The sequence below is a fragment of the Elephantulus edwardii genome, unplaced genomic scaffold, assembly GCF_000299155.1.
Source record: "Elephantulus edwardii isolate Elephantulus edwardi_28Jun2011 unplaced genomic scaffold, EleEdw1.0 scaffold00103, whole genome shotgun sequence".
Lineage (NCBI taxonomy): Eukaryota > Metazoa > Chordata > Mammalia > Macroscelidea > Macroscelididae > Elephantulus > Elephantulus edwardii.
The window spans coordinates 1,038,255-1,182,433 of record NW_006399853.1 but is presented as its reverse complement, the minus strand read 5'-3'; the positions used below and the strand labels follow the sequence as shown (position 1 = coordinate 1,182,433).

The following is a 144,179-nucleotide window of genomic DNA, read 5'->3' as shown; positions in this document are numbered from 1 at the left end:
TATTTATATTAACACATTCCATCTTCACAACTCCCAACAGGCTGGTTATTATGATGGTTTTCTCCACTTTACAAGTTGGGAACTGAGACTTAGCGATGTTATTAGAACTGCTTAAGGCCACAGAGCTTGTAGGTGGCAAAGCCCAGAAGACAACTGTGGGTAGGATCCCCAGGTAACATATGGAAGTGGTTCCTGTCACCACTAATAGATTTTCACCATTCATAGACTTTCTTTGGGGAATTCTCCTTTCCCATGCGATGTGCTTTCTTGGGGGGTATTTAAGAGGAGCTGTTGTCCTTGACCTTTAAAACTCATGAAAATTCAACTCAGACTTCTCTTTGCCTAAAATATTGGTCTTTCCCCTCCATGACCACGTAGGGTACTAGTCATCTAACTTATTCATTTGTTTGCCTAATTATATTCAATCGTATCTAATTTTCAGTTCTATGGATGAAGAGATTCCTCATGTAGAAGTAGCTTGTGAATTCATTGAAGGACTGAATCACGACAAGAGAAGGGGCTTGGCTACCGTGAACCTCCCAACCAAGGTGCCAAGAGTGGGTAAGTTACATGGAATTTGAATGTTCCTTAGAGGAGAGGATGATGAGAACTTCTTACTTACCTTGGATAAGTCATTAGGAAAGACCAATCACTAGTAAAGAGAATTCTGTTTAATAAAGCAGAGGGCCAGCAAAAACAGAGGAAACCCCCAACAAATGGAACGGTGCAGTGGCTGCAACAATGGGTTCAAGTTCCACACTGATCAAGAGGAAAGTGCAAGATGTAGCCAATTTCAGTCTATATATAGATCGCCACAAGTTAATCGAGCCAATTGAATGACTAACAACAACAACGCAGGAAGAGTCTTCTGAACTTACTGGAGCACCATCTGCAGCCCGAAAAGGCAGGACCTGAGGATAGGATGGACAGAGAGGCCAGGTGGATTTCAAGATGAGCATGGTGGCAAGTAGTAGTTCTGGGTGGGGTTTCAAACTTGGCAGATGCTTTTGTCTGTTTGCAGTGGTTGTGCCCTCAAGGGGTACGTGAACCAGCTGTTGAGTAACTGCTCCAACAACACATCCACATTCTTCAAGTAGGGTGTCATTATTCTTTTGAATTCTTGATGTACGTTCAAGTGGGCTTGAAAGCCCTACACATCATCACAGAAATTTCCACCACTACATTTGTCAATGGGTGAAGAGGAAGAGCTGTTAAATTCTTTAAATATAATTTCAACGCTTATGAATTTTTGATGATTATAAAAATGGCTTTAAATTTTTCATCATCCACTTGTGCAAACAAAGTTTTGTATCAAGGGTGACCACCAAGAATTTGTGGAGATCATCATTAAGAAAGTCTTGATCAGACACTTCCAAGAATGACCCCTGATAGTTTTATTCATGGAAGGAATCAAGCTCGAGTTTCTCATTAAAATGAAGAAAATGTTTATAATCAATTCAATATATAAAGTATTTCTTAATATCTTGTTGTTGCCTTGAACTCTTGAGTCAGGACCAATCTGTAGCTGACCTTCTAGCAGGTTTTCAGAGACAGTAAATTACACAGGAATTGCCTGCTCATCTTTCTCTTGTGGAGCAGCTGGTGGATTTGAACTGTGTGCCCTTGGATTGGCAGCACAGTTCCTTACCATTAGACCACCACAGCTAATACAGTATATTTTATTTTTTTATTCATATAATGTAAACAAAATATAATTACATTGTCCCCCAACTCCTGTGCAGATACTCTATGTCTCTTCCAGTTCCCTCTAGTATATGGTAAAAATCTTCTCATGTGTGTCTTGGAGACGTCTTACACTAAGGTTTAGTGACTGGTGCACTTGTACCTTGGGTTTAACTCAGAGTCAACTTCTTCTGGCATTGAAAGGAGGCAAAATGTCCAGAAAGCTTTTCCCAGGCCCTAACTGAAGGGTCTTTGGGTGTTCAAAGATGGTATTCTATGATCCGAAAGAGGTTCCATTTGGGCTTGTTCCCTTGGACCTTCCCTCTTTCCCTTGTAAATCTGACCCAGAATTGAGGTCCTATTGGTAATGATACATGGACGTGAAGGAGAGAGAGGTGGATGTGTGGCTGTCTGTCTACGTGGAGGGTCGGTAAGTACTGCTTTTAAATGGCAAAGACTTGCTCACAGACTTACCCAATCCAAATTCCACCTCCTTAGTTCTCTGGGAGCATCTCTTCTCTACCTCCCGATTTTAAATAACTTCCTGAACTGTAAAAGCAAAGAATTCCAAATGAAAACTGATTGATAGCCTCATATAATTATATAATAAAACCCACCAATATGCACATACATTATGTGTGGGTACGTATGTCTATATGCATCTGTATCTATTCCAGAGGGAGGGATAGGCAATAACATCTTCTAAAACAAATTGTCAAGGTATCAATAAGGAATTTCATAATGAATGTGTGGGTGTGATCTGGGGTAATTTCATAGCAATTATGTTGCTCAGGCTGATTTCCCAAGACGGGTCTTAAAGGCACAAGTTCCATTCCCAAGTGAAAACCTGGGTGTTTTGCATCATATGGCATCTTCAGAACATCATATTTCCAGGCCAAAATGCCTTCCCCAGAGCAGGCTAGACGTATCGCAGGAAGTCGGGTCAGTAAACAGAGAATTCAAAGTTCAGGTCACAGCTGCAAGGCTTAAAATCCTAAGAGCATCTTTCTGTGTTTGATCCTCAACAATCTTAGCAACTGTTCATTGCTAAGAAATAAAAAATTGTTACCTCACCAAATAAAGCAGAAGTCCCAACCAATACTATCTGTTGACTACACCAGATATATTCCAGATCATGGGAAGTAGAGCAAGAGTATGGGAAGGAAACAAGACTAGACATGACCCTTGCCGAGCCGGGAACAAATAATGGTAATTCAACGTGAAAGGAAACCTAGCAAAGGTCTAAACCATGGGAACTGGGGAGGAGTGGGCACTTACAAAAGACTTTGTAATACAGGTTACATTTAGCCTGGGCCTTGAAGATAGGAAAAAATCTGCAATTAGTATCTAACGGATTGCTGTTACATATATTGTTGTTAGATGCTGTGGATTTGAGTATAATTCATATAGTGACCCTATGAATGATAGATAGGAAATGTACCCTATCCGGTGCCATCCTCATCATCTCTGATATACTTGAGCCCATAGTTACAGTCACTGTAATCAATCAAAGTCAATGCATCTCATTGAGAGTCTATGTTACATGTATTGTTGTGTACTGTTGGGTCAGAACTGACTTCATAGCTGATCTTTTAGCAAGTTTTCCGAGATCGTAAATTGCACAAGAGAAGATTGTCCCTCTTTCTCCCACAGAGCAGCTGCTGAATTCAAACCACGTGCCTTTCAGTTCACAGCACAACTTGCTACCACCGGCCTGTGAGAGCTCCGAACAGACATGTTGTTATCGCTGTTGTTGTTATATACCATTGAGTCAACTACAGCCCTTGGCAACCCTGAACAAACTGCTCTAAACCTTGTCCTATCCTGTCACCATCTCTGACACATCTGACCCACTGCCATTTACTGTGTCAATCCATCTTATCCAGGGTCTTCCTCGCTTGTGCTGACCTCCCAACCTTCTAAGCATGATACCTTTCTCCAAGGACTGGTCCCTTCTGGCAACACACTCAAAGTGTGTGAGACAAAGTTTCAAAATCCTTGCCTCTAAGGAGCACCTTAGTTTCATCCTCTCTAGGACAGGCCTGTAAGTTCTCTCAGCAGTCTATGGTATAGTCAATATTCTTCCCCAGCACTACAATTCAAAGATATCAATTCTTTTTTTTTTTTTCATTGTCCGGGTCTCAGCTGCATAGCAAGAATTAAGAGCATGGGTTGGGTCAGGCACACCTTAGCCTTTAGACTGACATCTTTGCTCTTTAGCACTCTGGAGAGGTCCTTGACAATCAAGCAGATTTTCCCATTGGAACTCGTCTTTTGATTTCCTGACTGTTGGTGCCAAGGGTGTTGATTATGGAACAAGAGGAAATCATTAACAAATTTAATCTTTTCTCTAACTATCATGATGCTGCCTATTGGCCTGGTGGTGAGAATTTTTCTTTTCCTGATGCTTAGATGTGATCCACATTAAAGGCTACAGTCCTTAATCTTCCTAGCAAGCACTTCAAGTCCTCCTCAGTTTCAGTGAGCAACATTGTGTCATGCAAAGTAAGCCCTTCCTCAACAAAACTTCAATGAATGAAATATAAACTCCATTCAGGAATCCTTCCAACAGTCACCTGTCTCTGAGACCCAGCTGCAGCTTGAGCTGTCAGGAAAACCATTTGTGGTGCAGGAAGTTGTACAGAGGCTGGGCCTCAGCCACAAGGTTGTGTCTGAGCCACCCGCTGCAGCCACTTCCGAAGCTCTCCAGGAGACAGACTGCAAAGGGAGAAAGGAGAGAGGTGAGCCGGTCGGACGTGGAGTGGGTACCCACAGGAAATGGGGAAAGGACAGAAGTCATTTCCTATGCCTTACCAACATCTAAATCTAGACTAGCCAGCTCAGGTCAAAAACTGACAAGTTCTCACCGAGGGCTCCTTATTCCCTACCCCACAACGTCCACTGTTGCCCTCCCCTATTGGTAAGGAACTGCACTGCCAAACCAAAGAAACGCAGTTCCAATCCACCAGCTGCTCCACAGGAGAAAGATGGGCAGTTTCCTTCTGTGCAATCAAACTGCCTCTGAAAACCTGCTAGAGGGTCAGCTATGAATCAGTTCCTCCTTAACAGTACACAACAACAACCACATAAACCCGATAGCTCACTGATTCCTGCAACTTGGCCTTAGTCATATCTGTTGACTTTTATTCTCTTTCTGTGTCTTAGTGCAGCTTCTCTAATGATGTTCCATCCCCTTATAAGTCCATTTTCTGGGTGACCGCACTGTTGCTTACATAGTCTCTTGCCCCTCCCACCAACCCTATCTAATAAATTGATGCTACCAGCTTGATTTCTCAAACACATTAAAACTCCACTCTTCATTACTTTGTAGATGAAGTGGCATATTGGAGTCATGGCCAACGAGACTCTTCATGTTCTCACCCCTGCCTGCCTTTCTAGGCTCTTTCCTCTTCACCAAATGGGCCAACTCCACAATCAAGGCATGTTTTAAGTCTTCATGCTTCCTCGATGTTTCATGCTTCTTCTCGATCACAGGCCTTTAAGCATGATCTTCTCTCTGGAAGGTCCCCGTTCTCCTTTCTCTACCAAGTGAAATTTGTAGGCATCTCTGAAAATTCATTCAGGCTTCCCATCTGAGTTAGATGGCCCTGGGATAGTTCCTGGAATGGCTTTAGATAGTTCCTAGAACTCTGGTGACACTGGGTAGCATGTTTGACTGTCAACCAAAAGGTTTCGGGTCTCTGATAGTTTCTGTCCACCAGTGACTCCACAGAAAAAATGTGGTCCATCTCCTCCCATTCAGCTTTACAGCCTTGGAGACACAAAGGAAGGTGTTATGAGTTAGCATCTCCTCCATGGCAGTGAATTTGAGTTGCTGTGTTCCTATCGTGTTGCGCTTTGTGCTGACCTCCTTCGAGAAAGAACTACCATATGCCTCATTAAAGGAGAAAAGATTGACGGTGTCAACGTTTCAATTGTACTGGGATTCACAGTCAATATCCATTGTAATAGCAATCCAGAAATCAGAAGACATGTTGCATTAGGAAAATGTGCTATCAGAGACCTTTCCAAAGTACTAAAAAGCAATGACATCAGTTTAAAGACCAGGGTGCCCTTGATATAAGCCATTGTCTTTTCATTGCTTCTTTCGCATCTGAAAGTTGAAAAATGAGTAAGGATGACAGAGGAATGGATGCCTTTAAATTGTGGTGTTGGAGAAGCATACTGGATAGTCCATGAACTGTCAAAAGAACAAACAAGTCTGTCTTGTAGGGAGTGCAACCAGGATGGTGAGACTTCATCTCACATAGTTTTGGGTGGCACATCACCTGTCCTTAGGAAACTTGAAGTCAAGTTAGTGTAGCTGAGAAAATTAGTCACAAAAAGTGTCCACAACATGTTGACAATGCAAGTCTTTATGAAGAGGGAGGAGTTAAGTGATGTGGTCGTACAAGGAGAGAAAAGGAGGAGGGAGGATAGGTATGTCAGGCAGAGGAAGAGAGTTCGCTGGTGCACCATGATTGAAAAGCCTAAGGTGAGTGTGAGGAAGCCGGAAGTGCCTGGGGTGAGTGATGCAGGGATCCACTGAGCAAGCAGCTGTAAGGCAAGCTCAGCCAGAAAGTGTCTGAGGTGCCCAGGATTCCCCAGGATGCAGTCTCCCCGGGCCTATTTCCACCTCTAGGGCAGGGGCCAAGCTGGAACCTTTGTCTCAGTCCTTCTGACGTGTGTGCATGCTGAGCAGGTTGTTTTCTTTTGATGGCTGTTGTTTGTCTGAATTGATTAGCCTTTCTGTGTGGGAGCCATCTGCTGTCTGTCAGCCTCATTCTCTCACCAGCATGTTGATTTTAATAAAATATTATGGCACTTGGAATTTGCTGAGTAGTTTGATGTTGTGAATCCCCTACATCCAAACCAGTATTTGATCAAACTGGGTTGAATGTCAGTCTATGCTACTCTCCTGTTACCTTCTCTCTTGGTCAACAGGAGCTAAAGCGAACCATGAGAAGTATTATTATGGTCTTTGCAGTTCATTCCACATCGTCTCCTATCTTCTGGACTCATCATCACAAAATCCCATTTTCCTGGATATGGAATTGATCAGGATGAACCCATGATTCAAGCAAGGCCTGGGGGTTAGAAAAGTTTTCTTTGCACTCGAGTTGTTAAGGTAGAAGCTGTAATTCTGGAGCTATTGGTGATCACACTTGACAGCATGGGAAAGAGCTGAGTAGAAACAAAGAATGAAGACAATGACCTAGAAACGTTGAAGCCCTTGGCTCTTATGTCTCTCCTTTCACCTCCAGGAGCTATGTCAGTTATTTTCCAGGGTCAAGATCATTTGTGTTTTTGCTTAAGCTAATTCAAGTTGGGTTTCTATCATCTACTTTAGAGACTGTTAATATACAGTATCACAATCAATCTACTTTACTAAATCAGGTGTGGAGTTGTTGTTGTGTATCATCAAGTTGGAACCAGCCCATAGCTGACCCTCCAGAATGTTTTCAGAGGAGGTAAATCTCACAGGAAGATATTTCCTATCTTTCTCCCAGAGAAGAGCTAGTGGATTCGAACCATGTGCCATTGGGTTGACAGCACATCTCCTTACTACAAGGCCACCAGAGGTACAGAGTAGTCCTTAAATCTTTGTTGTCTTTCACCTTAAAAACTAATCAAACACTAAATCTTCTTGATTCTACTTCCATGATATCTTTTTGTCATTCTATCTTTCTTCCAACTCGCTCTAATCTGGTCTTTATTTCTACAAGCTTCCTAACTCATCTTCCAATGATCTTGTCCTTTCCAAAATTAATATAGAATAAATATAGGGTAAGAATCTTATCCTTTCCAAAGGTGTCTTCTATGATGCTGCCAATGTGATTGTTATAGAGTCCAGCCTTGTTGATAAAATTTGAGAATTCAATTCATTCTCCTGGGACAAATTCAAACTCCCTAAGGTGAGACGTAAGCTTGTCTCCATCTGGCCTACGCTGCCTCTTCGCTCCTAACTCCCAAAGCGCCCCACCTCCAGCTTGTCCATGTCTCCAAGCCTTTGTACACGTCCTTTCCCTGTCTTAAAGACCCTTCTCAAACTTGTTCCTCTAATCATTGTTCAGGCTTGGAAAGATTCAGCTGTCATTGCCCTTTCACAGTTGAAAATTCACAACTTCACTCATGATAATATTATCATATCCTTTCTCTGGGAATGTGTGGTAATTTGGTGTTTGAATTAGAGATGAAGAGGTACTATGTTTTTCTTGTTGCCATTGAAGTACATCATTCATGGGAGGGTAGAGGGTCAGTGCAGGCGAGGAAGACCCTGGAAGAGATGGATTGACACAGTGACTGTAGTAATGGGGTCAGGTGCATCAGAGACAATGAGATTGGCTCAGCAGAGGGCAGCTTCAGAGCTATTGTTCACTGGGTCGCTATGAGTCATAGTCAACTCGATGGCACTTAACAACAACAAAAGTGATCTACCTCAGTTAGGAGTCCAGACAAGGAAGCCTCAAGAAGCAGTTCTACTCTTTAACACAAGGTATCATCATGAATTGGAATCAACAAAACCAGCAATAACAAATTCTGCCAACCTTTGAAGCCCAAGCCACCGTTCCTGAAGACTGAGCCACTGGAAAGAATCATGGTTCCTCTTAGAAGTATGTCATTGTCCTTCCAGAACAATGTTGTCAAATTCCCTCTTGTTCTCTCTGCAGAACCAAATTAGCATTTAGTGTACCTGATGTGGTGTACATTGAATTATTATCACTGAACTACAGTAAGAACTTCTTGAGGTATAGACCCACACTTACTATTCCTTATAACCAGCGCAGTTCCTCGACTGGAAATAGTAAGCACTCAGTAAATGATAGACAGATGCATAGATATATGGAAGATACACAGCTCTCCATCGATGGGCTTATTAGCTTGTCAGGGAATCCGGAATAACAGCAATGAACAAGCTCTAGGACAAGGGGGGAAAAAGAATGTGACATTGAATGCTTCACAGACTTTGTAACAATTAGAGATACTCATATTAACACGAGTTTGATGTATCACTGTTGTTGTTATTGTTAGGTGCTGTCGTTACATGATATTAAATTAATCAAAATAAATAAAACTTATAAAATCCAATGGAGCGGACTGTGGGGAAATCGCGCAGCTCTGTGCTGTCAGTAGCATTGTAAATTGGTTCAATCTGTCTGGAGAGCAATAGGGCAATATGTAACAGACGCTATAAAACTGTTCATACCCTTTGACAAAGTAATTCCACTTTAGGAAATATACCCTAAGGAAATAACCCAAATCAAACAGAAAAAGGAGAAGTAATTTATACAAAGATCTGTATAACAACAGTACTTAAAATAGAGAAAAAGCAGGGGGAAAAAAATCTAAGCTCTAATTGGACAGCAGCATAAAGCAGATGTAGAGACAATGGCATTTTAGGTAGGCATGAAAACTCTTAATGTTCGCATATCTAAAAGTGTACATGAAATTCTGAGAAACAAAAAAAGCATAAAATAACAATGTATTTGTTCAAATGACATGAAGTTGTTTTGGTTTTGGTTTTTGTTTGTTTGTTTCATTTTTTTATTATTTTTTTACATAAAGTTTTATGTAAAACACTATGCATTTTTATCACAAAAGGTTTTTATCACCAAAGAGAAGTTGTTTAATGACCGTTAATTCCATTAATGATCTGGCTATATTTGCATGACTGCATTATTCTTGTCTAATGCTCATTCATCTTACCTAAGTACATTGAGAATGAAACAATACATGTTTTGCTCTCCAGATCCCGTCAGGATGGTGTTGTCAATATTCTGAATCAGCACAATGTCATGCAGGATAAAGACATGATTAAATATCCATGTGGACTAAATTGTGACACAGAGATAGAAAGATGGGGCAATAAGTCTACCGCAATCCTTGCCTGGTGAAAAAAGATTGGGTTTATTATAAATGTTGTATAAAGCTCTAGTGATAAAAATTGCTGTAGAGTAAATATTAAGGGCTGAGTTGATTTGCTCCAGTAAGAAGAATGTATTTGGAACAGTCATAATTGAAGTTCACTTCATCACCTTCTGCTCTTTTAAAATACATCCTCCTTCTCCACGGGACATGTGAGTGATGTGAATGGATTAATCTAAGTATCACCATGTCTGTGCATTTCAAGTCTTTGATGGTTTTGATGATTTCCCCAGGACTAAAGTATCAACAACAAGATGTTCTAACATAGAAACCATTAAGTAATATTCATTTGTTTTTATTACATGGACCAAAAAGTTTTTTAAGACTGTTGTTGATATGTTTAGTGCAAGACAATGTGTGATCGATTAGTTATCCCAAACACCCTCACGGGTTCCGATTATCTGACTGCCAACTCGCCTGCTCACTGCTATGTAGCCAAGCACTGTTAGATCTTGAGTTGCTTATCCAATAATCCACCATCATCTTGTTTTTCCTTGCAAAAAGGTGGGTGACTCTAATCCGCGGCCCTCAGGCCTGTTCTTAATTGTTTTGGGTCAAACATTCTACTGGGTTATGTAGCCCTGGTGTGTCCACTTGCCATACAGCAGTAACTTGTGGTTGCTTTGTAGCTGAACACTGACACTGATGTGTCAAATGCGATAATGGTTACCCATGGTGGACAATGTTTGGTGGAGCTCTCTGATTAAAACAATTTTGAAAGCAGGAGTGGCATCCACTTCCGTAAATAGCTTGCCTCCGGAAACCCTATGAACCTGGAGAAAGGATGAAAGTCGTGCCTGCAAGTGTCGAGGACTTTCGTTTATAGGGTCGCTGTGAGTTGCCTACAACTCGATGGCACTTAACAACAATAGAGAAATCATTTTAAAGTGAGGATGAAATCAAGTTTCTCCTTGGAGGCAAGGATTTTGAAACTCCATCTCTCATACTTTGGCCACATGGCCAGAAGGGACTAGTCCTTAGAGAAGGACGTCATAGCAGGGTGGAGGGACAGTGCAGTAGGGGAAGACCTCAGATGAGATGATTGACACAATAACTGGGGTCATGGGCGTAGGTGTGTAGGAGTCAGTGAGACTGACTCAGGATAGGTCAGGGTTCAGGGTTGTTATGAGTCTCAAGTAACTCGATGGCACATAACAACAACAGAGACATCATTTGTTGGCTGGTTTCTGAGGAAGTCAAGGTAAAGATGCCGATCAGACCCCACCTCCAAGACTTGAGGTTAAGTGCACTCACTCATAGCAATTACCTGGGTCCACAGGAGCAGGAGTGTGACGAGAGCAGTCAGGGAGAACCAGGCTGAGCCTGGACGTGCTCCTCCTGCGCTGACCATCTCTAATGCACAGATGTGTATATAGGTGGAGGAGCAGGCAAGGGTCATTGGCTGGAGGAGCAGGGGCTCGTGAGGACCCCTGGTGGCTTGTTGACTTGACTTGGCCACAGGAGGGGGCTAGGGCTGAATGAGAAGACCAATAGGTCTGGAGCACAGAGAGAAGCGTGGACTTCTGAGCTTTCAGCTGATGCCCATTTAAACCTCGCCACAGATGGGTAGGCATGAGGTGACCAGAACCCAACCAGATGAAGATGGTCCATGCTGTGTGCTAGAGTTGGCAACAGCAACCTGATGGCTTGCTCTGGACTGGACTTTGCTTATGGATGCAGATACTCAAAGTTTCCAAGTTCAACAGCGGCTCCTTCAGCAAAAGGGGCATGCTTGTTTTCTCAGACAACTGCCTTGTTAGGGATGGATAAATTAGTGATTGGCTATCTAATAGGGAGATATGGGGGGCATGAGGCACGAAGTAGTTGGCTTACATTAAAGTAGTTATTGGTGAGATGATTGGTAAGGGAGGGGGAAATACCATAGTATAAATGAACAAAATAGAATGTGAATGTGCATGAAACTCAAGGCATATGAACGATCAAAATCCTAATAACTTTATTTAAAAGTTCGCCCATCTCCAAATGCCCTTACCATTCAGTTGCACATATGGGACTTCGGGTCTGACAAACCAGATGCATTGGTGAGAACTGGGCTTGGGGTGAGCACACTGAAGAGGAGGCTACATTTCATGGAGCTGTGGTGGCAGTTCCTTAGTAGGGCTGCCCACCCCTTCAATAGTGAGGGTGCACTTTCTTGTGTCTATCGCTGAGGGAGACCAGTGCCAAGTAGCAGTGGCATTTCCCTAAAGCATCCCAGGCCCAAGCTTTGAGCCAAAGGTATCTCTGTGGTAGAGAATATCCTTTTACATAATCTCTTTTCTTCTTAAATCAGCCAGCATGGATTCTGTTGCAATTAAGAGTGCTAAATAATACATGCACCCCCTATCCCTAGAGGTTTTTAAAGTGTCACTCCTTGGTCTCTTCCCCTGGGGATCCTGGTATCCCCAGTGAAATCAGAGATCCCGTTTCAGCTACTGTACACCAAGCATAAAAAATAGCAGCCTCTGTGGCCATTCCTCTCACATATTTTGGGCATGTTGTCAAGAGGGACTGGCCCTTGGAAAAAGACATCATTATTGGGAAAGGTGGAGAGTCAGAGAAAGAGAGGAAGACCCTCACCAAAATGACACAGGGACCATGACAATGGACTCAGCATATCAGAGATTGTGAGGATGACACAAAGTAGGGTCAAGTTCAGATCTGTGGGTCATAGGGTCACTGTGAGTCGAAACTGACTTAATGACACCTAACAACAACATGGATCCTTTTCAAAAATATTGGTACTTCTCATTGCAGTAGTTCTCAGTGCATTGATTTAAAGAACAAAACTAAAACACCTTCTAGGTCCTTTCAGCAGATATTGTTTTTAGGTAGGTTTCATATGATAAATTATTCACACCAAATTTCCTATGTATTTAAAGTTGCAATGGCATCCACTTCCTAAGCAACATGCTTCTGAAAACTCTACAAACTTTGATAAATGATGATAGTTATAGAAAGGCCTCAGGCCTTTTGTTCATAGGGTCACTATGAGTCGTGCTCAATTTGAAAGCAATCAACAACATTCTTTACCTTATACCAAGGGTATTTTTGAATCTTAATTTTATTTCTTAGAAGTCATCACTGGAGTTCAAGTGGCACAGTCCATAGGGAGTTGTGCTGCTAACCCAAAGGCCATGCCTCTCTGTGGGTTCAAATCCACCAAGGGCTCCACGAGAGGAAGATGGGCAATCTCTTGTTGTGTGATTTACAGCCTAGGTCATGCAATGGAAGGTCATCTATAAATAAATAGGTTCCGACTCAACAGCAACAAGTTTGAGAGTCTTATAAACCATTATTAAGTACGAGTTTCAGCAAGTCATCTAAAAATATAATTAGAAAACCCAGATAATTGGAGTAACACATTGAATGTACCACCTCTAAACCCTGCCTTTGGGTCAGTGTAACAGGAGGGGGCACTGCCCGGTCCTGTGGGTCTTTTCAACGGTTGTGGCTGACTCTGAGAAGAATGGGAATCCCATAACACTGGATTGTGCTTATGCGAAACCTATACTTGGACCAGGAGGCAGTCATCAGAACAGAGCAAAGAAACACTACATGACTCAAAATTGGAAAGGGTGTGCTTCAAGGATATGCCATATCTCGATATCTTTTCAATCTATATGCAGAACAGATTATCCAGGAGGCTGGGCTCTATGAGAAGTGTGGCATCAGGATTGGAGGAAGACTCAACAGTCTGCATTATGCAGATGACACAACCCTCCTTGCTTAAACTGAGAGGGACGTGCTTGCTGCAGAAGGTCAAGGACTGCAACCTTCAGTATGGATTGAAGCTCAACATCAAGAAAACGAAGATTCTCACCGCTGGGCCGATTGGAAGCATCATGATAGATGGTGAAGAGATTGAGATTAACAGCTTCCTTTTACTTGGCTCTACAACCAACAGTCTTGGTACCAGTAGCCAGGAAATTAAACGATGAATTGCATTGGGAAAGTCTGCTATCAGAGATCTCCCCAAAGTACTGATGAGCAACGATGTCAGTCTGGAGACTAAGGTGCGCTTGATACAGACCATGGCCTTTGCAATTACTTGCTTTGCATCAGAGAGCTGGACAATGACTAGGTATGATAGAAGGAGAATCGATTCCTTTGAGCTGTGGTGCTGGAGAAGAGTATTGAATATACCATGGACTGCTAGGAGAACAAACAAGTTTGTCCTGGAGAGGGAGAAGCCAGGCTGCTCCTTGGAGGTAAGGATTCTGAAGTTCCGTCTGACATACTTTGGACATGTTGCAAAGAGGAACCAGTCCTTGGAGAGGGACGTCATGCTTGGGAGGGTGGAGGGATAGCAAAGGAGAGGAAGACCTTCGATGAGATGGATTTATTCAGTCACTGGGGTAATGGGGATAGGTGTATTGGAGACAAGATTGGCAAGGGATAGAGCAGGGTTTAAGGCTGTTGCACATAAGGTCGCGATGAGTCACAGGTGATTTCATGGCACATAACAACAACAACAATAACAATATTATAAAATCCCAAAGGCATGTGATTCAAGGCCACTAGCTGTTTCAAAGGATGAGCAATCTCCTCCTGTGTGATTGCCTTAAAAAACACGCCTTTGGGTCAGCTATGGGTTAGTTTCAACTTTATGGTACATAGCAACAACAATAATATATACATACTGTGTAATATACCACTATTAGTAGTAGCCACAATAGTATTACTACTTAATAGTCCTGGTAATGCTACTGGCATTTACTAAGCGATAATAATACTATAGCATTCCTCATTCTAATTATATCTATGACTATCATTTCATTTAGGGAGCCACAAGTATGGCTGGTATGTGAGCCAAAAGGTCCCACGACAGGTCCCACAGCTCCAGTCTGAGAGCATAACCCCACAATGCGGGCTTGATCGGAACAAGTAAATAAAGACTTCACTAGTCTGTGTTAAAACCCAGTCAAGGACAATGTCAGTCTTTGAAAATCACCAGGGAGTGAGTTAATGATCACCAGGGAGTCTCACGCATAAAAGTTGTCTGAGTCTTTAACCAAATCCTTCTCTACAAGGATATAATGCAACATCATTAAACTAGTCTGTGATGAGCCTTTTCCCCTGCACACACACACCAGCCCTGCCCGGCTGGGCTTAAATCTGCCGTGGACGTCGGCTCTGCCTTCTTAAGTGGACACACTGTATTACAGGCTTCTGTGGTAATGTGGGGCTGCAGCGAAGCTCCATTTTATGTTCTTAAATATTCATAAGGAGCTTTGCAACATTAATATCTTAGATGGCTTACAAGAACACTTAAATACTGGGTCTTCACTCCCCTCCCTTCTCCCCAAAAGTCCCAGCCTGTTCTAATTTGTGTAATGCATTGGGCCATTTTAATAATCGTCCAGGGATTTATCTGGTGGTTCTGTCGCGCAGAGTGTAATTACGACCTCAGCTTCTCTTATCATGCGCTAATCCTGCTTGTTCGACTCGCAGAGCACCCAAGAAGGGAACGAGCAAATGCTGGACAGAGCCAATGCACAGGAATTAAGTTGTGGGCCCCGGCCATTCCCTGCCTCTCCCTCTCCTGCTCCAGGTTCCCCTTTTCTCATTCAGTGGCTGTCATGGTGTCTTGAGGATACTTTTAATGAGAGTTGTGTTTATCAAAAGGGCAGATTCAAGAAGGGGCCCTGTGAGCACCCAAAGAAAGCACCTGAGCGCACACCGCATAGAGGTTCATCCTGTCCAAATGAGACACATGACATTGCACTGGTTCTACATAGAAGTCACAGGGAAGAGACATACCTGATTATAACCAGGAGAAGCAGGTACTCTGGGCATATTGGAATTCACTGAACTTTTCTAATGAAGTTCACATAATAAGAGTTCAGGAAACAGTAAGAGTCAATGGATGGTTAAGTGTTCACATAATAGGAGTTCAGGAAACAGTAAGAGTCAATGGATGGTTAAGTGTTCAACTACAAACCAAAAGGGGGGTGGTATAATTTGTTTCATTCCATTATTACTAGTTTGTTGTGGATGTTTATGATGCATATCTTTATCAACAGTGTTTTGAATTGTCATTTTCTCAAAAATAAAGACATGTGAGTATTAGGAACCAAGAAAACAAACAAACAAAACCCACAAAAGGTGGGTGGTTTGAACTCATCCAAAGACACCTCAGAAGGCAGATCTGCCAATTAGCTTCCACAGGTCACAGGCTCTAAAGCACTATGGAACACCTGTGTGTTCTGGTATGCACACATGGGGTCGTTATGAGTCAGAATCACCACCTACCAACAGTAACAATGCACATACATCCAAAGGGAGGCAGGTACCACGGCTGCAGGGAGTCTGTGCAGCATCATTCCGTGCAGGGCTGGCTGCTCTTCCAGCACTCGTAGGGCCTGCTTGCCCTTTGCCTCCATTTCTAAGCTCAGGGCTGGAATTTCCCAGGGCCGGGGCGGAAATAGAAATACAGAAGCCAGGTCTAAGCACAGAAAAACCCAAGCACAAGTATGCTGGACCAGACCCATGAAGTTTAGAGAACTCCAACCCTGAATAATTTCAGGAGGGGATAAGCCAAACACATATAAGAGAGTATTAAAGCCCCTCGAGGTGAACTTATAAACAAATGCAAATCAATACAAAGCTGATTAAGAATATCTGTGCCCTAAGAATAAACCTGCTGCCACCAACTGTCATCCTTTCAAGACATCAATTCTGTAGTTCTAATTCAAGTTCAAATGTCTAAAGCTGACAAAGTTATGCATTGGCCTGAAGCTGTGGACTAACCCTAAATGTTGCCTTTCTCATCCTTCCTTTGTCCTTTGCCCCTTCCCTCAAGCATTCCTCCCTGTACGGTCCTAGCTAAAACGGCTTCTCTGACCTGCTGTTGATGTTTTGTACCGTCAAATCAGAAAAGACTCACAGCTGACCCTTCGGTGGGTTTCCAGAGGCTGTAAAATACATAGCAAGAGATTTCCTGTCTCTCTTCTGTGGAGCAAATGGTGGATTTGAGCCACTTGCCTTTGAATTGGAAGCACAGTTTCTTACCACGAGGCCATCAAAGCTCCCACTCTGACCCAGAATAACCCAAATGACTGGAGATGTGAGGCACCTGGGAAAAGAGGCCTGGTGGTGTTGTTTCAGAAAATAAGCCACTGAAAACTCTATAGAGCTCAGTTCTATGCTGACACAAGTGGAATGGCCATCAATCAGTGTCAACTCAACTCTAACTGGGTTTGGATTTTTGCAACAGAGACAATACAGTCAGACCCTTGATGTCCTGAAAAGGTGGGGCCTTACTTTCCAGGCTGCTGAAGGTCTATCCACCAAAGAGACAGTTTGTGAACAGGACTTGGTTGGCTAACAAGGAAAAGGGGGAGCAGGGGTATTCCACAGAGAGAACATCGAAGGACAGAGGTGCTGAAGTGGGGGTGTGGAGGAGGAGGAAGCAGCAAGCAGTGACTAGGACAGGTTGATTAATGTCTTCACTGGGGAATGATTTTTGCCAAGAAGTTTAGGAGAGGAGGCTGGAGAGACACGGAGGGTCATCTCATCCCGAGATGATGTGTTTGCTGGCTGTACCCATCCAAACTCTGAAGTCATTGGCTATCTTAAAACTAAGAGATTGAGTAGTTTAAAAAACCCTGCCTGCCTGGTTATTTTATGGGTTGTTTGGTTTTGGGGGTTTTTTTTTTCCTTTCACCAACCTTTTCTCCAGGGACTTTTGGTAGCCTAGTGGTAAGGAACTGTGTTGCCAACCAAAAGACAAGCTGTTCGAATCCACCAGCTGCTCTGTGGTAGAAAGATGGGCAATCTCCTCCTGTGCGATTCACAGCCTCAAAAAACTCACAGGGGCAAGGGGATGGGGAGAGAGCGGTCAGCTATGAGTTGGTTCTGACCCAGTGGTACACAACAACAGCCACTTTTTCTCTGATTTCTCTCTAGAAGTCCTAATTTCAACAACACACAATAGTCAAACTGTTGTTGTATTCCATCTTAGTCTGTCAAACACAAGAACGAAAAACTATCCAAAGCAGTAATCAGAATGCTAGAATAATACCAAGACTTCAGTTCCTTTCAGACACATCATCAGGAAACAGCAAGCACTGGAAAAGAAGATCATAGTTGATAAAGTACAGAGTCTGTGAAAAGGAGAGAAACTCTTAGTGAGATGGGTTGATGTAATAGCCACAAGCAGCCCACGTCTGCGGTGTGTCAGTCCAATGTACAGCAACTCTACTGGACAGAGCACTGCCACACAGGATTTCTTTCTCCCATGAAGGGATGTTGGTGGGTTCAAAATATCAGCCTTTTGGTTCCCAGGCTTTAACCACCAGGGCTCTGTAGTCAGAAAAAAAGAGATTCAAACATACCAATGATCATCAAGATGATGTAGGAGCAGAGAACGTCTTTCCATTATACCTTGATCACCAACATCTTTGCTTATTCACATTATCTTCTTTCAGCTCCTAAGGACATTGTCAGCCACCTCTCCATAGAGGAAAAGGCAATATCTCTTCTCCCACTACAACCCTCTTCCCTGATGTGACAAAACCTTGCATAACCACTGACCTTTCTAGTCTACAAGCCAGAGTGGGTGGGGTGATGCCAGACCCTGCTCTGAGAGTCTCCTAAGGCCATGTGGCACTGAAGAGAGGTCTTCAGTCCTAACCCCACCTCCCCGGGCTTCACTTTCCCCACACGAGAAATGAGAATGCAGGTCCTGATATTCTGTAAAGTGCCTCTGTGATCTAAGATTCAATCCCAGGTTTCTTAATGCCGCAAACAGCACTTTGCTACAACATGGTGTCACCTCCGAGATGGGCCCCCTACACAGATTGCCAAGATGGCTTTATAGCCAAGACGCCATTAACATTTAATTAATAACAGCATTCATCTCCATCTCATTCATGTAAGAGTCTGGAGTTAGATGAGAAGGCCAACTGCTCCCACAACTGGCTCCTGCAGGCTCCTGATATCTGAGCACTAGGATCTGCCTTCCCTTGTCAGAGCATGATTTACGGCACTCGGAACAGTTACATCAATTTCCATAAACACCCCCAAATGCCCCCAAACATCACATTCCACAAACATGAGAGTGGGAAGGGAGGAAGTGGATGCTGGGGGACAGGGGTGATGAGGCAACTCCGTAGACCAGGAGACACTGCAGCTCCCCAACTTTGGGGCATTAAAGCTAAATTTGACTAATTGTGAGATTCTTCCTCCACTGAGCACCTGAGCACTAATTACCTGCCTGGTTAATTCAGTAATGTAGATGCTGCTGAGCCGAGCGAGCATTCGCCATTCCTCACTTCCTCAGATTAACGAGGGAAGGAGCAGAAGAGGGTTAGTTACAAACCAGGGTTGTTCTTTAGACCTTTCTGAAGACAACCTGAAAGACTATCCAAACCACTCAGTGGTTGTCTTTCCCATCAGGTGTGGGGAACAGATGTCCTTTACCAAGGCTGTGGCAAAGCCCCCAGAGGCCAAGCACATATTAGAAGGAGGGATATTGTCAACGGCCTCCAACGTGGCTGAACCCATGAGATGATGTACATGGAGGGAATACTGGAGCCTGTGGGCCAGTCCTGGTAGACTTTTTATGGTACTTTTCTCCAGTGGGGTCTTGGTATCACATCTCCATTGACAACTGTTCCCAAATGGCCATCTTCTGGGTGCTGGCTTCCAGCATTTCCAGCAGTAAAAATCCGTTTCATTGCAAGAGCCATTGTCCATTTTATTTCTCCCTCAATCCACTGCTAGCATCCAGAGTGGTCTCTAACGGCTGGCAAGACAATGACCCAAACAATCAGAGGGAAGGAGGGTGCAGAAAAAGGCTTTACCCAATGGGATAAGGCAAAGCCTCATGTTTCCCAACTATTCAGGATGTCACAAATAGCCTGGACCTCGATCCACCAGCGCTGGGACAGAACTGGAGATGGCTTCCTTCTTTTACAAAACCACTTGGGGAGTGATAGGGAGTTGACTGAACCCACTGACACAGTCAGAGGGAGAGACACTAAAGTGAATCCAGGGCTTGTGACTGTAAGGCAGTCAGCAGACAACGGGGGCCATCAAGGCTGTGGCGTCACTACGATTAGTGTCAACTATCCCAGTGGGAGCTCCAGTGGCCCAGCGGGTAAGAAGTTGTACCACCAACCCAAGGCAACCATAAACTCCTTGGAAGAAGACAGGCAATCTCCTTCCATGCGATTTACAGTCTGAAAACCTACCAAAGGGTTAGCTAGGAGTTGTTTCCCGCTCAGTGGCAATGAGTTGTCTGTTGTTGTTACATAGTGAAAGCTCCAGGCCCTGAGTCACAAATCATTATTTGAGGATCCAGTGACACCAGCCATTGGGTAAGAGGATTCTCCATCTTGGTCAATGGGACAGAGGAGAAGTCGCTAAGGGAGGAGCTGGGAGGGACAGCTTCTCCTGGTGGTGGGGTGTGGGGTGGTACTACACACAGAAGTTCTTGGAAAGTGCCAACCATTAATGAGCTTGACTATTAACATGTGCTGACGACACATGATGCCACGAGTTGGAATCAACTCAATAGCAAAAATAGGTAGAATCTCAGACATCTAGAACAGATCCACCTGAAAGCTTTTCTGAAAGGTCTGACCATCTTTTTCTAATTGCCACTCAAGTAATATCAGGTAGATTGAAGATAGGGAGCTCTGATAGCAGTAAGGTTAAAGTATTTGCTAACCAAAAGGTCAGAAGATGAGAGTATCTGCTTCCATACTGATTTACAACCTTAGAAACTGTACTGAGCCGTCCTGTGCCGTCTTAAAAGGTTACTGTGAGTTCATACATCAAGGTACCAACTATGAGTAGGTACTTGTATGTACATTTCAGGGGCTGTCTGGACTCTATGGTGTTATTAGTCTTATTATAAACTGTATTATAAACTTTTTACGTTCCCAGTATGGTATGTGGTCTGTGAGCTATCACATTGGGTTTTGGACCCACTAAAGCAGCAGGATTAGTGTTGAATTGAGTAGAAAGAGGTACAGGAGCATGGGAGATATGTCTGACCTCATGGGAACTGTTTTGTGCTATTGATGCTATTGACGAGGACAGTTCCCCTTTGTGAAATTGGTAAAAGTCAGATATGGCCATCCCCACATGGCCCTTGCTCTTTTTACAGGAGCTGTGCTGTGCCAACTCAACTTCTACAATCCCCCTAGTCTTGGTTGATTCAGGTTCTCATCTTAAGTCCATCTTCCTATGATGGTTTTGGGTCCTGTTACTTAGAGACTGTATGTGGTTCATCTCAAACTCAGTTTTCCTATGGGTCATTCTCACAAGTTTGCTTCTCCTCTCAGTGGCCTACCGATTAGGTAGCTGCACTGCCAACCCAAAGACACATGGTTTAAATCCATCAGTGTCTTACAGGGAGAAAGATGAGCAATCTCTTCCCATGTGATCTGCGGCCTCTGAAAACTTGCTGGAGGGTCAGTTAGGAGTCTGTTCTGACTTTATGGCAATGAGTTATTCTCTTTTGTTGCTGGTTTCAATTGTGCAGTTAGTTAAAGTGTGCAGAACCCTGATAGTATAACTCATAAGCACTCAGCTGCTAACAAAGAGATTGATGGTTCAAACAGTGAAAGGGAGGAAGACATTCAAAGAGCTAGACGGACACAAAGATAGAATAGTAGCAATGGGCTTTAATATGTCAGAGATGATGATAATAGCGCAGAATAGGATAGGGTTCAGATCTGTTGTTCATAGACTCATGAGTCAGACATGATTCAACAACACATAACAACAACAGTGGCTCCAGGAGAGGCTGGGCTCTATGAGGAGAAGTGTGGCATCAGGATTGGTGGAAGATCTATTAACAATCTGCGTTATGCAAATGACACAACCCTGCTTGCTAAAACTGAGGAGGACCTGAAATGCTTGCTGCAGAGGGTCAAGGACTGAAGCCTCCAATATGGATTGAGGCTCAATGTCAAGAAGACAAAGATTCTCACCACTGGATCAACTGGCAGCATCAGTATGGATGGTGAAGAGATTGAGATTGTTAACAACTTTAGTTTGCTTGGCTCCATGGTCAACACTCTGGGCACCAGCAGTCAGGAAACAAGCATATTGCCATGGGAAAGTCTGCTGGTAGGGACCTCTCCAAAGTACTGAAGAGTAATGGTGTCACTCTGGAGACTAAGGTGTGTCTGATACAGGTTGTGGCCTTTGCAATCACTTGCATCAGAGAGCTGGACAATGACTAGGGAGGATAGAAGGAGAATTGATGCCTTTGAGCTGTAGTGCTGGAGAACAGTATTGAATATACCATGGACTGCCAAGAAAACAAACAGATTCATCCTGGAGAGGGTTAAACCAGACTGCTCCTTGGAGGCAAGGATTCTGGGGCTTCGTCTGACATACTTTGGACATGTTGTAAGGAGGGATCAGTCCTTGGAGAGGGACATCATGCTTGGGAGGGTGGAGGGACGGCGCAGGAGGGGAAGACCCACTATGAGGTATTGATTCAGTGACTGGGGTAATCGGGATGAGTGTGTCAGAGGCAATGAGATTGGCACAGGATAGAGCAGAGTTTAGGGCTGTTGTACATAGGGTCGCTATGAGTCACAAGCGACTCGACGGCACATAACAACAACAATAACAACTCTCAGAAAGAGTATAACTTAGACGCCCAATGAGGCAGAGTTCTACTTTGCCACATGAGGTCTCTCTGAGAATAGATTTCATGGCACATAAAAATTGTCCTATTACACTTTCCCCACCTTCCCTCTCCTTAAACCTTGGCTCAGCTCAGCTTTACATACAGACCCAGGGTATCAAAGACTCTTTACCCCTTATGGGACCACCCAGTGACTTGGGGAATCCCTGCTTGCTTGGCATACTGTTGCCTGAACCTCTGGAACAGACCAGCCGTGAGGTCACATCCTCTCCTCTGCCTCCTCTCTGGGCCTGCTGTCCTCTCAGCCCACTGTCACCCTTAGGCCAGCTGATTAACGGTTCTGGCTGAGCCCATTTCCACTTCTCAGAAAAAGGGAAGCTCTCTGTGCAAACCACATTAGTGGGGTTCCACCACAGTGGCCCATTGACAACCTAGAGCCTCACGTGATCTTGGAAAAAAACCAGGAAGTGAGACGCTGTCTTGATTACATCATGGGTTGCTGCCTGGCCAAGCTTTTATACAGGCCCATAGAGAACCCGACACAGCTGGCCCTGGCCGCCGCTGGACGGGCCGCAGCCACCAGCCATAGATCACGTCTCTACGCCTGTGGAGTTCATTATCTCCCTAATGCTGCCTTCGTTTTTAGATCATTAGAAAGAAACTTGACCTGACCTGTGAACCCTGAAATTGATTGTTGCCTTGAAACGGTCACCAGCCCATTTTCTAATCGATATGAGGAATAATTTTATACATATTTAAATTATATATTAACTTTAATGCTTGTTAAATTTATCTACCACTTTCCTCCTGTGCTTCTTTTACATTCGCTCGAAGTCAGGCGGGCCTATTTACTGTTGGGTGGGAGGCTTAAGGGGGAGGCAGATCTAGGCCAAGACCTAGTGGATGAGGAAGTCCCAGTCCTGAGCCTGTGGCTGTGAGGGCCAAGTCTACAGCTGTGTGTGTGTGTGTGTGTGTGTGTGTGTGTGTGTGTGTACATGTGAGACTACGCATATGTGTGCATTTATGAGAAGGTGTTTGTATATGTGTGAGGATGGTTGTGCAGGTATGCATGTGAGTTGGGCATGTGTATGTGTGTGAGAGGGTTTGATTGTGCATAGGTAAGAGTGTGCACATGTCATATATGTGTGATCTTGGGTACATAAGTGGGTATGACTGTCAGTGTATATGTAAGAGTATACATTTGACTGTGTGTGTGTGCATGTGCTTACGTGTCTATGCGGGAGTATGTATGTATAAAAGTGTGTTTGTGAGTATGTATGTGTGTGTATGGAAGTAAATGAAAATGTGCATTATGTATGAGTGTGTGACATTGTGTGTGTATCTGGGCATATGTTTGTGTGCGTGTGTGTCTGTGTTATCTCCCATGCACTTTCTCAAACCTGCCAAGTGGCCCAGACACCTGGCTCAACCTCAATGAACTTGGGTCTCCCCTCTGAGAGGACATTACGGGGCTATTGATGCAGAACTTTAGCCAGGAAAGGCCAGACTCAGACCATTACAGCTACACTGGATGTGGCTCGAAATTTCTAGTACAGAAAAGGGTCCCCAAAGTGTGCTAAACTCTCTGGAAAGAAGGCCAGGGCTACTAATGGTCTCTAAAGCGGAGGTTCCTAACGTCGTGTTCATAAACCTGGAGACCTCTGTGGATCAATGAATCCCTGGAAACTGTGTGTGTGTGTGTGTGTGTGTGTGTGTGTGTGTGTGTGTGTGTGTGTGTGCAGGGAGAAGCTCCGTGGACCTTTTAACTTTCAAAAGTGCTTTCTGATCATGGAAGGAAGAGTAAAGTAGAGGATGAACTTGTCAGGCTGCAGCTTCCCTCCTTGCTCTCCCAGCACCCACCACAAGCAGACAGCCACAGCACCTCTGATCCCACTCCACTCTGGGCAGGACTCATCGCACGTCACTAACTAGCCTTGTCCAAGATCTGGCGCTCACACCCATTGTACAGCCACTCAGACCCAAAGGAGAGCCATAAGCAAACAGCCTCCCAGCAGGTCCAAAGTCATTGTCCAAAACAGTGAGCCAAAGTTGTCCTTGCCAACTGTGACCTTCAGGAGATGAGAGTCCGGAGCCCTACCTTCCTCCACATCCCAGGAGCAGGTGCACACGACCATAAGCAACCTTTCCAGGAAGCAATCTTTCAAACACTCACACCTTCAGCCCATTTCTCTTCCTTCTAAGAAGTGATCCTAAGGAAATAATCAAAATGCAAGCAAAGGTTTGTGCACCAAGATGTTGCTTGGGGCAGTAACAACCCAGAAAACAACCAGAAGCCCCTTACTGTCCAACCTCAAGGGAAGAGCCAGTGCATCACAGGGCTCCACATTAAGACTCCAGAAAGACTGTGTCTATGTTTTTGCAACCATGTGACTGAATCCTTCACACTAATTTTAACTGCTCATCTATTTAAGAGTATGCTTACAGACATTTTTAATGACAGAAGGGAAAATGATCCTGATACAATTATACACTGAACACAAGATAAACTGAGATTTACTTTGAAAATACTATAGACTATGAAAAAACCTAAAATCCAAAATAGTGACAAAGTGGAATAAACTTTCTAAACTCTTCATGTATTTCTTTGCCTTCAAATTTTCTGTTACTTGCATGCATTAGATTTTTTTTAAAGCTAAGTTTTTAAGTGTCTGTATTTTCCAACCCTAAAGTCACCCCATAATTCCAGACCCGAAGACGTGGCCTCCAAATTTGTTCTCCAGCAGCTTGGGAGAAAATGAGCTGAGTTCTAAGACCTCAGAAAACTCCACATCCCTCCTTGGTGGTCTTTGAAATAAAATCAAGCCAGCACTTACCTTTTCTAGGCCTTCAAATTTCTGCACTCATGGTGAACTCCCAGAATCCTTCTTCAGGCAGTCTGTTTTTACTTACTCCCCCTCCCACCATTTCTCTAACAACAGCCCAATCCCTCACTTACGGATAAATGTCCAGTGACTTGTGAGAGTCGAACCTGGATTATTTCTTCCATGTGAAAGTAAGAGGGAGGAGGGGGCTGGGCAGAGACAGAGCCTCGAGGAAGTGGGTGAGGAAGAAGACCAGCTTTACTTATGGAGGTTGCTGCCTACTTTCCTGGGAAGATCAAGGTCATCTACTATGTACTGCCTTGACTTTCTTCCCTCCGCCCTCGAGACTCTGTATCATTACCATCCATCCTTTCATCCTCCCACTTGTCTCAGAGGAAGATGTATTCTTTTACTTTGCCAAGGTGCACCCTTCCACCTGGACTATTGATCCCATCCGTTCCCATCTCTTCCAGAGCTTTGCTAGATCAATCATCCTAGTCCTCTAGTATCTGCATTTCCCCTCCCACTGGCTTCTGCCTCTTCTGTAAAGGGAAAGAACTGGAATGCTGGAGTCAGTCTGCTCTGTTACTTAGAAGTCAGGTGGATTACTTAACCTCTTGGTGTCTCAAATTCTTCACCTCAATTTCTATGTCTGAAAATTGGCATAACAATAGACCCAATCATGTGCAGTTTTAGTCTGAAATAAAATGCTCCCTAGAGAACAGGGTCACAGAGCAAAACATCACACCAAAAATACTAGCTGTTTTCATTTTTATAATGATCTTAAAAGTATGACCTTGGATGGTGCCAAATGTTAATATGCTCAGCTATTAACGGAAAGATTGGAGGTTCAAGTTTACCCAGTGGTACCTTGGAAGAAAGGCTTGGCAACATACTTCTTTTTTTTTTCTTTATGTTCCTCTCCCCTTTTTTTATTATACTAGGGGTTTTTTGATTTTTTTTTTTAAGCTCAATATCAAGAAAACAAAGATTCTCACCACTGAGCCAATTGGTAGCATCATGATAGACACTGAAGAGGTTGAGATTGTTAACAGCTTCAATTTACTTGGCTCTACAGTCAATACTCTTGGTACCAGCAGCCAGGAAATTAAAAGATGAATTGCATGGAGAAAGTCTGCTGTCAGAGATCTCTCCAAAGTACTGAAGAGCAATGATGTCAGTCTAGAGACTAAGGTGTGCCTAATACAGGCCATGGTCTTTGCAATTACTTGCTATGCATCAGAAAGCTGGACAATGAGGAGTGATTATAGAAGCAGAATTGATGTCTTTGACCTGTGTTACTGGAGAAGAGTATTGAATATATAATAAACTGCTAAGAGAACAAACAAGTTTGTCCTGGGGAGGGTAAAGCCAGGCTGCTCCTTGGAGGCAAGGATTCTGAAGCTCCTTCTGACACACTTTGGACATGTTGCAAGGCAGGATCAGTCCTTGGAGAGGGACATCATGCTTGGGAGGGTGGCTGGACAGCACAGGAGAGGAAGACCCTTGATGAGATGGATTGATTCAGTCACTGGGGTAATGGGGATAGGTGTATCAGAGACAATAATATTGGTATGGGATAGAGCAGGGGTTAGGGTTGTTGTACATAGGGCCACTAGTTGCGGGCAACTTGATGGCTCAAAACAACAAATTTATTTACAAAGTTCAAAAACATGGTTTTTCAGACCAGATTATTCCATTTCCCTCACCCCTCCACCCATCACATTGTACAACCCCATGATTAATCCTAAATTCCGCTGTGACATGTTATGAGTTGTTATTAGTTAAGGACAAGTGATACTAGTTAAATGTGCTCCTATTCTGGGACAATCCATTCCCAGCAACCCTCCACCATTATTCTAATATCCTAAATGGGTCCTCATCCTTCTTCTTCTCGTTAGGTGCCATTGGGTCCAGTACGACTCATAGCAAGTCTGTGAACAATAGGTCTGTACCTTGTCCTATCCTGTGCCGTCCTCATCGTCTCCAACACACATGGGCTCATTGCTGCAGTCATTGTGTCCAGCCATCTGGTTGAGAGTCTTCCCCTCCCTCATCAACCTTCCACCTTTCCAAGCATGATTTCCCTGCCCAAAGAATAGTCTCTCCTAGCAACAAGCCCAAAACATATCAGATGAAGGTTTGCCATCTTTGCCTCCAATGAGCACTTTGCACCTTCTCCAAGACATATCTGTTCATTCTTTTGGTAATCCACAGGATGTTCAGTACTTTTCTCCAACCCCACAGCCCAAAGGCATCTTATTCTTTTTCTGTCATCCTTATTCATTGCCCAGTTCTCAGAAGCATATCAAATGATTGAAAAGATCATGGCCTGAATCAGGCACATCCTAGTCTTCAAACTGATATCATTGCTCCTCAATAATTTGGAGAAGATCCGCCAACCTGGAAGAGAGACTTTTCTCACTACCTGGAATTTTTCAGCTCTTATTGGATCTCAATCCCTGTCACCTGGATGCTGTTTCCTCCCCTGATAAAACTTCTGTTATTGTCACTGTCAGCAGCCTCCTGAAATCCTCAGTGTTTTCCTCAGCCTTCATTCTGCTCTGGTTTGCTTTGTCTACTGATTCTTAAAATGCAACATCTCTTGGGAATGTTCTAAAGAATCCTTTTCTCGTATCACTTAATCTTTTCCCTGAGTGATCCTGTTTAAATCCATCTCTGGGATTTAAAACACACTTCTTCACCAAGAAGAGGTTCCTGGGGCGGGGGTAAGGAAGGAGTGTAACAGGTGGACAGATGACCAGAAATAGGCTGTGCTTAACCAACAGGCTGTTGGGATTGTGGGTTGGAGGGCCCAGGAAGAGGGAAAGAGGACGGGTGGAGCCTCAAAGTTCTCTAGAACCGACGTAAAGAACACTCTGTTCTGAAATTCTTGACTCCTAAAGTGGGTGCTGCCCCTTCCCAGAGGCCCCAGTGGCTCCCCATGTCTGTAGTGTTCTCATTTCTTGGCCTTCAGTGGTTCATGAATCCCCAGAGAAGAAGCATGCCTTCTTCATCGTAGCATCCCTACTAGCTGGCCTATGGGAAACGTCTAATAATAGAGGAGTTGAATGTCTGCTGATCAGATGCCCATGGAAAGTAAGTCGTTCAGTGTATTGGCTCCCCGTGTGGCGCTGATGGTCAAATGAAAGAGTGAAGGGTGAGTGACAGAGGGATTGAGAGTGCAGGGTCTCAGGGTGGCTCAGATTGTTAACTGAAATGTTGATAGTATGCATGAGTCCTCCTAGAGATGCCACAGAAGAAACCTGGCAAACTACTGCATACTTCTTGGTATCCCAAATAAAAGTCCATGTTTCAATGGCTTGGGAAGAGAGATACTCGGTGGTTTACAAAGAAAAATCAGTCTTGTGCAAGGTGAAAGGGAAGTAGATTATGTCTTCATTTTTTGCAAACATTGAACTTTCCAATTTTCTCATAAAGACCATGGCTTCATCAGAAAACTGGAATTGGATGCCCAGATTATTACGAGACGGGCTGCGACTTTAATCTTCTCGATGTTTTTATATTCGAGAATAAAGAAGCATTTGGCACTTATCTGAAATTACAACAGTGGAGCCGGAGAAAACCCCTCGCAGGTACAGAGCTGTGATCTGCATATGGACATGCTTTTGAGTTCATTATGGAATCACAATATCAGAGCGTCTCTGAGCTAGAAGGAGCCCCAGTGTCCTTCTCTTCCAGCCCTTTGCTCCACAGGTGTGGAAACAGGGGCCCAGAGGGAGAATGATGGCTCTCAGCATCACTCCGCTGGGGAATGACAGCTTCGCTGTGCTTTCTGCAGAGTAGAAAGGTGCAAAACAGTGTTGGACAGGAAGGAGTCCCTTTCGTGTTTAGTAATGAAATGCCCTCCACCTTCTCCTTCTGGACAAGCATGTTCCCCAGGTTTAAAGCTGAGATCTCTGAGATCTAACTCTCACCAATCCTGCCCTCCTATCTTGGCCTTTCACCAGTCACTCTAGACTCCTCCCTACTTCCTTCTTGGGTCTAACGTCCCACCTCCCTCACTGTCAGGAAAGCCACCTTCCGCCCACCGTGTTAATGCAAATTCTTCCTTTTTTCCAATGCCAAGTGAGACATCACTTGGCTGAAGTTTCATCTGAACAGCAGAGCCACTGTGGGGACTGTTGTCATTGTTGTTAGGTGCTGTCGAATCAGGTAAGACTCACAGAGACCTGTGAACAACAGATCTGAACTCTATTCTTTCCTATGCCATCCTCATCATCTCTGACACATTTGAGCCCATTGCTGCAGTTACTGTGTCAGTCCATCTTGTTGGCAGTCTTCCTCTCTTCTGCCAATCTTCTGCCTTTCCAAGCATGATGTCCCTTTCCAAGATTGGTGGTATCTGTGCTGAGGTGAATTGGTCAGGAATGAAACCCAAATCTTCACATTGCACGTGAAAATTCTACCACTAAACTACCACTGCTCCCAACACAATAATAATTTTTCTTAAATAAATAAAGTTTAAACTTACTGCCAACATGTTGACTCTGACTCCTGACGGCCCTCCAGCAGGTTTCTGAGATGATAGGTCTTGAGGGGAAATGGTTGCCTCACGTTTCTTCTGTGAGGAGGCTGGTGGACTTGAACTGTCCACCACTTAGTGAGCAACCCGTGAAGTACATGTTATGACACCACAGACGGAGAAATAGCAGGTGAGTTTTCTCAGGCCAAGTAAGATGGCACACTTCTGTTTCCTGTAGGTGAAAAAGTTCACCCTTAGAGATTAAAGAGAAAAAAATTAGTTCTTAACCTCATTATCATAGAGATGAGCGGAAAATCAAAGGGTAAAGCGACTTGTCCAAATTCACGGAATAGGTGTAAGATCCCCAAACAGTCTTGGTTACAGAGTGTGTCATACACTGGGCTGCTAACCAAAAGGTCAGCAGTTCAAATCCACCTTCCGGAGAGAGACGAGGTACTGTGCTTCCATTAAGATTTGCAGCTTCAAAAACCTGAATGAGGTGAGCTCTGGTGGCCTAGTGGCAAGAAGGTGTACTGCAATCCCAGAGGGGCATGGTTCAAGTCCACCAGATGCTCTGCTGGAGAAGGAGGAATAATCTCCTCCTGTACCAGTCAGATCTGATTTGACAGTACACACACACACACACACACACACACATAAAATAAAATTTAAAAATACTTAATAGAAACCTGAATGAGAGGTCACTATGAGTTGAAATCAACCCAGCAGAAGTGGGTTGGGTTGGGTTTATATTTGTAGATCGATTTACAATTTTCAAAGCATTTTAACATTCTTATTTTATACAAAAATTCATGTGTTGCTCTGACAATCCTGTGAAGGAGGAGCATCAGGTATTATATTATTCTCTAGCTCTCCTTCACAGATGAGGAAACAAAGATGCAACAGACATTCCACTGTCAAGGTGACAGAATGGAAAGTGTTGGCATGACCAACAAACATTTCACAAAGCCAAGTTCAGTTCACTTGCCAGTCTGCCACGTCCAGTAAATGCTCATGGAGAGACTGATTAATCTGGATTCTGATTTTGATCAGCCTGGCAAAGCATTTGATGACTGAGCAAAGAGTTCCTGGCTTCTAAAAGAAAGACATCTCTGAGAGAGGTGGGCGGATAAAGGCAAGGAAGCTGGGGCCTTGAGAGGGGTGTGAATTAGAGAAACTTCCTTCAGCAAGACAAATTTGTGCAGAGAAATCATGCTTGGCTGGGGAAGCCAATTGGAAAAGAATGATAGAGGGCCGGCTCCTGAGGTTCATCAAAGTCATTTGTTGCAGGTAAGCTCATTTTTCACAGGCCAAGGGGATATTTACCTGGAGTACACCTTTAAGGAATAGCCGACAGATTGAACGGTACAATGCTTTATTATATTTCACACCCTGGTGATTCAATATGATGGAGGCAGAAGGGAGGGTGCACAGGAGGGAAGGCGAAGGAGAAAGGAGAAGAAAGAGATATTAAAATGTCCAGCAATTGTGTGTCCTCCCTTTCGAGTGCTTGGGGCAAACTTCAGCGTCAATGGAAAGTTCTGGAAGGTGCACAAACAACTGTGCCCTATGGAGGATCTTGGTCTCTAACCTGATGTTGACCACATTCCTTCTCCCTAACCACCCACCCATGTCCATCCACCATTTTCAGAAAGGCTTTCACCCAGTTCTCAGAAGCCTGAAGACCTTGATTCTGGTCTTGGGTTACTGTGATTTTAGTTGGGTAAACTGAAACAAGCTGTTTCACCTCTGGGCTCTGCAGGCATGAAACTGAGGATTCCCCTGTCGTTTTTTATCTGTCTTCTGGCATTTAGACCTTCCATGAATCCACAGCAGTCCCAGAGATCGGCCATGGCCTAGAGAGCAGGTCACCTCTGCAGCCCTCGCTCACGTTGTTGTCACAACCCTCTGCACTTTGTTGTTGTTGTTGTTGTTGTTATGTGCCGTTGAGTTGTTTGTGACTCATAGCAACCCTATCTACAACAGCCCTAAACCCTGCTTTATCCTGTGCCAATCGCATGGCCTCTGACACACCCATCCCAATTACTGAATCAATCCACCTCATAGAGGGTTTTCCCCTCCTGTGCTGTCCCTCCACCTTACCAAGCATGATGTCCCTCTCTAAGGACCTGTCTCTCCTTACAACATGTCCAAAGTATGTCAGACAAAGCCCCAGAATCCTTGCCTCCAAGGAATAGCCTGGTTTAACCCTCTCTAGGATTAATCTGTTTGTTTTCTTGGCAGTCCATGGTATATTCAATACTTTTCTCCAGCACCACAGCTCAAAGGCATCGATTCTCCTTCTATCTTCCCTAGTCATTGTCCAACTCTCTGATGCATAACAAGTGATTGCAAAGACCATGGCCCTTATCAGGCGCACCTTAGTCTCCAGAGAGACACCATTGCTCTTGAGTACTTTAGAGAGATCCCTAACATCAGACTTTTCCATCATGATACGTCTTTTGATTTCCTGGCTGCTGGTGCCAAGAGTGTTGACCATGGAGCCGAGCAAACTGAAGCTGTGAACAATCTCAATCTCTTCACCATCCATCCTGATGCTGCCAATTGGTCCAGTGGTGAGAATCTTTGTCTTCTTGACATTGAGCCTCAATCCATATTGGAGGCTGCAGTCCTTGACCCTCTGCAGCAAGCGCTTCAGGTCCTCCTCAGTTTTAGCAAGCAGGGTTGTGTCATTTGCATAACGCAGATTGTTAACAGATCATCCACCAATCCTGACGCCACACTTCTCTTCATAGCTGCAATCACTTCCAGAAAGACCACCCTCAGCCTGTAGTCCGACTCTGCCCTGGACCCCATAGAAGGGACGCTATTTCCTTGACAATCAACATCCTTTAATAAACTTCCAGTTCTCTTAGCCAGAAATTCATCTAAAACCTCTAGATGACAATTGTCCATCCTTTCCACAATCTGGAAAATTGTCTCGTCACTTGAATATGCACAGATCTTCTTACACCACGAAGACTGAGATCCCACTGTCCTCCGAGCAGAGTCTGTGGATCCTTCAGATCCGTTTTCTCTCCTTGAGATTTCACCATGGCTTGCATGCTCCTGCCTCTGCCTTGTTCCTTCAGGAAGTCCCTTGAGAAATCCCTTTCTCATCATTCAAATCATCCTCGTCCATAACCCTGTAGTTGCACTCGATTTAACCCAATATGCATTGCTATTATTTTTACATTTGTTTATTTAGGATCGTTAAAACCCCTATTTCTGGTGATGTTGTCCACAGGAAGCTGCACGGCTGCCCAAAGATTCCATTCCACCAGCGACTCTGGGAGAATGATGCAATCTCCTTCTTGGAGATTTACAGCCCTGGAAAATCAGCGCAGGGCAGCAGCTATGAGTTTGTTCCAACCTAGTGGAAGTGAGTTTGAATTTCTATACACAGGGAAAAGGAAATCTCCTGGTGTAGTATATAATGCATCACACTGCTAACCAAAAGGTTGGTGGTTCATATAACCAGCAGCCTCACTAGAGAAAGAGAAGGCAATCTTCTTCCACTAAGATATATCGCCTAACTCTTTGCACTTTAGCGTCATCTTGTTCGAGACCTCTGAACCATGAGGGTCAAGTGGAGGAAAAAGTGAATGTGCAGGCTGAAGCGTAAAAGAAGAAAGATGAGGCAGAGGTCCAAGTAAACATGAGCACATGCACCGCAGACGCCACAGCAGCAGGAGGAAAGAACGCCACAGGCTGGGGACACTGATACCAATTAGACTGCATGCTTCTGTCTAGAGCTTCTGACTCAAGGGATCTAGAACATCTATTGCCATTTGATCACCATGAACACCTCTGAGAGGCCCACTTTCCTCCTTCAAAATCAGGCCCTTTTGATCTGTTGCCCTGGACCTATGATATTCTGGACTAACTCTGCTTAGTTGTGGTTGGATATCACGTGTACAATGAATCACCTCTTCTGCTGTCTTAGCCAAAGAATTAAAAAAAAACATATATATAGCCTCAGCAATCTAATGGACATTGTCAGGAATCTGAGTCCACACAAAGACAGGGGCTATGAACCAGGAAATGGTCCCTGGTGATGCTGTGTGCCATGTGTCAGTATAACTGCAAAAAATCAGCAGTTATACTCCACCAGTTACTTTGTGGAAGAAAGAGAAGACAGTCTCCTCTCATTAAGATTTACAGTCTCAGAAATCCGTGGCAGGTCACCAGGAGTGGGAATTTCTTTGATTCCGGTGGATTAGAGTGTAGACATGGGAGAAGTGCTAGTGACACAGTAGTTATGCACTTGTCTGCTAACTAACTGAAGGGTGGCAGCCACTAGTCACGTCCCACGGGGAAGTTCTGCTTTGTCCTGTACATTTTTTGTTTGTCGTACTAGACTCGAGTATTCTGTTTGCTTGCATCTAAGCAACAGTTGTTACAGGTGGTTGTTGCTGTGGACTGTTGAGTCAGAACCAATCCGCAGCTGCCATCCTTCTCCTGCAGAGCAGCTGATGGATTCGAACTGCTCTCTCTTTTAGGTTGTTGTTGTTCTGTGCCATCGAGTCGTTTGCGACTTATAGCGACCCTGTGTACAAGAGATCTAAATGCCGTTCTATCCTGGGCCAACCTCGCCATCTCAAATGCACTCATTCCCACCTTGTGCATTACAGTTGTACTTAACAACTTTAAATTGAAGTCATACTGGCTGCATCGTAAGAGACTGAAAGCAGCATGATATGTTCAGAATCACAGAAATCCTGATGGCTTGAGACTAAGGCCATCACATCAGGGGCTGGTCAGTAGGCAAAAGTAGGAAGAGATGGTGGAGTAAGGAAAGGGTGGATTAACAAAAACCAGTGGGGGTGGGCAGCAACATTGAATCTATTGGTAATTTTTTTAACTGGGCAAATGTCTTTCATCTGCTGTTTTCTGTGGAGTGCTTGTCTGTCAGATACTACTATATATATTTAAACATTAAGACAGACTAGGAAGGAGGATTGGCCATCAACTTCCGAAATGACGGACCTTCAAAAACCCTATGTACAAAAGAGCACACTTAGACTCTTTTAGGTACAACACCCTATTTCATGATCTCTTCACAATATGTTTAAAATATGTTAATTGTGTGCTCATAGGGGCCTTAGCACTAACAGGGTGCACAGAAGTATTTGTGGTGGAAGGGCAGATAAATCAGGTTAATTTCTCGCCCTGGCTCCCCCTCCTTGCCTATCCTTGATCATGACCCTGAGGAAAGCTGGATGCAGAGTGGAGGACATCACTAGCATTGGCACGCCACGGGCATGTTCACAGTTTCCTCCACTAACCAGGAAAACCTGAGGCCGCTGTTTCACAGAGGACTTACTTTTTTCTTTGTAAAGCCAGTTGGCTTTTTCCAGTGCTAGGAAATGAGTGTGGAGTGTGGCTGAAGTCTCCCAGATATCCTCAACTCTCCCCATTTATTCTACTGTCTCCTCCAACATTATGATTTGATACTAGAAACTTTTACCTTTTCTTAAAGAGTAGAGGATCCCTGAGGATATGCTAATACACAGGAACTTGAATGCATGTTATCAGTAATTTAGCAATCCTTTAGCAGGGCCTGGAGAGCTCAGGTACTGTCCTGTGTAGGGAGTTGAGCTGCTAACTCAAAAGTCACACCTCTCTGGAAATTGAAATTCTACAGCAACTCCAAGACGAGCATGGGATTTACAGCCTCAGACACCCAGTGGAGAGCCAGCTATGAGTTGGCTCTGACTCCATGGCGATGAGTGAATTGGAAGTTAATAAGGCCTAGAGACAGCAGGGCATATGACAAATAGTGTGGTTGGTGTGTTGGGAGCGTATGGCATATGTGTATGTGGTAGGTGTAGACAGTGTAGTGTGTTACATGTGAGTATCATGTATGTGTGTGACTACGTGTGTGTCTGTGTGTGTATGTGTGTATGTGTGTGTCTGTGTGTCTGTGTGTCTGTGTGCCTGGAGGGAGCAGACAGCAATCCTGGCAAAGGGAGCAGCATGGACCATAATGGGCAGCAGGAGAGGGTGTCTCTAACGTCACAGGTGCATTGATCAAGTGGATAAATATTTTTAGACTCACCTCTTCTGAGCACACCTGTGGCCTTATCATTCAGGAAATGGTTTTTCCTCATGTCCACAAAGCTGGATGGAGGAGCCCAGGAACATCAGGTACTTGGCATTTTCTGGGAATGAGGCCAGCCATGGAAATAACTTTGCTGATGTGCGGGCAGCCAGTGAGGTCAGCGGGCCAAGTGCACAGCACACCTGCCCATCCTAGTCTGTAGGCCCACCTGTGGAGTCCAGCCGACAGCTCCTGGACTTAGATACCAAACACTCTAAAGGCAGAGTAGCCCCACCCCGCCCCTGGGAAAGAATTCAAGGGTGCCAGCATTCCACGCTCCTCTTTTCAGCCTTGGAGGTGCTGGGACTCTTCTGTGTGCCTGGTTCCTAAATGGACACTGTAGAGAAAGAGAGACATTAGTCTAGCTCCCTTCGTGCTCACAGACTGGTAACAGTGGGAAGGGAATTCCTATGGGAGATGAAAACACTCATAGAGGCAAGAAAAGACAGAGGTCTGCAAATGCAAAAAACCAGGGGATGTGCAAACCAAGGGATTGAGTCCTGAGCAATCTTGGAGCGTTTCCTGAAGGAATGTCCCAGAATTCAGGAAAGACGAAAATGCTTGCACTGATCACAAAACACAAACTCACAGCTCTTGAGTCTAGGGTAATTCTTAGTGACCCTCTATTGAATTTCAGAGGCTCTAAATCTTTACAGAAGACAGCTCATCTTTCTGTCTCAGAAAAGTTGTTACAAGAGCTCTGGTGGCAAGAAGCTGCACTGCAGTCCCAGAGGTATGCTGTTCGAATCCACCAGATGCTCTGCTGGAGACGGAGGGGCAATCTCCTCCTGCACCAGTCAGATCTAATTTGATGGTACACACACACACACACACATCATCATCATCAAAGAATAGTTGTTGCATTTGAAGCATAGAACTTTTAGTTAGCAATTTAACACATTGTACACTACACATTCCAAAATTCAGTGACTGAAAATAGCACCCACTTTCACATGACTCAGACATTCATTGATCAAAATGGGGCTCAAACTTGCAGGTAAGAGTCAGGGCCATGCATCAATCTCTGGCTCCAGCACGTTAGGCACATCGATGTCATAGCTGCTACGGCTCAGCCAAGTTCTAAAATGAAGAGAAGTACATGCTCTGTCTCTCCTGTTTTGTGTCAAGGCAAGTCACAAGATCAAGTATAACATCAGAGAAGTATGAGTAACATCAGAGAAGTATGAGAGAGAGGGGACAAGAGAGAGTATATTGTTGTCATTGTTTGTTAGGTGGCCTTGAATGAAGTATGACTGATAATGACCCTATGAACAACGGATCTGAACCCTGTCCTATCCTGTGCCATTTTCACACTTCCTGACACACTAGAGCCCATTGCAGCAGTCTTCATGTCAACCCACCTGCCTGAGGGTCTTCCTCTCCTTTGCTGACCCTCAACCCTTCCAAGCATCATGTCCCTCTCTAAGAAATAGCCCCTCTTACCTACATGTCCAAAGTATGTGAGTCAAAGTTTCATCTTTCTTGCCTCCAAAGAGCACTCTGGCTGCACTTTCTCTAAGGCATATTTGTTCTTCTCTTGTTCTCCAACACCACAGCTCAATTCTTCTTGTCATCCCTACTCATTCTTCAGCTCTCAGATACATAGCAAGTAATTGGAAAGACCATGGCCTGGATCAGATGCACCTTAGTCCTCAAACTGATATCATTACTCTGCAATAATTTGGAGAGGTCCCTAACTTCATACTTTCCCAGTACAATGTGTCTCCTTATTTCCTGACTGTTGATACTAAGGGTGTTAATTGTAGATCCACGCAAGATGAAGTTGACAGTTTCAATCTCTTCTCCATCCATCATGATGTTGCCTATCAGCCCAGTGGTAAGAATCTTCATTTTCTTGATATTTAAGTGCAATCTATATTGAAGGCTGCATTCTTTGCTCTTCTGCAACAAGTACTTCAAATCCTCCTCACTTTCAGAAAGCAAAGATGTGTTAGCTGCATAACTCAGGTTATTGATGAGTCTGCCTCTGACCCTGACACCACATTCCTCTTCATAGAGTACAGCTTCTTCTCAAATAATTTGCTCAGCATACAGACTGAATAGGTATGGAGAGAAAGTGCAACCCTGATACACTACCTTCTTAATTTTAAACCATGCAGTATTTCTCTGTTCTGTTTGCACAACAGCCTCCGGGTCTAGGTCTAGGTTTTACATGAACACAATTAATTGCCCTGGGACTCATTTTCTAAAATCTTCTACTGTGGTGGCCTAGTGGTAAGGAGCTGCACTGCCAACCCAAAGATACACAGTTCAAATCCACCAACTGTTCCACAGAAGAAGATAGGTGATTTCTTCCCATGCAATTTACAGCCTCTGAAAACCTGCTGGAGGGTCAGCTATGAGTTGATTCTGACTCAGCAGTCATGAGTACAGTGATGAAGAAAAGTAGAAAAGTATTCTATGTGAAAGGTTGTAAAGGCACCGTTCTCCGAGCCTTCGGCATACAAACATACAGTGCCACCTCAGCCACCAGTTACCTAGTTAGATAATGTAATCCTCCGCCATCTCTTATTTCTGAGTAGGCTCCAAGATCCCCCAGGCCTGGGACGTATTTTATAATTCCCCCCCCCCAGTATTTAAACAGCAGGAACTCCACACCCACATATATGACAGACAAGACTGAATAGTAGATGATACTCCGAGAATCAGGCAGCACCATTTCTGGAATGAAATAACTGGAGAAAGTAGGTCAGCTGGACCCGCCACAATCAAGGCAGTCCTATTAATAGAAAATGCAAACATTATTTAGGGACGGGAGTGTGAAATGGGAAAGGGAAAGGGCACTTGAAGGTGGATGGAAATGCAGCCTTGTGTGAAAACACAAACTTGAGTGGAAATGAAATTGCTGGAGATTGTCTGTTCCTAGAGCAGAGTGTTGGCAGGTAACAGCCCCGGGGAAGTTGCCCATCAGCATCTGCAGAGCCCAGTGAAGCGCTGCCGCCAGCTTGCTCCTCTCAGAGGCCTATGGGAGTCTCTCAAGGCACAGAGAGGTGCACCATCCACCAGGACCATCTGCCCCGTCCCAGGATTTGCCCTGGTGTTACTTCTGCTGAAATGCATGTCCTCCCAACTCCTCTAAGAAGCATTCAAGGAGAAGTGACACCAGATCCAGACCAGACATATTACTATTGAGTTGATTTTGACTCATGGCAATCCCATGGGTCTCAGGGTCAAAATACACTCCATAGTTTGGCTCAGTGACAGTAAACTTTCAAAGGGAGTAGGTCACCAGATCTTTCTTCCTTGACCCAATAGGTGGTCTGAAACCTCCAATATTCCAGCTAACTTGCCATTTTCACCACCCAGAGACCCCAAATAACACTGAGATAATCCCTAATAAAGTTCCTTGAGTGACAAAAATGTCCTTATCTTCTAGCATCAAGGTTGGTAGTTCAAAGCCACCAGAAATACTGCAGAAAGAAAGCTATCAAATCGATATCTATAAACATTACAGCCAAGAAACCTTTATGACACAATCCTACTTTGTAATGTGTGATCATCATGTGTTGACAACAGGATAATAGCAAATAAAGCCCGTAAATCCCCCTTCCTTGATAAATTACTTCATGTATCTCATTGAACTGACCACCTAATCACAGAGCTAAAATGTCTCTCACAGGTGAGTCCTATATGTTAATTAAAACATAAGGGTTGTGGGGTTTTTTTAATTCCTGTGGGCTTCTCCACAAGGCTGGGCACAACTGACCTTTGGTTGAATTCTCATCAGCAGAATATAGGAGAGAAATAGATGACAATAGAAGAACTCTAGTGGTCCCATGGTTAAAGCACTTGGCCACTAACCAAAAATCAGGAGGGGAAAAAATGAACAATTTGTTTTTGAAAAGTTATACAGCCTTAGAGAGCCTACAAGCAGTCCTAGTCTGTCCTACAAGGTCACAATAAGGCATGATTGACTAGATCTCCATGGGCTCTTGGGATAATGCAACTAAAGGCACAAATGAGAAACTCAGTACTTTCCCGTTCAAGCCTAATATCTGGCATGAAAGGTGTCATCACATGGAACAAGCTGGTCCAGGTAATAAGGACTTCGTTATCGGCAGAGAAGCTCTGGTGGCCTAGTCAGTAAAGAGCTGTGCCTCAAATTCAAAGGTGGCACCTCTCTGGCAGTTTAAATCCACCAAGGGCTTCAGTTGGGAAGGATGGTCAGTCTGCTCTGGGGCGGTTTACAGCCTCAGAAACTCCTTGGAAGGTTAATTATGAGTCAGTTCCAACTTGACAGCAATGGATTGGGTTACATGTTACAGAATAGAACTGCCAGTCCAGAGACAACGGTGTGCCTGATCCAGGTCACGATCTTCACAATTACCTGCTATTCGTCAGACAAAAGAATAAGGAGACAGAAGAAGAACTGATGTCTTTGTATTGTCGTGCTGGAGAAGAGTCCTGAACATACCATGGATTTCTAAGAAAACAAACAAACCTGTCCGGGAGAGGAGGAAACCAAGCTGTTCTTTGGAGGGAAGGATTTTGAAGCTCCGTCTCACTTACTTTGGGCACATGACCAAGAGGGGCCAACCCTTGGAGAAGGGCATTATGCTTGGAAGGGTGGAGGGACAGCACAGAAGAGGAAGACACTGGATGAAATGGATTGCTGTAATGACTGGGGTAATGGGGACAGATGTGTCAGAGGCAATGAGATTGGCTCAGGGCTGCTATGAGCTGCAGGTGATTCAATGGCACGTAACAACAACATAGTATTTTTATGGAGCCAGATCACCAGGACTTTCTTCCAAGGTGCCATTAGGGGGGTGTTGAATCAGTAACTTTTAGGTTGTTGTTTGAGTGTAAACTATTTGAGACACCCAGAGACCTCCATCAGTCGTCTACTGCTGTATAATAAAAGCAGTCCCATAAAAAGTGATTTAAAGCAAGCTTTTGTCACCTCACCACATCCGGAGTCAGGAATTTGGAGGTGCTTTGCCAGGTCATCTGGTTCAGTCTCTAGTGAGATTGCAGTCAAGATGGAGATTGAAACCAGGAGAAAGGAGGGAAGGAGGGAAAGGTATTGTCACCTTCAGAAGCAGGGACCCAGTGAAAGAGCACATCATTCTTAGAATTCCAATCATTCCAGGATGCTGACACAAAGAACAGGAGGCAGTTCAGGAAGCTGTGAGAGATCAGATTGGAGAGGCTCAAAGCACTGTTTACATATCACTTCTTTCCCTGCATGGTGTCAAATTAGCACAGGAGACTCCAGGAGGTTGAAATCTACCCACAAACACCTTGCAAGAAAGGCCTGGTAATTTAACACACACAAAAAAATCAGTCCTGAAAACCCCAGCGGGCATACTTCTGCTCTGACATACATGGGGTCACCAAGATTCAGAATCAGCTGGACAGTAAACTGACTCTCTAACCCCACAGATATGCTTTCTGTTGAGGTCCCAGCTCCCTGTCCTTGACGCATCCACACTTAGACATGATTGTAATTTCTCTTAGCTTCTGTCTTAACCTACATGACAAGCTCAACAATGAAATAATAATAATAGCTAACAATTGACCAGTTCTTACAAATAAATGCTTCATTCTGTGCTGAGCAATTTCTGTAAGAGGGATGTTTTGAGATAATAATGGGGTCTTTTGTTCCCTTTTCTCTCTTTCTTGCCTGAGGTCTCCAGGCTCAATGAATCAGAACATTGGACAGCTTAGAACCAACAGGTCAGCATAGTAACATTTTTTTTAAAAAAATAACTCACTAGTCCATTAGGTTTCCAACCCACAGCTGATTGTTAACTAAATCCAAATGACCAATCGGCTTACACTTGCTTGTTAACAAAATAAAAAACAACCAAACAGTTTACACCTGACTTTCAATTAAACCAAAAACTTACCCTCCAGAATCCAACTGCTTCACACAGGAGGCTCCAAACTGGAGACTCTTAGTCAAGGACCAGCTGACTTTTAAATACAAAAGCCCACCCACCAGGTTCTAAGTGATTTAAATAAGAGGCTGCCAGCCCACTGCTGATAGTTAACTAAATCCAAACAACCAATCAGCCTGATTGTTAATTAACTAAAAATGACCAAAACCGTTTACACCAGCGTTTGATTAAATAAAAAAACAACTTACTAACATCATGATGGATGGAGAAGAGATTGAAAATGTTAACAACTTCATCTTGCTTGGATCCACAATTAACACCCTTAGTACCAACAGTCAGGAAATAAGGAGACACATTGCACTGGAAAAATCTGCAGTTAGGGGCCTCTCAAAATTATTGAGGAGTAATGATGTCAGTTTGAGGATTAAGGTGCATCTGATCAGGCCATAATTTTTCTGATCACTTGCTATGCATCTGAGAGCTGGACAACGAATAGAGATGACAGAAGAAGAATTGATGACTAAGCTATAGTGTTGGAAAAAAAGCAATGAACAGCCCATGGACAGCCAAAAGAACAAACAAATATGTCTTGGAGAGGGTAGAGCTGGAGTGCTCTTTGGAGGCAAGAATGATGAGGCTTCAACTTCACATACTTTGGGCATGTTGCTAGGAGGGGCTATTCCTTGGAGAGGAACATGATGCTAAGAAGGGTGGAGGGTCAGCAAAGGAGAGGAAGACCTTCAATGTGGTAGACTGATGCAGTGACTGCCGCAACTGGCTTTTGTGTATCAGGAAGTGTGAGGATGACACAGGATAGAACAGGGTTCATTCAGATCTTTTCTTCTTAGGGTCACTGTAAGTCATACTTGACTTGATGGCATCTAACAACTAACAGTCCCTTAGGGAGCTCTGGGAGCCTAATGGTAAGGAATTGCACTGCCAATCCAAAGGCAGACAGTTCAAGGATACCAGCTGTTCTGCAGGAGAAAGCTGAGCAATCTCTCTCTGTACAATTTACTGTCTCCAAATACCTGAGGAAGGTGAGCTATGAGTCTATTCTGACTTGAGTGCACATAACAACAAGCCTCTACAAGTGAGCCGTGGTGGTATAGTCTGTAGGGAATTATGCTGTTAACTCCTAGGTGGCATCAACTACCAGTTCAAATCCCCTAGCAGCTTCTAGGGAAGAAGACAATCTCCTTTCACGGCAATTTACAGCCTCTGAAAACTCTCCGTTGGTTCCGACTTGAAAGGATTGACATCAAGTGAGTGTGAGTCTTATAGAAATACTTGTTCTGAAAGTATTGTTTTAAATAATTAGAAGTTTGACCTAGGCATGAGTTTTTTAAGGCCGAAGGCTTGACTTTGGCTTCCAACTAAGTTTGGCTTTGGTGAGAAGCTGCACTGTAATCCCTAAGGCAAGCAGTTCAAACCCACCAGCTGCCAACTTCTCCACAGAAGAAAGATGGGTAATCTCCTCAGATGGGATAACTATCTCTGAAAACCTGCTGGAGGGTCACTATGGGTCAGTTCTGACTCAAAGGTACACAACAACAAGCTTGACTTTGGAGGACTTGGCTCCCAGTGCTTTCACTGGGAGCTTCTGTAAAGGGAGTAAGCTTCTGAGGGGACAGTTTTCAGGCTCGTGCACGAAGCTGAGCAGCCCCAGGGAGTGGGGACAATGGCAGTGGCTTAGAGGAGATATCCTCTGCGTGGATGAGAAGCACCTCAGCACCCAAAGCCAACATGAGTGTGGGGACGGGATAGATCACAGAGGTCACAGAAGGTACATTTGCCTGGCTTTCTGGACAGCAGGGAAGGTGCCTTTGGGGTACCCATGTCTCCAGGTAGTAGAGGTGGGAGAAGGTGCCTGGACTGGGGAGCAGCTATGTGTGTGTGTGTTGGAGTGGGTACACATACCCACACACATCTGAGACTCTAATTACTGAAGAAGGCTGGGGGAGGGAGGGCTGAGGACAGAGTGCATCCTGCCTGAGGTTTTGTGATCACATGGCTGCTGAAATGATGGCAGTGAGTACTGGGGGCTAAAGCATTGTTTATTTTTTCCTTTTTTTAAATTAATTTTAGTAAAAGTTTACAGAGACTTAGGGTTTCCAGTCATTCATTGTTGCACTTTTCTCCCTGCCTACCCACTCCCCCCAATTCACTCTTCTCCTTGAAAAGAAAAAGAAAAACTCTTTCATTGTTATACGATCCCCCCCCCCCCAAGTCCACCCCACTATGCAGCCTTCATTCTGGACTCCTGTCATGACAATAATACCTAATGATATATTCTTTTTGAACAGTTCTTTCTCTCATCTGTTTCAATGCAGTATACATCCTCCCCTCCTTCTCTGCCTTCCCTCAACTCCATGTCAGTGCCGTTTTACAACAGTGGCCCTATGCAATATTTGTCCTTTTGTGACTGAGATATTTCACTCAGCATAATGTACTCCAGGGTTATCTATTTTACATAATATTTCATGAGTTTCTTGTTTTTCAATGCTGCATAGTATTCCATTGTGTGAATATACCAGAGCTTCTCTATCCATTCGTTTGTTGATGGGCGCTTGGGTGGTCTCCAGCTCTTTGCTATTGCAAACAAAGCCACAATAAGCATGGTGTGCATAAGCATTGTTTATTGATTAGTTCATTCTATCCTCAGGGCAACCCAATAAGAAGGACACTGTTGGAAATCTCCTATTACAGATGAAGCAGCAGAGGCCGACAGACTTATCAGCCAATTGCCCCAAGTCACACAGAATCAGGTCAGTGTCCAAACCCAAATAGTGGCCTGCTGGCATAAACCCACCTGCCTGTTAGCACCGGGTAAGTTCAGATCCTTCGTCACCCCATACTCTGAGAAGCCCATTTCTCAGCTCACTCAACACACCCTGCTTCCACACCCTATGGCTTACCGGTGGTCATATGACATCTGCATTCTGTACCCCAGAGAGGGGCACCCGGACAAGCTGAATGTGTGTTAATGATGTCCACATAGCACTGAATTCTGCATGGACTTGACACGACGCTGACCCATCAGGTCCCAGAGGCCCTCAGGTGTGCCAGGTGGTACCCTGTTGGTTACTGGATTGTGAGGAGACTGGGTGGGGCATGGAAGAATGAGAAGTCACAGGAGAGAGGCCAGACTGATGTAGAGAGTCAGTGGTTTAGACAACCAACAACAACCAAAAAAAAAACAAAACCAAACTTGTCATGAAATCCTTTTTGATTCATAGCAACCCCAGAGGACAGAACAGAATCTCCCCAAAGCTCTCACAGGCTGTATTTGGTACAGTTAGTTGGTAAGCACTTAACTGCTAACTGAAAGGTCAGTGGTTCAAACCCACCAGACACTCAACAGGAGAAGGATGTGGCAGTCAGTCTCCCTTCTGTGACTGAGAGGGCTGGCTACGGCCACTTCATCCGACCTTCCTTCCACCTGCCCATCAACCCCATCTGCACTGGGCTCCTCTGGAAAAAGGCTGGCATTTCTCCAGAACCTAGACTTCCCTCCCAGTGGTATGCTGGTAAACCAGTTCTCACGGGCCGGGAGCCCTCGTATGTAGCATTTACTGATGTCCATGGCCTAAACTCTCCCACTATGGCCAGTTTCAAGTTTACAGTGATAAAACACCAGCTCACAAAATTCCTAAATAGTCAACCAGCAGCTCTGGGGAGCTGATAGACGCTACCTCCAGCACACCCTTATCCGGCCGGCTCTTCAAGGCCTGGGCAGCACGGTAGAAGGCTTCTAAGAAAAGACGTCTTTCCTACCACAGCGTTAAGATAGCAATGAGCCCTCACTGCTCCCACCACCCACCTCTAGCCCAGGATACTTTGAAGTTAAAGGAACAGAGAGTCTCTCTTTCCTTGGACCTATCTAGAGGTGGACAGACAGAGCCACCACCAATCTCAACCAACAGTATGTACAAGGAAGAATCTCCCCTCTGTCAGCTACACATTGCAACCTACCAAGAACTAAGGATGGATACAGAAGAAGAAAACTTACTGTTAACATATTCGTATGTTGTTGTTGCTGCTGTCGTGTACCATTGAGTCAGAACCAACCCATAGCTGGCTCCAATAGGTTTTCAGACTCAGTAGCTCACACAGGAGGAGACTGCCCACCCTTCTGCTGAACAACTGATAGAATTGAACTGTGTGCCTTTGGGACTGCAGCACAGATATCTAGTATTAAATTATGTCTGATATATTAATTAGCATACGTATTATTAGAATCTATATTTATGAAGAATTTTCTCTCATCACCAAGAATGGATATATAATGAGAAGAAGAAAAATAAGAATAGTTAATAGCATCATATTAAATCTAGGCAGCTCTGGCGGCCTAGTGGTAAGAAACTGTGCTGCAGTCCCAAAGGCATGCAGCTCTAAATAGAATTTAAAAAAAAAACAAACAACTCAAACACTGACTCCTAGGAACCCCACAGGACAAGGCAGAACTGCTTCATAGGGTTTCCAAGGCTGTAAGTCTTTCTGGAAGCCGACTGTCGTGTCTTTCCCCATTGGAGTGAGTGGTGAGTTCAAATCATCTGTCTCTGTGTTAGCAAGCAAATGCTTAACCTCTGTGCCACCGAGCTCCTTTTATATCAGGATATGTTGTTGTTGTTGTTCTTGTTGTTGTTGTGTACCATGGAACCAAAGCCAACCCATCGCTGACCCTCAGGCAGGTAGGTTTTCAGAGGCAATTAATCACATGGGAGGAGACTGCCCATCCTTCTCCCACAGAGCGGCTGGTGGCCTCAAACCGTGTACTTTCAAGATTGCAGCACAGCTTCTCGCCACTATATTATCATTAAAATATATCTGGATATATTATTGTCTTAAGTATAGATTTATTAATACTGAAGTTCACGTGTATTAATACTTTCATAGATGTTGCCACCTAATCAGAGTCAAGGATGGACAAACCTATGATAAAAATTGTCGTTTGCTGTCAAGTCGATTCCAGGTCCCAGCAGCCCCATGGGGTGGAGCCGGTTTCCTGAATTATAATCTTTGCTGCAGGAGATTCCAGGTCCTTCTCCCACCGAGTCTTATAGTTAGCGGCTGAGTACTTAACTGCTGCACCACCAGGGCTTCTTGTAATAATAATTTAAAGACATCAAAGTCATTGTCATCAAGTCAGAGGAAATTCATAGCTGATCTCCAGGGAGTTTTCAGAGGCTGTAAAGCGCACAGGGTAGGAGACTGTTCTTCTTTCTCCCTCAGAGCCACTGGTGGACTTGAACCTCCAGAGAGGGGCAGCCTTGTGGGTTGGCAGTGCAGTTCCTTATCCATTACACCACCAGAGCACCTCTAATAGCTATATTATTACTATCAGTATCTGTATTAGTATTAAGTTCTGGTGGCCTAGAGGTAAGGAGTTACACTCTCAACTCAAAGTTCTATGATTCAAATCCACCAGTTGGTCTGATGTAGAAAGGTGGTCACTTTCCTCCCATGGGAAGCACAGCCTCAGAAAACCCACTGGAAGGTCAGCTATGAGTCAATTCCAACTCGACAGCACACAGTACACAACCCACACACCTTATTATTCTATCTGGAGATATGCTTTCACTTTATCTTTGTTATTATGGCATTTCAGACTGTCCCTGAGAAGCATACGTAGCATCTAAGTCATGCGATCCAGCTGTGAGGGTGCGGAAGCCGGTGCCAGTTCATCAGAAAGAGTGCGGGGTTGCCTCTCTTCAGGGGTGCCCCCTCTTCATCCGCCCCCCCCCACCCCGGCCCATTAGCAGGCAGCCAGCACTCCCACACAGGCACTGACAAGTATGAACAGCTGTCGGCGGCCGGCCGTTTGTTTGCTTTTCGACTGTGTGAAGGCTGCGTCCAGTCATTTTGCACCCAATTACTTTGCAGTAAATTTGCCGGATGGTTCTTGTCCTGCAGTATTGATCCAGCATCTCACCTTGAGCTTGTTTATTGACACATCAAATTCAGAAGCCAGGCCCGCTCGATTGACCATTTCCCAATTAGGGCATTTATATGATGTCACCAAGGCTCCTTGTCATGTCCTGAGGAGAGCCATTTGTCCCCCAGGCCCCGTCGCCGCCCAATCGCCTGCGACGGAGTTGCCATTTTTCTCTGACCTTTGCGGAGACAGATGGCAGTCCATAAAATACATCATTAGCGACGTGTCATCTTATCTTGCTGCCGTTTCTTCACGTGAAAGGTGCTTCGTTCAACAAAAGATTCTGCAGTTGCTCTGCCCCAGAGAGAGGCTTACAACTGCTTCTCTGCTGGCCTGGGATGATGGAAATAAATGTTTCCTTCCTCGTGTCCAGGATGCATCGTGCCCTCTTCACATAGGAGGCATTTGGGCAGTGACACAGAGAAGACTATGAGGGAAATGATGATAGAGTGTGAACAGCACAGCCAAGTACACTGCCCAGAAGCAAGTGGGATGAGGAGTCAACCCCGACAGCGGCTTCCTCAGTCGGTTCCCAGGTGTCTTCTCTCCTCAGGTGCTCATGTCAGTGTGTTGTAAGGGGTGGGCAGGGTGACAATCATGAAAGAACAGGATCCTGTAGAAAGGACTGTCCTCGGACCACGCATGAGGTCAAAAGAGTTGAGTCTTCCACACAGTAAGGCATCATTACTGCCCCATTTCATAGATGAGGTAACTGAGGCCCAGAGGCATTGTCAATGAGGTTCAAAATCATAGCTTACAATCTTGAGTTTCTGAATTATGGTGACAGAAAAATCATCGTGATTAATATAACTAAAGTCAATAATTCGTATAGCTGTGAAAAGTCAAATTGGTGAATATGGTGGTAGTGGTGTTGTTAAGTGCCATCGAGTAAGTATGACCCAAAGCAACCCTATGAACAACAGATCTGAACCCTGTCCTATCCTGTGCCATCCTCACACTTCCTGATACATTAGAGTCCGTTGCAGTAGTCACTGTGTCAATCCACCTGGTTAAGGTCTTCCTCTTTTTCTCTGACATTCCACCTCCCCAAATATCACGCCTCTCTCCAAGGAATAGTCCTTCCTACCAACATGCCCGAAGTATTGTTAGCTGAAGTCTCATCTTTGCCTCAAAAGAACACTCCTGCTGCCCCCTCTCTGAGACAATTTTGTTTGTTCTTTAGCTAGTTCATGGAATATTCAGCGCTGTTCTCCAACACCACAGCTCCAGAGCGTCAGTTGTTTTTTCTGCAATTGTTATTCATTGTAGAGCTGTCAAATGCATGGCAAGTGATCAGAAAGACCATGGCCTGAATTAGACACATCTTAGTCCTCAAATTGACATCATTACTCCTCAATACTTTGCAGAGGTCCCTGACTGCAGACTTACCCAGTGCAAAGAGTCCTTTGATTTCCTGACTACTGATACCAAGGGTGTTAACTTTGTATCAAAGTAAGATGAAGTTGTTGACAGTTTCAACCTTTTCTCCATTTATCATGATGTTGCCTATCAGTTTAGTGATAAGAATCTCTTTTTTTCCTTGCTATTGAGATGCAATTTATATTGAAGGCTATATTCTTTGATCTTCTGCAACAAGTACTTCAAGTCCTCACTTTCAGCAAGCAAAGTTGTGTCATCTGCAAAAATGCAGATTATTGATGCCACATTCCTCTTCATAGAATCCAACTTCTCAAATAATTTGTTCAGCATACAGATTGAATAAGGATGGAGAGGATACAACCCTGACACATTCCCTTCCCAATTCTAAACCATGCAGTGCTCTGCACATAACAACAACAAATATATGAGGTCAAATTGACAACAGCAATTCAAAAGGTTAGACAGGAAACTCAAGCGGTGGTGAGTTTCTGTTAATTGGGGATAAAGAATTTAGAAAAGGAGGGTGAAAAATGCTTTCACAGCTTGAAAAGTGTATCAATATTATTAGATTGTACATCTAGAAATTGTTGGATTTATGCCTGTTGCATATATTCTGTGGTATATATTCTCAGCAAGAAAAACTTACCTTTTTAAATTTTTTTTAAAACTTACCTTTTTAGAATCATAAATTTACAAACAGATTAGTAGTAGGAATAAATAGAGATTTTCTAATGTCTGAGACTAGAAAGAGTTCGATTGTGAGCAGGCACCAGACTAGATTTGGTCAGTCCTCACAACTGGCCCAAGAAGGGATCCTGCACATTTATTTGTTGAATATCAGCTTCCACATTAAAATAAACAAAAAAAAACCCCACCCAAACCCATTACCATCAAGTCAATTTGGATTGATGGCAACCCAGTAAAGACAGAGCCAGTCAAGGATGGAAATCCCTACAGAAGCATATTCCCACATTTTTCTCCCAAGACAGAGCTGGTGGGTCCATATTACCAATCTCCTCCTGTGCCAGTTGGATATGACTTGATGGTACACAAGAAAGGGGGACAGCGGGAAGACATTTGGGAGGGAAAAAAGTCAAACTTTTCCCAAAAGAGTCAAATGTCTCTGTTTGGGACTTGAGAGGACTCTGTGAGAGGGAATCAAAGCATCAGTTGGCAATTGCTCTTGAAGTGAGACCTTGATTATGATGTCTCAGTATGAAGGTAGTTGTCATGCTGGTTGATTTCTAAAACCCCAAGGCAAGTCTTCAGGACAGAAACCTTTGCCCACCCCTAACCAAAACAACCCGCAGCCCCCGGGAGAGCAATCACATTGATCTCTCTCTGCACATGCAGATCAAAGCCCTTCGTGAGTCTAGTGCAGCCGAGCCAAAGCTAAGCTACCTGTCTGTCCCCATCCCAGGAATTCATGTTTGCAAGGGAGCTTTGGTGGCCTAGTGGCAAGAAACTGCTCTGCAAAACTGAAAGCTCATGGTTCAAATCCACTAGATGCTCTGTTGGAGGAGAGATAGTTTCCTCCTGTGCCAGTTGGATCTGACTCAACGGTATACAAGAGAAAGAAAAAAAATAATGGGGATAGGCATGTCGGAGACAATAAGGTTAGCAAGGGATAGAGCAGGGTTTAGGGCTGTTGTATATAGGGTTGTTATAAGTTGTAGGCAAGTTGACAGTACATAACAACAACAACAACGCTTGCATTCGAGGAGATGGCTTACTTATACCTGGGTTTCTTGCCACCTCTCAATAGACTCCTCCAATCATAGTGTCTGTCAGCTCGGAGTCTTCCCTTTATTTTTCTCAGGCCATTGAATTTTCTATTTGTCTTTTTCTACCTGTCAAATGGCAAATTCAATCTTAATCTCTGGCTGGCTAAGGAAGATATTCACTCAGGTGCTGCAATTTCAAGATGGCTTTTGCACCACTGACTTTTCCCACCCACCTCCTCAAGTCTCTTTTCCTTAGCTAGAGAGAAGGCCTTTGGTTGTGCTATGAGATATAAGCCTTAAAATGCAAACTGTAAATATACATTCCTGCAAATACGTGCACACATACATACACAGAAGACCAGGAATTAAAAAATCCCTCACTGCCTTTCTAGTCTTACATGACTTCTTGTACAAAACTGCAGGCTTCACACATACATACACACAAGACTAGGAATTAATAATCCTTCACTCCCTTTCTAGTCTTACATGACTTCTTGTACAAAACTGCAGGCTTCACACATACATACACACAAGACTAGGAATTAATAATCCTTCACTCCCTTTCTAGTCTTACATGACTTCTTATACCAAACAGCAGGCTTCACTTCTTTCTGGTAAAGTTCCTCTGTAAAATGAGGGATAGGGGTAAAAAATAGGACCTCTGTCATACCTCCATGATTGTCTATAAGTTCATGCCAAAATGCGAACTAATCTTTGATGACTTGTTTTGTGCTGTCAAGTTGCTTGCGGCTCATAGCAACCCTATGTACAACAGCCCTAAACCCTGCTCTGTCCTGTGCCAATCTCACTATCCCCAACACACCCACCCCAATTACTCCAGTCACTGAATCAATCCACCTCATAGAGGGTTTTTCCCTCCTGCGCTGTCCCTCCACCCTCCCAAGCATGATGTCCCTTTCCAAGGACCGGTCCCTCCTTACAACATGTCTCAAGTATATCAGACGAAGCCTCAGAATCCTTGCCTCCAAGGAGCAGCCTGGTTTAACCCTCTCCAGGATGAACCTGTTCATTTTCTTAGCAGTCCATGGTATCCTCAATACTCTCCTCCAGCACCACAGCTCAAAGGCATTCAATTCTCCTTCTATCCTCCCTAGTCATTGTCCAACTCTCTGATGCATAGCATATATAGCGATGCTATAAACAACAGATCAGAGCCTTCCCCAACTCTACATTATCCTCAAATCTCCACCCTGGCGAGCCATTGTTAGCCACTGTGTCAGTCCGTCTCATTGAAACCGTCTTTCTTTCACTGACCCCTCTACCCTTCCCAGTGTGATGTCTTTTTCCAAGGATTGACCCTCTTCACAACATGCCCAAAATATGTGAGACAAAGTTTTACCATTCTATTACCAATAGAGAGTGCTTACTTCAATTCATAGAGATGGTACTTTGGCCGGGGATGGGAGTCTTCTGAGGGAAGAAGGGGCCACACATAGGGCAGGAAGCTGATGATCCTGGTCCAACATCATCAACACCCCATCCTCTCCAAGATGATGCTGGCTCTCAGGTGTCGTCTGTACCATCCACGGCAGGTGGAATTCCACACCTAGTCTTCCTCTGATGAAGATCTCTCTAGGATTTTTACTTACCTTCTCTCACAGTAGACATTCTGTGGTGCCTTTCTATGTACAAAGTACTGTGCCAGGGGCCGTGTGGAAGTGCCTTTGTGCCACTTCTTCCCCTTGCTTTTAAACATCTCACATTCTCACTCCACCATCCTCAATGGAGAGATGGAAGTTCTAGGAACTTGCTGTCAGATTCAGAGCAGGGAAAGTCAGTTCTCCTACCAGTGGTTAAGAGTAAGAGCTTTGATTCCATACAGATCCAAGATTTAAGTCTCAATATTCCTTGGACACATTATTTAATCTCACTAGGCTTCAGTTTCTTCATCTGTTTAAAAAAAAAAGTTAATAACAATAGCGCCTATGCTACAGGGTTGTTGTAAGAAACAAAATAATTCAGGCACAGAAAATGTGGGCAGTTACCCACCTAATAGATCTCTTCTTCTGTTGTAAGAGAACCCCATCTTTGTTGAGAAGTCAACATGCCCAGGTAAATTAACTACATTTACCAGCCTCCTTTGCAGCCAGCCAAAAGATCTGATTCTGCCCAATGAGAAGTAGGAACCCGTGGAGAGCCCTGGGAGATGTTTGCTTGCCTGATATAGATCCTTCATCCCTTCTTCTATATTTGTCCTTCCTCCCGCTGAGAACATAAAGGGAAGGATGGAGAGATAGTTGTCTTGCAACCATGAAGGAAATGCCAAGGGAGTAGTAAAAAGCTTGGTCCAAACACACACAACCACCTACCCCAGACTTGCTGTTCGTTACCGCAATTTCATTTCAGCTGCCTTTATTTGGGTTTTCGGTTCTAATATTTGAGCTTAATCTGCAGTTGGCAGAAGTGTTTTGCAGTTTCTTACACATAATAAATGGCAAATGCTGCTCTTCTGTTATGTATATACCTTATTTCATTGTGCTTTGCAGATACTGTCTTTCCCCCACCCCTCCTTCTACAGAGATTGAAGTTTGGTGACAAGTCTGCATCAGGAAAGTCTACCATCAGCATTTTTCCAACAGCAGGTGCGCACTTGGTGTATCTGTGTCACATTTTGGTAATTCTCACAGTACCTCAAACTCCTTCATCTTGCTCTTTATTGTTAGAGTATAGTGTGAATAAAGCACATGGTTCAAATCCACCTGTTACCCCTTCTCCCTGTTATGTGCAGCCTTTGGAAATCTCTGATGAAAACCTGCTGGAGGGTCAGCTATGAGTTGTTTCCTACTCAAAAGAACATAACATAACTGTCATACACCCTCAGAAGCAAAAACTTATGAATTAATTGCTTTATTGTGATATCCCCTTTATTGCAAAGTTCTTGAACAGGACCCACACTATCTCTCCAAAGCATGTTTATATGTGGACAGATCCTGGTGGAGGGAGGGCCATCCAGATGGACTTAAGGAAGACTTGGTGGCTCAAGGGTCCTACCACGAGTCAGCTGTGTGGGCTTCAATGAACCTCGGTAGCCTTCTCTTTTTTGTGTGTGGAGACTGGAACAAAAGATATATTAAGTTCTTTCCAATTCTGACAACCCAAATGCCCATGCCATTCTGCCAACAATACTTGCATGGCCCCACTGTTCTGTGCTTCAAGACAACCTCAAGATTTTCCCTAGTTTCCCCATCATGGTTGTCCCACTCCCTAAAAGTTTCCCCAAACCAAACCCACTGCCATCAAGTTTATCCCAACTCATGACAACCTCCCTTAGCTTCCTGAAGCTGTAAATCTTTGCAGGAGGGAGTTGCCCATCTTTCTCCTAAGGTGCAACTGGTGGATTTGAACTGCCAGACTTTGGGTTAGGATCCACTCACATAATGTATACCCGATCCCAAGAATCTGAACATTTTCCAGGAAAAGAAATTCTTTAAATCAAAGGCTATGCTGCCGTAGTTAATTTTGCCACCTGATTTTTTTTTGCCACCTGATTTAAATAAGAAAGAATACCAATTGTAACATAAAGCAGAGCTGAGTCAATAAGTCACTAAATAATTTTAGTAACATTTCACATTAAGGTAGCATGAATAGTTTATTAAGGGCTGATAAGTAATTTTCCCTTTTTCCTAAATTATGCTAGGATGTGCAGAGGCATAAATAATTGCTTGAGCTGCTCTGGAATGCTTCCTCGCGAGTTGTGATAACATCATCTATTAACTAGTTTGCAATCATTCCGACAGGTCTCTGCGCGTCTTAGAATAATTTACTTGCGCAGCAACTTGGATGGATCATTTAGTCATCATTATTAAAGTACTTATAAATGCTGTTTTCATTTAGCCCCCCGTTTCTTGCAGCACACTGACCAAAAATAAGAATGCTTAGGGCAGTGCTTCAGATTTGCGTCATAATTTTGTTTTAACCAAAAGAAAGCTATTGATGTTGACAGCTCTCTCAGCCCACATTATAAATCCATCACCCAACTTCCCAAGCCCTGGATTTCAGGTTTTCTGTTATTACTTGGTCTTGATAAATCAGCCTGACTCTGTGTTTGTGTATGTATTTGTGTGTTTTCTGGTAACATTAGAAGAGGAGAAGTGGGAGGGTCCTTATTCCACACATTTGGGACAAGGTACAAAAAGAACAAACAATCGTTGAAGACATTTAGTTCCAGGTGCTTTAGCAAATGACTGTTGAATGTTTGTTGTGGTGGTTATGAGGTACTGTTGAGTACGCCTCATAGTGACCCTGTCTGTGAACAACAGATCTGAATCCTGCCCTATCCTGTGCCAACCTCGTCATCTCTGACACACTTGAGCCCATTGCTGCAGTCACTGTGTCAATCCATCTCATTAAAGATCTCTTTCACTGTCCCCCACCTTTCCAAGCCTGATGTCTTTCTCCAAAGAATCGTCTCTTCTAGCAACATGACCAAAGTATATTAGAGGAAGTTTTGCATTCTTGTTTCCATGGAACACTCCGGCTGCACTTTTTCCACGCCATATCTGTTCTTTTGCTGGTCCAAAGATATTCAATATTCTTTTAGCATGTACCATGCCAACAGCTTTACCCACATCATCTCCCATTATTTTTTTCATAATTATTTCTTAGCCCTACGTAACACAAGATGCCAGGGAGGTGTCCTCTAAGCCTTTTACATATAGTAATTCCTTTAATCCTCATAACAGCCCTAAATATTGGTTCTATCATGATTCCTGAGTGAGAGTTGCTGAGACACAAAGTGTTTGAGTAATTCACTGTGTGCCCAAGGTCGCACAGCAAGGAAATGACAGAGCTGAGAGTCAGATTCGGGGCATCTGGTTTCAGCCATTCCACCCCTGACTGCCATTCCTCACCAGCCCTGATATGCTTGAGCCCATTGCCCCAGCCACTGTGTCAATCTATCTTGTTTAGGGTCTTCACTGACTGTTAACTCGTCTAAACATGATGTCCTTCTCCAAGGACTGGCCTCTCCTAATAATATGCTCAAAGTCCTTCTCCAAGACTGGTCTCTCCAAAGTGAGAGGAAGTTTCATCAGGTTTCCTTGTAAGGAGCACTCTGGCTGCACCTTCTCAAAGAAATATTTGTCTGTCTACTTTGCAAGCTGTTGTTTCCTCCTCTGTAAAAAAAGGCCAAAGAGCATCTACCTCAAGTGGGTGTCAAGCTCACTTCCCACGTCCCCATATCTGGGTCTCCTACTGTCACCACTTTCTCCAGCGCCTCAGTGAGACACACCAGGGAATAAACAGAAAGGAAGCTATTCAGATGTGCAGAGAAAGCCATTGGCCGGATTTGCAACTGGAAAATAAGTAGGAAATCAAAATAGGGTTTTGAAACCAAGGGAAACAAAACTCAGGAGCCTGGATATCTTCTCGGGGAAATATTCAGATGATTTTGTAAAATCCAGTCTTAAAGCAGGAGAAAGCACTGAGCGTCTTTTTGAGGCTCTTTGCCTTTAAAAAACAATTCTTTCCATCCAGGAGAGTTGACTTGAGTAAGAAAACCTATTCATAAATGATCCTCCATCAAGTATCCGAGGCTCTGAATCTTTATAGAAAGAGATTGTGCACTTTGTCCCTGGGAAGTTTTCATGGATTTGAACTAATGAGCTTTTGGCTAACAGCCTAATGTCTTACGCACGAAGATGTTGCTGTTGTTATGTGCCATTGACTCACAACTACCTCATAGCTGACCCTCCAACTGATTTTCAGAGGCATTAAACTGCACTGGTGGAGACTGCTCATTTCTCTCCCATGGAGCAGCTGGTAGATTGAAACCACATGACTTAGAGATTCCAGTGTGGCTTCTTACCAGTAGGCAACCAGATGTCCAGGAGTTACCCTAAAAATGTAAAATTCAGTCCTGAGTAAAGCATATTTTAGAGTCTTCCTTTCAAGGGTCAGAGTACACAGATGACATTCTAATGCCCCAGAGTTGATCTTGATAGCATGGCTCTTTTCTGTGCTTTCTCTGAACACAAAGGAGGAGAGAAAAAGGGAAAAAGAGATTCTTAGAAAGTGTTCTTCTTGGGTTAGAAGACTCCAGCTCAGAAGAAAACATCCTAAGGTTTATTCCAAAGAATATCAATACTTCTAAGAATAAAACAACAGGTCTAATCAAAACTAGTGCTTATCAACAAATAAGATATTTTGTGAGTTCTTGAAAAATGAAGAGGCCTTCAGTAAAATGAAGCTTTGGGGTATGCATGGGGTGTCAGATTAAAGGTGGAGGTTCATGTCTTCAAGGAGATGTTTGGGACACAGAACACACTTTGAGAATTTCTCAAATAATCAGGTCATAGCAACACTTCAATAGCTGCATGATCTGATGCACAGAAGATACTTGCCCTTTGGAATGCCCTAAGGCAAGCATAGGTCCACGCCTTGCATTTAGCAAGTCTGGCTGGAATGCACCCCATGTGAATTGTCTGGTAATGCTAGAGATAAAGATGTTAATGAACCCTGCACTGGAACAAGTGAGGGGAAGGCCTGACTAAAAGAAACCGATGAATAGGCATTATATGCATGACAACAATCTGGAACAAGGGGTGCATTGCAAAGTGGACTGGGGGAGGGGGAAGGTAAGAGGAGAAAGAAAAACGTGTAACAACAAATGAATGAAAACCCAACCTTTCTGTAAACTTAATCTTTTAAAAAAATCTTTTTTTTAAAAAAAATCACAAACAAAAAAAATAAATCTTAGCAGAAAGCGAAGAATACCAGAGGCATGTATCATTGACTGTCTTCCCTTGACTATTCAAAGGCTATGTGGATCACAACAAATCGTGGCCTACCTTGAAGACAGTGGGAATCCCAGAACACTTGATTGTGCTCATGCAAAATCTATACTTGGACCAGGATGCAGTCTTCAGAATGGAGCAAGGAAACACTGCAGGGTTCAAAATCAGGAAAGGAGTGCTTCAGAGATGTGTCCTGTCTCCATACCTTTTTAATCTGTATGCAGAACAGATCATTTGGGAGACCAGGCTTTATGAGGAAGAATGTGGCATCAGGATTGGAGGAAAACTCATCAACAATCTACATTATGCAGATGACACAATTTTGCTTGCCAAAACTGAGGAGAACCTGAAGCACTTGCTGCAGAAGGTCAAGGACTATATTCTTCAATATGGAATGAAGCTCAACATAAAAAAAAAACCAAACCCACAACAAAACTCAAAGATGCTCATCACTGAACCAACAGGCAGCACCATGATAGAGAAGAGATTGAGGTTGTTAACAATTATAGCTTGTCCATCTCTACAATCAACACTCTTGGCACCAACAGTCGGAAAATCAAAAGACTAATTGCACTGGGAGAAAAAAATCTGCTGTCAGGGAACTCGCCAGAGTACTGAGAAGCAACAATGTAAGTCTAGAGACAAAAATGCACCTGATCCAGGCAGGTGATTCGACAACCACAACAAACTAAAACTATTTTTTAAAAATGTGAACAAGACCTGACCTTGGCCCCAAGAAGCTCTGATGTGTTTGTAGAGAGAAGAGAGTTGATTACGCTCAGATGGACACCACACTGTTTTATTCGTTCAGAAACAGATACCCCAACTCCTTTGCTATACTTCAGGGCTACTTAGGAAACTAAGAAGATCCCCTAAACCTATCATGCAGATGACACTGGGATGGAGGTGGCTGGATACCCTACCGTGTATCATGCGGTGGTTCTCCATTCCACCTCTCTTGCCTTTAGAGCTCCCAGGTCCATTCACTGAACCCCAGCCAGCTTGCAGTGCCTGCCACTCTGACATGCCAGCACCATTCCCTGCAGACACACAAATAAAAGTGGACAGCAAGCAGTGCCATCCCGTTTGCTGTTAGGGGATTTATGGCATGTCGAGTTTAAATAGCACGTGCAAGGCTTACAATGTTGGCAGCCCAGAATTCATTTTCCAAGCCCATCAATGCTCTGAGGCTGTACCTTCTCTTCCCTATTAGGGCCAGGATAGGAGACCAATTCTATAAAATTCTGATGTAGTGAAGAGGTCTTCCTGGCTTTTCACACTCAACTTTTTCTATCTCTTGTCTCTTTTAAGTCCTTACCTCAAACTCCAAATTAACATCAATGCCACTTACCAATACCCAACAGATGCCTGTTAACCTTTCGGCAAGTTTGCTCCTATTGTGCGTGAGCCCTATCCTTACTCCTGGGACAGAATTATTAATCCCTTACAAGCTAACAAGCAAACCACAAACTGCCTTCTTGCCACCCAGCTGACGTAGCTGGCTCTAATCTAAGACCAGTCCATTCCCCTCTCTTGCTTGTCCTCATCTGGACATAAGGTCCTTTTCCTCATTTTCCCTTTCCCTCATCAGCAAATGAAACAGTTCAATTACGCCCAGCCCTTTCCAAGAACAGAGGCAGCATGGACTTGATGCATTAAAGGAGAGCTTTGCTCTGGCCCTTCATTCTGATAATTGATTGGCAAGAGGAGCATTTAGGTTGCAAAGCAGCTTTGGTCAGGTTTCCATGTTGCAGCAGACCCCAAAATTAAAAATCACCTCCGGGGGATAATTCTTTTGCAAATAACATGAGCCAGGCTATTTCTGTTTTGTCAGGCACACTGTCATTCCCGCTGGTGTCTCATATGTTATTCTGGCTGCACGAGAAATACCCATAATAAGAACATTAACAATGGAAATGATGGCAAGAATGGGAATGTCCATTTACAATCATGAAAAAAGTGAAGCCACACTCCTTAACAAAAAGTCATAGCCCAGGATAGAAGAGAGAAAATTTCAAAATAGGGCCCCTTAAGCTGGATGATTTAATCAATGACAAGACAAGCAGTGCCTTTAGGATGTGATCAGACATGAGTCAGGCTACATTCATCTGGTAATAGAAGGTTTTGAACTCTCAAAACTAAATGTAATTAAGTCACATAATTAGCTTACTGGAAGGCTGGGCTTTATGAGGAGGAATGTGGCATCAGGATTAAAGAAAAACTCATCAGCAACCTATGTTATGCAGGAAATCAAAAGATAAATTGCACTGGGAAAATCAGCTGTCAGAGACCTTTCCAGAGTACTGAGAAGCAACAATGTAAGTCTAGAGACTAAGGTATGCCTGATCCAGGCCATGGTCTTCACAGTTACTTGCTATGCCTCAGAGAGCTGGACGATGACTAAGGATAATGCCTTCGGGTTGTGGTGCTGGAGAAGAGTCTTGAACATACCATGGACCTTCAAGAAAACAAATAAATCTGTCTTGGAGAGAATGAAACCAAGTTTTTCCAAGGAGGCTAGGATTTTGAAGCTCTGTCTCACGTACTTTGGGCATGTGACCAGGAGATACTGGTCCTTGGAGAAAGACATCATGTTGGAAGGGTAGAGGGGCAGCGCAGGAGAGGAAAACCCCAGATGAGATAAATTGACACAGTAACTGGAATGGGGAATGGTGTGTCAGGATTGTGAGACTGGCTCAGGGCAGGCTTCAGAGCTATTTATTGTACATAAGGTTGCTATGTCTTCAACAGGCAACTCAATAACACATAACAACAACAATTAGCTTAGGCTCAAGCAACAGTGAATTGCAGCCAGACCATTAGATCGCTGTTCTGTCCACTATACCATCCTTCAGCTCCTTTGTCAAACAAAGTATTCCTTTTCATCCTTAAAGACTCAGCCTAAGTGTCTCTTCTTCCAGGAAGCCTTCCTGACTCTCAGCCTGATTCAATTCCTCTTCCTTCCACTGCCATCACACAGTGTTTAAACAGTAAAATCATACAGTTAGTAGTTGACTTTTCAGTCTCTCCCTCTATAATTTCCCTGAGAACAGGAAATATGTCTCACCCCTCTTTAACCACCAATAGTAAATACAGTGTCTACATATGATAACAGCTCAGTAAATTTCTGCTGAATGAACGGACATTTCATAACAAAGAAACATCTAAAAGATGAAACAAAGAGCTGGATTTAAAAAACTGGATTCTTCTAGAATCACTGATTCAATTATTCAGCACAATACTGCCAAGAGCTTATTGGATACTCAGATTTGTCCACAGAGAGGTAATTGAAGGAAAATCCCTGATTTCAAGAAACTTGTCAATCAGTTTTCAAAGTGAGACTTGCTGAGTACTAGAGCAACTCCCTCTTCCTCTCCCCCTTCCCCTCCCCGTCTCTCTCTTTCTCATTAGTGTTGTGTGGGGTTTGGGGTTTTTTATTTTTTAAATTATTTTTGTATTGTATTGTATTGTATTGTACTGTATTGTATACTGGTTTGCATGCAAATTTCATAAAGTTCGTATGCATTGTTTTTCACACCAGATCTTTTCCCTTTCTTTTACCCATCCCTCCCTTCACCCATCAAATAATGTGACCCCATGATTAAGCACCCCCCTCCTTGGATTCTCATACTCATTCTACAATAATGATCTTATACAATATTTGTCTTTTATGAAACTGAGTTTGTTCACTCAACATAATGCTCTCCCATGTTAAATAGTTATTCACTGTAGCAAGAACATGGAAACAGGCCAAATATCCAACCAAAATGGAAAGGATTGAGAAATTATAGTACATTCACACAATGGAATACTATGTAGCACGAAGGAGCAATGATTTTGTAAATCACTACCTAACAGGAGCGACTCTTTCTTAACTGGGCAGCTCTAGCGATGTAGCACATAGTGTATTGTATTGTTAGCCAAAGGGCAGTTCGAATCCACCAGAGGCTCTACAAGAGAAAGTCAGCAGTTTCCTCCCATGAAGAGTCATAACCTCTGAAGCTCACTGAAGGGTCACTGTGATTCAAATTGACTTGGCAGCTTTGGGTTTGATGGATTCAAATATGAGAATAGTAGAAAATGGTCTAAGACAGAATATGGAGAAGAATTGCATTGTTGCATCAGCATTCTGGGTTAGGAATTTAACAAAATCTGTTTCATGTCAATACAGACTGCATCTCAATGTCAAGATAATGAAAATTCTTACCACTGAACCAATAGGCAACATCATGATGGATAAACAAAACATTGAAACTGTCAACAGCTTCATCTTACTTGGATCCACTATTAACACCCTTGGTACCAGCAGTCAGGAGATCAGGAGATATATTGCATTGGGAAAGTCTGAAGTTAGGGACCTCTTCAAATTATTGAAGAGTAATGATATCAGTGAAGACTAAGAAGCAACTAATTCAGGCCATGGTCTTCCCAATCACTTGCTATGCATCTGAGAGCTGGACAATGAATAGGGATAATAAAAGATGAATTGATGCCTTTGAGCTACAGTGTTGGATAAAAGCACTGAACATCTCATGGACTTCCCAAAGAACAAACAAATATGTCTTAAATAGGGTGCAGCCAGGATGCTCTTTGGAGGCAAGAACAATGAGGCTTTGCTTCACATACTTTGGGCATGTTGCTAGGAGGGGCTATTCCTTGGAGAGGGACATGATACTTGGAAGGATGGAGGGACAGTGAAGGAGAGGAAGACCCTCAACCAAGTGGATTGATATGGTACCTCCCACAATGGACTCCAATGTGTCAGGACGTGTGACGATGGCACAGGATAGGCCAGGGTTCAGACCAGTTGTTCACAGGGTCACTTAACTCAGCGGCACCTAACAACAACAATAAATTCCATGTCACAATCCGCTACTGAAACATTGTGTAACTTTAGCAAGACACTCCATCTTTCTGGATCTCAGTGTATCCAATATAAAAATCAAGTCGTTGAAACAGTGCAGAGAAAATTGGCTACTTACATAAAAAAATTAACTTCCCTCTCATATCAAACAGAAAAATAAATACCAAGTAGATTCAACACCTAAATGTAAAATAGCAAAAGTCTAAAACTTATCAAGCAAACTAGAGGAGTATATTTTATTTCACTAATTTAAGAAGAATTTCCTTAACAAAATATGAAAAAAAATATTAAATCATCAGGGAAGCATTTGAAGAATTGTTCTACCTTAAAGCAAACACATATCATAATCAAAGTGAAAAATGAAAATATAACCAGGAAGAAGAAATCTATAGCTCCTAGAATGAAAAATGAGAAAGGAGGAAAAGGCACATGGTTCAAACCCACCAGCTGCCTCTTGGGAGAAGGATGGGCAACCTCCTTTTGTGTGATTTACTGCCTCTGAGAACCCACTAATGGCACACAACCACACCACTGGGAAAAGACAGACACATTAGAAAGATGGTCAGAGCATATGAAAGGTCATTCCTAGAAGAGGAGAAGGATGATAAACTTATAAGCAGTTGCTCAACTTCACTAACAATCAGGGAAATTGCAATTGAAAAATAAGAGGATACTAGGGGGGGGGGAAATAGGAAAGCTTAATAATACCTAGGGTTGCCCAAGATGTGTCCCCATGAGACTCTCACATGCTGAGGGCAGGAATAGAAATCAGTCCAGCTATTTTGGATTACAGTATGACAACATCTAGGACATCTAGTTGAAGATGTTAATATTCTTTGATAGGTGGTGTCATAACAATATTACTATTCTGTGTCATTTTTGTCTTGGACCATTTTCTATTCTTTTCATACAAAAAGAATGTACATTTAAAGGCTTGTTCCTGTACTCAGCAAGTCTCATTTTGATAACTGTTAGGTAAATTTCCTGACATAGCAACCCTCTCTCTGAACAATAGAAGCCTTGCACTATCCTGTGCCTCCCTGGCAATCTCCACCACGTTCAAGCCATGTTCCGGGCACTATGTCAATCCAGTTCATTGAGGGTCTTCCTCTCTTCTGCTGATCTGATCTCCTACTATTCCAAGCAAGATGTCTTTATTTCCACAGACTGATACCTCCTGACAACACACCCAGAGTATGTCTTCAAACCCTAAACAATTCCCCTTTTAGGCTAAAAATGTAAAAAAAAAAAAAAAATTAAAAAACATTCTCATTATATACAAGGAGACATACACCAGTATATTTCTTGCAGCATAATTTGTTATAGTCAAGCAAACAACTTAAATAACCATTATTAGCAGATTGAAAAATCAATTGTAGTATAATCATACAATGGCATTTTCTATAGTATTTAAAACTAACTCACTAAATCTACATATATCAACATGGCAAAAATCTCAAAAATCTGGTACTAAGTCAAGACAGAAAGGTGCAGAATGAGATGTACCACATGATGGCATTGATGTGAACTTTAACACAATACATTGTTACGATGGGGAGGTACCCCATGAGGCTAAGTCTACAGACTATGGATGGGAGAGACCTCAGAATTGAGGAGAAGAGAGAACACTGGGGAAGAAAATAAGATGGACATGGAGGAGAAGAGCAAAGGGGACTTGAGGTTATTTCACATTTAATTTACTAGAAAGAGTGGTAAATAAAGCATGTATCAAATGGTGGCGGATATATATCTTATTTATCAATTGCTCTGCATTCCTTTATATGCAAAATATTCCATACTTTTAAAAGATGAGAAATGTACTTCAAAATGCTCATTGTAATAATTGAGGATATTATCTGAGTTGGGATTATGGGTAGTGGGAGGTGTTTTTCCCCTCTTGTGTGTGTTTTCTTAGCTTTCTCTGATAAGTATTAACTCTTTCAAAGAAAAATATACTGAGTTATTTTAGAAAGCAAATGATGCAAATGTCTACAGCAGATTTTAAAGGTGTCTCTGGGTGTTGGAAGAGCCTCAATAGTGCAATGGCCTAAGCATGGGCTGCCAAGCAGAAGATTGGTCATTTTGTAAGAAAGAAAAAGAAAATGTATCTTCTCTTCAAAGGTCCAAGGTGGAGTTAAAGCTGAAAAAGAACCCTTTTCTAAAAATTACTAAGAGAAACTCCTTTGCCCTTATCCTCTTCTTGTGAACCAGCCAAGGCCAGTTCCTAGTGCACTATTATCCTCTGAAAGAAAGACTTTCCAAACATCCTTAAACCCTATCCCCGCCCCCCCTCCCTGGGACCCCTTCTCTCAAGCCCCCTCCTTTCAAGAACAGGTCAAATTAGCAAGTCTGGTAAAAACAAGATCGTGATGTCAAAACCCTTGATCAATAGGGTGAGATAAACAGCTTAGCTTTGCATCAAGGATTAAAATCTGAGTGGACTTCCCACCAGTGTACTTGTTGGTCAGACTTAGGTTTGCCCAAGCGCCTTTCTGCAGAAATAAAATGCTTTGGCAAGATCTTTTGTTCTGCCGTGGCTTTATGATGACACTGAACCATGTTTCTAACAATTTGAACCCACCACTCCATGGGAGAAAGATGTGACAATCCACTTCCTTAAAAATTGAAGGCTTGGGAATCCTAGGGGACATTCTACTCTGTCCCACAGGGCTGTCCGCAGTCAGTTTTGGTCTGGTTCTTGAATTTTATGATCAAGATTCCCTTACTGTAAAGACAAACATGGGTCTACTCTTAGCTAACGTCTGTTCTAGGTACATGTAAGAAACTAGCAGGGGCAGAGTGAGCCAGTGTCTAACCAGATCCCAATATATTTTGATGGAAGTGCTCCAGGGCTTTGGAAGATGGATGTGCAGTAGCCCTTTCTTGAGCAACTTACATTAAAATCATTACAACTTGACTGATTTTCACATTTGTCAATTAAAAGTACAAATAGCCATTTTCTGTTAAGGACACTGGAAAATTAAACAGGATCACCTACTATAAATATGTCCAGCCCAAAGCCTGTGATCACTGTCAGAGGCAGAGTCTGGCCTGGGGTATGAGTGATATGGTAACTTGAGAGACTGGAGGGTAGGCATGCGCTGTGGGCCAGCAGGCAGGAGGAGCAGGGTAAGTGTTCATCAGGAAGAAAGGTCAAGGTCTTGAGTCCAAGGTTGCATTTCAGTGACTGTACTAGGCAGGCTGCTCTGGTCCAGAAGGAAATAAAAGGACATACTCCTTAGAGGCAGGTTCTCCTCAAAACAAGAAGGCTAGACAGAATGCAAGGTCTGGTTCCTCTACTAATGGGGGCTCTTTACCTAGCATCCTTTGCCACCAGTCAGTAGGCAACGTGGCACCCTTAAGGAGAAGTAGGGAACCACAGGGATAGCATCAGCAGTGCGACAGCTAACATCCTGGTTGTGTGACCTCAGGTGAGTCACTTAACCTCTCTGACTACTGGTCTACATACATGAAATGAAGAACTTAATATCCTGGCAAGAGCATCAAACCCCTTTAAAGAAACCTTAGCTCAGACCAGCCCTGCCATTAACCAGCTGTGTGGCCTTGGAAAACAGTTCACCTTCTGGTCCCTCAGTTCCCTCTGTGGTGAAATAATATGACATTGTCCAAGGACCTCCCACATAACATGCACACGCATGCACCGAATCTACAGATAGGGCCAAGTTTAACTTAGAACAAGGTTTAGAGTAAAGGGAAATACCCATCGTATAAATATGGTAGAAAACAAAGATGGTCGCATGCACCAAATATGGCCAGCCCTCCTCCAGCGTATCTGCTTAGCAGGTCTGATTAGAGAGGCCGAATCAGGCTCTTCCCTCCAAAAATGAGCCCTTGCTCCACATCCCCTGCCTGCCACATGCCCAAGAGGCCAGCATTAGAGCCTCATTCCATCAGCACAGAAGATCTTTCAATTTCCAGACTCCCCTAAAACCAAGGTTAGTCTTGGTGCATTACCTTTTTCAGCTTAGTTTCCCAATTTCACAGCTCAGGGTGAGAGAGTGAAATATTAGGAATATGATTTCAGAATGCGACTGAACGTGCAGGCCGGAGTGGCAGAGAGTCATGAAAAAGGATACAGGTTCCAAAATCAAACCACCTCCTCAGGAGTCCAGGTAGGAGCTAGAAGGACCTTCCCAGGCCACAAATCCCAAAGTTCCTTATTCCCCACCCACTGCTACATGGACCCCTCTGGCAAAAGAAGCATCACTGTCTCCATGATACAGGTGTGGCCCTGAGACCTGGAGAGAAAGCTCTATTGCCCAAGGCCTCAAGGTAGGTAAAAACAGAACCTCAACCAGAGTAACAGTAATAAGAATTACCCCACTGAAGTCTTAGCAAGGGCGAAGCCTGATCTAAGTCTCACAGCCTTCACAACACTCTACAGGGTAGTAATTATTAATATTCTTTCACAGATGGGAAAACTGAGACCCAGAAAAGCAAAGTTTTCCAACACCGAATTCATGGCGCATGGATTTGCAGCTATTAGGCAGAATGCTGGGATAGCCAGGCCCTCACCTCTCTACTAACGTGCCCAAGGCTGCCCTGATCTCTGTTCCAGATCTATCACTTCATCTCTGTCCCCTTATCCCTAGAGTGCCAACCCCTCAGCTGGGGAAGAGGACAAGGGAATTACGTTCTTCGATCTGCCCTCCTATCTCATCTCTTCCCTCTGTTGAAAGGAGATGCCATGGCAGAGAGAATGATGAATGAAGGCGGGCTCAGGCCAGGGCTCATGGAAGTCCCATCAAGTGTGCCCATTTCCCTCATCTTGACCCGTGGACCAAACCAGACATGCACCTGGGGGTGGGAGCTGGAGCCCAGCTGCTGGATCCACCCACCCCCCCCCACATCACTGAGACGATTGGCAGAGATGTTCCTGTCTGCCTTCTCCTGCGCTGGTAGCAATCCCCACTCCCGCCCGAGCCTCTCCACCGCCTGGAGGACCTGTGCTCCCTGCATGTTGGTGACAGACACCCCGCTGGAACAACCACGGACTGCACATGGGCCTAGTGGGGCTTTGCGTTCATGGGAAATGGCAGTAGCACCCAGGGCTTGAGGCTCAGTGTGGGACGATCTCACCCAGCTGGGAGCACATGCACACGCTTACACACATACACACACACTTCAGTGCACTTGTCCATACACACAACTTGTTTACACACACTCGCTCATACACTTGTGCATACACACATGTGCGCACACACAAACACACGTGCCTACATGCACAAATGTACTCATTCACATATGTAACTTGCTTAAACATATTGCTTACGGAAAACTGCACGTGTGCATGCTTGCTAACACGTGTACTTTCACACTAGTTCATATTAGCATCCTTGCTAGTATCCACACACACAGCGTGTTCATACCCACGCAACTTGTTCACACATACTTGTGTGCGCGTGCACGCACAGCCCCCTGAATCCAAGTTGCTCACACAGGACCCACGAAAATGAATTAAGTCTCAAGTCAAAAGAAGAGGTGTCAATCGCCACCACTGAGAGAGAGAGATGAGCAACAGTGATATGCCTCCCTTGTGCATTGATTCCTGTGGTTTGCAAAGAACTTCCAGGTCCACAGGCTCAGCAAATAAACTAAGGTTAAGAAATGAATGGAGGTGGGCCATCACTTTCAGGCTGTGGGGCTGTAGGCAAACTACCTAACCTCTCTGTGCCTCCTATTTCCCACCTGCAGGAAGGGGGTCATGACAGCACCTGTCTCACATCACTGTGAGGATTAAGTGAATTAACACACAAGAAGGACTTAGAACAGGGCCTGGCACAGAGTGGGAATGTCGATAACATGCCAGCTTCTCATATCAACAAACTAAGGCTGGAGAGAGAAAAAGTAGAGTGGCCGAAGACACAACTTGGTTACAGTCAGACTCAGGCATCCTAAGTTGAGTCAGGGTCTCTCTCACTTCTCTGAGAACAAGCACAACATTCCCGGCCCTGGAAGTGGAATGAAAGCTCATATCAACATGAAGAAGACAGGAAAGTGTAGCCAGTCACACATACCATGTCCTTCCCCTCAACCCATGTCCCTGCCAAACAGCTGCCTTCAATGAGCAGACAATTTAGCACCCCACATCTCAAAGTGTCCTGAGTACTCCCCCCTGGAAATGTTCTGCTTTCCAAGGGTCCCCACACTTGGAAAGGGAAGTGTTTCAACAACAAGCAAAAGGACTGGCTTTGTTCATGTTGATGTTAAACCGCATGACTGATCACAAGTGTGGTAAGGGGAGAGTAGACTCTGGTTCAATCCATTACTCCTTCCACCTTCAGCTCCTCCAAACACTGACACCTCTTCTGCAGGCTCCTATAGCAGATTTCTAGCAAAAAACACCCCTACTCCATCCCATGCCCTGATGCCCTGGATTTGAAATGTCTGAGGGAACAAATACCGCCTCAAGCTGCTCCCACAAGACAGCATAACTGGAATCCCACTGCAGCCTCATGACCCCAGGCAGGTCACAAGGTCTACTGTGGCTGGAGAGGCCACTCACCTGATAGAGTGTGGATAGGAGCATTAACCAGGCACACACTGCCAGCCAGAGCCAACTAGTGACAAAAGCTATGGACCATTAAGGGGTCTAATTCACAAAAACCAAAAAGGGGACCCTTCTGCCCCTGCCCGTTTCAGCTGGGCATGGCTGCAGCATCCTAACTGCTCAGTGCTTCAAATTCCACAGCAACCCCCTCTGAGCCCGTGCAGTGAGTGCTGAGCAAGGGGTCACCAGGCACTACACGGGCATGGCCAGGTCCAGCCGTGTCCAGTGTCACAGGCATAGTGCTTAGCAGAGTCACCAGCTACCACAAAAGCCCTGGAGTAAGACTGGGAAGAAATGAGGTCATACTGCAGAGCTGACAAGAAACAAACCCACAGCTTTCTGGAGACAGCCAACAAGTGTGTCATGGGTAAGAGGCAGTGTCAGCGGTCAGTGTGTGCTCATTCAGTGCCCTGTTCATTCAGTGAATTCAGGTGCTACCTGTTACACAGCACTCTGGGGGCCTAGTAATAGGAAGCTGTGTCGTCAATTCAAAAACACACAGTTTAAATCCGCCAGTTGCTCCACAGGAGAAAGACAAGCAATCTCTTCCCAAGTGATTCACTGCCTCTGAAAACCCACCGTGAGGGGGTTCCAGCTCAAGGGTACACAACAACAACAACAGCAGCAGCAGCAACCCACAAAATAACCACCATGCACAATTCTCAGCTGCCTAGTACAGAGTGGGGGCAGGGAAACAGGGTGGGCACAGCTCAGGCATGCCATCACCGTAACAGAGGAGACAGAGTTCTCCCCAGCACCCACCACAGAGGCCCACATTGCACCACCATGAACGGCCTGTGACCACGGGCGCCATCTTTCTGCGGGTAAAGCTCAAGTCCTGCTATCCCATATGGCTTGGTTTCCTTTCGGTTTCGTCATCTAAAGAGACAGATTTGTAGCCTGTCAGAACTGGATCTGATTTTTAAAAGCAAATTCTAAGTCCACATGGAAAATATGAAAAAATGAAAGCAGAACAGAAAACATGGGCTAACACTGCATCAGGAGGGCAAAGACCCAATCTCCTTGGGCCCCCTTCACTCATGGCGGCAGCTGAGTTCCCTTGAAGAGTTTGAAAATCAGTTCATAAAAAGTGACATGAGGAGTAGGTTCAACTACAAGTAGCAGAGACTCTGAAAAGAGAAGTTTTGTTATTAGTCGAATCATGTTCCCCCAAAAAATACGTGTTGTAAATCTTAACACCTATACATGTGCATGTAATCCTATGAGGAAACAGGGATTTCTTCATTAGATAGATGAGGCTGTATCAGTGTAGGGTGTGTTTTAAATCAACCTATTTTACATAAAAAGAGTTTAGGTATGGAACAAAGAAAGCACAAATAGAGAAAGATCAGGCCGTGTGGAGATCATTAAAGAACCTAGATAAAGACAGAAAAAGAGACAAAGATTTTCCACCAGAGTGGACTGCAAAAGCTCTCAGCTTAGACTTCTATTCTCTTACATGGTCAGATAATAAATTTGTTAAAGTCACTCACGTCATATTTTTGTTACAGCAGCACTCAGAAACCAAGACAGGCTCAAACTTAGTAATGGCATTCCTTTCTCTCACACAAAAGATGCAGGCAGCACAGAGCTGATATGGTGAGTCCCTTGTTGTTATTGTTAAGTGCCGTCAAGTTGTAGATGATTCATAGTGACCCTATGAACGAAAGACCTGAACACTTGTATAACTTCATTTCTCCAAGTTCACAGGGTTTCCAGAGGCAAGCTATTTTGGAAGTGGATGCCACTCCTGCTTCCAAGCTTGTTTTAATCAGGGAGCTCCACCAAACACTGTCCACCATGGGTAACCATTATCGCATTTGACACATCAGTGTCACAGTGTTTGGTATCACCACAACCACGAGTTACCACTGTACAGCAAATGGACAGACCAGTGTTATACCAATTAGAAGAATATTTGACCAAAAACTATTAAAAGCAGGCCTGAGGGCTGCAGATTAAAATCACCCACCTTTGGCTTGGTAGCATCACTTTGTGTCCATTGGGCCCTCTTGAGCTCTCTCTATGCTGTTGTTGTTGTCGTCATATGTAATCTCTTCTGGGTCTTGTCTACAATGATAGCATTTGAATCTAGGAAGCTGGGTTTGAATCAACAAAGGGGAGAAGCTCTCAGAAGCTGTTCTAGGACTTGACTCACATCCCATTGGCCATGCTTTAGTCAGATGGTCACACTCAGCTACACAGGAGGATAGAAAATGTTCTTTTTCTTGAAGTTGTCAATGAGTCCACCTAAAAGGACTATGGTTACAAAAGGAAAACACCAATCAGGGTTTACAATCAGTAATTACCTCCCTACTAGTCCAATACCCTATTTGTTAAGTGAATCAAATGAGATGCTAGAGTGACTAAGATAATTTCATTAAGGCCGAGAGATCTTTTCCAACATCTGCCATGAACCATAAGGCATTAGTTATAAGGAAATGAAAAGATAAGGCTCCGTCTTTTGTAGTTTAAAGCCCAATGGGCTAAAAGTATATCAACCAAAACTTATGACATAAATTTTATGATGTTGTCAGGTGCCATCAAGTAGACTCTAAACAACCGATCTGAACCTTACCCCATTCGTGCCCTTTTCACCATTCCTGATAGTCTTCAGCCCATTGTTAGAATCACTGTGTCAATCCATCTTGTTGGAAGTAGTAAAGATAAACACAAAATATGGTGGGAGAAATGGCACAAAAAAGAATCCAAGCCTACCTCTGAGGATCAGAGAAGTCGTCATGGAGATGAAGAGAGAGCTGGTTGGTAAGCAGGTGTGCGATGAGTGGACAAGAATAAGGAAAGATAAGAGGGAGCACCATATGCAAAGGTCTCAGGGCAGGACAAGGTGTCATGTTTGAAGACCGTAAAGAAGGTACTGCCCGAGTAGAGAGGGAGAAATTGGAGGGAATGAGGCTGGGCAACTATAGCAGCAACTAAATCATGACTAGGTCCACATACAAGCCTTTCTGATTTTATTCTGTCCAAAAAGGAGACTCCCTGGAGAGTTCTAAGCAAAGGAGTGCTCTGACTTGCAGGCTAAGTCACATTTTAGGGGTGTGATGGGGTTGTAGCTAGCTGAGCTCATGTGATTATTGTCAGCCTGCTGTGTGTAATATGCACTGTACTGGGAACCACAGACTGGAGGGTCAAGACCAGCTGCCAGGAGCCAAGACATTGATAACTGAACACTAGCTCTGTGGTGTAGTCCATAGAGAGTTGCACTGTTAACCCAAAGGTCTCACCTCTCTGGTGGTTCAAATCCCCTAGCAGCTCTGAGAGAGAAAGATAATATCTTCCTGTTGTTCAGTGCTTCAGAAACCCACTTGAAAGTCATCTATAAGTTGATTCTGACTCCACAGTAATAAGAGGGTTGGAGGAGGAGGAATCATGAGTGACACCCAGATCTCTGGCCAGGGCAGCACAGCAAGGACAGGCCTAACCCTACTGACCATCCATCATCCCTGTATCTCCAGCATCAGCATCAGTGAAATGTCTGATATTATTTGCAGAATAAAAGAATGAATAGAGAAAGAATAAATACAGACCTTATAAAGTAGGGTTGTAAGCCCATAAAGCTGGGCTGTGAACCCAGTATAAAGTTGTTATCAATTATCTTGGTCCTTAATTCTACTCAACCACATACTCTTGAATGCTTAAGTGAATGAGTGGCCCAAGAAAGTTAGAGACGGTCATGGTTCTTGCATTGGCTCAACATGGCCACCAATTTGATGGAGACACGACCCATAAAGTAGGCTCTTGGGAGGGGCTGGGAGCCATATTTCAAGGAGTGTTCTGGTCCCCCCCTGCCCCCAACCAGCCTCTCAACTGACGAGGGGGCAAAAGGGGGGGGAGGTGAAATTCCACTATTAAGGACTTAATGTCCTTAAGCCTTAATTCAGTAAAGGCCAAGTCCCAGGAGCAAGGATCCCATCTAGCTATCCTAAGTCACCTCCACCCCCAAGGGCTGATGGTGGCTCTGAGAGCAAGGAATGAGAAGAGAAGGGGAAGGAACAGAATAAATTAGAGGAAGAAAAAGAATCAAGTGAAGATGAGCTGAAAGTACTCAAGGCCAACTTCAACGTGGTCTCAGTTTTGCAGAATGAGCCCTGTTTTAGGGAGACAGAAAGAGGAGAGATTGGGGGGAGGGCAAGTGGGGCCCCTCAAAATCCTTGCTGCCCCTTTTTCAAGGACTTAAGACTGAGAATGGGGATATTAAGCCCATTAACTAAAAGCTGGTGGCAGGCCCCTGCTGTTGACAAACGAAGACCTTTTCATACCACATTTTAAATATATTTCTGTCCAGAAGAGGCAGTTGACAGGCTTGAAAAGGCCTAATGGAAAACAGCAGCTAATACTGCGAGTCAGCAAAGCTTGTCAACCCAGGCGCCATCATCCCTCACCTCCTCTCTCATTTTTATAGAAATGGCTCAGAAACAGGGAAGAGAAATTTCAAAAGCCAAACAAAAAATCAATACTGTGGGAGATAACCCGGCATTAATACAAAAACCAGAGAGGGCTTCTTTGTCTCAAGCTCGGCAGTGCTATCAATCACAACCTGGGATGGATTTGGAAGGCCAGCTCAGCGCAGAAGCCAGCAGCATCCACTGTAGTTAAAATGCCTGTGGAGAGACAAGGTTTGAATGGAGGCAGCATGGGCCAGGGAGGACACAGTCCCCTCACCCAAGTCACTCACTAGGGCTTGTGGGCCCCTGTATCCAGCCCGAGGCTCAGGGAACAGAAAAGACAGTTTGGAGTGAAAAGTCAAGTTGACAAGGAAAGCCACAGTTGGAAAGTATATTTTGGACTTACAGGAGCCTTTAAAGTAATTAGCTCCGCCTCTGGCAAGGCTTAGGGTGGGATGTTTACTCACCATTGGGTGTGAGTTGATTTTATTTGGTGGGCTAGAATCCAGGTTGGAAGTCTTCTGGAGCAGTCAGATTCTACAGAGGTTTGTTTTCTGGTTCTGGCTAGGATTAGGGTGGAATGTTTATTTGCCTTTGTCCATTTGCTGTACAGAGGTAACTTGTGGTTGCTGTGATGTTAAACACTGTGACACTGATGTGTCACATGCGATAATGGTTACCCATGGTGGACAGAGTCTGGTAGAACTCTCTGATTAATACAAGCTTAGAAGCAGGAGTGGCATCCACTTCTGAAAAGGCTTGCCTCCAGAAACTCTATGAACATGAAGAAACAATGAAAGTTATACAAGTATTCAGGTCTTTCATTCATAGGGTCGCTATAAGTCGCCTATGACTCGATAGCACTTAACAACAACTGTGCTTGATCCAAGGACCGGACCCTCCCTATTGCATGCCAAAGTAGACGGGATGAAATTTCACCATCCTTGCCTCTAAGGAGCACCACGGTTTTGTCTCCTCCAAAACAATTCTTAGAAAAAAGATATAATCCTACAAAAGTGGAGTTACAGAGAGACAGATCTTCTCAACAAGCTGGATTAACAGTCACTGTAACAGTGACATGGGCGTATCAGATAGTGAGGATGGTGCAGGATAGGGCAACGTCCAGACCTGTTGTTCTTGGTAAGTAATAGCTGACTGAACAGCCCCCAACAACAACAAACATGCTTAAGCTCAAATTCCCTCTCCTGAAGATCAATACCTGCCTACCTTCAGAGACAGAGGACCTCTAATTCTGGCCTGACATCCTTGCTCGCAGCTTGCATTCCAACTCCAAATATACTGCAGTGTAACACCTTCAGGTGATTCTTCGAGATTCCCAGGTTTTAATACAAACTGCATAAGCAGAAATTCAAATTGTGCCTTTGTGTTGGTAGTGCAAGAAGCTGTGCTGCAGCCCCTAAGGCAGGTGGTTCAAACTCACCAGCTGCTCCACAGGAGAAGGATGGGCCGGCCATCTCCTCCCATGTGATTTACTGTCTGACAACCCAAGGAGGATCAGCCGTGGGTCTGTTCTGACTCTGTGGTGCAACAGCAGCACCAACAAACTACCAGAACTCCCTACACCGGGCTCTGAAGGCTAGGAGTTCAAAGTCAGTGTGTCAGCAGGTCCATGTTCTCACCAAAAATTCTAAAGGAAAGGTCTTGACTTGTCTTTCTTGGCTTCTGGTAGCCCCTGGTGTTTCTTGGTGTTCCTTAGCTTGAAGATGCACCTTCATATGGTATTTTCCCCCCCTATGCATCTCCTCTCTAAGCATATATTTCTTTTAAAAAAGAACACATAAGGGCAATACCACCATGCATTATTTGCTGCTCTGCTAACAAAAAGCTCAGCAGTTTTAATAACTGGAAGATGGAGGATCTCTGTCAGGGAAGCCGCTCAATGGCCATGGGATTGGTTCATTGGTTGGGTCTTTTTGAGGGGGAGGAATTTTCTTAGTTTGTTGCTGTTATTTGGTTAAAGTTCCTGTAGGACCCCATGTTAATTGGTAATATCTTTAAAAATGCTTTCTAAGTAAGGTCATATTCATAGATAGGAGACTGGGGGCTAAGACTTCCTGAATATATTTTTGCGTACTATAATGCAATCCGTAACATCCTCAGACCCCTCTCCTGTCTAAATCAAGGCTCTCTAGTGCTAAAGTCTGTAGGGAATTAAGCTACTAACCTAGAGGCCATGCCTGACAGTTCGAATCCAGTAGCGGCCCTTCCGTAAGAAGATGGGCAATCTCGTCTGTTTTAATTTGCAGCCTTGAAAATGCACTGGAAGGTCAGCTACGAGTTAATTCCAAGTTGACTACAATGAATCTGCAATATCACCTTATATTTCTGTCTTTGTCTTTTCATTCTAAGCCCTCACTAACATTACATCCAGTTGCCACTGTTTAATATCTGTCTCTCTCACTAACCGGATATCCGCCATTCTATCTCCAGCACCAGCCCATACAAAGCCTGCTGTATGAATGGACCCCAGTAATCTGGTTTTCTTCCTAGGCGCTTTTGCTCACACAGTTTCACCCAGAAGAGCTTCTCCGTCTTGCTCTCCTCATCCCACTCCCATCTTTGTCTCTTCTCAGGTCTTCTAGAGTTACAATAATCCAGGTGCTTTGCAAGTGAAGTCTAAGAATCATGGACTTGTGAGACCAAAAACCAACTCATAATCTCCTGGCAAACTTTAGAAAGAAAACACCAATGCTCAGACTACATTTTGAAATCATAAACCCAGAATGACTGAGGAGAGGCTCAGGTGGTGGTATTTTTAAAGTCACCAGTGGATATAATGTGCAGGCAAGGTTGAGAATTGCTGTCTAATACAACTCGTTTCAAATCTTTGCATACATCACAAATCCCTTGGAGTCTATGTTCTCGGAATTGTGCAGTACACAAGCTACCCAATGAAATAGGGCAACCCTGGACACCTCCTGATTTTATGCTAAAGAAAACTGATGGCAAAGTGAGGTGGCTGGGGTCACACAGCTGGTTAGCATCAGCATTGTCCGTCCTCCATCCGGCTGTTCAGTGCAGCCCTGGCTCGCTAAAGGGAGGATGAGACTGGAACTTGTTAGGAAGGCAAAGCTGCAGGCTTCACTCAGACCTCCTGCATCAGAATCTGCACTGCAACAAGGTTCCCAGAAAATCCAGGACACAAGGATGGTAGAGCAGCACTGCCTGGCACCCTGTGTCCTCTGGCCCAAAAAGAACTTGGGAGAGACTGTCATCTCCTTCTCCTGAGCCTTCTCTGCACATAGTAGACGATCAATATCAATCTGCCCATTGATTGACTGATTGGAAAATCTGTGGTTTGCATTAGATACAGGCCCCCCTGGGGTTTCTGTGTTGGAAATGACCGACTTCTCAAGTTCCTGTAATCAGCGATTACTGAAACGGGGAATCCCTCTTCACCACACCGGAGGTATCCCCTTCTGCAGCTAGGAAAAGAGCGACATTGATCACAAAATAGCGTCTAAGCACGCCCAGGGTCTGGTGAGCGATTCCATCTGCCCCCTGCCCTTTCTGTAAATAACATCTAATCATCTTACTCAGCCTCATTTGGCTAATGGCTCCTTTTTCATCTCCACTCAGAAAAAAATTAATCCACACAACAAATTTTTAAGGGAGAGAGCATGAGGGTTCTTCGGGGCTTAGAGTGCCTTTTGATTAGTGTTTATTTACTGAGTCTTATTAATTAACCTGATTAAAGGCAACATGGATCATGAAGACTTTTCCCTTCAGAGGCTCTGTCTCCAGCTCCTGTGCGCTGGGCTCTGTGTAGAGTGTTGACTGAGTTGGCGCTGCTCCCAGGCAACAGTCTGGATCGCTGCTGGGTGAGTCTCTGCTTTGCCACTTTCAGCAGGCGTTCTGGTGGTCAGCATTCTTGTTACCTAGTGGTAAAGAAGCTGTGCTGCAATCCCAAAGGCTCATGGCTCAAATCCACCAGCTGCTCCACAGAAGGATGGGCCATCTCCTCCCGTGCAATCTACTGCCTCTGAAAACCTGCTGGATGGTCAACTAGGGGCCAGTTTCAACTTGAGCGCACACACCAACAACAATGGGTGGCCTAATGATAAGAAGTTTCACTGTAATCCCAAAGGCACATCGTTCGAATCCACCAGCTGCTCTGCAGGAGAAGGAGAATGGACAATCACCTCTCGTGAAATTTACTGCCTCTGAGGGCCAGCTAATGGTCAGCCAGCTATGAGCTGGTTCCAATTCAACGACACTGAACAACAATAACAATGGCTTAGTGGTAAAAAATTATGCTGCCAACACAAAGGTATGCAGATCTAATCTACCAGCTTCTCAGTAGGAGAAAGATGATCACCTCTATTTGTGCTATTTACCATCCCTGAAAACCTGCTGGAAGGTCAGCTAAGAGTCAGTTCTGACTCAACAGTACACAAAAACAAAAATGGGTTGAAATGGGGGCCAGTATTGTCTCTCTGATAGTGTGACCTCCTGAATGTCCACTCTGGTGAGGTGTCGCACATGGCCTATCTCTACCCATCCCCCAGCTCTACAGCTATGACAAAACCCCCACCCCATATTCTCAATGCCAAACATTTTCAGGGCGCTGTACGATTTCAGGGCACATGCACAGAAGACATAAGCCAAATCACTCCTGCAATTGCCATTGACGAGAGCAGGATATAGATCATTCAGGCAGTGCTATAAAGCAAGCGTTCCCATAGTTAAAGCTAGAGGCATCTGCAAGAGCTGTTGTTACCTTATTGCAATGAGCCCCTTCAGGTGGAGGCACGGCAGTCATTATGCCTGTTAGGGTGGTTTATAGCCTGTGGGCCGTATGTAATGCTCACTACAGGGAGAACCGGAATTATTACCCTTGGGGCTGGGAGGAAGCCTTGTTAATTTCTCATGCTATGGAGAGGAAATCTGAGGGGCCAATTTATTAGAAAGGGCGACAGTGTGACTGTCCCTTTAGGCCAGGCCCTGTCACAGACCTCTGACATTTACGTAAGGAGGCACAGGTGTTCCATTCCACTCACTGCCATGAGCCAGAACCGACTCCCAGCTGACCCTCCATTGGGTTTCCAAGACTATAAATTGCACAGGAAGAGGTTGCCCATCTGTCTACCAAAGCACCAGGTGGATTCAAACCTGCAGAGAAGCTTAGCGCGTGGGTTAGCAGTGCAATTTCCCACAGAATATACACTAGGGTTGTCGCCAAAGCCAATTAGAAACAAAATTTAAAAGCCCTTTAAGGTCAAGTGAATGTTATGGGCAACCACCCTATGTACTCAAAACTCTACAAAACATTTCTTACCTACCCACCCCCTTCTGATCTCAGAGAAATGTCCTCAGCCAGTCTTTCTCACACACATCCCAATGGCCTTGATGTACCCTGAGGTCATCATGAGACTGGATGGCAACTAACAGCCCTGGTGACCATCTATCCCCACCGCTATCTCATCACGGCCCTCTAGAATGGAATAGAATGGCCCCACAGGTCTGGTGGCATAATGGTAAGAACCTGCACTGCAAACCTGAATTCACAAGGCTCGAACCTGTCAGCTGGTCCACAGGAGAAGGATGGGCAATTGCCGCCCATGCGGTTAACTGCTTCTGAAAACCCACTGGAGGGTCAGCTACGGGTCAGTTCCGACTCAACAGCACACAACAGCAATCATTATGGCAGGTGGCTGTAGTCCTCCCGGAAACAGGTGCTGCATGGACCTTTCTCCTCAGATTCAGCAGTGAGTTCAGTCAGCTTGGGTGGCTGCTGAGTACTTTAACCACTGCACCACCTGGGCTCCTATACTCCAACCTATAATTATGTTTTAAGAGAAATGATATGATTTATCAATCTTTTTTGCCCTCATCTAGAACCTAGGCAAGATGAAACAAGTGAGACACTAAATACAAATTGAATAGATAAACACAAAGCTTATCTTCTGAGGAGGGAGCTCTGGTGGTGTAGTCCGTAGTGAGCTGTGCTGCTGACCAAAGGCTGCACGTGTCTGCCGGTTCGAATCCAGCAGCAACTCTGCAGGAGAGTGATGGGCAATTTCATTACTGTTTATTGCCTCAGAAACTCAACGGAGGAGGGTCACTGTTGGGTTGTTTCAGTCTTCTCTGTGTAGTAGTACAGAGTTGCACTTCCAACCCTCAGGGATGCAGTTCAAATCCACCAGCAGCTTCTGTGGGTAATCTCCTCCCATGCAACTCATTGGCTCTGAAAACCCCCTGGAGGGTCAGTCACTACCACAACTGAGGTACATTTAAGTAAGTTCTAAATATTCCAGAATACCCAATAGTTGAGTACTTAACCCACCTAAGGTCACTTCTAGGTTTCATTAATTGATTATACCTTCAAATTCTAAATGGCTTTGCTGATGCAATTGGAGAATGATGGATAAACTCTTAGGTTAGGGATTCATGGTGGCACAGGAGTCAAAGACTCAAAGATCCCACTTTTCCACTGGAGAGCATTATGCTAAGTGAACTCACTCCCACCTGGACAAATACTGCATAAGACCCTTATTGTAGAAAGTGTATGAGGATCCAAGGGGAGAAGGCTGGCAGCAGAGGCGTGAGGATGGAGCGGGGGGTCAGCGAGGTTTAATCATAGGGCCACACAATTTAATGGGTGGACAGAAGGATGGGTAAAGGAAATTGAAAAGATGCAATGTGAAAAACAATGTGTATGGACTTTCTAAGTAAACCAGCATAAAATAAAAATGTCTGGAATTTTTCTGTAAAAAACAACAACAAAAAAGATCCTATTTGTCGAGCCCTAGAAAAAGGCAGAGTCTGGAAAGCAGGAGCCTGGAAGCTTTGGTGCTGCTACAATAGCAAAGTTGAAATTCGTTGGCATCTAGTGGATTCCTATTCTTTTTTTTTATGTTTCTTTGTTTTATTGACTACGGAAAGGCACTTTATTGTGTGAATCATAATAAATTATTATAAATCTTGAGAAAAATGTGCTCATTTTAAATGTGTACGTGACCCAAAAAGCAGTTCTTTTGAACAGAACACATTATTGTTGTCAGGTGCTATCTAGTAGACACTGACTCTGACTCCTTCTCTGACTAGTGACTCTGTAAGCTATGGTCTCACTGTTGTGCCCCGTCTAAATCATTGAGGGTCTTCTTCTCCTTCTCTGACCCTCTCTCTTTCCACGGATGATTGTTTTGCTATGACTTAGTTTTTCTTAAAAATTTTTTTTCAAGGGCTAGCATCTCCTGATGCCACATTGTTCTTCAAGTTCTACAGTGTCTCCATTTCCTTGCTCAGCATACAGATTGATTGGGTATTGTGAAAGGATAGAACCATAATGCCCACTTTTACAGCTGCCTTAATGACCAATTATAAACCATGTAGTGATTTTCCTAAATTTTAGCCATGTAGTGTCTTTTTGTTCTGGTAAATCAAACACTAACCTTTTGTTGTGTTCAAAAAGCCTACTTCTGCACACCCATGTTTATCACAGCTTTGTTCACAATAGCAAGGAGTTGGAAACAACCTAAGTGCCCATCAACAAACGAATGGCTAGAGAAGCTGTGGTATATTCACACAATGGAATACTATGCTGCATTGAAAAACAAGGAACTCATGCAATATCATTCAAAATGGTGACCCTGGAGGACATTATGCTGAGTGAAATATCTCAGTCACAAAAGGACAAATACTGCATGGTGCCACTGTTGTAAAACAGGACTGACATCAGGGTTGTGGGGAGACTGAGAAAGATGGTATAAATAATGTATACTGCATTGAAACAGATGAGGGAGAAAACTGTTTAAAAGGGATATGTGATTAGGTATTTTTGTCATGACAGGAGTCCAGAGAGAAGGCTACATGGTGAAGTGGACCTGGGGGAGGGTTTGTAAAACAATGAAAGAATTTTTCTTTTACTTTTCCAAGAGGGTGGTGTATTGGGGGGGAGGGTTGGGAGGGGAGAAAAGTGCAACAATGAATGAATGGAAACGCAAAGTCTCTGTAAATTTTCATTGAAATTAATAATTTTAAAAAATCAGTATAAAAAAGACAAAAAATCCTATTTCTTGATCTATATGTATGTTTCATATGAGCATAATTAAGTGCTCTGAATTATTTACTATTCTCTTTTATTTTCCTTTTTTAAGATTTTCATTAAAATCTATAAAGAACTTGGATTTCTATTCATTCATTGTTGCACATTTTCCTCCCAGTCTTCTCTCCCCCCAGTTCACTCTTTTCTTTGGAAAAAAAGTTCTTTCATTGGTATACATTTCCCCGCCCCTCTCCCCGACCACTTTACAATGCATCTCTTATTCTGGACTCTTGTCATGCCAATACTACCTCGTCATATGTTCCTTTTATACAGTTTTCTCCCTTGTCTGTTTCAATGGTGGATTCCTATTCTTAGCAAATGTGACAGAGTAGAACTGTGCTCCACAGGGATTTCAGTTACTGATTTTTTTTTTCCAGACATGCATCACCAGGCTTTGCCTCTGAGGTGCTGTTGCCTGGACCAGAACCTCCCATCTCTCAGTGAGCAGCTGAGTGTGTTCCGTATCTGTGCCCTCTAGAAATTCCACAAGTAGAGAGGGCATCGTTATGTGTAACATGTTAAGTTACTAGCTGAAAGGTCAGCCGTTTGAATCCACCAGCCCCTCCACTGGAGAAAGATGGGCAATTTCTTCCCTTAAAGATTTACAGTCTGCAAAGCCCAATAGTGACTTGGAAGTTACTAAGAGTTGGACTGGACTTGGTGGTAGTGAGATTCTTTTTAGCTTCAAAAAGTCCCCTCTCTGATGTCAAGTCAGAAACAACTCATAACTGACCCTCCAGGGCATTTTCAGTGCAGTAAATCACGCAGGAGATTGTCTATCATTCCCCCACCAAAGAGCAACTGGCAGATTCGAACCACCTGCCTTTGGGTTGGCAGCACAACCTGAGTCACAGGACTCCTTCCTGGCCTTGTCCTTTCTACTCTCCTGGTGATTAGAAGGGCTGGAGACATTAAATAATATAATCAGAATACTAAAAAGGATATGTAAATGGGACCAAAATTAACAAAATGGAAATTAGCAGATATAATGAAAACACCCACTTTCTATGCAAGTAAAGAGTAAGAGACCTGGTTAAATAGCCATTTCATTTCTTTTTTTATATTAAAAAAAGCTATTGAATTTTAATTAGCGTGCAGATAATAAGGCTGCCGGTGCAATTAATTGTAAACTTGGAATTCATTAACTATAAAGTCCACAGTCTAAGAAAGACAGTGACAAGCTCCCAGCGGAGAGTGACCAGAACGGAAACCACCGTCATAGGGCAGATGAAGAAATTAACCTGGAAATGACACCGGAGGGCGAAGGGAGCTTGGGATGGCCGGAAAGCATCTTTTAAATGCTTGAATGGGGGCCGATGAGTTAGCTCTGTGTTACCCAGACCTTCAGTTCATGGCCAAGGCAGACCCTCTCCTGTGGGCTCATCTGCCCAGCTCGGGGTGTCTGGAGTTACCTTTCTGGCCCCTAAGCCTGAAATATCCTCAGTCAGATCTTCTCCAACAGGACGATTCTTATAAATCATCTGGGACTCTGACTACAATGCTGATTCTCAGGCTGAGCCGTGAGACAATGCATCTCTAACTAGCTCCCACATGAAGCAGCTTGCAGAGCGGAGAGCCAGAGCAGGGAGCTCTTTGAAATACTCTCTAAAAGTTGTTATGTTCCAGAGTTGTAGGTGACAAGACTATAATTCACACAGGAGATCACCCATCTTTCACCCACTGAGCAGCTGGTGGATTTGAACCATGTGCCTTTGGGTGGGCAATACAACTCCTTACCACTAATCCAGTTAGTTACCAATATTCTTAGAGTTCTTGGTTGGCACTCAGCTGCTAACCAAAGATAGATTTATAGTCTACCCAGAGGACCCTCAGAAGAAAATCCCAGAGATCCGTTTAAACAAAAACAAACCAGTCATTCACTTTTCAATTAATGTACCTTCTACTACTAAAGACGCACCCGTTTGATAATATTAAGGCTTTTACTGTTCAGCCAAAATGACTTAGTTAAAAAAAAAAAAAAGAAGAAGAAGACACACAGAGTCACTGAAAACCACCTGGAGCACAGCTTACCTGACACTCAGGCGGTGGCCGGGAGTTGAACTTGACTCAATAGCAACAAGTTGTTGTTGTTGTTGTTACTCCATTCAATGCTGGAATAATAATAACTCGGCTCTCAAATCACTGCCATCAAGTCAGAAGCAACTTATAACTGAATGGTTAGCAGGTTTTCAGAGGCTGTAAATTGAACAGGAAGAGACATCTTTTTCCTGCAGAACATCTGGTGGATTCATATCACCCACCTTTGGGTTGGCAGCACAGCTTTTTACCCATTAGGCCACCAGAGCTCCTTAATAATACTAATAGTCTTAGTATCTTATTGTTTTCCTGTCTGATTTTAAACATTGTGACTTGTACGATTTCCCTCTGCTATGATCCACATATGCCTCAACTCAAAATCCACTTCATCACAGAGGCTCTTCTCGATGAGTCCATTCTAAATACCCTGGACAAGCAGGCACTCTCTCACTTATCTGTGCGGCTTTCATCACCACCTCAAGTTATGTCGGGGAGCTATGAGGACTTAGTCCCCTAGGAATTGTGCTGCTAACCAAAAGGCCGAGTCTCTCTTGTGGTTCAAATCTACCAATGACTCCTCGAGAAAAGAGATGGACAATCTCCTGCTGAGTGATTTCCAGTCTCAGAAACGCAGTGGAAGGTCAGATATCAGTCCCTTCCGACTTGATGACAATGAGATGATGATAGGATTGATGCCTCACTTTGAGCACAGCCGGGGTCCCCCCCTTCTTGGAGAAGAGCCTAATGAAAGTCAGTTTTGCCTCTCTGGCCACTGAGAATGGACTTCCAGTCTGCTGTACTTGCTGGCCCTAGAGTGCTGGCAGACCCACTCATCTGACCCCTACTGTCCCCAGCTTCTTCCCCTTTCTGCCCCTTCCAGCCCAGATCTTGTACAGGAATTCAACTTATTTCATTCTTCAAAATCCCAGTAGCAGCAGAAGGGAAGTGAATTTCAGCTCCTTTGCAATTATTTGCTATGCATCAGAGAGCTGGACAATGACTTAAAGATGACAGAAGAAGAATTGATGCCTCTGAGTTGTGTTGCTGGAGAAGAATATTGAACATTTCCATAGACCACCAAGAAAACAAACAGGTTTGTCTTGAAGAGTGTGAAACCAAGTTTCTCCTTGGAGGCAAGGATCTTGAAGCTCCGTTTCACATCCTTTGTGCGCGTGGCCAGGAGGGACCAATCCTTGGAGAAGGACATCATGCTCAGAAGGGTGGAGAGACAGCACAGGAGAGGAAGACACCGGATGAGCTAGACTGATACAGTAACTAGGGCAATGGGTGTTGGTGTGTCGGAGTCAATGAGACTGGCTCAGCACAGGGAAGGGTTCAGAGCTGTTGTATGAGTCAGTATGAGTTGGAGCTGACTCGACAGCACATAACAACAATAACAACATTACACTATATCACCGCTCACCAGTGAAATGGGGTTGATGTGTGAGACCCATAATTTCCTTTCATTGTAGTTTTACTGGTGGCTAGAAGACCACTTGTACAAGGTAGGTGTGCAGGTGACTTCTGTCCAGCCAGGGAAGGGGAAAGAAGCAGGGATTTACAGAGGTTTCACCAAATAACACTGGTGAGGTAACCACACGGTCTCCTAAACACTCACGACACCTGTGACTCATACACCAGTTCCCTATCCTCATCTCACTTCCTGCCTGAACCCTTCCTAGCCCCCAGGGATAGTCTTCAACTAGTAAGCTATCATACCTGGTATCAAGTCAGCAGTAGTGAAGGTCCTCAACAAGAGAGAAAGACACACTGCCTACAACAATGGGCATAAACACAGCAACAACTGTAGGACCAGGCAGTGATTCAGTCACTGTACGTAAGATTGTTAGAGTTGAAACCAACTCAACAACACCTAACAATGAATGAGGCACTCTTCAAATTATGGACCACAGATGTGCATCAGAGTCACGTCACAAGGCAGATTTCCAATCCTCGTCGCTCTCAAGAATTGGAATCCACAAAGATAGATATCTGCAATCACTTTTTAAAATCATCAGAGATATGATTCTTAAGGACAAGCTTATTGTCACTGAGGTTTGAGAAGTACGTAGGCATTTTTCAGGCTAGCAGAGCCCCAGGGGGAGCCAAAGTGGATACACGGGGCTGGAAGATGTCCTTGGAACATCAAAATGATCTCAAAAATACCCTGTTGCCTGAGTGATTCTGACTCAGGAGAGATTCGGACTAAAGAGAAGAATCTATAACTCTAGGTATCCGTGACACAGCATGAGACAAAGGTACAGAGTGACAGGAAGGAAGAGCCTAACATTGAGCTTTTAAATACTCCAATCAAGCTAAGAAAGATGGGCTTTCAAAGAACACAGAGAAGGAGCAATGAGGAAACAAGAGAATTTGAGTAAGGAATCTTGGTGTTGAAGGCCAATGAAGAGTCAAAAAAGCAGAGAAAAGTCTATTGGCTGTATTGACAAAATATCATGGTGATTTAAGGAAGCATTGTTTCACGGGAGTAATATATTAAAGAATTTGAACTTTATGTTAAGGGTTATAAGTAAAAAAGTAACTTGGCCAAATTTGGAAGATGTCTTGAAAGAAACTAGACTGCAGAAATGGAGGGGTAGAACTCGAGAAAAGTTCAAGAAGGAAAACACAGCCAAGAGTATTGTGCTTGTAAACCATGGAAGCAACTCATTGCCCCTCAACTGATTAGCAGATGAATAAAATGTGGTTATAGCCATACAATGGAATGTTATTTAGCAATGAAAAGGAATGTGTACACACATACTGTAACATGGTTCCACGTTGAAAACAGTATGATAAATGAAAGAAGCCAGTCACAAAAAGACCACGTGTTGTGTGAGTCCACTGACATGAAATGTCTGGAACAGGAAAAATCTAGTAATTCAGAAAGGATATTAGTGGTTTTCTGAGGCTCTGTGAAATCAAAGTATTGGAGGGTGATGACTGAAAATTATGCTGTTATTGGTAGGTGCCTTCAAGTCAACTCGTAGTGACCCTATGAACAACTGATAGAAAGTTGGCTCTGCCCTGTGTTATCCTCACAACCTCCACCATGTTTAGGCCCATATTGCGGTCACTGTGTCAATCCATTTCATTGAGAGCTTTCCTCTTTTCTGCTGACCCTCTGCTTTTCTTTCGGCCCTTCCTCTTTCACTCTGAACCTCTACTTTTCTTTTTGGGGGTAATAAAAATACTCTAAAATTAGGTTGTGGTAATGGTTGTACAACCCCGCAAATATACTTTAAAAATAATAATAATAATAATAACTAAACAAAACATAAAAAGCAACATTGACTTGTATATGTTGAAGTGTGTGGTCTGTGAATTATTTTGTCAATAAAACGGTAATTGTTTTCTAAATGGCAAGAGAGAAAGAGGAAGAGGCCTACAGAGATTTCCACTGAGTGGAGATCTCAGACCAGGATCTCCAGTGGGTAGATTCCGAGGATGAGACATGCAAGCAAGATCAACACCTTAGGGAGTCAAGACAACACTCCTGGGCAAAGGCAGGATTTGAACCATGATTCAGTTTTCCCAAAGGCTTCAGTTCATCACACAGAGGGCTCTGAACCTCCCTTATCATTCAGTCACTGGCTATCCCCTTGATCAACCCTTTGGCTCTTCAGTTGACAACAAATTCTGGGGTGAGGCTTCACTGAGAGCCCTCACTTGGCACACTTCCGGTAGCTGAGGAAGTATGGGCTACCACAGCGCAAGGGATGCTGGGATGCTCCCCACAGCATCCATCACACATGGCCACTCTGGAAGTGAGGTGGGGAAGAAGACAACTAGAAGAGAAAGAGACCAAGTCAGCTAAATGGAGACTTTTAAAGGAATACAAAATGCATTAGGCTGTTAGGAACTGAACATCATCAACTCCTGCATACCCTGCAACAACTTTTGCAAGATGTTTTTAATCTACACATTCAAATTAATATCGTTTTGGCCGCCTGATGTGAATCAATAATTTACTAAATATGGATTTACACACAAAGAGCTCTACAGGCCTACCTGGTCAATAATAAATGTTATTAAAGCTCTCTGAATATGTATTTACAGAGTTAGACCAAGAATCCAGCCTTCCAAGGGTCTCTCAATGCCTGTCCGAATTCAGGAGTCTGATAGCAACATCAGAGTTCAGGACTTTAAAAAAATAAGATTTTTTAAGTTGCTGAAGGAACCAAGAAATCTATCCAAAATAACCAAAAACAAAAGCAAATTTAAAAAATCACTCCTGTCAAGTAGATTCTGACTTCTGGTAACCCTCTATTAGGTTTCTGAGGCTGAAAACTTTAATGAGGGGCAACAACACCCCATTTTTCCAAAGGAGCAGCAGGCGGAAGTGAATCATTGACCTTTCAGGTAGCAGTCCAACATAGCCCAGTAATTTTTTTCCCCACTAGTTTATTTACAAAATTCTAATAAAAATTCGAACAAGTTCTTTCAGTTTCCCTCACCTTCCCATCCATCAAATTGTACAGCCCAAAGATTAATCCTCTCTTCCCCCTGCACATCCACATCCCTCTGCTTCCAGCCTCTCCCACCCCTCCTGGATCCTTATACTCCTTCTAAAATAATGGTCTTATACAATATTTGTCCTTGTGGGACTGAGTTAGTTCACCCAGCATAATGCTCTCCAGTCCCTCCCAAGTTAGGTAATAATTTACAAAGTTATTGCTCCTGCGTGCTGCATAGTATTCCATTGTGTGAATGTGCCATAACTTCTCAATCCATTCGTTTGTGCATAACTCAGTAATTTGACACCATGGTTCCCTTAAGAGGTCTATAAAAGGACTTAGAAGGGCCCAACCAGAGCCCTGATCTGTCAGAGAAGCAGAGTCAGCAGGAGTAGTCTGACCCCTTGCTATACCTCCTACGGGCCACCCACGAATGAACTCAGGCAGGTTACTAAGCCTCTTTGTACCTTGGTTTTTTTAACTCTGCAAAATGCAAGTAATAGGCAGTGTTTACTTGGCAGAGTTGTAAGGACTCAGAAAGAAAATTGTGAGGAAGGGTGCCGCCCAGTCACTGTCTAAAGTCTGAGTAAAACTAAGCAATACATACAGTCATTGTGTGGTTCCTTTAGTGCTGTCTACCATGTCCTTTTGTGTCATTTCACTATAGACCGTTGGTGCTGCAATAAGTTAAACGTTGGGCTGGTAACAGAAAGTTTAGCAGTTGGAACCTACTAGCTACTACACAGGAGGAAAATGAGGCAGGCTCCTCCCATTAATATTTAAAGCCTTTGAAACCAAATAGAGGGTCACTAAGAATCAGAATCTGCTTAACATTAGTGGCTGGGTTTAGTTGCTCCACATCCTATCTCAATCAAGGAGATCAAATATCCCCATCTTCAACATACCAAGACTTTGAAAGGGCATGTGTTTCTTCATCTCCTAGTACTACTGGAAAGCAACTACCACACATTGGCTGCTTTACAGAACAGTAGACTCCAGGGTCCATGTTTCCAGCCACACAGCACTTTCCAAAATCACACAGCACGATGAGGACAGTAGCAATCACATTAGAAATAGTGATTCAAAGAGAGAAACAGGGTGTTAATAGAAGCCAAACTCCACTCTCTAGGAACTCATAAGCCAAGAATCATGGTCTTATGTACAACCACGAGAAGAAAAAATAGATGAATGGGACCTTCTAAGAATCAAATCCCTATGCACATCCAAAAACTTCTCCAACAGGGTAAAAAGGGAAGCCACAGACTGGGAAAAAGTATTTGGGAATGACATGTCAGATAAGGGAATTATATCTAGAATTTATAAAATACTTGAGCACCACAACAAGATAAAGGTAAATAATCCAATTGAAAAATGGGCACAGGATATCAACAGACACTTCACCAAAGAAGACATTCAGATGGCCAACAAGCACATGAAGAAATGTTCAAAATCCCTAGTTCTAAGAGAGATGTAAATTAAAACAACTATGAGATATCATCTCACCCCAGTCAGAATAGCAAAATTTAACAGAACAGCAAGCAACAAATGCTAGAGAGGTTGTGGAGAAACTGGAATCCTTATTCACTGTTGGTGGGAGTGTAAAATGGTGCAACCACTGTGGAAGGTGGTATGGTGCTTTCTCAAAAATTTGCAAATAGAGATACCATTTGACCCAGCAATTCCACTACTGGGAATATACCCCAAAGAGACCAGAACTGATATCCAAGCAGATATATGCACACCCATGTTTATTGCAGCTTTGTTCACAATAGCAAGAAGTTGGAAACAACCCAGGTGCCCATCAACAAACAAAGGGACAGAGAAGCTCTGGTATATTCACACAATGGAATACTACGCTACATTGAAAAACAAGGAACTCATGCAATATTATTCAAAATGGGTGACTCTGGAGGACATTATGCAGAGTGAAATATCTCAGTCGCAAAAGGACAAATACTGCATGGTGCTACTGTTGTAGAATGGGACTGATATCAGGGTTGGGGTAAGACTGAGAAAAACTGGATAAATTATGTATACTGCATTGAAACAGATGAGGGAGAGAATAATTTAAAAGCGATATATGATAGGGTATTATGGTTATCACAAGAGTCCAGAGTTAAGGGTGCATAGCAGAGTGTACCTGGGGCAGTGGGAAGGGTGCGGGGGATTGTATACCAAAGAAAGAATTTTAAGAAATTTTCTTTTACTTTTTCAAAGAGAGGAGTGAACTGGGGAGTGGGGAGTGGGAGGGAGGGCTGGGTAGAGAGAAAAGTGCAACAATGAATGAATGGAAATCCAAAATCTCTGTAAATGTTCATTAAAATTATTAAAATAAAATTTAAAAAAAATAATATCTAAAAAAAATCACGGTCTTCGCTCATGTTGACTTGGCTTGACGATTCTCCAGCACCTTCTTGAGCCTGAAGTTCTGCTTCACCCCGTGACTCAGTTGTTAATTGTCTTGGCCTTCAATTGACCTGGAGATACCATCTCCATATTCATTTCTCCTCCAGTTTTGTTTGTATTTTTCTCCAACTTGATATTATTCTTTAGACGTGAGAATGATAAGACTTCATCTCACACTCTTTGGGCATGTTGTCAAGACGGGTGGTCCCTGGAGAAAGACATCATCTTGGTAGAGGGTCAGTGAATGAGAAGATGATCTTCAGAAGATGGGTTGACACAATGACTGCAGTAGAAGGTATAAGAAGAGCAGTGGTTGTGAGGCAGGCACAGGGTTAGTCAATGTTGGTTCTGTTGTTCCAAAGATTGCTGAGTCAGATCAAACCCAACAACAGCACCTAAAAACAAGAACCAGACTGTGATGGTGTTTCATGCCAGAGCAAACTGTAGCCTCAAACCATTGCCTGGCCTCCTTGCTCATAGGCCTCAGGCACTATGAAAAATAAAAACAACAACCATTTTTCCTGGCTACTATTGTCAGTTCAAAACCAAATCAGGTCCTGAACTTAGTTGGTTAAGGAAATCCTTTGGAGAGTCAAAGCATATTAATGATCTTGCTTTTTCTTTCTTTTAGATTTTCATGAAACAAAAGCTTTAAGACTAAATTTTTCACTAAGCTCAGTTTGTAAAGCCACAGGCTAAAATGTCATACTTGTTTAGAAGACACCAACGTCTCTGAGAAAAGCCTATCCCATGTTGGTGGGCTTGGCAGGGAAGTTAGCAAGTTATTTGCACAGTTGAGAGCAAGACTCACAGAAGTACCTTGTTGGAGGAGAACAAAAGGAAGAGCTTTCATGGTGTATCACCGACCTGCACAGCTGTACAAAGACCCCCAGGAGCAGAGGAACTGCAGGAGGAGTCAGTGGCCATGATAACTGTGGAGAGCCAACTGTGGAAAACAGAACCCCAAACCTGACTCATCTTCCCCAGAAGCCACCCCCGGGATGAGCCCAGTGGGAATGGGATGCTCCACTCCCCAGCCATCCTGCCAGAAACACTGACATAGACTATCCTGAGTGGCCTCAAATCAGAGCTGGGGTATTGAACCCTAAGCAGAAGCAATCTTGATTACGATCCACTCTCCTCTCAGCCCAGCCCCAATGGCGTGGAGATCACAGGGGTGCCCATTTCTCTTTCCAAAAGGTCAATCAATAGGATGCATATTTGTAACAAAGTCATCTGACGGCTACTCCATCATCACACCTAGATCCACAACCCCCTTCAGATCTCAGATAGGCTGTCTTCATTCTCCAAGCCACCACTTCACACAGGGTGGCTGACTGAGGCTGAATGATCACAGTAAAGAACGTCAGTAGCAGTTAGGACCCAGCAGCCTCTGGTCACCTTCCTGTGGCTCAGGACTCAGATGAGAAAGCCACATTTTCATTATCACTGAGCAAGTTCACACTCAGGGAGAGAGTTACTCTGAATTGGCCCATGCAGCAGAAGCTAAAGGAACAATTCCTAAAGGAATTGTTTTAGTTCTGTACCACTGAGTTGGCACTTATAGCTGATCTTCCAGCAGGTTTTCAGAGACAGTAATTCGCACGGGAAGCAACTGCCCATCTTTCTCCCACAGAGTAGCTGCTTGATTTGAACTGTGGTCCTTTGGGATGGTAGCATAACTTCTTACCACTAAGGCACATTAGTACTCTTAGTACTTAGTGCTGTTGGGATAAAGAACTGTCTTCCTAGTAAAAGGTAAAGAAAGTCGCTTCAGCCTTTGAGTCTAAGTCAGTGTCTCCATATCTACAGAGAGGACTGAGCTAGACTATCTCGAGAGTCCTTGCTGATGCCAGTGGTCTGTGTAACGAAAGCAATGACAATTGCAGCATACCCAGGAGACACACAGCTCAGTGAAGAACCCTGTGGGCGTGGCTGTCGGTGATGCAGTAGGGACTCTGTGGGCGTGGCTGTCAGCGATGCAGAAGATCTCTGTGTGGCTATCAGTGATGCACCCATGGAAGTCACAGACTCAGCAATCCAGAAAGCAATATTCCCATTTATTTTTCTTCCCTTACTTCCAGCATCACTGTCCTTGCTTTCAAGGCAGCAGCTCCGAGCTATCAGGAGGCAGTGTTAGTAGTAGACCTGGTCCAGCCACTGCAGGCATACAGACAACACCAAAGTCTTGCACCTCTTTCTGCTTTTAAAAAAGCTTGGAAAGAGAGAGCAAAATGAGTTGTTGTTGAGCTGTAATTCTTACAAGAGTAGGTCATGTCTTTTCTCCCTTGAAGTAGTTGTGTAGATTTGAACCATTGACCTTTCAATTAGCAGCCAAGGGCTTAACCAGTGTTCCTTCAAAATGATGAAAGCACCTTGATTATTAGCTTCAAAAATAGGAAGAACAGATTTTAAGGAAATTGTACTTCTCTGGGGCAGTATGGCATAGTAGTTTATACTACTAGTGTGTTTCAAATGTTTATTAAAGAGCCAGATCTTAATTGGTTACCTTAAAAAAAAATCAAACACACCGAAACCGAAAAGAAACTTCATGAGAACTGGTATCTGTCTTAGTAACACTCAAATGTGAAATTCTTTGTGATGGTTAGACCAGATCAGGGGTCATTTTGTAAAGTGTTTCAGCATTACATTATTTTTTTTCAATAAAAGTTGTTAAAAACAGATATGAGAGAATATAAGTTCCCAACATAGAAGAGTTAGAGTTTCGAACATACACGTGATTACTTAAACTCTAAGAATCTCCATTTAAAGCAAGGATATTTTTACAGAAACTAAACCAATCCCCACACCAGCCCAACATGTCACACCATCCTCAGGAAAGCTGCTCCCTCCGCAGTCCGTCAACTGCCTGTCTCCAGTTAATCCATCCTGCCTGTGAGGACAGTCAAGCCTCACGCCCTCTGCCCCCTACTGCCACAGGGACCATTTGGAGCCAAGTCTCTCTGGATGAACTCCAGGCTGAGATGCATGGAGAGAGTTAATTACAGCGACCCCTGTGCCACCCAACTGTCCTGCACACTGACAATTTGGCAACTGTACCAAAGGTACCAGAACAATATGCCAGGCAGCTGGTGGCAGAGAACTCTCATTTATTAACAGGAGTCCCTGGGACGGTGGCCAAACTGCCCCTCTTTGCAGAGCAATAGTGGGCCTGCCTTCAGTGTATGATGCGCCCTCTGTGAAGGCCTGGCTCATGTGCAGGTGACTGCAATTTAAAGTGACACCCCAGCTCTTTATTCCATTTAGTGTTAAGTGGTGTTCCTGAGATACACAGTTGGCAGCCTAGTTACTACACATGCCTGTGAAAGTTGGACAGTGAAAAAGGAAGACCTGTGTAGAACTGATGCCTTTGAATTTTATTATTGGCAAAGAGCACTGAATAGCCCATGGACTGCTAAAAGAATAAACAAAACTGTCTTGGAGGGGATGTAACCAGGGTGTTCCTTGGAGGCAGGGTTGGTGAAACGTCATCTCATTTACATTGGCCATGTTTTCAGGAGGGAGCAATCTTTGGGGAAAGACATCACGCTGGGAAAGGGAGAGAACCAGTGAAAGAGAGGAAAATGCTCAATGAGATGGCCTGACACAGAGATGGCGAGAGCGGGCTCAAGCTTCTGAGGGCTTGTGAGGAGGGTGAAGGATCCGGCAGTTTCATTATGCTGTACGTATATAGGGTTGTTACCATGTGGAGCTGAATTGAGGGCTAACAATTTGTTGTTGTTGTTGTTGTTGATTTGCCTTCGAGTCAAGCATGACTCATAGTGACCCTATGAACAAAAGACCTGAAGCCCCTTTACAACCTTTGATATTTTTCAAAGTTCATAGAGTTTCTGGAGGCATGTTGTTTAGGAAGTAGATGCCACTCCTGCTTCCAAACTTGTCATAGAATGTTATTGGTTGTCGCCTGTGATGAACAGCGATCCTATGTACAGCAGCTCTGAACCCTTCCCTGTCCTGAGCCAGTCTCACTAATTCCGACACACCGACCCCCATCACCCAAGTTACTGTATCAATCCATCTCAACCAGGGTCTTCCTCTCTTGTGCTGTCTGTCCACCCTTTCGAGCATGATGTTCTTCTCCAAGGACCAATCTCTCTTGGCCACATGCCCAAAATAAGTGAGGCAGAGCTTCAAAATCCTAGCCTCCAAGGAGAGACTTGCTTTTACCCTCTGCAAGACAGACCTATTTGTTTTCTTGGAAGTCCATGGTATGTTCAAGACTCCTCCAGCACCACAACTCAAACTCTTCTGTCATCCTTAGTCATTGTCCAACATTCTGAAGCATAACAAGTAATTGAGAAAACATGGCCTGGATTAGGCGCATCTTTGTATCTAGACTGACATCCGAGGGTTAACAATAAGATTTGCAAATTCCCCTGAGAGCAGTAACACACTCAAATCTCAGAGGTCGTTCTCACCTCTGGGTGAATCACTGCAAGCTCCTTGCTGTAGCCAGCCAGCTGAGGCACAGATTGGGATGGAACTCAGCAGAGGCATGTCTGGGTGGAATTTCAAAACCACGGTGTTTAAGGGAAGGAGCTGGCCCATCTGGGGCACTGGGTAAGCCCTTTGGAGCATGAAGCAAGAACTAAATTCTCATTGTCTAAGCCACTGTGGTCAGGTCTTACGTAAACAGTCAGAATTCCTAACTGAGTCAACAGCTACTCAAAAATAAACAAGAGGGCCTTTGTGTGTCTTAGGGATACCCTTGTGTCTCAAAGTTTAAATGCTCTGCTAGTAATCAAAAGGTTGGCAATTTGAACCCACATAGCAGCTCCCCAGGAAAAAGACGAGGGAAGCTCAATTATAGCCAGAAAAACCTCATCGGATAATTCTGCTTTGTCTCACAGGGTATGAGATAGCACTCAATGACAATAAGAGGGGTGGCTCCTGGGACCCAAATCCAAGCAGCACCCACATGACAGTTTGGTCCAGGGCAGTACCAGCACCCTCCCTGTTCACTGTCACCTCTGACGTATACCCATCAGCATCAGCCACACACCAGGGATCAGTCCGTGAGCGACCACTCACCTCAGGAGTACTGCTGTGCTGGGCAGCCCCTGGACAGAAAGCCAGGCCACTGTGTCTTCATCATTTACTTATTCATCAGTCCGTTCTTCCATCTACCCAACTGGCCACTTAGATATTCATCCATTCAAAGTTCACTCAATGAGTTTTTTGAGTGCCTGCTCTCGGCTGGGCATTGTGCAAAGCCCGAGGAGGCCACAGTGACCCAATGTCCCTGCTCACAGGGAGCTCACATTGTCGTGGGGGAAGCAGCCCAATGACCTGGCACTTACAGCAGCAGGCTGCCACGTGATAGGACAGAGGTGTGAGCTGGATGCTCTGGCAGTGTGCAGAAACACTCCCTCTGACCTAACACAGGCTCATCTTAGGTCCCCATCTATAAAATGGAACTATCACTGCTTGTCCAGCCAACCTTATAGGGTTGCTGGGAAGACCCCAGAGATGGTACATGTGAAAGAATTTAATGGGTTACAAAGTGGGGCCTTGGGGGAGAGAAAGAAGAGGGGGTGAATAGGTGGAGCACAGAGCATTTTTTTTTACAATGAAACTATTCTTTGTTGGTAGACACACGATATTATATATTTGTCAAAATCTTCAGAACTATACACCACAAGGAGTGAGCCCTAATATGGATTTCGGTTAATAACAAACCGATATTGTTTATCAATTCTAAGAGTTCAGACAGGGACCACTGGTGGCTTAGTGGTAAGGAGTTGCCCTGCCAACTGAAAGGTGTATGGTTCAAATACAATCCATGGCAATCTTCTCCCATGCAATTTACTGCCTCTGAAAACCTATTGGAGGATCATCTATGAGTCAGTTCCGACTCGATGGTACCTAACAACCACAGCAGCAAGGGTTTAGACCGTGGCCACACAACAGAGAGAAGCATAAAAGTTCCAACCACAGTGGAGTGAACACCTTGTGTTGGATAAACGTATCCTCCAAATACCCAAGCCAACTTCCCAAAACAAGAATGAAGCTGGATCCTTGAGCAGGAGCTCTTTGGATGATTGCTGTTTTTAGCACAATACAATCCTTGAAACCAGACAGCAAGTCTGCCCATGAGATCTGGACCCAGGGAGGCACCGCCCACTCTAATCAAGGGGCAATCTAATTAGCGCTGACTTGTACCGAGTGCCATTCTCTGTTTATGGAGGGATGAGAATTGAGACACTGAAGTTGAGAGACACCATCAAAGGGAGAGACAGAATAGACACCAGAGCTCTGGATATGAAGCCCCTTCCTTTCTCCAGGAAATGTGACACTATGTAATGAAAGTAGGGGGGGGCACTGTTGTTTCACATAATTTACTCACTATTAGCAAACCACTTGATTTCAGTAAGCATCACTAGCCTTTATCTGTAACACAATTCCAATTCCATTGGAATTGGCCCATCATGTGGTGTGGTTGTGAGTTCAGAGAGTGCACACAGAGGCTTTGTGTAAACTCTCAAGTTCAGCATATATGTGAGAAAACATTATGATTATCACGGTTCCCAGGGATGGTGAACAGTTAAGGCTAGCCTCACATGTAGAAGAAATATCTTAAAAATACCCGAGAATTGAGCTTCAGTCCTGGGCACTGCAGGTAACAGCCATTAGCTGGAACCAAGCAGCCTGGGTCAATGTAGACCTCATGGGAAGGCTAAAAGATGCTCCTTTGGACTCTAATTCACCACAAATGCTGAAAGCAAAGTGTGTTCGGTAGCAACTGGCCCTTCCAGTGGCATCTATGGCCCCTCAGAGGACAGTGCAGCTCAACAGCAGAACCACAGTTAGTAACCCAGAGTAAAAACACAAGGTAACACTGTCCGTATGAGCATCTCCTCCCATAAAATATCACACAGAATCCTTAGCAACATTTATCACCAGTTTCCACTCTAGAGTAAGATATGTAAACAAAGTTATAAATTGCTTAAATACACTGTATTTCTTCGGTTATATCAGTTAGTAACAACAAATTTTTTTTTTTAAATCTTTCCACATTGAATTACATGAAGAGTTATAACACAAGGGAGCTCTGGTGGCCTAGTGGCAAGAAACTACACTGCAATCCCAATTGGTAATAGAGCCGAGAAGACATTTTCCCCCCTGCTTTTTCTCCTTATTTTTAAAATTATTATATCAGTCTCAAAAAAATTATTGTTATAGTTTGACAATTACTAATTAACAAAGTATTGTAGCCAAAATAATAGACATTATGAGTGTTTGTAAAAATACCAGCAACAATGGAAACAGCAGTACATGCTTATAGCATGTGCAGCTGAAATGCATGATTTGAAGCATCATTGTGAGTGACAATGACCACTCTGATCAGCGTGCATTCAGAAATCTCCACCTCACTGAGGTGAGTCAGAACTGGCTCACAGCTCACCTTCCACTGGGTTCTGAGGGTGTGAATTGCACAGGAGGAAGTGGCTTCCATTTCTCCCTCAGAGCCACCAGTGGATTCAGACCACAAGAGAAGCTCGGCCTTTGAGCTAGCAGCCCGACGACCTACAGACGAGACCACTCTGAGCGCCCCTAGAGAGCATTAACATATTCAGAAAGAGCATTAGCATAGAGTTCCAGCCTTATTGGATATATTGATACGTGTAAGCTTTGCTAAAAAAAAAAAGTTTCTTGTTATAACTAACTACAAGGAATTTTTTTTATTCATTTTAATGAAAGTTTAGGATTTAAAGTCATTTACTGCACTGAAACAGAGGAAGGAGAAAACTGTTTAAAAGAGATATATAACTAGGTATTTCTGTCATCACAGGAGTCTAGAGCGAGGGCTACATGGTGGAGGGGACCTGGGGGAGGGTTTGTAAAACAATGAAAGAATCTTTTCTTTTACTTTTCCATAATTTTTGACTCATGTACTTATAACTTGTTAGTCAAATTTGTGTCTTCTAGGTTGCAACACCCCCATGATACATCTTCAAGGATATGAACATGTACGACTAAGTACAACTGATAACAGTGCATCTAAATTCCAAAATCAATCTCCATAATAGTCTATGTGTTTCCTACTGCCAAAGGGGCCCTTTAGAGTAGTGAGAGAAGATCTTCACCCTGAAACCCACAGCGTCCCTTTTCAGCAGGAAGTAGCTAAGAGAATACGCCATCCCCTTTTCCTTATGACTCAGGGTGAAGTCTCTCTCAGGGAGGAGTGATAGGGAATGGCAAAGGACACACTGACAAAGAAGATTAATCAGAACTGGCTTTGACAAGCACTGTGGCATTTGGATAAGAACAAACTGGGAGGAGGGTAGAGAGAATAGTGCAACAATGAAAGAATGGAAACCCAAAATCTCTGTAAATGTTTATGAAAATTAATAAAATATAATTATAGGGGGGAAAAAAAGAAAAAAGACCCAAAAAAAGTCATTTACGGTTGCACTTTTCTCCCTGCCCACCCCCTCTGCCCCAACTCACTCTTGTCCTTGAAAAGAAAAACTCTTTCATTGTTATGTAATCCCTCCCCCCCAGTCCACTCCACTGTGCAACCTTCACTCTAGACTTCTGTAATGACAAGAACACCCAATCATATAACCCTTTTAAACAGTTCTCTCCCTCATCCGTTTCAATGCAATATACATTATTCCTCCCCTCCTTTTCTGTCTTCCCTCAAACCTGCTGTCAGTCCCGTTTTACAACAGTGGCCCTATGCAATATTTGTCCTTTTTTTGACTGAGATACTTCACTCAGCATAATGTCCTCTAGGATCATCCATTTTGCATAATATTTCATGAGTTCCTTGTTTTTCAATGCTGCATAGTATTCCATTGTGTGAATATGCCAGAGCTTCTCTATCTATTCGTTTGTTGATGGGTACTTGGGTTGTTTCTAGCTCTTTGTGAACAAAGCAGCAATAAATATGGATGTGCATGTATCTGCTTAGGTGGCAGTTATGGTTTCTTTAGGGTAAATTCCCAGTAGTGGAATTGCTGGGTCAAATGGTATTTCTATTTGCAACTTTTTGAGAAAGTACCATACAGCCTTCCATAGCAGTTGCACCATTTTACCCTCCCACCATCAGTGAATAAGGGTTCCAGTTTCTCCACAAACTACATGGAAATTAAAAAAAAATTCTACTGAAATACTGCACCAGGTTTACAGGCAATCATCTTGGTGTCACCCTGTATCCTGCAGGCCTCCACATCTTCTAATGGCACCTTCAATGTGTGTACCATCCAGTGATGGGGAAACTATGGACCAGACCCAACGTTTTCACAAATATGTAACATAATATGGGATTCATCACTTTGTCCCCCACGACTTGACTTCTTTTATAAAATGGACAAACACCTGCCCTTCCCACTTAAGGGATTACTGAGAGATTTCTCTAGTATCACTACCAAAAATTTTCCCTAAATAAGTGTTTATCTAAACACTCCCATGAAGTGTTTATCTAAATCTCTAGAGTCTTACTACTTTTATAACTTAGAATAGTAACTACATATAAATTTATACAATCTTTTTATAATTTATAATAAAGGAACTTCGGTGACCTAGTGACAAGAAACTGCACTGCAATCCTGAAGGCACACAGTTTAAATCCCACCAGTTGCTCTGCAGGAGAAGGATGGGCAATCTCTTCCCATGCAATAAACTGCCTCCGAAACCATGCCAGAGGGTCAGCTATGGGTTGGTTCTGACTCTATGGTACTCAACACCACCACCACAATATACAATCATTATTATTCCCCATGCTATAATCTCAATTCCAGGGATAAGATGTCACAGATAAACAACTGTTATTGTTATGTATCACTGAGTTGGAAATTACCTTCTAGCAGGTTTTCAGAGGCAGTAAGTCTCATAGGAGGAGAGTGTCCATCTTTCTCCAGTGGAGCAGCTGGTGGATTCAAACCACGTGCCTTGGGGTTGGCAGCCTAGCTCCTTACAACTAGGCCACCGGAGCTCCCTAGTAAGATGCAAAATTCAAAACTGCCTCCCACTTAAAGTTGTTGGGTGCAATTGAGTTGACTCCAACTCATAACAACTCCAGGTGACAGAGCAGAACTGCCATGTGGCATACTCAGGTCTTTCTTCCCAGGAGTTTGAGCCACCAACACTTCAGTTACCATCTGAGTATTTGGGTGCTGTACCAGCAGAGTTCCTTGATACCCACAGTAGGCAAATACATGGAGACCAAGGTCAGTTAGTGGATGTGAGGGGCGAGAAGGAGGGGGAAAGCCACTGCTACGGGCTTATTAAGCTTCTGTTAAGAGTGATGGGGAAAAATTTTGAAAATAGTGGAGATGGGTCCACAGCATGATAAATGAAAACTACTGTCACTGAACTTTACATGTGAAAAATGTTGACAAGGCAATAATTTAGTTGTGTACATACTCAACACAATAGGAAAAGAAACTGACTTTTAAAAACTGATATAAATTGACATTTATTTTTAAGCAATATTTATAAGACCCAAGGTTGTGTGTTTTTTTCCTTTTCTTCAAGTTATTCAAATTCCTCATTTTGTTCCATATTTGACTTGAACTTCATTGTGCTACCATTTCTGTAAAGTCCAACCAAAGGCAAAGTCCCACGCAAGGGCAAGAGTCCTTTGAAAGTCAAGTTTTAGAAACTTCCAGTCCACAGTAATTATTCATTTTTAATCTCAGTGATTAAATCTATGACCTTTTTTATTTAAAAAAAAAAAAACAGGAGCCCCACTGTCTTTGGTTAAACACATTAATATAAATTATTTTTAAGAAGCTAATCTCCTAATGAGTTGAGAATTTTATATTGATTCAGTAATTACAAAGCATATTGCAAAATCAATGGCAAATACTTCTGAAATTCATATTGATCGGCTTGCTCCAATAAGATTCTATTGAACAGAGGTGATATATTCAAGAGTGTAAATGTGCGCTCACTTTAACACATTCAGTTTCAAATGCAAGTGCAAGGGCAGACCTCAGGCCGTTCACAAGGGCTGTGCTCTACCCATATTGCTCGTGCTTCCTGCATACTTGGTTCTGGCTTTCCAAGCTGCTGGTTAATGAAACATAAGATTATTACTCCCTCGTGCATTTAAGTTTTCAGGTCTTTATACAATAATTAATTAGGATTATGTGACAAGAAGAGAATTTCCACTAGGAAAAGAAAAACTAATAGTAGTGCTTTAACAAATGATGCTTAAACTCCTATTGACTCAACTTAATTTATTTAATCTTTCTACCTAGACCACCCTGAAGGTAATTATTCACTTTAAATACCTTTAGACTAGTATCTTTTAAGTCTGGGATTTCTCATGTAGTCACTTACTGTCTAATAAAGCTGGCTTCCTGGGAATGAAGTCTTTCAAGCGATTTTCGAAATGGGTAAATTCACAAAATATATGCAAAGTAGGGTCTTCAGATTAGTAGTCTAGGCACTTGGTAGAAAGGGAAATTCTTGGGGCCTTACCCCAGGCTCATCAAGGCAGAAACTCCAGGGATGAGGACCCGCAATCTGTGTTTCAACAAGGTGATCATGGAGCACACTCCAGCTTCTGAATCACTGTTGTCATCGCTGGGTACCACTGAGTCCATTTCCACTCATAGTAACTCCATGTGACAAAGCAGAACCAATTCACAGGGTTTTCTAGGCTGTAAAAGTAAATGGCTAGATCTTTCTTCTAAGAAAGTTCTGCATAGGTTTGAACTGCCAACCTTTTGGTATGCAGCTGAGCTTACCAAATAGTTAAAAGCTGAGCATGTGACTGTTGCATAATTAAACTAGTGCTGTGTGAGTCATTACTACAGATGATCGATTTTCCTGAGCTTTACTATTGCTGATATTATTGTGTGCCATTGAGTGGGGACTGACTCATAGTTGACCCTACAGCGAGTTTTCAGAGATAGTAAATCACCCCCACCTCTCTCCCTTGGAGCAGCTTGTGCATTTGAACTGCATATCTTTGAGTTGGCAGCACAATTCCTTACCACCAAGCCCCCAGAGCTCCCTGAAAATTTACTGTATGCCTGCAGTAATGCTGTCTGTGATAGGCATACATGAGAAGAAAACATCCCTGTGCTCAGGGAGCTTGCAATCTGGTTAGAGTGTTAAGATTTACATAACTGATTCAATCACTTTAAAATGTTGGCAAAACGTAATCTCTCTGGATGTGTTTCCCTGTCCACCAGGAGGTAAAGGGTGACCTACACAATTTCTCCAAGTGGCTTCCAACTGCAGCTACCATTCTAAGAGTCTAGAAATGGAAGCAAAAAAAAAACTCGTACAGAGAAGTTCTACACTGACGACAACATGATTGGAAACCGAAGAAGCAGTCTTGTCATTGTGTTGCCCGATTCCCTCTGGAATGGCAGGGCTTTGGAGTCATGCTGATAGAAGGCATTCCTCTGCGCTTCACCAATCTCTGTCTGGAAATAAGGAAAAGTGTGGAGAAAGGAAAATGTCCCTCCCCCCTTTCCATGGACTCCAATGTGTCCCACTTCTCAGAAGTCATCTACTGCATTCAACCTCTCTCAGGTACATGAGGGATGGGACCAAGGTTGCCCAATAAGCAGAACATGGGCTTCCTTGCACTGAATGGGGCTCTGCTGGCACTAGTGAAGAGGAAAGAGAGCTCTGGTGGCCTAGTGGTTAAAAAGCTGCTCTACAATGCCAAATGCAAGTGGTTCCAATCCACCAGCTGCTCTATGAGAGAAAGATGAGCAATCTCCTCCCCTGTGATTAAAGTGCCTCTGAAAACCCTCTGGAGGGTCAGCTACAAGTTAGTTCCCACTCAACAACACTCAGTAATAACAACACCATTAAAGAGGGAAGTACATAAGAAACCTTGCAGGGTGAAAAATGTCATCCATTCTCCAATATTAGGGAAATTCTGCACCAGGGTAAGAAAGTCTCTGAGATAAAGAAATCACATGGAAACTGCTAGTAGCTGTCAAGTGGACTTGGATCCATGGCAACATTACACATAGAACAAAATGCTGCCCAGTCCTGCACCGTCTCCATGGTCATTGTCAGGTTTGAGTCCTCTGGTGAATCTATTGTGTCAATCCATCTCATTAAAAATTTCCCTTGTTGGCATTTGCTGGTCCAGCACCTTGTTCGTTATTTTGTGCTTAAACTATGGTGTTGGCAAAAAAATACTGAACACAACATGGACTGCTGAAAGAATGAGTAATTAATCTTTGAAGAAATTCAACTAAAATGTTCTTTAGAAGCAAGAATGGCCTGGCTTCAGTTCACTCAGTTTGGACATAGCATAAGAAAAGAGCATTGGAGAGTGAGAATCTTAAAAACTCCCTACAACTCTACAGCAATGCCCAGGGTCACTCCTGGCTGCCCTTTCCTGATTCCTTGACCTTCTCATCTCTCATCTCTTACACATCCTAACACACAGGATGCCTGTGAAATTAGTGTTTTTTCATGAGTCACAGGTTGACCGTGAAGGGAATTCTCAAAGGGAGCTTTCTGACTTGATTCATACTCTTGTTGCTTTTCCTAGTTGTTGTTGTGTCTGCTTCAAATGACATGGGGACTTGACTCCATCCATGCATGGGAATAAAATTCAGTTTCTGAGATGAGAGGCGCATACTCACTTAGGAATATGGGACGCCTACAAAAGATGTCTTAACAATCTCATTCTAACTACAACAGATCATCTTAATAGTAATAGAGGGCATGTTAAAGCCAGAAGGGACTGTCTTACAGACCATGCTTAATTATATATTCTTTAACAAGATGGTGAGTAGCTTGTTTGTTACAGTTGTACTTCTGTTAGTTATACTGGGAACTAAGAGTTGAACTCTCTCTCCATAATTGTGGAGGCCTCCTATATAACAAAATATGAGGGAGAGACCCACAATAATTAACATATTTCTTTCTGCACAATTACTGTTGCTTTCTCTTCAACAAAAACACATTTGTTTTAATGGAAAAACATTTTTTCATCAAACATTTGAGCAACACTGATACTCTACGATGTACTTTGTAGTTGTTTACCTTTGAGTCAGAACCAATCCATAGCTGACCCTAGGTTCTCAGAAGCTGTTAATCGCACAAGAGGACATTGCCCATCTTTTTCCCATGGAACAGCAGGTGGACTCGAACCTTGTATCTTTGATATTGCAGCACTGCTTCTTGCCACTAGGCCATCAGAGCTCTAAGATGTTCTATATCATTCCAAAGGCTTTGTCTGCTTTCTGTAACACCACTAAATACCCTCGAAAAATACTTACTCTTCTGTTGAAATGCTCTTTTCTGGAGTCCCAGGAACAAGTGTCCTTGGGAAGAGGACTAGGTCCCCCTCTGCCCTCCCCTTCCTATTCTCGGCCTTTGGGAAAAGTCTACATGCCTGTTTTATACTAAAGGATTACACACAAGCTGCTAACCAAAAGGTGAGTGGCTTGAAATCACCAGTTGCTCCAAAGGAGGAAGGTAGGCAATCTCGTTCCATAAAAATGTTCAGCTTGGAAACTTGATGGATGATTTTCATAAGTCAGGGTCACTCAAAGGCAATGGATTTGACTTTGGGGATTTTATCCATCAAAGGCTATTTGAAAGTAACCAGATGTATGAGTCTTACCCAGAAAGTAGTGAGCTTCCTGACATCAGTAGCCAAAAATCTGGAGAATCTTCCCAACCATTGGTTGGAGGTGATGTCCCTCGGTCCCTCACCTAACTGCTCTTGACTGCTGGGTGGCTGTCCCCCTTTCGGGAAGGTTTCCCTTTTAAATAGCCCAGTCGATAATCATTAGACATCTCCAGCTCCTTGTCCTTCCCTAACTGATTTATCCGCCATGCTATAAAACCTATTAAAAATTAATTCCCCAATAGGCAAGGGCTCAAATTGGCTACTCAGAGTTTCCAGATTCAGGACAGATGTGTGTTGCTTGCAAGAGAGACCCAGAGGCCAGAGGGTATCCTGAAGAACAGCATCCTTTCAAGTCTGTATGCTCACAAGAATCTATGAACATTCTTCTGCCTTGGAAGGGTATGATCTCAGTCCTTCTAAACCGAACAATGAGCCTGCAGACTAGAGGCCTGAGGTGATGGCCAGAAGTCAGCAGCAGCAGGAAAACCAGCATGACCTTTCATCTCACAGTATCTGATCACTTCTGCCTCCCAAGCTTAAAAGGAGCAAGTTCGGGGGAGCTCTGGTGGCCTAGTGGCAAGGAATTGTGCTGCTAACACAAAGGTAGGTTGTTCAAATCCAACCCATAAACTGTTCCACAGGAGAAAGATGGGCACTCTCCTCCCTTGCATTTACTGCCTCTGGAAACCTCCCAGAGTCAGCTACGGGTCAGTTCTGACTCGACAATATACAACCACAAATGGAGTTTGATGACTGGTGCACTGGCAGAGAACACAGTACTTATAGTAAAGCTATATACCTCTAATAGTATTTTTGGTTCTCTGATGGCATCATACATTACACCTTTGACTGCCAACCAAAGAGCCAAGGATTTGAATCCACCACTGACATGGAAGAAGAAAGAGGAGGCAATTTGCTCCCATAAAGGTCTACAGGCGCAGAAATCTGACAGTGTCGCTGGGAGCCATAGTTGACTTAATGTCAGTGAACTGGATTCAGTGCCAAGTGTATTTGAGTAGATGCTCCAATTTCATTCTGTAAATAATTTTGTTGTCTGACTCCCTCAATGCCCATCCCTGCCTGCACTCCTGATTCCTCACCTGTCCTCCCATTCCTTTCCAGACTCTCCCACAACCCCTCTACACACTGCCCATCACAGCCCTCCTGTGTTTCTCTCCATCTCTGTTCCTTCGGCACACACTTCCTTTCCAGCCCATCTCCAGCTGGAAGCAAGAGCAGCCAGACTAATTTCATTTCTCTTCTTTTCCTTTGGTGAGTCGATCAGTGACAACCCTTTTTATGCATTTAATTCATTCTCAATTTCTCATAATCAGGGAGAAGGCATCCCCTAAGGTTAGGCGAGAGCTTGTCAGAAAAAAAAGAGAGAGAGAGAGAGAGAAAGGCAGCGTAAATTCACAGAGGTGATCACTGGTCTATCTCCACTTCCCACTGCCCCTGGAACTCTTAACTAATATCACTCTCTAATCTTTTTTGTACTTATTTATTTTGTAGCGAGAAACTAGTGTTATAAACACCCCTACTGTCAAAACTTGTCATCCCCATTACCTCAAGGCGGGCTTCATCTCTGTTATTCTAATTTCAGAGTTTCTCAAATTCACAGCCGCTGGAAATTGAGTACAAAATCCATTATCATTTGTATATTTTAATTATGCAAATGAGGCAGCTCAGCTGCGATGTCCGGGACCTGCAGGGATGCCTGACTTGATTCTGGGTGATTACAATTTATCCAGTCGAGTCACTTTAATTGTAACAAGCTAATTACATTGTTTCATTTGGCTTTAACAAAAGAAAAGGAGACAGGAAGCTGGATGTGGCTCAGGGGCCCCCCAACAGATTGATGCCACTCCCCAGTGTTGGAGTGGAGGTGGCCAAGGGACTGGGCGGAAGTCTTCCCTGCCTGTTCCAGAGGCAACTGGAAGATTCCAGAGAAAGGGCAGCAATGCCAGGGCAGCTAGAGGCAGGTTGTCCTCCAGACAAAAGCCTGCTCATCAGTGTGGTCCATGGGAATGGCAGGAGATCTTTCATTCCACTCAGGAGTTTATCCCATAGTAAGCCACACTTTGGAGAAATGGAGTCCTTCTTGACCACAGTCCAAAATCTTTTAAGAAAGAAAGAACGCCATACCTTTTGCTATGGAGTGGATTTCAACTCATGGGACCTCTGAGTATTAGAGAGTAGATGTGTACTCCATTCCATTCCATTCCATTCCATTCCATTCCATTTTCTTGGCTGTAATCTTTACAGACACCAATCACAAGGCCTTTCTTCAGTGACACCATTGTGTAGATTTTAACAACCAGACTTTCAGTTGATAAGGCGCTCTGGGGGCTTAGTGAGTCAAGAGGTGTGTTGCCAACCCAAAGGCAAGTGGTTCAAATCCACCAGCTGCTCTAGGAAAAAAGCTGGACAATGTCCTTCTGTGTGATTACAGTCACTCCGGGACCCCCAGTATCTTTGAGGATCCATAGAATTCCCACTGGTTATAAATCTGCATATATGCACAATATTCCTGGTTGTACCTGCAGGTTCCTTCAACACCAAGAATTCAGGCTGGGCAGGATGCAAAGGAAGAATTTCCCTCCAACAGGTAGAATCATCGCCACTAAGGAAGGTGTGGATGTGGACAGAGAGGAGAGCAGAGGACAAGGGAAAGAATCTGGGCAAATTCCACCAACCAAGTGTTTCCCAGATTCATTCACTAGGGTCATGGTTTTATTTCTGTGATCAATATTCTACATTTACTCATATGAACTGAAAGGAGCTATTTTCACTTACAGTCATTACCACCTGCCAGTGAGAGAGGTGCTGAGATTTACAAATGTGATCGATATTTTACCAGAATGAGTCTCCAGGAAGCACCAGGCTCACTTGTGTTAACAAATGACCGCCTGTCCTAACAGAGTTAGAGGAGGAGTAAAACACAAGCAATGGCTTGGCGGAACCCACCGTGTATGCATTAACTCAAGCCTGGCTACACAGTCTGAGCTATTGCCAGGCATTTGTTTCTACGTCTTTCCACTCCTCGGAGTCCAGTCAAGACAAAGCCTGTCCCATCAGTTGCTTCACAGAAGACAAGAGTTGGGCCAAGGCCCAAAGTGACATCCGGAACAAGAAATCTTCAGAGATGCCAGGATTCAGTGCTAGAATTCTCACTTTCCATAAGGTAGACCATACGGAGCTCTGGTGGCCCAGTGGCAAGAAGCTGTGTTGCAATTCTGAAAGCATGCAATTCGGGTCACTAGCTGTTCTGTCGGAGAAAGATGGGCAATCTCCTCCCGTGCAATAAACTGTCTTCGAATACCTGCCGGAGGGTCAGCTATGGGTCAGTTCCAACTTGAAAATACACAACAATAACAACAATAATATAGATCCAGGTGTCAGCAAAGCTTCCAGACTGAGATAGATTAGGGGGAAAGCCTGGCAATCCACTTCTGAAAAGCAACGCTGCTGATTACAGAAGTCCCTTTCTGTTGTGTACAAAGTGACCATGATTCAGGGTGCAGCTAACAAGGATAACATCAGCACATCAATGTATCATCAATGTGAAATCCACTGAGAGATTCTGTTACACTCAAGTTTTCTACCCTCATGCTGTTTATAGTTCAAAGTGGGACATAAAGATTATGACATTTAAAGGATCTCACAGGAAGCTCTGGTGGCCTGCTGGTAGGAAGTTGCACTGCAAATTGAAAGGCAAGTGATTCAAATCTACTAATGTGTCTAAGGAGGGAAGACAGGCAGTCTCTTCAAGTTTGATTTACAACCTCTGAAAACTTGCTGGAAGTTGAGCTTTGAGTTGGCTCCAACAACAAAGTTACTCAGATGGGATGATGAGACTAGATCTGTGGGAACTGAGACAGGACTTTTACACTTGATTGCATCACTGAAGGGTCTGAGCAAGTGATTGGATTCTACAGAGCTGACATAGGTATGAAGTCACTAGCAATGGTTCTGATAAAATTCTATAACAAAGCATTGTCAGTTATCAATGTAACGAGTTGCAGATGCAAAGCAAACAATACAATAGAAGAACGAGGCTCTTGGGTAGAAAGAGAGAACTGGAAAGAGAAGTCAGAAAATATGAGAACAGAATTAACAGCCTGGAACACCAGTCAGAGGAAGTCTGGTGCCCAGCCCATGAACCAAAGAACACGATCTCCATCAAGTCCACCTTATCTGCGGCTCAAGGCTGGTACCCAGTGAACCAAAGGAGCCTGGAAGATGGATAAAGAAAACAATGGAATGAGAAGGCCTTATGTCAACAGCATTCTCTTGTGGCCTAGTGGCAAGAAGTTACACTGCAATCCTGAAGGCACTTGGTTCGAGTCCACCAGCTGCTCTGCAGGAGAAACAGGGGCAATCTCTTCCCACGTTATTAGTTAATGGCTAATACCTCTGAAACCCTGCTGGGGGTTTTCAACTATGGGTTGATTCCAATCGATGGTACACAAGTGAGATAAGGGGGCAAGATGTGCATTGAGAATATTTTTCCAAAGGCAAGAGTGTGTCTTGATGAATGAGACAGAGAAAGATTTGTGAAGTAGGCACAACGTGGCCCATGATGAAGCAGGAAGAGCAGCACAAGGCAGGTAGGTTTATGCAGAGGGGGAACAGTGGACCAGTGCAGAGATGGAGGGTAGGAAGCAAGTTCATGAAAGCAAGGGGTGCATGGGAAGTTAATAGAACCACCTGGCTCTGAGCACCCAGGTTCTAAGTTGTGAGGTCTTACCTTTTCCCTGCTGCCTGGATACTCAAAAGAAGAAACTTGCCATCATATCTAGCACGGGGTTTACCACAGGATGACCCAACAAATAAATAGTGCAAAGGGAAGGAAATAAAGAAGTAACATCAGAGGGCTGGGGATACACAGATGAAGTTCTTTCCCCAGACCTTCTACCTATGAACTGGGTGCCTAAAATTATGTCACTTAACAGCTCAGACTCTGCTTCCTAATCCGTTGAAGATAATAGAGAAATCAGTGGACTAAAAGTGTCTGTAATGAGTCCTCCAGATACAGCTTCCGTGGTGTATTTCCATTTCTCTAGGTGAGTTCAGGGCTCTGGTGGCACAGGTCATCATGTGTTGTGCTGCTAACCATAAAGGCCACTTGTCACAAGGTGGGGAGGTAATTGTGCAACAATGAATGAATATTTTTAAAGAAAGTTAATTGGGGAAGGGGGAAGGGAAAGAGGGGGCAAAATGTGCAACAATGAATGAATGAAAATCTAACTTTTCTGTAAACTTTCATTTAAATCACTATTAAAATAAGAAAGCTTATTAAAACAAGAAAAAATAGAGGAAGGAGAGCAATATGAAGCTACTTCTGTAATCTACCATCGCCTGGAGCTATTTCCAGAAACTAAGAAAAACAGGAAAGGCTTTTTTTCCCATAGAGGCTTTAGAGAAAGTATGACTACCATCCTGATTCAATCTTGTCACCTCTAAAACTGTGAGGTAATAAATTTTGCTTTAAAAAAAAAGCCACTCGTTGCCAGTGGTTTGGAACCACCGAAGACAAAGAAGAGCCTTCTCCTCATGTTGAGATTTACAGCCTCAGACACATGATGGAGGGTCACTGTGAATCAGAATCAGCTTGATGACAATGAGTTTGAGTGTTTTTTTAAGGTGATTTCAGCTTCTGCTTCAAAATCCTGTTCTGCCATAGGGTGAGTCATTGATACAAAAAAAAAAAAGAGAGAAGAAAAAAATACAGGGTTCCACTTCAGCCTGAATTCTCCAGCTCTAAGTAAATTAGAGCCAGATGCCCAGTTCTTCGTCGCTCCATCAAATGACTCCATGGAGTAATTATGATGTTTTATGGGCATTAACTCACTGTTTCCATCATGCCCTGCGAGGGAAACACTCAGGATCATTATCCTCCCAGTACCGGGGGGGGGGGGGACAGCGCATTGTCTGTGTGGGCATCGTCACAGCACCTGTCCTCCAAATGCAGGGGATGCACCAGGCTCTGGGAAGATGGATGAGCTGGAGTCAAGGTTCTGGGAAAGAAAATGCAACGAGGGAAGAACGATGGGTGAGTGAGAAGGCCCAACAACAGAGGGAGGAAAGTGGTGCATCAAGAGGGGTATTTTATGGGGGACAGATAAAGGGGGAGCGATTGACTGAACTCAACTAAGTTGTGCGTAGGGAAGCAGAGGACCAGTTTCAAACTCTGTATCCACCTGGGCTTGGGAGAGGGAAAGAGAGCTGGAGAAAGCACTAAGTTCGCTGCTGGGATATGGAGACATGACCTAGGGTTTGGTGATGAGAATCTCCAAAAAGGCCTCAACCGCGCTTCCGTACACCTTCCTATCCAAAGTTTTTCTCAGCAGCAAGACCCTTAATGACATGGACTGACATTGTAACTGCAGCAATGGTGTCAGGTGTGTGCAAACTGAGGAGGATGGTACAGGATAGGACAGGGTTCAGATCTGTTGTGCATAGGGTCACTATGAGTCATACTTGACAACACCTAACAACAACAACAACAACAACTTCATTCTAGGAAGTCAAGTCTCAGAATAATGAAATGTTAGCATGTAAAAGGAACGTGGTAACATAGTATTTAAGAGTTCAGCTGCTAATGGAAAGTTAGGGCCAGAACTCACCAGCCTCTCCACAGGAGAAAAAAACGGTAAACTCAGCAGCAAGCAGGCCCAGCAGCGAGACGGAACGTTCTAACAATGATGGAAGCAGATCAAAGTAGAACTTGCAGGATTGCTGCTTATTAGTAAACTCCTTAGGGAGCGCTGCTAGCCTAGTGGTAAGAAGCTGTATTGCAATCCCAAAGGTACTCGGTTCAAATCCATCAGATGCTCCATAGGAGAAGGATGGACAATCTCCTTCCATGTAATTTACCACCTCTGAAAACCCACTGAAGGGTTGGTTCTGACTCAATGGCTCACAACAACTAGTAAACCCCTAACTGTTGAGTCAATTCTGACTTAGTGTCTTCCCAGGTATGATCTTCATAGGAGCAAACCACCAAGCCTTTCTTCCACCACACTGATGGATGGGTTTGAATAGCCAACCTTTCAATTGTTGGTGGGGGTTGTTGTTGTTAAGTGCCATCGAGTTGACAACAACTCCTAGTGACCCTATGAACAACAGATCTGCACCTTGTCCTAGCCTGCCTGTGGCAGTGGGGTACAGCAAATGGTTTGCAACATCTGGGAGCTGACTAGAAGCTAAAATAGACATGGGTCTTCTCCTACATCCACACCCTGAGTTCCAGCCTTCTGAACTTCAGGAAATTTCTGTTCTTTAAAGTGCCAGTCTGGGACTATTTCCAGGCTGGGAAGATGAATGAAACAGCCATCTTCTGCAAAGGTGTGTTTTCTGGTTTGGGAGTTGAGACTCAAATGTGGCTTTGTTTGCAACAGGGAGTGAGCTGATTAGATTTGGCCCCATATTTTAAAAAAGCTCTTGGCTGCCAGTTTGTGGCTATTTCCAGAATGGGAAGATGAATGGCAAGGCTGGGTTTTTGTGAATCTCCCAAATAAAACAGGCTTGGAAGCAGGAGTGGCATCCACTTCCAAAAATAAGCTTGCTCCTGGAAACTCTATGAACTTGAAAAACGATGAAAGTTTTGAGTTCAAGACTTGCGTTCATAGGGTCACTATAGGTCATCTCTATGACATTTTACAACAACAAAGTTGCCCATTTGTGATCTTTCTGTGACAGCAGCAGTAGGTAACTAAGACCTTGGGTTAGGAGGGAAGGAGATATTTCAGGAAAAGGGGCTACAGATCTTTGAGCTAAAGGTTTCATTTTCTAGGCACATCACTTTTTCTCAGCCCTCGCCACAAACCTGCTTATTATTCTCCCCAAACATTTAACCCAGATTACCTCTTTTTAATTTATATTATTAAGGATAATGTTTCTCTTTACCTTCTACCTATACAAAACCCAAGGGTCCATACCACCTTGACATTATACACCAGCAATCTCCAAGACAGCAAATACTGCTTAGCCTCATCCCGCTTTTTTCAGGGATCCCACAATAGTACCTAAAGGCTGACTGAAGAGGGTCCACCCTTCCCTCTCTCAACGCTTGCCTCAGAAAGAGCAGCCTCCTTTCCACCACTGCTGTCCACACCTGCCATGCAATAGCTGGCAGGTTCTAAATAATTAACAAGAATCATTTTGTAATGTGCTGACCCCTGAACACGGCACATCACTCATTCTGATACTCCTGCCCTCCCCTGCTCCCTCTCCGTATCTCTCATTCAGACAGCTCAGCCTTCTCTCTTGGGCTCTCACCAAATGCCGTGTCCATTGGCCCTTGTGTTTCTTACAAGCTGTCTCACATCAGATAACGTGTTTGGCTCCTGAGATTCCTTTGGTGGAAAAATTTTGAGGGAAGGTGTTGAGGCTGGGAGGCTGACACTGCCTGAGGCAAGGAATGTCTTTGGACACCCCAAAACTCTAGCCTAGATGAGGTAACCTGGTAAATCATTGGTCTCCAAGAAGGATTCTGATAACACAGTCTGGGTGACCCTGCCCTCGAGGGGCTTGGTCTCTAGTTGGGACAAGATGTCTACACAGCAATTATTAAGAGATCTTTACAAAGCCTCCAACAGTATGTTTAGCTTCAAATCACTACAAATGATACAAATCTCTCCAGGCAGCTACTCAGTCAACAGCAAGGTATCTTTAGTGCAGGAATTTCTGCCCCCAAAGGATATGCACTGATTTCTCAATTTCTTCTTCTTTCTTCTTATCAAAGTTACCAGTTTCTGCTTGATTTCATGGTGAGAATAGCCATCCCCTTGTAGACAGGCTAACATGCCCTGTGAGGGGAAAATGTCTCACTCAGCTTCTGCTGACATAGGTGGGCCACCTGCCGGTGGGGCATCTAGAGCAGGTTAATGTGCTTGTAGGGAAGACAGAATTGAGGCAGGCAGAGAAATAATGGCCTAGGAAAGCCATTAGGCAACAAAAAAGCCATAGCAACAGACCAGCACACCCCAACAGGTGGCCGTGCCAGGTACAACTACTAGTCTTTCTCTGTCTGCAACAAAGAAAAGGGGAGAAAAAGAAAGACTGTTGACCCAAAGTACTAATGAACCACAGCCTACACAATGCCAAGACCAGAAGATCTAGATGGTGCCCAGGTAACAACTGATTGCTATGGAGTGGTCGTGAAAGAGCATCCTAGGTAGAGAGGAAGAAAAATGTGGCCCAAATCTCAAAAATCATAAAAACCACCACATTTCATTGATCTGATAGAGGCTGGTAGAAATCCTGAGACTGTGACCCCTCAGTCACCTTGTGAACCTCGAAGGGAACCCACACACCTGTGGTTCAACTTACAGACCAACAATAGACAGACTTCTACATTGAGCAGTAACACTGGAAGGAGCTAACCCTTTGAAATAAACAATCCTGAAAGAGTAGTATTTGCTCACTGAAAGGGTCACAGCAGAAGAAGGCAAGAAAGGAGAGTATAGAGGGTGCTTAGAAAAAAAGAATCACAGGAAGGAAGTGGGAAAAGCATTGTAGCAATGTTGGGATTATAACTGATGTCATAAACAAAATGTTTGTGAATGGTTGCTCTGTAAACTAAACTTTCACTCAAGCCACAACAAAAAAAAAATTTTAAAGCGTGAAGCAAGATACACACTTCTTACTATACACAAAATCAACTCGTGGATCAGAGACCTAGGATTCAAGTCCAAAACCACAAAAATCACAAGAGACATAATTTAACCAAGCCCAGAGGCCTAACCTATGTTATAAAGAGGCTGACAAAGACAGTCAGAAATACACAACCAGGAAAGGATAAAATTGATGAATGGGACCTCCTAAAGATTAAATCCCTGTTTGCATCAAGAACTTTTTCCAACAAGGTAAAAAGAAAACCTACTGACTGGAGTTGGGGGGGAACATTTGGCAAAACCATCTCAGACAAGGGTCTCATAATAAAAGATTGTAGAATACCACAGGCCCTCCACAAGGAAAAGATGGATGATCCAATTACAAAATGGGCAAATGACATGGAAATACTTCACAGAGGAACACTTTCACTTAGCCAACAGATGTTGTTGTAGTTGTTACGTGCAGTCGAGTTGCTTGCAACTCATAGTAACCCTATGTACAAAGCCCTAAATCGTGCTCTATGCTATGCCATTACCCGAGCAACTGAATCAATCCATCACATCGAGGGTCTTCCTCTCCTGCGCTGTCCCTCCACCCTCCCAAGCATGACATCCCTCTCCAAGGACTGATCCCACCTTGCAACATGTCCAAAGTTTGTCACACGAAGCTTCAGAATCCTTGCCTCCAAAGAGCAGCCTGGCTTCACCCTCTCCAGAATAAACTTGTTCACTTAGCAGTCCATGGTATACTCAATACTCTCCTCCAGCACCACAGCTCAAAGACATCAATTCTCCTTCTATCATCCTTGGTCATTGTCCAGCATCCCAATGCATAGCAAGTAACTGCAAAGACCATGGCCTGTAGCAAGTGCACGTTAGTCTCCAGACTGACATCAATTGCTCTTCAGTACTTTGGAAAGGTCTCTGACAGCAGACTTTCCAAATGCTTTTCATCTTTTAATTTCCTGGCTGCTGGTACCAAGAGTGTTGATTGTGGAGCCAAGCAAACTGAAGCTGTCAACAATCTCAAACTCTTCACCATCTATCATGATGCTACCAAGCATCCCAGTGGTAAGAATCTTTGTTTTCTTGATGTTGAGCTTCAATCCATATTGAACCTGCAGTCCTTGACCTTCTGCAGAATCGCTCGCTTCAGGTCCTCCTCAGTTTCAGCACTGCTAGGAGGTGCTACTCCTTGGAGAGAGAAAGGTGGAGGATCAGCAAAGGAGAAGACGACCCTCATATAGGTGGATGGACACGGTGACTACCTCAGTGGGCTCTCGTGTGTCAGGAAGTGTGAAGAAGCACAGGATAGGACGGGTTCAGATCCGCTGTTCATAGGGTCATTATGAGTCATACTCGACTTGATGGCACTTAACAACAACAACAATATATTCATGGATAGGAAGACTCAATATTAAAACTAACATTCTTCTCAACTTGATCTATAAATTTAACCAATGCCAGCAATATCAATTACTGATAAAAGATACAGAGCAAAAAGAATGCACTTTTCTTCTTGACAAAGATTCATAATGATGTAGACCTATTTTTTCACTTTTTCATTTATATTTTACACTGATTTACCTACAATGTGTGTATACATTGCCCTTCAGCCTGGATCCCCCTACCTCCCCAAGCTACCCCTCCACCCATCAAACCATGTAACCCCATTATTACCCCCCCAGCTCATCCCCAACCTCCCCCCCTTAGATCCTCATACTCATTTTACTAGTTATCTATTTCTACAATAACGGTCTTTGGGATTGGATTAGGTCACTTAGCATAATACTCTCCAGTCTCTCCCAAGTTAGGTAGTGATTTACAAAATGATTGCTCCTGTATGTTGCATGGTATTCCATCATGTGAATGTACCATAATTCCTCAATCCATGAGATTGTGGTTGGGCATTTGGGCTGTTTTCCATGTTCTTGCAATGTTCAATAATGCTGCTGTGAACATTGGTGTACAAGTTTCCATTTGTGCCTCAGTTCTCATTCTCTCAGGGTATAGTCTAAGAGTCATATGGAATTTCTATGTTCAGTTTTCTGAGAAAGCACCAAACTGCCTTCCAGAGTGGTTGTATCATTTTACAATCCCACCAACAGTGTATAAGAGTTCCTATCTCCCCACATCCTCTCCAGCATTTATTACTTGCTGTCCTGTTAAACTTTGCCACAGCTCCATGGGTGAGATGGTATCTCATTGTAATTTTTATTTGCATCTCTCTTATTGCCAGTGATTTTGAGTATTTTTTCATGTTTCTGTTGGCTGTGATGCAGATATTTCAGAGCTCTGATGGTAGAGATCACAGAGAGCTGCGAAGTTAACCCAAAGGTGGTTTTCTCTGGTGATTCAAACCCACAATCTCCTTTGCAACTTACAGACTCTGGATTCCCACTGAAGGGTCAGCTGTAAGTGGTTTCCAACTTGAAAGCAATGAGTCAGTAAGTGAATGGTCTTCCAAAGCTAACCACAGTTTTACCATGCAATGATAGTATGCTTTTAGATACTCAAAATTGACAAAAATTTATGTTCATATAAAAATCTTCCACTGATAGAGGAGAAGGAACTGTAAACAAAACTTAAAATCATAGAAGAGTCAGTCTTACTAGTGGAATACAGATGGGCAGAATTACTGAAATTATGACCCTTAGTCACCTTTCACGCCTGAGCACATCCGTGACTCAACTTCCAGCCAAACAAAGGATAAATGTAAAAGATAATCAATAACACAAAAAGTAAACAATGCAATCCTTAGAACAATTGATCACACAAGACCAAAAGCGCAGCATTTGTGCAGGGATAAAATCTCAGAATGTAGGAAAGATTAAGAAGAATTTATGGTTCCTTAAACACCCCCTTGATGTGTGCTGCTCTTCCCAACTCTACCATATAAGTGTTGGGAAAGATCACTAACAACCTTCTAACATTTTTTTTTAAATGTTATGACAAACACACATATAACAATTTCTGTTTGTGGATTTTACTCTAAAAAATGCAAAACATGTAATTCAACTAATAGTTTCTAGGGAAAAGTGAATTTTTTTCTATTTCCTATGTATATATAGTATTAAGGATGCAGTAGTTTGAAGTTAAGAATATCTTTGAGCTGAATAACATCAAGGAATACCATGTTAATGTGTTTTAAAAGAAAACATGTATAGGTATACATATGTATGTGTGTGTATTGTGTTCTTTCTATTGTACTTTACAATTCTTTGCTTACATAAATTGTACATATCTGAATATTGGGGGTTTCGTTCTTATTTCTGGTTGCCAGATTGGTAGACTTTGAATATTGAGTTTCCTGTTAGTTGTACTGGAATTTTTTTTTATTTTTTTTTAAATCACTTTTCAATGTGGTCACCTTTTTTTGGTGTGCATTTCCATATAGTGATTTTTGTATTAAAATACACTACCTTTTCACCTCAAAAAAAAGAAATGATGGGTGGAAATGACAATGGAAGTGCGAAGAGTGTTGCTATAATGTGGAGACTGTAATCAATATCATGAAACAAAATGTGTATGGATTGTAGAACAGAAAACCAATTTGTTCTCTAAACTTCCCCTCCAATCACAATAAAGAATTTTTTTTAAATCTTCACATGAATGTTTATGAACGTTTTATACTTAACTGTGGAAAACTGAAGCTGCCAAGAAGTCTCTCAATAGGTGAATGGGGATAAACAAACTCTGATACATTCGTACAGTGGAATATCATTCAGCAATAACAAGAAATGAGCTATCCAGCCTCCAAAAGACATGGAGAAACCCCCAGAGGGTATTTTCAGAAAGAAGACATTTCGAACAGGCTGTATACCATGTAACTACAACTGATTTTCCGAAGAAAGTTGAACTATAGAGGCGATCCACCAGTGACGTCATGGGAATAGATGCACAGTCTCCTCCAACGTGATTTACAGCTTCAGAAGTCCCCTGAAGGGTCAGCTATGAGTTGCTTCTAATCTCACGGCAATGACTTGACTTTTTTCTGGTAAAGATAATAGAAAGATGAGTGCTCAGAGAGAAGAAGAAAGGAGAGATAAATGTCTAGAACACATGGATTTTTAGGACAGTGAAACTATTCTGTATAATACCCAAATAATGGACATAGTACAGGATGCATACAACTACAGAAAACAAAGAGTGACTCTAATGTAAATTATTGACTTTGGTTAACGACGTTGGTGCTACTGAGTCGATCCTAACTCATAGAGACCGAGCGAAGTGCAGCACTTCCCCAGAAGGTTTCCTGGGTGTAACCTTCCTTAGTGTAACCTCCAGTAGAGATGCTGAGTGGAGGTGAGCGAACCTTGCCGTTAGCTGTCCAGTGCTTAACCACTGTACCACCAATAATTATGCTAATAGGTCTGTAAACCCTTAACTGCACTCAAAAAGAAAGATTGTTAATCTAGGAAAAGGAAGAAGAAAAATGTGAAACATTTAAGTGGTGTAATACTGTTGAAATATTTCAATTGTTTAATATTGTCTAAATGTTCAATATTTAAACATTACCATGTTCATTCTCAGTGGGTACAAAAAGTTTATACTCTCTGGTTTTCTCTACAATTCTGACATAGTTCATCATTATCGAGATGAAGAGAGTGGTACAGGGAATGACAGAGAACAGACAGTTTAACAGACATTAAGTGCTTCTCTCTAGGATTGTTCCCTTCCAGTACTGTGTCCAAAGCTAACAGACTGGGCAATGTTCCCTTGTGATCCTTCAGGTTTTCACTGCCAATTTTCCAAAATCGATTGCCAGGTCTTCTTTCTCGTCGTTTAGGTCGTTGCTGTGTGCCGTCGAGTCAGAGCCAACCCACAGCTGACCCTCCAGTGGGTTTTCAGAGGCAGTAAATCTGATCAAAAAGAGATTGTTCCTCCTCCATCAGCGGAGCAGCTGGGGGATTCAAGCCTTTCTTTGTGGTCTGTCTTAACCTGGAAGTTCTGCTGAAACCTGTCCACCATTGGTGAGCCTGCTGGTACCACTCCCAGAATCATAGCACATTCAAGTCATCACAAGATGACAAACTACCAGATGGAAAATGAAAAATCAGTGAGCCATAGAGAGCAACCCACAAGGTCAGGCTGACAATGCTGAAAACTAAGTACTAGTTACATTATTTTATCAAAACCAGTGCATCCCAACGGAAGATTCTTCAGCAAAAGGTACATGCTTGTTCCTTAAAAAAAAAAACTATGAGGCACAAAGTAGCTGGTTTACACACTTTCATAAATGTAGTTATTCGTAAATTGATTGTAAGGAGAAAAATTTTTCAAATATGAAAGGTTAATGGCTAGAAAAGCCAGCACACGGTCTGTGGTAACAAGGGTTCATTGTTCAAAATGGCTTTCCTAGACACTGAGTTTTCCTTTGCCACGTGGATGGGCAGGGACTGGCGAATGGGGTATGTTGGGCTATCCTAAAGGGAACTGGCTAGTCTTGCCATTAAATGGAACAGATTCAGCTGCAGAAATTGAGACTTTCACTGCCAAGCAAAGAAGCAGCATAGAATTCAGAGTGCGTGTCCTTCAGGGCCGAAGATCCCTGTGTCACTGAGACTGGGGCCAACAGGAACAGCAGAAACGACAGAGAATCAGAGACCGGACGTGAAAAAGGACTGATCTTAGGACCGCTGTATCACAGAACCGGAGTTAGGAGGCTTCGCCCAGGTTTGTTGGAGGAGTGCGGGGAAGGAGGAAAGACGCCATCATTGGCAGGACAGAGAGCTGTATAGCACTGGCCTAAAGCCACAAGGCTGAAGGCGGAGTTGCCTGAGAGCACATTTCAGAAGCTGTCCTGACTGACTGATTGTATCTTGCTAACCTGAATCACAGAATGAGATTGCCCATCCTTCTCCCATGAAGCAGCAAGGATTCTGCGGCTTCATCTGACATAATCTGGACATGTTGCAAGGTGGGATCAGTCCTTACAGAGGAATGTCATGCTTAGGACGGTGGAGGGACAGCTCAGGAGAGAAAGACCCTCGAGATGGATTGACTCAGTGACTGGGGTAATAGAAATAGGTGTATCAGAGACAATAAGATAGGCACAAGCTAGAGCAGGCTTTAGGGCTGTTGTACATAGGGTTGCTATGAGTCACAGGCAACTCACTGGCACATAACAACAACAACAACATGAATCATAGCGTTTTGACCTCCCTAATAAACACTATAATAAAAAAAATTTAAAACAATAAAAACCAAACCTTGTGCATCCAAGCATGGTTTGGGGCATACATTTGGAGTTTAAGAAATCTCTACTATGCAGCTGATTTTCCAAGACAGGGCCTGGGTGAGCACATGATCCTGAGGACAGAGTGTGTGTCCAGTGTCACCTTCAGAGCTGGCACAGGTTCTGCCCACAGAAACCTCACTTCTTGCTGTGGCTTTGAACCTCATCCCCCTTTCTCAATGACTCTTACACAAAACAGGAAGTCATCTCCCGAGTCCCACACCCAACCCCTCCTTCCCAGGAAGTGGGGTCTATAAAACATGAGGCTCCTTGGGGGACAGCCCAAGTGTGATTATGAACCCCATTCAGTAGTTTTTGAGTAAAACAAACAGGAAAAACAAATTACATTTTTCCCAGTTTGAGCCCAAATAATGCCAGCCCCGGGACTCGGTAACTCCAGGCCCTGGTGAGAGGCTGGGATAATTACACTGATGAGCTTCCAAAAGATTGCAGAGAAGTAATGAAGCTGTAAACAACACAACCATCAGCCTTTCCTCTCGGGCCCTGGTTGATTTTGGTGAGGCTCTTAGCTCTATTTTTGCAGATCATATCCTTGGCGAAAACTGCAATACCCAAAATCTTGAATTTCACTGTTCATTTTGATCCTCATTACCTCTCCCCGTCCCCGCACCCAACATCCTTTGCCAGACATCCAGCTCCTTCCTCCTGCACCGTGAATACATCGCCACACTAACGGCACTTACTGTTTCAATAGTTCTTTGCTAATCATTATTACAAGAATGATAAAAACAAGCAAGATCTGGTTCCCATCCTCCCAGACTATAGATCTATTAATAATGGAAATGGAGCAGCCAGAGGTAGCAATGAGAATGTCCACTTAGGGTGAAAAATTTAACCGTCACCAATAAATGGTGTAGAAGAAGTTCATTGAGAACTTAAGCTTCTTTGCAAATGTTCACCAAAAACACAATAAAAATATTATTTGTTCAGAAGAAGAAACTATGTAACTAGGTGTGTGGGAAGACACTGCTCAACACGGTGACATGAAAGCGAGAGTCCTTCCAGAAATGTCAGAGGCTCTGGGGACAGGAAGCCAGAAGATAGCACTCTGCTCTGAGGATCAGCTGGGGATCAATTTCAACTTGAGGACATAACATAGATGGACTTGAGCATAACATAGATGGAATTTCAGGCAACTCAAGAGAAACTGAGGAAACTTTGTTCTCCTTTGGCATCCCTGAGCAGTGCAAATAGTTAACACACCTGAAAGGCTGTAACCTTTCCCCAGGTGTTCAGCTGTTTAGACTGTTACAATTTCCTCCACTGTAACATGAGGATAAGGATTAGTGGTGGCTTCATAGTGGTTCAGCCATCTGTCAGTTTAAGGCTAGAGTGATGATATTGTTGTTGTTGTGGGCCATCAAATCACCTGTGACTCATAGCAAACCCTATGTACCATAGCTCTGAATCCCATCCTATCCTGAGCCAGTCTCACTGTCCCCAACATACCTACCCCCATTGCCCCACTTATTGTGTCAATCCATCTCATCTGGGGTCTTGTCTTGGTGATGTCCCTCCACTCTTCCAAGCATGATGTCCTTTTCCAAGGAATGGTCCCTCCTGGTAACATGGCCAAAGTATATGAGATGGAGCTTCAAAACGTTTGCCTCCAAGGAGCATCTTGACTTTACCCTCTCCAGAACAGACCTGTTGTTCTCTTGGTGGTCTATGATATATTCAATACTCTCTTCCAGCACCACAACTCAAAGACATCAGTTCTTCTTCTGCCATCCTTAGTCATCATCCAGCTCTCTGATGCATATCAAGTAATTGCAAAGACTATGTCCTGAATCAGGTGCGCCTTAGTCTCTAGACTGATATCATTGCTTTTTAGCACTCTGGAGAGGTCCCTGACAGCAAACTTCCCCAATGAATTCATATTTTTATTTCCTGACTGCTGGTGCCATAAGTGTTGATTGTGGAGCCGAGCAAGCTGAAATGTTAATAACCTCAGTCTCTTCTTCATCTAGCATGGTGCTGTCAATAACTTATTCTGAGCAGCAGAACCATCTTACCCAAAATGAAGGAAGATGATTCAACAAATAAAAGAGGAACTAACGTGGTTAATGCTGGCATGGGTGACAGGAAGGCAGGGGCTGCAGGGCTGCAGGCAGGGTTTTATGTCCATGCTGTTGCTGTTAGCTGCTGTCAACTCATGGCTCCTGGCCAAGGTGGCCTCATGCACACTGTCTAGAGCCACTGAGTTTCCACTGACTGATTTTTCAGAAATAGATCACCAAGCCTTTCTTCTTCATCAGTCTTAACTGGAAACACCCTGTTCGTGTTCATCACAGCAAAACAGAAGCCTCCACTGGCCGGCAGGTTGAGGCTGTGCTGAGGAGCGCTGGCCAGGAATGGAACCCAGGTCACCCTGCATGGAAGGTGAAAATCCTACCACTGAGCCATCACTGTCCAGACAGCTGGTTCAAGTTTGAGTCATGTTAAACAGCCACCCAGATGCAGATCTTAGATTCCAAACCCTGTAATCTTGCTCAAAAAGCCTGTACTCCCCCCACTGCCTCCACCTATCTTCCTGACAGAAGCCAAACTGATGTGTCATTTAAAACGGCACATTTACAACAAGCTATCAGATGCAAAAGTGAAGGTTCATGGCAGCAATAATCCCTACATTGGCCCATGCTGGATGAGAGACTGCAAGGTAGACAGATATAAATATAGACTTTATTGTAGCACGTCACGAGGCAGGGAGTTAATGTTGCTGGGAGAACATTCATTTCCACATTTCTTTACTTTTGTGTGTCTTAATTTGCAACTTAATGTGGCATTATCATAATTTTTTTGCATTATGTAATGATTAAAGTGAGGCATATCATATTTATTGATTTATTTGATTTATTTAAAATGTAACCATTGCCCCAGGGCAGGTGCACATACAAAATACAAATGCAATAGTTAAATTGAATGTGGCAGATAAATTCCCCATTAAGAAAAGACATTTCAGGACTGGCAAGACAATGAGAAATGTCTTCCCGGGACCACAGGAGAGACGGAATCTTGAGAGGTCATCTCCTTCAGCCTTCTGCCTCAGGGAGAATGGTTCCTAATCCCCCAAGATTGAGCACTAACTGAGCTTTCCCAGAATTTCTCAAGAGACCTTATGTTCCCAGCTTCAACATCTCCTCCCTGAGTTAGTTCACGCTCTCTGTAATCCACGAAACCCATGGATTCTCCGTAAGCCTGAAATCCATGCCTCAACCTCTCACTACTTCAGGCAGTAAAGTGCACAGGAGATGGCTCATCTTTCTTCTACAGAGCTGCTGGTGGATTTGAACCACCAACGAAGCAGCACAATTTCCACCAGAACTCCCTACTTTAGTATGTAGTCATCCAATTCTCAAATAAAGTCCACCCCTTATTCCATTTCACATTTTAATACTCCTTCTTTCTAAAGCTCTGGTAGCCTGGAGGTAAGACGTTGCACTGGCAACCTAAAGGTACAGAGTTCGAGTCCACCAACAGCTCTACAGGAGAAACAGGAGCAGTCTCCTCCCATGCGATTTACTGCCTCTGAAAACTCACTGGAGAGTCAGCTATGGTTGCTTCTGGCTCAACAGCACACAACAACAACAACTTTCTAAAAGAGCTGTGTTAGGACATCAGGAGACTGAGAAAGGTCAGCTGAAGGGACAGATCTGAAGAAAGGAAAAAAAGGAGGGATGTGAGATAAAGATGAAGTACTCCCCCTAGAACCCACCACCACCACCACAGAGACCTAGCTGGTAGGTCGCACCCCTTCTGTGGCACAAGTGTTGAGAGAATTGGACTCACTTATTCAATACCTCTGCTATCTTTGGGGGAATCTCTCCTGTAAAGCCCCTTCAGGACTGAATCTGAGAGAATGCAGGCAAGCCGAGATGCAGACTGTACCCCTGCAGGCTCTCAGTGGATTCCTGGATGTGTGGGGCACCTTCCTTCCTGGCATCAGCAGAGCTCTCATTCCCACCCTCGGATGCACCAATAGGACAGGCAGAGAGGAGTGTGGTCACGAGCGTGCACACCTAAGATGCCTCTTATACTAACGTGGGCCTCCTCTGAGGACCTTAAAGACTAAAGTGCCGGTGAGCATACTCAAAGAGCTAACTTAAGCTAAGGAGCTTAGCATCCTTGTAGACTAGAGCTGGCAATGGTGCAAAAGCAGCCCTGCACTGCTTACAACCCAGCTGCAGCTATTGTCCAATTTGGAAATTACTGTTGTTGTTGTTGTTGTTGTTGTTGATACATACTCCACCTAGTTGAATTGACTATGCCTCATAACGACCCTATGAACAATGGCCCTGAACCCTGCCCTATCCTGAGCCAACCTCACTGTCTCTGACACACCTGACCCCATTGCCATGGCCACGGTATCAATCCCTTTCATCCAGGATCTTCCTCTCCTGTGCTGACCCTCTACCCTTCTAAGCATGTTGTCTTTCTCCAAGGAATCGCCCATCCTGACAACATACAAAAAGTATAGGAGAGTTCCAAAGTCCTTGCTTCCAAAGAGCAACCTAGTTTCACCACCTCCAGAACAGACAGAATTGTTTTTTCTTTTGGCAGAATAAACTAGCAGGCAGATACAATTTGATAAATAATTTTCGTTTCCCTGGATAGGGTGAAACTGGGCTTCTCCTCTGAGGCAAGAATTCTGAAGCTCCATCTGATATACTTTGGGCATGTTTCAAAGAGAGATCAGGCCTTGGAAAGAGATATCATGTGGCTGCACAGTGGAGTGGACTTGGGGGGAGGGACTGCATAACAATGAAAGAGTTTTTCTTTTTCTTTTCAAGAAGAAGAGTGAATTGGGGGAAGGGGGTGGGTAGGGAGAAAAGTGCAACAATGAATGACTGGAAACCCTAAGTATCTGTAAACTGTCATTAAAATTAATAAATAATTTTTTAAAACAAAGAGATGCCATGCTTACGGGGGTGGAGGAACAGTGTAAGAGAGGAAGACCCTCGATGAGATGGATTGATTCAGTGACTGGGGTAATGGGGGTGGGTTTGTCAGAGATGATGAGGTTGGCTCAGGATAGAGCAGAGTTCAGAGATGTTGTACACAGGGTCACAAGTGACTCAATGACACTTAACAACAATCTCCAATAAAAGACCTTTCATATTCCTTCCTCTCTCTCCCTTCTCTTCTTCTTTCTGTGTTTTTCCTCCATTCCTCCCTCATTTTTCGCTCCCCCCACCTACCCTTTCCTTCCTTTCTCCCTGTGACCATTCCTTCCCCATGTACTGAAGAAAATGTACTTTTCTAAGCCCCAGGAGCACGGCCGTGAATAAGGCGCTCACACACAAGCCCCACTGCACCAACAATCTGGAGTAGGGTTCAGAAATGGAGTAAGTTGCTCAACAGATTATGTACACAGAGTTATGAAGGTCTAATGGCTCGAGAGCATGGCTTCCTTCCAGGCAGCAGAGACCAGAGCTGGAAAGCAGGTCCAAGACCCAGTTCTCCCAGGTTTGGATTTGACAATTACTCTTCAGAGTTTCTTAGAAGAATACACTCCTTCCTTTCCAGGGGCAAGGGGCCTTTAAAATAAAAAAAGAAAAGGGGGTGGGAGGCAGTGTTGAGAAATAACAAAGGAAATTAACACAGTCCAAGAAGAGCACAAAGCTCGGAGCTTTGACCTCATCTGGAAATCATCATCCTGGAGAGAGAGAGAGAGAGACACTGGGGCCAAACACTGAAAGAAAAGCAGGAATCACTGGAAGATGTGGGAGTCACCATGGACACGTTCTGAAGAGGGACCAGTCCCTGGAGATGGACATCATGCTTGGTAAGGTAGAGGCCAAGGATGGGAAGACTCTCAATAAGAAGGATGGACACAATGGCTGTGAGAATGGGCTCAGATAGAATATGCTTACTGTAGTGTGGATGGGACAGTACTAAGAGACATTTTTTTTCCTGTCAGTCATTGCTATGTGTCCAAACCAAGCTGCAGCACCTGACATGAGTGAAGCTTTAAGTACAGGTGTGGAGAAAGAAGGAAAAGGCCTTCCAAGCAAGGGAAGAGGTTCCAAAATACATAAAGGGCAGAAAGAAGATTAGGGTCTTGGTGAGCAAAGAGGCTCAAGACACAACCAATGGTGCAAGCAAGAACCTTCCTTATGGGCCAGGTAAGGGCTGGAGTTTTAGCCTAAAAACAATGGAAGGCCAAGGATAATTTCCATCAAAGAGTGGCATGACTGGATTTTCTTAAGAATACCTTCAAAGCTTTTGACAAATAGCTCATAGAGAGGTAAGGAAAGACCTGGGAGATGAGTTGAGATGCAGGTGGAAATTGAGAGTGGCTTGGGCTTTGCTGTAGTCCATAATGTCTGAGAGACGTGGAAGGATTTGAGAATGCAAGAAAGGAAAGCAGCGGAATTTACTGGATGGCCTTGAAGGTCAGGCTGATTGATGCTTTCTGGCCAGAATCTGCAAGCTTGAATTCAGCATAACCAAATAAATAAATGTGAAATATTCCAATAAAGCAAAAAAAAAAAAAAAGTCAATGTTAGTTGCCCAAGGGCTGACTGGAAAACACAACAGTTTATAGTGAAGAAATAGGGAAGTGGATGAGTCTTCCATTTCCCACAAAGAGTTAATGAATTAACCATGCAACATAACTGCGCCCCTAAATGAAGATCTTTATATGGTATTAATTAAAAAAATAGCTTCTATGCACACCCGTGTTTATTGTGGCTTTGTTCACAATAGCAAAGAGTTGGAAACAACCTAAGTGCCCATCAACAAATAAATGGATAGAGAAGCTGTGGTATATTCACACAACGGAATACTATGCTACATTGAAAAACAAAGAACTCATGAAATAGTATACAAAATGGGTGACCCTGGAGAATGTTATGCTGAGTGAAATATCTCAGTCACAAAAGGACAAATACTGCATAGTACTACTGTTTTAAAATGAGACTGACATCACGGTTGAGGGGAGACTGAGAGAGAATAAATAATATATACTGCATTGAAATAGATGAGGGAGAGAACTGTTTAAAAGCAGTATATGATTAGGTATTATTGATTAGGTATTATTATCATGACAGGAGTCCAAAATAAAGGCTGCATAACAGAGTGGACTTGGGGGAAGGGATTGTATAACAATGAAAGAATTTTTCTTTTATTTTTTAAAGAGAAGAGTGAATGGCGGGGCAGGGAGAAAAATGCAACAATGAATGAATGGAAATCCAAAGTCTCTATAAATGTTTGTTAAAATAATAAAAAAAGAAAAAATAGCTTCCTTGCCAAGAAAGGTGACTGTCTCACTCTTTGATGTATTAGGCAGACCCCCTCTGCATCTCCCACTCCTTCTTCCAGGCCATGTTTTAAATGAAGCATTAAAAGTTGGTCCGTGCCTGGAGAAGTCAGAACAATCTGGTGCTCTAAGTTCACCAATTCCATAAGGAGGGGTCTTTGCAAGAATGTCAATATTCTTTGATTCAGCAGATTCATAACTCCCCTCTTCTAAATTCTGAGGCTTTGCTGAGGTGCAAAGTGTGTGCCACACACCCTAAGCAGAGCGAGATTGATACAACCAGCCTCCCTCCTGTCCTCCACCTCTTCCCTTGCTCTAAGGGGGCAGAACGCACTTACAGCTTTCCTTTCTCAGAAGTCCTCTTCTGACATCATCATCCTTCCAAAGCTGGCTGATTGAGTCTTCATTGTCTCCAACACCCACCCAACTTTCTGCTTTGCTGAGCAGAAACATCTAACTAGAGGAAAGGAAGAGATGGGGTTCTGTGTCATTGCCCTGAAAGGCTCCTTCTCCAGAGCGAATTCCTTTGTGGATGTTTCATGAAGTAATCAGGAAACCAAGAAGTCAGTGATGGGGACTGCAGCTTCCCCAACTAGGATGCAAAAAAAAGAGCAAAACTGGGGGGTTTTTTGAGACATCTATGGAGATTTCCCAAACATTCTGACACCAACAGCACTAAGATCCTGACTGTGAGTTCGAACCCATAGCAACTTACTGTATAACAACAGCATGAGATATTGCCTGGTCCAGCCCCCTTTCATGATGCTCCAGGTCCCTATTAATCCACCCTTCAATCTTTTGTGTGTTCTTGTTTGCTTAATGACTGAGCACTAAGAAATTCCCTCTCTCTACTTACCCAGCAAAAATGTCTTACAGACCCTGTTTACTTCTACGCAAGAACATAAAGGAGAATCTTTTAAAAATTCTTCTTACAAATATTGCATGGTGCCACTGTTGTAAAATGGGACTAATATCAGAGTTGGGGTAAGATTGAGAAGAACTGGATAAATTGTGTATAGTGCACTGAAACAGATGAGGGAGTGAATAATTTAAAAGTGATGTATGATAGGATCTTATGGTTATCACAAGAGTACACAATTAAGGTTGCATAGTGGAATGTACTTGGGGCGGTGGGCAGGGTGCGGGGGGATTGTGTACCAGAGGCGCGAACGGGGGGGGGGGAGCGTTGGGCGGGGGAAGAAGTGCAGCAATGAATGAATGGAAATCCAAAATCTCTGTAAATGCTCATTAAAATTATTAAAATAAAAAGAACATCTAATATTCCCAGATTTAAAAAAAAAAACCTTCTTACACAGGGCTGTTGAGAGTTACATTGTAAAAGTGTTTCACATTATTCACTAAAGCAGAGCATGCACGCCTGCCTTCTCACCCAGCAGTTCCACTCCTAGGTACAGACTGTTCACCGAAAGGCATGTGCTAGGATATTCATAGCAGCACTATTTGTAACGGCTAAAACCGGAAACTACCCAAATACCCATGAGCAGCAGAGTGGATAAATAAATAAACTGTGGTATGTTCCCACAGCAGACTATTGGACAGCAATGAGAATGAGTCATCTACAACCACATACAATAATATAAAGAAATTTCACAAATAAAATGCTGAGCAAAAGAAACCAAGACACAGAAGTGTGTATACTGTGTGATTCTATTTATATAAAGACAAAACCAAGCAAAACAAATCTATACTTAGAAGGCAGAATGGTGGTTGCCCCTACGGGCTGACACAAGCAAAAGGAGGCATGGAAAAGGCTGGTGATATTGGGCTTCTTGATCTGGTCATATGGATGGGTATAAAAATTCAACAAGCTACATACTTATGGGGAGCTCTGGTGGCCTAGTGGCAAGAAGCTGCACTGCAACCCCGAAGGCATGCAGTTCGAGGCCACCAGCTGTTCTGCTGGTGAAGGAAGGATGGGCAATCTCATCTCGTGTGATTAACTGCCTCTGAAAACCCACTAGAGGGTCGGCTATGGGTCGATTCTGACTGTATGGTATGCAACAACAACATACTTATGATATTTATATCTCTGCATATGCAAGTCTCTCTTGGACAATGTGCAAGCAGGGTGTTCCTTAGAGGAAAGGATAGTGAAACTTCATCTTATATTATTTGGGGATGCTGTCAGAAAGGGCTAGTCTTTGGGAAAAGCCATCATGCTGGGAAAGGCAGAAGATCAGCAAAAGAGAGCCACGGTAACTGTAACAATGGGCTGGAAGATGATAGGGCAAGGATGCAGTTAGGGCATTCGGCATAGGGCAGGATAGAGCAAGGTTCAGCTCCATTGTTGACTAATTTGATTACATCAACTTGATGGACACAATAACATAGGCATCTTAAATGTAATCCAAGAATTTTTTTTAAAAAGTGAAACTGAGGCGGACCTGAAGCACTTGTTGCAGAAGGTCAAGGACTGCAGCCTTCAATACGAATTGAGGCTCAATATCAAGAAGAGAAAGATTCTCACCGCTAGGCCAATTGACAGCATCAGGACAAATGGTGAAGAGAGTGAGATTGTTAACAGCTTTAGTCTGCTTGGCTCCATAGTCAACACTCTTGGCACCAGCAGCCAGGAAATTAAAAGACATATTGTGATGGGAAAGTCTGATGTTAGGGACCTTTTCAGAGTACTCCAGAGCAATGGTGTCACTTTGGAGACTAAGGTGCATCTGATATAGGCCATGGTCTTTGCAATCACTTGCTATGCATCAGAGAGCTGAACAATGACTAGGGAAGATAGAAGAATTGATACCTTTGAGCTGTGGTGCTGGAGAAGAGTATTGAATGTACCACGGACTGCTAAGAAAACAAACAGGTTCACCCTGCAAAGGGTTAAACCAGGCTGCTCCTTGGAGGCAAAGATTCTGAAGCTTCATCTGACATACTTTGGACATGATGCAAGGAGGGACTAGTCCTTGGAGAAGGACATCAAGCTTGGGAGAGTGGAGGGATGGCACAGGAGAGGAAGACCCTCTATGAGGTGGATTTATTCAGTGATCGGGGTAATGGGCACAGGTGTGTATGAGACAGTGAGATTGGCACAGGATAGGGCAGGGTTTAGGGTTATTGTACATAGGGTCGCTATGATTCGCAGGCAACTCAACAGCATATAACAACAAAAACAAAATAAAAATAATCGTGACCTAAGAGCTCAGAGTTTGTTTATCAGACAAGATGTCGCTGTTATTAGTCACCATCATTAAGTTAGCCCCAACTCCTGGGGACTCCACACGCAGTGGAATGAAATGCTACCTGGTTCTGCACTACCCTCAAAATCGCTTATTCCTCAGACTGGTGTGATCCAGAGGAGTTCCCGCATCTGATTTTTAGAAATGCCCTGTCAGATCTCTTCCCCTCACCCACTTTAACCTGGAAGCTTCCCAGAAACCTGTGCAGATCAAACCTTCACTGACAGATGGGCGATAGATACCAATGATGTGACTTGGATGAGAATCTGATCCGAGTGTGTAAGTTGGGGATTGAGCCCCTGAAACACTGTTACCCACAGACATCGTTCTGTCATTGTGTGCCACGGAGTACGTTCCAGCTCATCGCAGGCCAGTGGGACTGAGCAGAGCTTCCCCTAGGAGAACAGATGAGCAGATTTTTTTTTCCTTGCACAGAAGCTTGTGAGTTTGAACCACTGACCTTTTGATTAGTAACTAAGTGCTGTAACACTGTACCACAGGAATATTACATGAAATGCAGAAACTGTCACTAATTAGCACAGTATACAAAGCCAGACACAAGTCACAGAAACTAAGTGGAGAAGGAGACACACTTGTCAAGGGCTGGTGTGATAGCCATTATCTTCCTGAGAGAGAGAGCCTGCTGGAAATACAGGGAGAAAGAAGCTATGTGGCAGACAGGATGCTAACTGAGGGAGCACAATACGGACAAGTCACAGGGAGATGAGGATGACAATAGAAGCTTGTTTGCTATATGTATAGTGAACTCCATCTCCTACTGGGCACAAGCCAAGAGAAGAGATCAAGGGACTACAGGGCACAGGGTAAAGCAGACCCAGCTGCTTCTGAGAGTATAAAGGTGGCTGATGATGAGGTCAGGAGGCAAGAAGGTCCTGCCCCAGGGACTGGATGATTGACAGGCAGAGCAAGAGCAGAGGCAGAGATGGGGATCATGAGAACAAGGGCGGGACAAAGCGGCAGCAATATTCTACAAAAGGAGGTTGAGATCATACTAATATTAAGGTGGGTCTAGAATTTCACACCAAGGCTAGGGTCTTCATCTCACGAGTCATTTTGAGGAAAGGATGCACAGGTGGTCAGCTCATGAATAGGAGCCCTCACCGACGCCTTGGCCCACAGCCAGGCAATCACAGCTTTCCTGACGTGCAGGTGGCAACTTCTGCTGAATAAGTGGTCCTGAGCAGTGGCTGCACTTTTTGAATGCTTCTCCAGCCATCATGCAATCATTTTAACCAAGAATTTGTCATAGGATAGCAGATTCTTCAAGTTGGAAGGGTCTTAGAGTCAAACAGCAACCCCAGCTCTCATCTCCCATTCACTACGGGGTAATACATCAAAGTCTGTATTTTCATTCTCACCAAAATATCTGTAATTCTATTTGACAAGGTCCTCAAAAGGTTCTGTTGATAGTGTTGGGGGTTTTCGTCCACTGAGTGGTTTATCTGGAGGAACAGATAATTGGGTTTGTTAGATCCCAGCCTTGCAAGGTAGCTTGAGACAACAGCAAATATCCACACAGAAGCAAACAAGAGATCCGTATCATCAGTGAGGAAAATCTTCCCTACATTATAACACAGGGACATATGTCTAAGATTTAGATTTTTCTAAAGCACACTCATCCCAGAAGACGTTGCATCTCAAAAGAAATTCATTCATCAGCTACTGTCCTTATGGAACTGGGGACTGACACTCCTAACTATTCATCATTCCTGAGATGCCCGACCTCACCAACTCTCCTTCTCAGTCCCCTCCTTGGCATCTGCTGCACTGTCTGCCCTCTAACTATTGCCCACGTCAGATCACAGTCTGGGTATCCTACCCCTTCTCATCTCCACCTCTATTCCTTGTTGGACAAGCTCATCAAGGCCAAGATTGTCATTCTTTCCTCTGTTCTCATAACTGCCAGATGAGCTTCTTCCTCCCTGCTCTCTACCTTGAGCACTGGTTGTTGATATAGTGCTGTTTTTAGAATAATCTTAAGATTCTTATTCGTATGTGATGCTAATAACATTGTTCTCCAATTTGTGCATTCTGTGGGATCATTTTTTAAAAGACAAATATTAATCTCTTACAGTCAGTTGGCCAGTTAACCATCTTTCAAATTTCTTAGCATACACCAATGAGCACACCCAGGCCTGCACCTCTTTGCTGAAACATCCCAACCAATACTCCACCAGTTCCTGGAATCATATTTTTTGCCAATGTCACAGTGCAGCCAGAACTTTCATCAGCATCATTTGTCCTTGATCATAAGCCTCCTGAAATGATTCCATTTCCACCAATTCTTTTTGTTTGAGTGACTGTATATTTCATATGTATTCTTTTGGTGCTTCCTGCATCACTCAATATTTTGCCCATGAAATCCTTCAGTCTTACAACTTGAGGTTTGAATTTGTTCTTCAGTTCCGTCATCTTGAGAATTCCTTAACATGTTCTTCCCTTTTAACTTTCTAACTTCAGGTCTTTGCTCATTTCAGGATAATACTTTGTCTGTCTTCTCAAATTACCCTTTGAAATCTCTTGTTCAACTCTTTTACATCATCATTTTTCCCTTGCTTTAGCTTCTCTGTATTCTAAAGAAAGTTCTAGAGTCTCTTCTGACAACCAGTTTGTTCTTTTTCCTTTCCTGTCTTTCTAATAAACTTTTTTTAAAATTTGTGGTGCATGGTCTGTAAATTTTAGAAATCACATTGAAATACCACTTGTGATAATGTTGTTGTTGTATGTTATTGAGTCAGAACTGACCTATAGCAGCTGATCCTCCAGCAGGTTTTCAGAGGCAATAAACCTTGTAATAATAGGATGGTTTATGACATCCACTTCCTAAATAGCATGCCTCCGGAAATTCTATGAACTTTGACAAATGTTGATCGTTGTAGAGGGCACTCAAGCCTTTTGCTCATAGGGTTGCTATGAGTCATGCTCAACTCGAAAACAATCAACAACAACAACAATGGCAGGGAGCTCTGGTGGCCTAGTGATAAGAAGCTGAACTGCAATCCCAAAGGTGCGCTGTTCAAATCCACCAGTTGCGCCATGGAAGTAGGTTGGGCAATCTCCTCTTGTGTGATTTACAGCCTCTGAAAACCTTCTTGAGGGTCAGCTATGAGTTGGTTCCAACTCAACAGCACACAACAACAACAATATGAGAAAAATAGAAAACAGCAAGTTTTGATGAAGATATAAAGAAATTAAAACTCTGATGCATTGTTGATGGGAATGAAAAAACGGTACTACTGCTGTAGAAGATTGTTTGGAAGTTCACTAAATAAAAAATTATCACATGCTCCAGAAATTCCACTCCTATACCTAATCAGGCAAGCCCTTCCCCAGCCAAAATAGAAAGAAGAAAGCAGAAACTCCAATAGATATTTGTACACCAGGGTGCATTCCAACACTATTCAAGAAAGCCCAAAGACAGACACAATCCAAATGTCCACCAACAGATGAACTGAAAAGAAAAGAGGGGGAGGGGGGGAACCTATTCATCCAATGGAACATTATTTAACCACAGAGAAACAAAATTCTAAGACACACGACGACGATGACGATGACGACATGGTCAACCTTGAAAAGATTATGGTGAGTGAAATAAGCAAAACATAAAAGAACTGGTGTGGCCTAGTGGCAAGAAGCTGCACTGCAACCTCAGAGGTGAGTGGTTCGAATCCACCAGATACTCTGCTGAAGGAGGAGGGACAATTTCCTCCTGTACCAGTCAGATCCAACTTGACAGTACATACACAAAAAATAATAAAAATAAAAATTTTTAAAAGAATTGGCATTTTCACCTTTTAGCAATCAGCCACTAGGATGAAGAAGCTTCACTGCCAGCCCAAAGGTACCAGCTGCTTGTGGGAGAATGATGGGCAATTTCTTCTTGTGCAATTTACAGCTTCAGAAAATGTGCTAACGAACAACAAATGCTGGCGAGGTTGTGGAGAAACTGAAACCTTATTCACGATTGGTGGGAGTGTAAAATGGTGTAACCACTATGGAAGGCAGTACGGTGCTTTCTCAAAAAGTTGGAATAGAAATACCATTTGACCCAGCAATTCCACTACTGGGAATATACCCTTAAGAAACCAGAACTGCCACCCAGGCAGATATATACACACCCATGTTTACTGCAGTTTTGTTCACTATAGCAAAGAGGTGGAAACAACCCAGGTACCCATCAACAAATGAATGGATAGAGAAGCTCTGGTATATTCACACAATGGAATACTACACTGCATTGAAAAACAAGGAACTCATGAAATATTACACAAAATGGGTGACCCTGGAGGATGTTATGCTGAGTAAAATATCTCAGTCACAAAAAGACAAATACAGCATACTGCCGCTGTTGTAAAAAAAAAAAATAGGACTGACATGGGGGCTAGGGGGAACTAAGAAAAAAGGAGATAAATAATATACACAAGCACTGAAACAGACAAGAGAGAGAACTGTATAAAAGGAATATATATGATTAGTTATTATTGGCATGACAAGAGCTCAGAATAAGAGCTGCATAGTAAAGTGGTCTGGGGTGGGGGTGGGGGAATATATAATAATGAAAAAACTCTTTTCCCAAAGAAAAAAGCAATCTGGGGGAGATGGGAGACAGGGAGGAAAATGTGCAACAGTGAAGGATTGGAAACCTAAGTTCTTTATAAACTTTCATTAAAATCACAATTTTTAAAAAAAGTAAAAGAAAACTCATTGGAGGGTCAGCTATGAGCTAGTTCTGAATTAATAGTGGTGACTTTGACTTTTGAAAGTAGGAAAAGATGTCTAAAGAACAAAAGAAGACCTAGATGAATTATTAGGGGGAGGGGGGCCCTAAGAGGACTAACCAAGGCAAGCAAGCACATCTTGAATTTGGCCTCAAGAGTCATCCCGTGACGGAGCAGGAAGGCTTCTCCAACAAAGCCACAAGCTAGAGGCTTGGGCCTCAGAGGGCACACAGTGTTGCCTCTCCAACAGTCTAAAGGGAGTGGCACATCCGGTGTCATAAGCGTGTCTCACAAGTGCTCTTTGCGAATCCACTTCCTCCTAGAGACACAGAAAGATACGAGGTCGCTTTTTCTGACACTATCTTGTGTGAGCTGTCTTCTCTGACCCACCCCATCTGTCATCCTCTCCTGACCCATCCAGCTCTCAGCCACAGAAATGCCCCATCTCAGAGCTGGTCAGCTGGGATTTGGACAGAGAGAATTACATGAGGAAAACAGAGAAGTCAGAATGAAGCCCTAAGGGTTCAATCTTTGCTCTTCATTGTCAGAGCAGATGGGGAAAGGGCTGTTTCATGAAAACCACATTAGCCTGGATCCAGAAACAGCAGGGGTGAGGGTGGAAGGGGCAGGGCTGCAAGGTGCCAGGAGGCAAGCGCAGGACAAATACAGGGACAGCAGCCTCGCTAATCCAGGGGTGAGGAGTGACGTGTAACTCCTCCCCTTTTGTGTTCCCTTGATCTGGTCCAGCTTCACAACACCTCCTTATCCACAGACATACTAACACACAGTCACATCCACACACGCAGGGACACATCCGTGGACTGAGAAGCACATCAAACACAAATACAATATTTGGTTCCAATTTGAAAGTCAGTTTTATTCCAGGCTGTTTGGGTCCTGATCTTCCACCACTAACTAGCCGTACAACTGTCATAGATTGAAGTGTGTCCCCTTAAAATAGATCTTGAAATCCTAAACCTGTGGATGCAATCCCATTGGAGGACAAGGTTTTCTTTGTGGGGTAAACTTAATCAGAGCCAGCAAAGAGTCTACCTCCAGAATTGGCACCCTGAATTCTGACTTTCAGCCTCCTACACTGTGAGAAATTACATTTCCACTCTTCAAAACTCTCCACTTTGGTCTTTTTGTAACAGCAGCAGTAAGAAACTAAGACAACTTTAAGGGAAACATTCCTCTGAGGTCCAAATCACTCTTGCATCAATGTTCTTATCAGTCATCATACTTTCCCAATATAATCTTTAAGATACTTTCAGAGTTCCAGCCTCTTCTCAGCTCTTCCATAGCTCCATTCCTGGTTAAAGCCACCCACCTGTCTTACCTGGAATATCACAATGGGCTCCTTACTGATCCTCTGGTCTTCATCTACAGCCTCCTATTGTCCACTCACCCACCAGCTGGGGAGAAGTGAGTGATCCTAAGTATGACCGCACTACGTATTCCTCAGCTGAGAATCCTGCAGTGACACCCATCTTTGCAAAAGCCCGCAAGGCCTCACATGGTGTGTGTCAGTCCTGCTCCACCTTATTACCTTTCTGATCATCTCCTACCTAACTCCTCCCTCTCCTACAGCTCTCTTTGCTATACTTCCACCTCCTAGCCAAGATTCTACCCCAGGGCCTTTGCACATGCTGAACTCCCTCCTGGGCTTGAGTGTTCCCTCATAGGCACTGATATTTCACTGGTTTCACACATCTACTCAAATGTTATCTTACCACCCTATTTAAAACATTCTTCCCCCTCTTCATTCTTGGCACAGAATTTTTCTTTGCATATTTATCAACTCCTGGCACAACACCCTTTTTTTAAAAATTTATTTATTTATTTTAAAATAGCATTCAGTTTATCACAAATATTTAGTATTGGATTCCCATATTTCCCCCCTTTGTTTTTATCATAATTATGTTATCATCTAGATGAGCATACAACACCCATTTTTATAGGATGGTTTCTGTATTATTTGCTTCTCATCCCTAACCAGTACACAAGTTCCATGAGGCCAGGGAACTTAGTGAGTTTTGTTCAATGCTTCCTCTCCCATAATCAGAACAAAGCCTATGACGTTTGTTTCAGGTGTTCCAGAAATTTGGATTGTGAGTGAGGAGACAGAAAAGTGTGACAAAGGATCGGAAAGGGCCCCTCTGGTGCTGACTGCACGTTATTGTCATGACATGCCGAGGGATGGCTCCCTGTCCGCCTTTACAGCAGTCAAGCCCTCACGCACCAGCTCCTCCAGGCTGCAGGCCACACTCAGAGAAGAACAATGTGGACACCCAAGGCCTGTCTGACTAGCCCTGAGTTTGGCTGGCTCAGGACAGGAAGAGAAGGAACACAATGTCTGCTGGGCCCACTCACCAGCCCTTCCACCACAACTCAAATGTACTTCTCCGCACCATGTTAGAAAGTGTGAAAATGGGAAGACACAGAGAAATTGTCCAGTACTGAGACCTGAGCAGGTGACAGCTGGGTTTAGCTTTCTGGGGACAAAGGTTTATTACTCTGTATGGGAATCATGAACCTGGGGAAGGAACTACTCGCTGTAAGTCAACTGCTTCGCACTTTCCCTTCATCTTTTCTAGGATGAGGTCAAGGTGTGAATTTTATGGAACGCATCAGTCATTTATTGTAACAGCAAATATGGTTATTGCCACGTCTCATGGCTCCACAGGCTTTCTGTTTCTTTTCAGATTTGTTATTCTGGTCGCTGTCGCAATAGTCCTACACAAGAAATAGAAAAGGAACAAGTGTCTGAGTTTTACAGATGAAAGACTAAAGGCACAGTCAAGCTTTGCAATTGGCTCATGATCCAGGGCGGGGTGAGGCCCAACACTCACCCTGTTGGCCATCAAGACCTGCTCCCGGGCCAGCCGAGCCACCTTCTGAAGCTGAGAGGTGGGTGAAGGTTTGACCCTGTTTGACACTGAGGTTTCCCACAACCATCTGGGCTCACTGCAAGCCTGAATGAGAGACCAGGGCGGTGTGACAGAGGTTCCCCTTGACAAAGAGTCCCTGGAGACTTACCGAGATTGGACACAAGTGGTCTCCAGAAGCTGCCCACTAAAATATACACTAGGCAGTGCAGACTAACTTACCATGCACTAGTGACGTGCTACCATAAATCAAAGATGGGAAATTCTCAGTGGATAAGCAGTGAGACTCATCAGAGAGCCTGTCACCCAATGTCCACCTTCCAGGCACTAGGCATCCAATATTGTTGTTGTTGTTATTGTTGATTGCCTTCGAGTCGAGCACGACTCAGCGATCCTATGAACAAAAAGGCCTGGAGCCCCTCTACAACTATCAGCATTTATCAACGTTCATAGAGTCTCATGAGGAATGTTGTTTAGGAAGTGGAGGCCACTCCTGCTTCCAAAGACTGATGGAGAAAGAGTATAAATATCAAATTATTTCATCCCAGTGTGGAACTCCCTGACGGACCATTGAGCAGTCTATGGGATCAGCCAATGCTGACCTCAGGCCTCCTGCCCAGTTCTGCTTCTTAATTTTCCCTTTAAAGAAGCCCTAGTGGTGCAATGGTTAAGCTCTTGACTGCTAACCAAAATGTCGGAGGGTCATCCCACCCAGTAGCTACATGGAAGAAAGCCCCAGAAATGTGTTTCCTTAATGATGACAATGTAGAAAACTCTTTGGGTGAGTTATATCTGTCACATGAAGTCCCTAGGAGTCAAAAACTGACTCAACAGTACGCGGCAATGACAGCTCTCTCACTGCAGATGTCCTGACCTCTCCCATTCACCTTAATAAGCATCCTACAGATCCCAGAATTAGCTCCCTGCAGAATCCAACCCATAACAGAGGATCTCCCACTGAATGCCTTTAGTGGCCTGAAACTAAGAGAACGTCAAGATGGGGGGCTATGGCCTCTCGGGACGGGAATTGGCCTTCTTCTACAACAGATCCAGAGCCTGACCTTTCTCTATGGCCAAGCTCCAAGAGACTTGTTGCCATGGCTCCTTAGTCTATTCCCCTCTCCGCCCTGCTCCCTCTTAGAGAGAACTCTCTCATCCTTTATTTGTAAGAACCTCAACCCCCAGGAAGCAGAAGATATTGTTTCCCCAGCACAATTCATTGGAATCCATTGTTTCCACAACAGAGCCAGTTAGACAAAGAAAGGGCAGGGTATAATTATCTCTGTCCAGATGGCAGCCAGCAGCCAACCCAGGGGAATTAGATTTCTCAGCCGGACCCTATTGAGGTTCCTAGGAAACATCCCACCTTTTCCCCTGTACTTCCCAGGTCAACTCAAGGTAACTTCGGATCACTGACAAATCATTGCTCCTGACAGGAGGGGACTGAATGGAAAGAAAGAGACTCTCCTCAAGTCAGGAGACTGTAGCTTTCCAACACTCTCTGGGGCATAGGACCTGAGGCAGCTCCCATAATTTCCATTTTTAATGTATATGTTTCAAAAAGAAAGTAGTAATATTGGAAAGTCGTTTCAGAAAGCATTCTCTCTGGCTTTACTAAGAGTCATCAACTAGTAAATTGGGCCAGTCCTCTTCCCGAGTCTTCTCTCAGCGTCCCATGCCAGGAAGAGGATGATGAGATAACTTGATATTTCTTACACACACACACACACACACACACACACACACACACACACACAAAGAAGCTTCTGTTGAATGCCTTGAAGAAGCTAATTCTGTCCTAAACTGTAAATAGTAGAAGATACGGATTTGGTCCCTGAGTCATATTTATGCAGGACAGTAACAATAATCCAACAAAAAGGAGGTGCTCTGACTAGTGGATAAGAAGTTGTGCTTCCAACCCAAAGGCTGGTTGTTCAAAACTACCAGCTACTTTGTAGAAGAAAAATGAACAATCTCTTCCCATGCAGTGCACAGCCTCTGAAAACCTGCTAGAGGATCAGCTATGGGTCAGTCTTAACTGAATGGCACATAATGATAATGCAACAGAAGCATTTGACTGTGTGGATCATAGACAAGAAAGTCTAACATTTAGAAAAACGGGAATCGCCCCAGAACACGCTGCGAACGACATCGCCTCATCGCCCCTCCCCTGTCACACCCAGTCACGCCTCCAGGTGACCCGGAAGTTGTACCAGTCTACGGGGTTTTTTTTCCCCACAATCCTTTGCCCTCTTCCTTTCCAGCTTGGTTCCGGCACTATGGCCCCTGCAAAGAAGGGTGGTGAGAAGAAGAAAGGCCGTTCTGCCATCAACGAAGTGGTGACCAGAGAGGACACCATCAACATTCACAAGCGCATCCATGGAGTGGGATTTAAGAAGCGTGCTCCTCGGGCACTAAAGGAGATCCGGAAATTTGCCATGAAGGAGATGGGCACACCAGATGTTCGCATTGACACCAGGCTTAACAAAGCTGTCTGGGCCAAAGGAATAAGGAATGTCCCATACCGCATCCGTGTACGGTTGTCCAGAAAACGTAATGAGGATGAAGATTCCCCAAACAAGCTGTATACACTGGTTACCTGTGTACCTGTCACCACTTTCAAAAATCTACAGACCGTCAATGTGGATGAAAACTAATAGCTGATTGTCAAATAAAGTTATAAAACTGTCAAAAAAAATAAAATAAGAAAAATGGGAATCCCAGAACACTTACTTACATGCATGTGAAACCTGTGCATAAGACTACACAGACCAAGATACGTACATCAGAACAAGCGGAAGCTGCCTGGTTTAACATCAGAAAAATGTCCATCTGAGTTGTATCCTTTCTCTATATCTACACAATCTATATTCTGTTTGCAACTTGTATGCTGATCAAATCATTCCAGAAGCTGGGCTAGCTGAAGAAAAGCGTGGCATGAGGATTGGAGACTCATCCATAACCTGCTTTATGCAAATGATACTAATTTGGCTGCAGAAAGTGAAGAGGAGTTCAAACATTTGCTTCAGAAAATCCAAGACTATAGCCTTCACTGTGAATTACACCTCAACATCAAGGAAACAAAAATCCTCACCACTGGGCCAATAGGCAACACAGACAGATGGAGAAAAAAAATGGAAGCTGTCAGTGACCTCATTTTTCTCAGATCCACAACCAACACCTACGGTAACAGCACTTAAGAAATCAAAAGATGGGGTATGCTATTCTAGCAATTTCTCCCTCCCCTATTTTCCACCCCTTTCCCTGTTTCGCCTTCTGCTTTTGGACATTTAAACACATCTTACTAGGTATCCTTCTATCTTTACAATAATGGTCTTATGCTGTATTTGCCCACTTTATTTTACCACTTTTTTCTTTTTTTCAGAGGCTGTAAATTGTGTGGGAGCAGATTTTCCATCTTCCTACCTCAGACCAGCTGGTGGTTTGGGATTTTAATTTTTTCACCATCTTTTGTTGTTATGTGCCATCGAGTCGCTTGCGACTCATAGTGACCATGTGTACAAGAGCTCTAAACTCTGTTCTATCCTGTGCCAACCTCGCCATCTCAAACACACTCCTTCCCACCACTTCACTCACAGAATCGATCCATCTCATCGAGGGTCTTCCTCTCCTGTGCCATTCCTCCACTCTCCCAAACATGATGTCCCTCTCCAAGGACCAGTCCCTCCTTATAACATGCCCAAAGTATGTCAGACAAAGCTTCAGAATCCTTGACTCCAAGGAGCATTCTGGCTTCACCTTCTCCAGGACAAACCTGTTTGTTCTCCTATCACTCCATGGTATATTCAACACTCTTCTCCAGTACCACAGCTCAAAGGCATCAATTCTCTTTCTTTCTTCTTCTTTTTTTTTTAAATGGCAGGTCAGAAATTTTAATATGAAATTCATATGGTCCCAAAGCCTTGTCTTTTAACTATAAATATTGCTTCCCACAGTTTATAATATGGGCCAAATGCTGAAACAACTCACATCACAGGAAATTAAAATTATTATAATGTTATTGAATTAAAATTTTTAATAATTTTAATGAACATTTACAGAGATTTTGGATTTCCATTCATTCAATGTTGCACTTTTCTCCCTGCCCAGCCCTCTCCCTCCCCCCAGTTTGGTGCTCTCTTTGAAAAGTAAAAGAAAAACTTCCTCCTTGATACACAATCCCCCCCGCACCCCTCCCACCACCCCAAGTACATTCCACTATGCAACCTTAATTGTGGGCTCTTTGATAACCATAATACCCTATCATACATCGCTTTTAAATTCTTCTCTCCCTCATCTGTTTCAGTGCAGTGTACACAATTTATCCAGTTTTTCTCAGTCTTACCCCAACCCTGATATCAGTCTCATTTTACAGCAGTGGCACCATTCATTATTTGTCTTTTTGCGACTGAGATATTTCACTCAGCTTAATGTACTCCAGGCTCGCCCATTTTTAATAATACTGCATGAGTTCCTTGTTTTTCAATGCAGTGTAGTATTCCATTGTGTGAATATACCACAGCTTCTCTATCCATTCGTTTGTTGATGGGCACCTGGGTTGTTTCCAACTCCTTGCTATTGTGAACAAAGCTGCGATAAACATGGGTGTGCATATATCTGCTTGGATGTCAGTTATGGTCTCTTTGGGATATATTCCCAGTAGTGGAATTGCTGGGTCAAATGGTATCTCTATTTGCAACTTTTTGAGAAAGCGCCATACTGCCTTCCACAGTGGTTACACCATTTTACACTCCCACCAACAGTGAATAAGGGTTCCAGTTTCTCCACAATGTCACCAGCATTTGTTGCTTGCTTCAATTCTCTTTCTATCATCCTTATTCACTGTCCAACTCTCTGATGCATAGCACATAATTGCAAAGACTATAGCCTGGGTCAGGCTCACCTTAGTCTCCAGCCTGACGTCGTTGCTCTTCAGTACTCTTGAGAGGTCCCTCACAGCTGACTTTCCCAATGCAATTCGTCTCCTGTTTTCCTGGCTGCTGTTACCAAGAATGTTAACTGTGGAAACAAGTAAATGAAAACTGTTAACTATCTCAATCTCTTCACCATCCATACTGATGCTGCCAATTGGCCCAATGGTGAGAACCTTTGTTTTCTTGATGTTGAGCTTCAATCCATATTGAAGACTGCAGTCCTTGACCTTCTGCAGCAAGCGCTTTAGGTCCTCTTCAGTTTCAGCAAGCAGGGTTACTTATTTTTTCCTCTACTTTTGGATTTTATTCCTCCTTCCCCACTCCAGAGTTAGGTAGTTTAAGATTAACCTTAACACATGTTCATTGCTGTTTTGAGATGTGTGGAGTCAGAGCCCACCATCCAGCAGGTTTTCAGAGGCACTAAATTGCATGGCAGAAGATTGCCCATCTTTTTCATGAAACATGTATTTATTATCTATTATGTGTGGCTCCAGGTCTTTTGTCCATAGGGTCACTATGAGTCATGCTCAACTTGATGGCAAACAACAATGAAAACAACAACAACATGTAAAA

General features: G+C 43.6%; 1 pseudogene; it reads left to right on the top strand.

Moving 5' to 3' along the window:
• The first annotated feature begins 140,951 nt into the window (after positions 1–140,951).
• On the top strand, positions 140,952–141,329 carry LOC102868810 (annotated as a pseudogene).
• Positions 141,330–144,179: the final 2,850 nt, after the last annotated feature.